Below are 143,477 nucleotides of genomic sequence, written 5' to 3' on the forward strand. Positions count from 1 at the left end.
ATGATTTAATTTTGTGACTGGAGTGTACTAAAAATGGGTTAGCTTTGGGTCAGTCATTGTGATGGCAGGTGGTTTCTAAAGAAGGCTACAGTTTTATGTGGGAAAAAGCCTAAGTATGTGTAACTGCATTTGCTCACAGCGCTCTCTGTGCCCTCTCCAATTTGACATTTAAATTGTAACCTCCTTGGGGCAGGGAGCTATATTTTGCTGTTGTTACTCTATTAAGTATCATGTGCATTGATGGTCATCTATAAATGAAGAACAACAACTTGAGCAGGCCCTATCCCTAAAATATGTGAGAGCTCTGACTGTCCATTTTCAGTTATGTTTTAAAGAGAAAGTGATGGAATTTTCTCCTCCAGCGAGTCTCTAAAGTTATGCCTTTTGAAGTTACAGGGACGTGGCCTTCTGTAGAGAGAGTGCTGGCAATGGCTTCAGTCAGAAACATCCCTTATGGATTCAATGCAAATTATGAGACTGTAATAAAGATCATCGGGAGCAAATACGTCCGATGTCTTGTAGAAAAAAATGATGGGTGAGTATGATATCTGGAAGAAATATCCTTTTGATGTACATTAGTGGGATTGTGTCATTAATTAAAAATATGTAGAATAGATGTTATACAAAAGGTGTGGTGGCAATTAAACTGCCTGTGATTCACATGATGGTCTGTATTATAAGGATTAAGACCTTTAAGGAAATTATGGAACATTTAGCAGCTCAAACTCTAATCCAACACAGCAGGGCTGGGGAACCAGCGGCCCTCCAAATATTGTTGGATTCTAATGCCCATCAGTCCCTGCCAGCATGGCCTCTGTCAGGGATGATGGGAGTCTGAATCCAACAGCAGCTAGATGGCTATAGATTCTCACCAATACACACCTACAGTGCAATCCTATGCATGCCTACTCAGAAGTATCTCTCATTGATCTCAATGGGACTTACTGTCATATCCGTGTGTAAGCCTTAATCTTATTTGAGTCAGTTGGCTTATCTTTGCATTGGACTGTGCAGTTTCTGTTTTAAATACCCTTGAAAGGAAACTAGATTTTTCTTCAATTCAATGTATGTAGTATTGCAAACAGTGCTAGGTCCAGGTTTTTGGAGGTACTTGGGCAAGTATTCCTCAATGGGGCTCCATCCCTCAGTGAGTCTACCTTTCATTACCATTGTCACCGGATGCTATTCCTCCTTCTCCTCCTCCCCATTGCTACCACTTGCTTGCTTGCACAGAGCCAGTGAGCAAATAGGCAGGGGCATCGACTGTTCTTCCTTCTCACCACCCCATTGTCTGGGCCAGAGTGAGAGGCAGGTGAGCAAGCAGGTTGCAACGATGAAGAGAAGGAGCAACTCCAGGGGGTTCTTAGTGGACCCTGCTCATGTGTGGGCCTTTGGCAGGTGCCTGACAATGCCTACCCTTTACACTGGGGCCGGTTGCAAACTCAGAGCTAGTCCGCCCAAACACCAGATCCCATGAGTATACCTACTTCAGATTGGGCTTTGGTTTTGCACACCTGAACGCTCCAAATCAAAAACTCCCTGCAGATACGAAACTTGATGTCAGGGAGAGAAGGGATTGTAACCAAGCATTCTCCCTGATGTGCTCATTTTCTTTGTGCTGGTTGATGAGTGGTAGGAGGGGAAAGATAATGAAAGGAAGGACTATAAAGGGAAAGACTAGGATTTTTAAAAAGAAAGAACAAGAAGCAGAGAGACACAGATTGGGTATAGAAAAGGTGGCAAAGGGGGAAATGTGGGTAGAGAAAAGGAGCTCTTTCTAAAAGGTGCCAAAAACTTAAGCAGAAAGCAAAGGCTAGTGCAGCTGCTGCTACCACCATTCCTCCTGACGGCCTGTCATACACACTAACAGCTGCCACTGCCCTTAAATACAAGATCTGAAACAAAGCAGTTGTACTGCTTTGGTTGATTCCAAACTTTCCTAGTACTGAAAAAATATTTTGAGAAGACCTAAGGGGGCATGACTGGGTCCCTACCACCCTAACACAGGGTTTATGAGAGCAAAGTTCCACAGGCAAGTGGAAAGGACAGACAAATGTGAACAATGTGATGTTTGTTAATATAAATGGCTTACTGCTGATCTTTCTTTTCTAGCTGATAATATATCAAATAGCTTAATTGGATAGCTTGTTTTTATGCATCAAAAGGAATAGCATTAATAATGGCCAGGATCTACTTAAAGCATGCCCAAGAGGTTCATCATGCCTAGTGGAACTCTTGATTCTTCCCCCTTTGAGTGAAAGACAGCTGTGCCATAATATAAACTGCTTTTGAAAATCCTCTTAGAGTGCAATCATATGAGGATAGTCAGACACCTCTGAACTCGGAGACGACTGACTATCCGATGCAGGGCAGGCAATGCACTGAGGGGATCTTCTCCTTCTCTCTCAACCACCCTGCATTTACTGCTAGACAGCCAACTTCAGTTGTCTAGCCCGGGCAGCTTGGGGCGGGGGGGGGAGGCCAGATGGCACATAGGAAATGTTGTACTCGCATTTCGGCTGTCCCCTTCCCTCCATGCCCCCAGGGACACCCCCATTTCCCCTGCTTTGTGCTGCTCTTACAAGCGCGGAGCCAGGGACAAACCATGCTGCCACAAGGGGGCAGGGAGGCAGTTTTCTGGGAAATGACCTCAGAGCGCTGGCTCTGAGGTAGGGATGTCAGAGAATTTCTCCACGAATCTCGGGGAGGCCAAATGCCAGCGCATTCGGCCCCCCAAAATTGGTGGCGAAACGGTCTGCTCCCCCGCCCCCACCCAGGATGGGACTTACCTTGAGTGAATCTCCCTGGCGGTGGCAGCTCCGGAGGCGGGCAGTGGCGGTGTGGTGGCGGTGCGGCGGCGGCCGGTCTTCCAACCAGCTGCCGCCGCCGCCATTCCAAGTTAAAAAAAAAAAACCTTGATAGGCTACGTAAAGATTTACGTAGCCTATCACGGCTAGATTTTTAAAAAATACCATGATAGGCTATGTAAATGTTTATGTAGCCTATCACAACTGAGTTAAAAAACAAAACAAAACCGTGCGTACACAAATGGCGGCGCCCATGGGCGCCGCCATTTGCGTTCCTTATTTTGGTACATCTAGTCTACGTAAACATTTACGTAGACTATGGCGAAAATAAGGGGAACGCAAATAGCATAGCGTCTACCGTATGCGCGGTTTTTGTTTTTTGTTTTAACTCAGCCGTGATAGGCTATGTAAACATTTACGTAGCCTATCACGGCTGACTGCAGGGACGCAAACGGCGGCGGCTATGGCCGTTCAAAAGATGTTTGTCATGCAGCACAAGGAAGTAATGTGGAAGTAATGTGCACATTAGGCAGGAGTAGGAATAGGGGAGAAATTCATTCAGTTCACATTTTAATGCAAACTTACCTAATTTTGCATTTTTGAACTAACATGCAAACCAAAACTCTGTTAGTCTGCAAAATTATCACTTTTCCAGCTTTTGCAATGGAGTTTTCCAATCAAAAATGTATATAAAAATGCTGTATTAGGGGAAAGTACACACAAAAATGCATATATTTGTGAAAATAACATTCAAATTGTATTATATTAGGAAAATTACTTTAGAAAATGTGTACATTAGAGAAACTTGTGGACAAAAATGTATGCATTATAAGAAATGTGCACAAAAATGCATACAATTTTTCATGTGAACTTAAAAAAAAGAAGCTCAAAATTGTGGATGAATCAAATTTAAGATTAGGAAATGACAAATTGAAAGAAATGAAATTGACAGATTTATCCATCCCTAGCGGGGAGTAGTGTTGAAATAGAGATGGAAGAACAGTATGAGTCCACTCCTCCACAATCAACTTGTAGTTAGGGATGTACGAAAGTCACTTACCTTTTCGCAGGGGTGCTTCATGGTGGTGGGGAGGCTCTTCGCTTCTCCCCCCGAACTTCAGGCAAGGGGGGGGAGCCGTCCCACCTCGCCCAGCCGAAATTCAGGCCGGGGAGAAGCGCCCCGTCTCCCCAGCCGCGAAACAAAGTGTAAAAAAAAAACAAAAAAACCCCATGATAGGCTATGTAACGATTAACGTAGCCTATCACGGCTAGATTTCCAAAGTCAGCCGTGATAGGCTACGTTAATCGTTACGTAGCCTATCACGGGTGACTTTGAAAAAAAAAAGCGCGTACGCAAATGGCGGTGGCCTATGGGCGCCGCCATTTTCGTTCCTTATTTGGTCCCGGTAGTCTACGTAAAGATTTACGTAGACTACAGCGTAGTCTACGTAAATCTTTACGTAGACTACTGGGACCAAATAAGGAACGAAAATGGCGGCGCCCTATGTGCGCCGCCATTTGCTTACGCGCTTTTTTTTTTCCCCCGAAAGTCACCCATGATAGGCTACATAACGATTTACGTAGCCTATCACGGCTGACTTTGGAAATCTAGCCGTGATAGGCTACGTTAATCGTTATGTAGCCTATCACGGGGTTTGTTTGTTTTTTTTACACTTTGTAATGGCGGTGGCGGCAGCAGGTTGGAAGACCGGCTGCCGCCCCTGCCCCCGACGAAAGGCCAACGAACCACCGCCGGGACCCGCCGCCAGGAGGGACATTCGCCAAAGGTAAGTCCCATCCCGGGGGGGGCGGGGGGGCAGAGAATTTCACTGCCGATTTCGGGGGGCCAAATGTGTTGGCGTTCGCCCCCCCGAAGATTCGGGGAGAAATTCTCCGCCATCCCTACTTGTAGTACAACCCAGCCCCTGCACATGAACAACTTATCATCATGGGGATATCTGTTTTCCACAATTCTCTGACACGCGCACTTTTAATAGGGATATATGAGAAATTAATTTCAGTCTGTTTTTGATCAGGATTTATCCAGTTCACACCTTCCTGACTGAACACAGACTCAGATGCAATCTGTGGTCAAAGTCCATACATTTCCAAATATGCAATGTGATTAGGGGTGGACGAAAGTCCCTTACCTGTCGTCGAAGGACGTTCGCGGTGGGGGGGAGGCACTTCGCTGCTCCCCCCGCGAAGTAACAGGCCGGGGGGGAGGCTTCCCGCCTCGTCCCGGCCAAAATTCAGGCCGGGGGGAGGCTTCCCGCCTCGCCCCGGCCGAAATTCAGGCCGGGGAGGAGGCTTCCCGCCTCGCCCGGCCGCGAATGCATAAGTTTTTTTTTTTTAAAAAAACGCCCCCTGATAGGCTACGTGACGATTCACATAGCCTATCACGGCTAGATCTGCAAAGTCAGCTGTGATAGGCTATGTCAATCGTCACGTAGCCTATCACGGGTGACTTTAAAAAAAAAAAAAGCGCGTACGCTAATGGCGGCCCCCATAGGGAGCCGCCATTCGCGTTCCTTATTTAGTCGCTGTAGTCTACGTAAATGTTTACGTAGACTACGGCGAAAATAAGGGCAACGCAAATAGCGTTGCCCTTATTTTCGCCGTAGTCTACGTAAACATTTACGTAACTACAGCGACCAAATAAGGAACGGGAATGGCGGCTCCCTATGGCGGCCGCCATTATCCGTACGTGCTTTTTTTTTTTTTAAGTCACCCGTGATAGGCTATGTGACGATTGATGTAGCCTATCATGGCTGACTTTGCAAATCTAGCTGTGATAGGCTACGTGAATCGTCACATAGCCTATCAGGGGGCGTTTTTTTTTCTTTCTTTCATTGCAATGGCGGCGGCGGCAGCCGGTCGAAAGACCGGCTGCCACTCCCGCCCTGCTCGAACACCCGCCGAACCGCCGGCCGGACCCGCCACCGGGAGGGACATTCGGTGAAGGTAAGTCCCGTCCCGGGGGGGGAGCGGGGGGCGGGGGGGTTCGGAGGATTTCTCCCCGAAACTTGTTCGGGGGGCCGAACACGTTGGCGCTCGGCCCCCCGAAGTTTCGGGGAGAAATTCTCCGCCATCCCTAAATGTGATTCATGAACCCAAAAAATTGCGTCCGACAGCATTTGAAAAATGTGCACAAATACACTTTAATCAGAGGGAGAAGAATGCATACATTTCAAAGATGTGCACAATTGATGCATACATTTGAAAAGATACACACAAAAACACACATGGATTTTTGTGTGAAAAGAAAAACAACAACAATCGGATAAGGACTCAAGTTGGAACAAGCTTCGAGATGGAATTCGGAGAAGTTCAGCAAGCTCGAGATTTGCCGATTCACACGTTCATACCTTTTAAGGGAAAGAAATCACAAACAGGCCTCTGTGCAATCTTCTTCAAAAGCTGTGTGGTGGAAGGGAGGATCGTGGTCTACATCTCCACCACTACATTTCTCTCTCTTTCTCTCTTTCTTGGTTTGACTTCAATTAATGCCAGCAAGTCTTGCACAAAAATCCCTCTTATTAATGCCACATTGGGACATTTTTATGGGTGTGCCACTTTCCTGTTCCTTCTGAACAAGAATATTTTCATGTGACTTTGCATACATCTTCTCGACATCTTTGCTTCCTGTTCATTCCATTGAAGATAGCCTCTCAAAAAAATTGAGTAGACTCATGTTAAGACAGTTTTCGAGATTATTGTGTTCAGAATAACACATATAGTAATTCCAGTGATTAAAGATTGTCCCTTAGGATTCTCCTTTTTGATTCTATTACTTCATTTCTGCCCAATAAAAAAAAATGCTCCAAGAAACAGATATTTTTGGTGTTGGACTGTAATGTAAATGAATGTAGAAAATGTATTTGCCTAAGTACCAATGGATTTATTGTATGCCTGTTTCCTGACAGCAAAGCAAAGGAGAGTGTGAAAGCTGAGACACAATCCATGTTCAGAGCTTTACCCCCACGTAATACAAGACAGACACATGGAAACCCTCCAGGCCTCAGTAAGCCTCCTTGTCAACAAATCAATTATGGTCTCAATGATGAACAACAGAACAAAGGTGGAAAAGAAGAACATAAGTCTAAACAAGCAGAGAGAAATGAGAACAGATCTGTGGACAGTAAAGTGAGTTCCTACAACTGTCATGATTACAAATTCTTTATTCAGCGTTAGACTTTACTCCTTGCGGAGAGTTAATTAACAACGAAATAAATGAAGAATAGGTCTCCTCCCCTTCTTCTTCTTCTTCTTCTTCTTCTTCTTCTTCTTCTTCTTCTTCTTCTGCTGCTGCTGCTGCTGCTGCTGCTGCTGCTAAATACATAATAAAAATGTTAAATAATGAAAGTGGTCTTCAGTTGAAATAACATTTTTCTGCAACCAACTACTGATAAGGGAACACCTCTGTATCAAAACACAATGTTCACCTTCCCAACAGAACATCCTCGTATTAAAAACAAACAAACATTTTGGCTCCTTTTGCTTCCTGCCCATACCTTGCCTTACTTTCTAAAGCTGTTTAGTCCTTTCTCTGACTTTTCCATTTTCCAAACATCTCTTCTCATTCTTCAACGTTCTGTCCGTTATACAACTCTGGAATTTATGTTAGTTATTCATTGTGCAATGTAGCAATTGCATACTTTTTAAACATAACCAATATGGTCATAGAGCATCTCATTTAGTTTAGGGGGAGGGCTGTATATTATTTAGTAGATTCAAACAACTGACCTCCTCATAAGAGATTATAGTATGATCTAGGGATCCTGGAGAAATTTGAGAATCGAGTCCCCTGTGGATTGACCTCCTCAGGCTGTGTGGAGTCCATGGACTTACGAATCTCCCCCCCCCCAAATTATGCAAATTTATTTGTAGGAAAATATGCAAGTTTCTGCTGAGACATACACCATACTGGAAAATATATGTGGGGCAAAGTTGAATGGATTGGGGGACAATATACTAAATGTTAGGTACTAATGTAAATTATGTAAATTGTTGCAAACCCTCTTGAGGAATTATTTGCGTATTTTTCTACATAATGGGAAAAAACCCTGAATCTGTCTGTGAACAGACACTGAAACAAACAACACCACACAATCCATGAAACACACATAGGATGGCACAAAATCCAGACATCCCTAGTTTGATCTGACCATGTCCCCACTCCCCCATCCGGAATATTTACATGCATGTGGTTGTCATACATAGGGCTTAGATGTGAGCTGAGGCAGGGTTTCCAACCTTTTTGGGCCCATGGACACATTTCAAAATTTGAGAAGCTGTGATGGGCACCACCACAAAATGACTGTCGTGGGGGTCTAGCTAGTCATAAAAGACATATAATGTGCCCAGGAAGAACTTGTATAAGACAGAGATACAAGACAAGTGCCAAACCATACCTACTCCCAGAAACTCAGGACAGTGTATTCCTATTTTATTCTTACAACAACCTTGTGTGTTAGGTTAAGCTGAGACATAGTGATTGGCCAAAGGTCACCCAGTTGAGCTTCATTGTTGATCTAGGATTTGAACACAGAACTCCCCAGTCTAAGCATAACCCCTACTTGCTTACAAAGAACAGAATATTTCACACATGACAGTTTTTCTGGGTTTTTTAATTATTCAAAATCTTTTCAGTATCTGTACTTATTTTACAGAATGAATATGTGTTTTGCTTTGATTGCATCACTTCTAACTGCATGTTCATTATTCAAGGGTTTAAAACCACTAAATATACATTGCATCACTGCTCCCTCTGGAGATAAGTCTTTGTCTTACATCCATACGCTCCAAAAACCATCTATTGGAGCTCAGACTTTAAGGCAACTTGAAAGACAACAGGTAACTGAGTTTGAATATAATTGGAGTGATTTGTAGTCCCAAGTGTTTGGCTTGTGCTTGTTGGATATTTTCAATATTCATGGTGTTTATCAACTGATTGCTGCAATTGATTGTACATTGGGATGCCTTTGAAAATGGTATAGAAACTTCAGCTAGTCCAAAATAGGACAGCAAGAATGTTAACTGGGACTGGATGGTATATGGTCATTGTATGCCAGAGCTTTGCCATCTGCACTGGCTTCCAGTCCATTTCTGGGAGCAATTCAAAGTACTGGTATTAATGTTTAAAGCCTTAGGGCACAATCCTATGCATGTTTAGACAGAGAAAAGGCCTACAACTCCCAGCATTCCCTAGCCAGCATGACTGGCTGGGGAATGCTGTGAACTGTTGGCCTTTTCTCTGTCTAACCATACATAGGATTGTGCCCTAAATGACTTGGACCTAGTTAAATGAAAGATCTCCTCCTTCCACATGGACTTTAATATCCTGTACCTTAAAATCGTCTTAAGGCCCTCATCCAGACGCCCCTGAACTCTGGTGGGTGGCTACAAGGGAGAGGGCCTTTTCAGTTGTGGCACCTCAATTATGGAATGCCCTCCCCAGAGAGACTCGCCTATGCTCTGGTCTGTCCAGTGCCAGGTAAAGAACATTTTATTTAACCTTTTGAACTTTAACATCTTTTATAATTCTATGATATTCTGGAAACTTTAAAAACTGTGAGAATTGTGCTGTTGTGAACTTTTGTCATATTGCTTTTATCCTCTGATTTTATGTTGTTTATACTTTTTTGTGGTTATCCATTTTAATTTGTGTATGCAATTGTTCTTTTATTGGAAGCTGCCTAGGGAATGTTTTGTTATCAGGTGGCATACAGATGAATGAATGAATAAATAATACAAATGTGTTAATTATCACTAACTTATATATTATATAAAAATATGACTTTCCTCAGGATATTGTGCAAGAACCAACAGAGACATATGAGGAGAATGATTCTCTCCTGGCTGTCCTCAAAAAGGAACTTGAGCTATATCCCTTGAGTCTGACTACATTAGACAAGCTGCAGGAAGAGTGTAAGGTTTTGGATCCCAGAGTTTCAGGACTTCTAACTCAGGCACAGCTGAGTCACCTGCTTCTAAAACATGAAATCCCTCTTCAGTTACCAACGGTCAAACTCCTTTTCAAGAGATTTTCTAAGGCAAATGACCTAGAATTGGTATGTTATTCCAGTATTTTGAACTGTGGACTCATAATTTTGCACCTCAGTGGTTAGCTTCTCTTCAGGCTCACTTGCCTGGCCCTTGGAATACTGATATTATAGGTCTAGAGAAATCTTAATTCTCAAAACAAATGTGGCCTTTTTGTCATGGTTGTCAAAACCTGTTTTCCAAGTCAGTGATAATAGAGTAATACTGCTACATTTCTTCTGTTTAATTATGTGAAAGGCAGCAGAAATACTTTTGATATTTACATTGTTGCACATGATTGAACTATGGAACTACCAAAAGATATGGTGAATGGTGATAGCCACCAACTGAGATGGCTTTAGAAGGCGATGAGACAAATTTATGGAGCGTAAAGCTATCAATGGCTACTAGTCATGACGGCTGTTTGCTGCCTCCAGGATCAGAGGCAGTGTGCTTCTTAATATCACCTGCTGGAGCAACAGTGGGAGGGCACTATTGCCCTCACATCCTGCTTTGTGGGCTTCCCAGAGGCATCCGATTGGGCAATGTGGGAAACAGGACATTGACCTAGCTAGGTCTTTGGCCTGATCCAGCAGATCACCTGTTATGTTCATATGTACAGACTGCTTTAGCCCTCATTTCAAGTGCCTATCAGCAGATTCAAACTGTCTTAATTTAAGCATACGTAGGGCATATCTTTACTACAGTCTTGAACCAATGTTACACCGTTTCCACTATCCTGGCTTTCCCCCTCTCCTCCAAAGAATCCTGCACTCCCTTTTTCCTCATCATAGAACTACAGTTCCTATGGTTCACTGACAAGAAGGAGCAAGTATCAAAGTTTAAACCTGTGGTGTACATGTATACAAAATGAAGCTTTCTGGCTGCTTGAGACTAGGGATGTACGAAAGTCACTTACCTTTTCGAAGGGTTACATTCGCGGTGGGGGGGAGGCGCTCTGTCCCTTCCCCTGAAATTTTCTCCGGCTGGCTCCGCTCTGCAGAGATTCCATGGAGCCGCCGGCCAGGGCCACCCGCAGCCGGACATCCGGTTGCTGGGCAGCCTGCAGTGACGCAAATGGCAGCTGCCATAGCCACCGCCATTTGCATCCCTGTATTTTGCCGTGATAGGCTATGTAAATATTTACGTAGCCTATCATGGCAAAAAAAAGGGAATGCAAATGGTGGCGGCTATGGCGGCCGCCATTTGCGTTCCCTTTTTTTTTTCCGTGATAGGTTACGTAAATATTTATGTAGCCTATTACGGCAAAAAAAAAGGGGGGGGAACGTAAATGGCAGCCACTACGCCATTTGTGTTCTTTTTTTTTGCCGTAATAGCCTACGTAAATGTTTACGTAGGCTATCACGGCAAAAAAAAAGGGAACACAAATAGCGGCCGCCATAGCCGCCGCCATTTGTGTTCCCTTTTTTTTGCCGTGATAGGCTACGTAGATACTTACGCAGCCTATCACGGCTTCCGCAGGGATGCAAATGGCATCCTTGTGTTAGCCGTGATAGGCTACGTAAGTATTTACGTAGCCTATCACGGCTATATGGAAGAAGCTAATGGCGGCCGCAGACGTGTCCGCCATTCGCAATGCAGCACGGACAGCAGCAGGTAGGTGCTCCGTTCCGGGCCCATTTCGCGGGGTGGGGGGGTGGGGGGCTTCGTTCCGCCACGGATTTCAGGGGGCTGAATGCACTGGCATTCAGCCTCACCAAGATCCGTGGCGGAATTCTCTGACATCCCTACTTGAGACTCCATTTCAGTTACCATCACTGAGCCAGTATTACAGACAGATTCAACACTTCCTTGACTTAATTATAAGGTTTTTCCCCAACTTTTTTTTATTTTAGTAAGAAGTATCTTTCAAAGTAGTTTCAGTGAAGTTAGTTCAACCAATAATAGCAATCATTTTCTATACAGCTGGGTGTTATTTTTCTTCAAAAAGTTTGTTTTTTAAAATGCTGATTTAAACTACCTTCTGAAATTAAACTTCTTTGTCTTCCTTATAGGTAAATTATGAAAAGTTGCTCCAGTTTTTAACATTCGTGGCAGCAAGTAAAATGCAGCAAGCAGGAGCCCTTTCTGAGAAGAGTCAAAATGTAAAGAATCAGAGTAAAAGGTTCTATTTTAATTTTCAACATACTCTTGTCAATATATGAGCAATGTATCTGACAAAAAAAATCTTCCTCCCTTAGTTTCCATCTGCTAACGATCTCATAGGTGCTGTTTTTATAAATCCCACTGACGGAATCCAAATGAAAAATTGGCTCACTTATGACACTGAAAATAATTTTATATAGTACTTAGCATAGATCTTCTCTTGCAGCCATCCAAAGCCCCTGCTAAAGAAACATGTTTTGACTCTGTGAACACCTACTCTGCAGACTTTTGGGATGTATCTGTGGAGATTATGCAGACTTCCTTTAATTAACCTTGGCAAAGAAAATTGGAAGGGAGATATATGCATTTACATAATATATATTGCATGATTGGTGCTGGTTTTGGCAGCTCTGAAGCTTGAACCTGCAGTCCTATATCACATGGGAGTAAGCCCCATTGAACTCAATGGGGCTTACTTTTGAGTAGATGTATAGGCCTGTGCTGAGAGTTTCTCTTAAAGTGCAAGAGGCATAGCCAGAATGCCAGTCAAAGCCTATGTATCCATATGCATCCACCATGCATCCATTTGCATCCACCATAAACCAATATTCCTTATCCGGTGGGGAAAATATTAGGACCACATTTACTATAAGGTTCATCACACAAGGCTGTTTATTTTGCAATTTACTGGGGCTTCTGTTTCTGAGTGAGAAAGATCAGCTCTTTACACAGACAAGTTCTTCACAGCCTCCAGGCAGGGAGCAACAGGCAAATCAGTGGGTCTCCAGAGGGATTCAAGTATCTCTCGCTTGCACTCTCTCTCTCTGCAAAGCAGTGCGGGGGTGGGGAGTAGCTTCATTGCTGTCAGCCATTTACATGAAGAGTCACCATCTTCCTCTTCCTCCCCTGGCCACCTCCGCACTAACTTTGAGCCTCTCCTAACCCGGCCAAGAACTCTCCTCCCAGCCCAGGTTAACAGACAGACACACTGGAGGAGGGGAGGGGAGGCGAGGGGAGAGAGCAATTGTGATTTTCCTGCCCTTCTCAGTGGTTCTTCTTCCCAGGCTGTGGTTATAGTGGAACTACACATTTACACACAGCCATTAAAGCATATTTATTTATTCATTCATTCATTTCATTTCATTTCTATACCACCCAATAGCTGAAACTCTCTGGTCAGTTCACAAAAATTAAAACCAAATGGCACACAATAAAACAATTTAAAATATATAGAACAAAAAACATTAAAATATATAGAACATATTTACATTTAAACAGTGGATTAACAAAACAGTGGTTTGTTTTTTTGAGTGGGGTAAAGATCAAATACAGCTGGCTGGGCTCTGGAGGTTTATGACATCATGTAAATGACCAGCAATCATGAGCCCTGATTAGGACAATCAGATACTTCTCTGGTCTCTGCTCTCACCATTGTGTATTGACTGTAATACTGGCATGTCATTCTAAGACCACCATTTTACTAGGGATGTTAGAGAATTTTGCCACGGACTCCAGTGAGGCCGGATTCTTCAGAATCCAGCCCCCCGGAGTCCGTGGCGGAACTGAGCAAACCCCCTAGCCACCCCGCAAAATTGTCCCGGAACAGACCCTACCTGGTGTCGGCTGTCCGGTCCATCACTGCCCCTGGTCTGCAGCCGCAAATGGCTGCCCCGGTCTGCAGCCGCCATTTGTGTCCCTGTGTTAGCCGTGATAGGCTATGTAAGTATTTACGTAGCCTATCACAGCAAAGAGTAGGGATGCAAATGGCGGCCGCTACGCCATTTGCGTCCCTGCCTTTTGCCATGATAGGCTACATAAATATATATTAGCCTATCATGGCTAATGCAGGGACACAAATGGCGGCCGCTATGGCGGCCACCATTTGCAGCCGCAGCCCGGCAGCGGACAGAAGTCCAGCTGCGGGCAGGCCCAGCTGGCGGCTCTGCAGACTTGCTGCGGAGTGGAGCCAGCCAGGGACGATTCTGGGGGGAGGGATGGATCACCTCCCCCCCTCTGCGGATGCCCTGGACCGGAATGGGGTAAGTAATTCGTGCACCCCTACATTTTACTAAGACTATGTACTACAGTTGATACGTTTTCAGTTGATAGATTTGCAGCACAGCCCCCAGGAAAGTATGTATAGGATTGTAGCCTTAGGGCAGGGCAAAATGTGGTGTCCAGATGTTTTGGCCTACAACTCCCATGATCCCTAACTATGGGCTATCCTGTATGGAGCTGATGGGAGTTGTGGCATTCCAGATGCTTTTGCCTATGATTTGCCCACTCCTCCTTTACAAGCAGTATTGTAAAGCTGTCATACACACACAATTGTTTATGTCTCCCGCTATGCTTTCTAGTCAAACCAGAACTAGATCCTCAGGAGTATGACTGGTACTGTTGCTGCGTTATATACAGTTCCTTGCATAAGTAAGCACCCACTTGACTTTTTGACATCTTGTTGTGTTAAAATGGATTTAATTTGCATTTTTACCATTTGATTTACACAAAATACTTACCACTTTGAGGGTGCAAAATATTTTTTATTATGGCACAAAAATTAATTCAAAACAAACAAACTGGCATTTGTTGGTCGCATAAGTATTCATCCCTTGGAGTCAATATTTGGTAGAAACACCTTTGTCAGCAATTACAGCTGTGAGTCTCTTTGCACATCTGGATACTGAAATTTTTGCCCATTCTTCTTAGCAAAATTGCTCAAGCTCTGCCAGGTTGAGGACCATTGGTGAACAGCAATTTTCAAGTCCTCCTGCCAGCTGCCACAGATTCTCAATCAGATTGCGGTCTAGGCTTTGGCTGGGTCATTCTAAGATAATCAGGTTCTTGTTTTTAAATCACTCTAGTGTAACTTTGGCTGTGTGTTTAGGGTCATTGTCCTGCTGGAAGGTGAACCTCCACTGTAGGCCCAGATCCCTTGCAGACTGAAACAGGTTTTCCTCTAGACTTGTCCTATATTTGGATCCATCCATCTTGCCCTCAATCCTGACCAGTTTCCTGGTCCCTGCCAATGAAAAACATCCCCACAACATGATGCTGCCACCACTATGCTTCACTGTGGGGATGGTGTTCTCAGGGTGATGGGCACTGTTGGCTTTGCACCACACAAAGGGTTTTGCAGTAGGCCAAAAAGCTCAGTTTTGGTCTCATCAGCGCACAGAGCCTTTTCCTGTACGTTTGCTGTGTCTCCCACATGCCTTTTGGAAAAATCCAAATGGTATTTGATATGGTTTTTTTTCAGCAATGGCTTTCTTCTCGCCACTCTTCCATAAAGCCCAGCTTTGTGGAGCATCTGGGTGATAGTTGTCCCATGGACAGTTTATGCCATCACTGTGGATCTCTCCAGCTCCTTCAGAATTACCATTGTCCTCTTGGTTGCTTCTCTGACTAATGCCCTCCTTACCCAGTCACTGAGTTTTGGTGGACATAGGGATGGCGGAGAAATCTGTTACAGACTCCAATGAAGTTGGATTCTTCAGAATCCGCCGCCCCGGAGTCCGTGGCAGAACTGACTACCCCCTCGCCACCCTGCAGAATCCCCCCTGGGCGGACTCTACCTGGTCGTTGGCAGGTCCGGTCAGTCCAGCTGCCCTCCGCCGTCCGCTGCTGCTTCTCTTCGGATGCATATGGCGTCCAGCATAGTGGACGCCATTTGCATCCCTGCCTTTTGCCGTGATAGGCTTAGGCTACGTAAATCTTTCTGTAGCTTATCACGGCAAAAGGCAGGGACGCAAATGGCGTCCACTACACCATTTGCGCCCCTGCCTTTTGCCATGATAGGCTACGTAAATCTTTACGTAGCCTATTACAGCAAAGAGCTATTACAGAAAAGAGCTATTACAGCAAAGATTTACGTAGCCCTATCACGGCAAAAAGGGAGGCATGCAAATGGCGTAGCGGACGCCATTTGCATCCTTCCCTTTAGCCATGATAGGCTACATAAAGATTTACTTAGCCTATCACTGCAAAAAGGGAAGGACGCAAATGGCATCCGCTATGCTGGATGCCATTTTGCATCAGCACAGGGCAGCAGACGGACCTGGCTGGATTCCGAGCCGGCGGTGCCTGCCTGCCAGGTAGGATCCGGCTGGGTCGGACTTTGTGGGGTGGCGGGGTGGGGTGGTCCATTCTGCCACAGACTCCGGGGGGCGGTGGATTCTAAGAATCCGGCCTCATTGGAGTCCGTGGTGGAATTCTTCTCCATCCCTAACTACAGCACCACCTAGAGGTTATATAGCAGAACATATGAAAAGGCAGCAAAGCGGAAAAAACTGTGTGTAGAGATCTGGTCTTAATCCTGCAAAGAAGCTGGAAGCAGAAGTAGCAAGTTGTTGTTGTTGTTGTTGTTGTTTTAACGCATCTAGAAAAGCCCTCTCTCCAGTGGAGGCTGGTGGCTCTGATGTCAGGGGACAGAATCCTCTCCAGGTTTCAGTCAGAACCAGTCAGAATGCTAAAGGAACACCTTGAATAGTTCTTTTAGAGTTCTGACTGGTTCTGATTCTGACTGAAACTAGGAGCAGATTCATTGCCCCACTGACATTGGAGCCAGCAGCCTCTACTCCTCTCCTTTCTCTTTCTTTCTTTCTTTCTTTTTCTTTCTTTCTTTCTTTCTTTCTTTCTTTCGGATTCAGATCAATGAGGCCAGAAGCTGATAGTAATCGGATCTAGTTGGTTTCATTGCTATATTCCCTTTTATGGAACTAAGAGCACAATCCTATACATGTCTGCTCAGAAGTAAAACCCACTGAATTCAGTGGGGGTTAATCCCAGGTAAGTATTATAAGACTGCAGCCTATAGAAGTCAGCTGCAACTTTTGACCACTATGACCAACAGTGAGCAGGCCGCCCTCCCCATGTGCCCTTTGCATAGTTATGGAGGGAGAAATCCTATGGCCACTATGCAGTGTCTAGAAGGCCATAGGATTTTTTGGTTTCTGGGAACTGAGATTGGAGCCAGGGCTCTAAGCTTGGATCCGAGAAACCTCACTCCCCACCCCCTCCCCTGCCACCTCGTTGGTAGTGTGGTTCGTCCCTGTCTCTGCGCTTGTAAGCACAGCGTGGAGCGGGCAAAAAAGGGGGCAATCCCAGGGGTGGGGAGGGGAGGAGACCACAGAAGCGTCGTTATGATGCTTCCTATGCACCACCGGGCGTCCTCCCATCCCCGCTCCAATGCACCCCGGCTAGACAGCCAAAATTGGCCATCTAGCCGCAAATGCAGGGTGGCTGGAGCGCAGAGGAGAGGATCCCCTCCACGCTCCACCTGCCTTGCATTGGGTAGTCAGCCACCTCCGAGTTTGGAGGTGGCTGACTATCCCCACAGGATTGTGCCCTAAGCTGCCGGTGTTTGATCAGGGCTAGTGCCAGGATATTAGTAAAAGGGTAGTTGCTGCAGCTGTTCCCTTGGAATAAAGGAACATGGGGACATATAGACATGCATTCACTTGGGTATTTAAAAACACACTCAAACAACTTTCTAAAAGCTGAAAAAGTGCTCCAGGAAGGGAGCACTGATCCCACTGAGTAAATGCACTCAGCTGGCTTTATACAGACACACCATCTTCTCTTCAGGAAAGTTTGGGGGAAACTGTCCCTTTCTTGCTGACTTGCTTGCCCTACAGAGCACCGACCGGCTGGCCTCTGGGATGTCATTTGTCTTTTCTCGAGTAGTTTTTCAACTTTGTCAAAGTTGATTTGTTTGTTTTTTTAACTGAAGAGAGCAGTAAAATGTGAATCACCATGGCCATAACTACTTACTATCACATTGATAATGTTCTACATAGCAGCTTGCCTTGAATAAATACTCAGTGTGTTAACTTACATTGTAAAGTGTTGGATGCTAAAGTCTTTAAAAGTTGACCGTGCTTGTTTTTGTATGTTGTTTTTTAAAGACGCTGTGCCCATGCTTCATTTTAAAATCTAAAAAAGGTGGACAGCCACCTGAAACATGGAGGACAGGCAAAAAATAGATACTAGTTAGTGTGCAGCCCTATACCCACTTACCTGGGAGTAAGTCCCATTGAACTCAATAGGACTTACTTCTGAGTAGACATGCATAGGATTGCACTGTAAATTGCTGGTAAGTAGATGTGACATTTGTGCTGCGAAGGCGCATGGGACAAGGAGAAATGTGGCCTTGCTTCACAAGGCAAGACTGCTGTTTTCAAGTACATATATATGCATCCTAATTGTCTATACAAAGACTGAGAACATACAATGCAATCATGTCTACTCAGAAGTAAGTCACATTGAGTCAAATGAGACTTACTCCTAGGTCAGTGTGTATAGAGTTACAGCAATAGTTGTCTTTCTCATGTTTCCAAATAGCACTTAGATGAAGCCAAGGAAGCTTAATCTGAATCTGAAACCAAGTAAGGAACATCATTATCTTGCAATCTAAACATCATGCCAGCCAGTCTTGCTCATCCTCAGAAACACAGAATCAATTAACACTAATACCTTTAGTAAAACAAACATTATGTTCAGCTTTAGCAAAAATAGCCTCCAGCCAAGACAAGCCTATTTATGATATATTATATATGATATATAACCTGCAGCTGTAGAGATTTTGCTGTAATTTTTATCAGAGCCTCCAAGTAGCGCACAGACCTATTTGAAAAGGGTCTAAAAGAAGCAATCATGGTGATCCACTACTTGAGTCTGTCTTGTGCTAGGTCAGCACCAAAATAAAGGTCTAGAGGGACTGACTGATTGACTGACTATAGCTGGCTGAGGAATGCTGGGAGTTGTAGGACTTTTTCTGTCTAAACATGCATAGGATTGCACCCTTTGAATATTTTTGGATTGCCCTTCCACCCAATGAGTGCTTGAGGCAATGTACAATAAAAATACAATGACTAAAATACATTACAATGCAAAAACGTAAAACATATTTAGAAGGTATCAGAGCTTCAGAGGCATCTTGTCTCAGACTGAACCTAAATCCAATGGTATTAATGATAAAAATCCAAAGCATATTTTCAGAACTGTAACAGTTTTAAATAATGTACATCTGAGCAAAATGTAACTTAAGGTCTGCATTTATCTATGTGCAAAAAAGAAGGTCCCATTTAAATTACTGATATAATTTTCTTCATTCGTAAACTGAAATTTAAACACACATCATATATTTCCAAAAAAATGTATAAAGATATATCCAATGACAATAATTGCAACAATGCTATCCTAAGTTAAAGAGCATATGATTGTATATTGTCCTATATTTTGTCATTCTAAAATATCAAAAATAAACTGACGTTGTTTACATGTTTCTTACAACCCAGTCCAAAACACATTGCATTTTCAGAAAATACTACTGGCCTAAGTTGAAGGTTTGTCCAAGTAAGTGTGCTTAAGATGGCAGTTTTGGTTTATACTTTACCTTGAGACTTGGTTCCAAAAGGCTTAGCCTCCACTGAACATGAATAAATGAGTTTTGACTAACATCATGTTGCTGCACCATCAACTAACATGTGGGGTTAGGCAGCTGAGGATGTGGTAGCAAAGCATCAGCATAAGCCGGGGATTCAGGGTTTGTAACAGCCACTGTAGACAGATACAGTATGTAGCAGTGGAGTGAAAAACTATTTGCACAGAAAGAGTGGGAAGAGAGCAGCACTGGAGAGATGCTGTGCCAGCTGTGTCACTGAAGCTGTACCCTCAGTGAGCAATTTTAGGATTAGAACTACCAGATAGGTTCAACCGGCTTCTCCTCTGTCACAAGAAACTTCTTAGAGCTACATGGGTGAATTATAAGCTAGGATATCATAGCTATCCAGAAGTCTAGTTTTCTCAATTTCATTTCACTTCTATCCCTTTTAAAAAAAACACGATAGTAATTCTATGGCTTCATTACCAGGTGCTCTCTATTACTGTGTAAGTTGCCCCATTAGCTTCTCAGCTTGAGATTTTTATTTTATTTTATTGCAAAACATCTGGACATTTTTGTGTTGGAAGGGAACTATAAGGCTGCAACAAACAATGGTAAAGTGTGTGGCCTCTTTAATTGCCTCTTCTCTGTATGCATTATCATTCCATAGCTCTTGGACTCCAGAGGATGCATTCCAGGCCTTGAAGCAAATATTAAAAGAACGTAAAGGAGAGCTGGACTTTGGAAAACTAAGCCTGAGTTTTCTACAACAAGATAAGACTTGCTCAGGGCTTCTTTCACTCTCTGAGGTAAAAAATAATAATAATAGCCTTCATGGTTTTTTAGCATAGTTGAATATTCTGGAAGCTCTCTCTTAGTATATAGGAATTTAAGTATTTCCCAGTTATAAAATAGTTATTTCCTTCTTCCCATTACATAACCCAAAGAAATAACTAAGGGCGCAATCCTATTGAGATAGGTGGCTGCCTCTGAACTTGGAGGCAACCGCCTATCCTAAGCAGGGCAGGAGTAGCACGGAGGGGATTGTGCCCTCCACACTTCCCCTGCCCTGCTTTTTTGGCTAGACAGCCGATTGTGGCTGTCTAGCCATGGGAGGATGGAGCGGGGAAGGAGGCTGCTGTACGACACATTGGATGTGTCGTACAGGCAGCTACGCCCTCCCTGCCCCAGAACGCCCCCAGTCATGCTCCTTTTCGGCCAGTCCATGCTCCTCTTGCAAGCGCGAAGGACGGGGCTGTTCTGCACTCTGAGGCAGTGCGGAAGTAGGGGGAGGTCGGTTTTCTAGGAACCGACCCCAGAGGGCAGGCTCCGAGGCTGGTTCTGGAAAAGAGCATATCCTACGGCCATCTAGCCGCTGTCCAGCGGCCATAGGATCTCTCCTCTGTAACAGAAAGATAAGTTATTGAGAATTAGCCTTAAGGGACCAGAACATGACAATATCTGAATGCCCTTGACTGATACCAAATACTTTAAGCACTGATTCCACATCATATAAAACGTACATCATTTCATTTTAGTTATGTATTACCCAGTTAGTTCCGTATTACTGACTCAGAAGTCCAGAGGTGCTTCTTTGGAAAGATTTTGATATTGGGGAGTTTAACATGAAATGAAATGAAATAATAAAGAAAATCCTGCTTTCTGTCAGTCTGCATGGCTGAGAGGAACCAGCTTGGACTGGGATCAGTGCAGGCTATGCAGTTGAAGTGAAAGTTTCTTGATAGTTAATTTCCTTTTTCCCTTTTTGCTCCACATTCCAATATTGTGCTCTTTTGTAACTTTGACTTTGGATACAATATGCCCACATGCACAACAGTTGTGCTTCCTGCTTTGTTCTTTGGTGTGTGTGTGTGTGTGTATTTTTAAATCCAGCATTTTTGAAAATGTCTTTCTTGACTGACATGTTTCCCAATTAAGCTTTCTACTGATGTTTTTGTAATAAATAATGTAGGACTAACTGGAGGAAGGGGGGCACAGGCTAAGGACCATCTGTGGAGAAGGAAATCTCATAGGGTGGCCATGTGTCCTCTTTTACAGAGGCCAGCCCTCTATTTGGAGGGTGTCCTCTGTTTGAAAGCATCATCTATTTGAAGGGCTGTCCCGTTTAAATAAAAAGAGCCATAATATAATAACTGTTGTCCATCAGCAATTAGCACTTGGACAACAGACTGAATAGGCAGACACAAAAGTCACCTGGTCACAGTCTTCCACAATCTGGTGAGATGTACTACATTTCTAATTAAATTATAATCATTGTATCTAAATTTGCATTTATGCATATAAAACAGCATATTAAGGTTTATGCAAATTGCCGTCTGTGGCATTCCCGCCTTCTCTAACAGTGAGAATTCCCCTTCTCTAAGGCCTTTCTCACCCCAGAGGACCACCTTCTCTTACACACACTGGGTTTCACTGTCACCAGGACCTTTAAGGCTCAGGCCCAACCTTTTACTCTATCCCCATGCTGTGAGGACACAGACTTTTCTCTATAACCTTGCACTGTTCCCTTTATTACCTCTCTCTCTCATGTAGCCAAGGGAAGAAGGCGTAGGATTTATAAACAAGGAAAGCTTTATTGATTACAATAATAAGTTGTCGAATAATAAACAGGTAACTCTTAATGGCTCTATCAATATATGTTCTTTCATGAACTGTTCTCCAAATCAACCTTTCAAACAATCCCTTCCCAAATCACCACAGCAGACCCCCCCCCGTCTGTTTTCAGTCATAAAATCCTGCCTCTCACAAATCCTAGCTCTGACCTCAAACCTATCTCATCACTATCTCTGATCTTATCCCTCACTGTCTCTATCTGACTTTCTCAACACAGAACACAATTTTATATAGCACACACATTTCACCCCCCTCACTCTCTCAACCAATCAGTTTTCTCTCACCATAGACATGCTCACCATAAATTACAGAGATACAACAGGAATAAATACCCATAACTAGGGATGGGCAGATTCCCTACCTGCCGGCCTGTGGGGAATCTGCCCGCGGGGGGGAGGCGATCCGTTTCTCCCCCCAGAATCCTCTTCGGCTGGCTTGGCTCCACGGCAATTCCGCAGAGCTGCCGGCCAGCTCTGAAACACCAGCGATACGGCCTCCATGCCATATTGCTGGCTGAGGGGTATTGACTGCGGATGCAAATGACGTCCAGGACGCCATTTGCAGCCGTAAAGGTCTTAGTTTAAGGTAAATGCAGCCGTAAATGGCTGTATTTAGCTTAAACTAAGACCTTTACAGCCACAAATGGCGTCCTGGGCACCATTTGCATCCCTGTTTTACGTAGCCTATTGCGTGAATGAATATTTGTGTAGCCTATTGCGTGAATGAAAAGCAGGGATGCAAATGGCATCCAGGACACCATTTGCAGCTGTAAAGGTCTTAGTTTAAGCTAAATGCAGCCATTTACGGCTGCATTTAGCTTAAACTGAGACCTTTACAGCCACAAATGGCATCCTGGACACCATTTGCGTCCACAGTTAATCCCCTTCAGCCAGCGATACGGCATGGCGGCCGTATCGCTGGCAATCCAGAGCCAGAGGATCCGTCCAAAGAGGATTCTGCAGGGAGGCAGAGGTAAGTATTCCATTCTGCCACGGACTACGGGGGGGGGGGGATTCTGTAGAATCCGGCCTCATTGGAGTCTGTGGTGGAATTCTCCCATAACCATAGACTCATAAAAGGAACACATTATAGACTTACAGATTATACACACAGAGACGTGTAACATCACAGTGTCCTCTTTTCTGGTGATGCATTTCTTCTTTTCAGATGATTCGTACGTGGCCACACTATTCTTACCCCAAGTATAACCCAACCTCCCCAATACAGGATTGACTTTGCCTTCTGGGTGTGCAAGTTTCCAAGGAATTGGATTGTGTATGCCTGCTGACTATAACAGGTCCTGCTGAACTGATTAGTACTTCCTTAGTTCATAATACACTTTAGTTTTCATGAATTTTTCCTTTTATTTTGTTATGCACAAGTAATGTTGAGCAACAATTCTTTTCTTATTTATAGACAGAGATGATTTGCCAAAAGCATGGGCTAACTCTACATCCTGGGATGATGGAAGTTTTGGTTAACACCTATGATTTTGGTAGAAGAGGCAGAATGCGGTGAGTTTTAATCAGATGCTTTCTTCCTTTCTGCACATTACACTCTCATCTTGAACCCGTGGACCATCTCAGAATGTGGCAGTACAATTAAGAGACTTGTGCTGATAGACACCAAGAATGATCCCATGCTTATAGGGCTGGCTGGTTCTGCCCAAATTTTCCTGATTTCCGGATAAATTGTGTTTCTTTCCTTGCTGTTACAAATAGCCAGTGCACACCTGACCCCTGTGTGCCAAAAAGATGGATAACATGCCATGCCAGGGTTAGGACAAGAAGTGATGTTGGCCTGTGCCTATGAAACCTTTGCACTCATCCTTATGTAACACAGCTGTGCCTGCCACACAGCAACAGGAATGAAGCAGTTGCAGCAAGAATGGGATCAGATCTTAGAGCTGATATGAAGGGATGAGGTGCACCCTCATTGCAGTACCAGAACCTTTCCAGCAGGAGTACGCAATGTGTGGCCTTCCAGATGTTTTGTATTATAAATACAAAATAATACAATAAATCAATTTGTGCCATTAATTGTATACGTTAGCATGGCATTCATAAAGTAAGCACAAGTAGCATATAAATAGTTCACAGCTCTCCTGAGTAGGCACAGTTCCCAATCATGCAGAGATCTTTACTAGCATTCAAGTAACCTTTGGACCATCCCACTCAACACAGGAAGGTCAGGGACTGAGGCGATGGCGATGTTGGGAGCAGGCTATGTGTACACATCCATGTTCCTTACCCACTTCTGGCCCTCCTGTGAGCAGGCTGGATGCCTGCATCGGGCTTTTATCACATTCACTTCTACACTGGTGTCAAGGGCTCCTTGGAGGGCTCTCTCAGTCTACTCCAGTAGCTAAGTCCAGACACAGACAAAGGGATTCCTTTCAAAGCTTTATTCTTCTTTTACAACTTAACAACTATACCGTTTGAAACTAGATCTGAGCAGCACAGTACATATGCCCTAAGTTGGAACAGTTGGTCCCCGTTTGAAAGGGAATTACTGGCAGACCCCTGAACCTAAGGACTAGGGAGAGTCCCTCCCCTTTTCCCTTGGATCCTCTGGGCGCAGCTGTTGTTTGCGCGCCAACTTCACCTCCTTTCCGCGCCCTCCATCTGGCGCCGCTCTCTGCGTCTGCGTCGCGCATCCACCAATCTGCTATCTCTGCTCGGTCACTCCCTGGACTACTTTCTAATCTAGGAATGCTGGTGGGAGGAATCTCCATCAGCTGTGGGCCCTGGGAAAGAGGAGCGCGCTCCTCTCCCAGGAGCGACTGCTCTTCCTCAGAATCAGAACTACTCTGGGATTCTATGGGCTCAGTGTCCACCCTGACATCATCCCTGCTCCCATGAGGCCCTCCCTCCTGCTCCTCCCCTGGGGCCCCGGGCTTGTGGGGGTACAGCTGGTGGAAGTGCCTCAGCAGCAACAGAGCATGCATGTTTTCTGCGGGTTCCCAGGATTGCTCATCAGGCCCGTACCCCTTCCAGTCCACTAGATATTGCAAGCGGCCATGAGAAAGGCGGGAGTCCAGAATCTCTGCGATCTCAAACTCCTCCTCCCCCTCCACCAGCACTGGCGGTGGGGGGGAACTGACTGAGCGATGAGGGTCGCCAGAAACCAGGGGGGACAGCAAGGACCGATGAAAAACAGGATGGATCTTCATGGAGGGGGGGAGAGCCAGGCGAAAAGCAATAGGGTTAATCTGGGCCGTAACCTGGAAAGGCCCCGTGCTGCGAGGCGCGAGCTTCCTTGCGGGCGAGTGAGAGGGGAGGTATTGGGTGGACAACCAAACCCAATCCCCCGGTTGCAGAGACAGACCCGGCTGGCGCCGCCGGTCTGCAGAGGCCTTGTAGGCTTTTTTGGCTTGCTCGAGGGAGTCCCGTAAGAGGTGGTGTACCGCTCGCAACTCCTCTAAAAAGTCCTGGGCCGCTGGCACCAAAGAGGGAGCTAGGGTGGATGGGAAGGCCTTGGGGTGGTAACCAAAATTGGCAAAAAATGGAGTTTGGCGGGTGGAAGCATGGCAGGCATTGTTATAAGCAAATTCTGCGAGAGGCAACAAGGAAAACCAGTCATCTTGCTGGTAATTGACATAACAGCGCAGATATTGCTCCAGAGTCGCATTGGTGCGCTCGGTCTGACCGTCTGTCTGTGGATGGTGGGCGGAGGAAAGACGGAGTGTCACATGGAGCAACGCCAGTAGCTCCCTCCAGAAATGGGCAGTGAATTGGGCCCCCCTATCGGAAATGAGACCCTTGGGCCATCCGTGGAGGTGGAAAACATGCGCCACGAACAGCTCTGCCATCTCCCTGGCTGTGGGCAACCCAGAGCAGGGGAAGAAATGGGCCATCTTAGAAAACAAATCCACCACCACCAGAATAGTGGTCTTACCATGTGAGGGAGGCAAGTCAGTGATGAAGTCAAGGGAGAGCAGTTTCCAAGGTCCTGAGGGAGTAGGCAGGGGGTGAAGCAAGCCTGTGGGCTTGCCTGAGGGGGTCTTCGCCCGCCGGCAGGTTGGGCAGGAGGCGACATAGGACTTGACGTCCTGACACACACGAGGCCACCAAAATCCCTCGTCACTCCATGCAGGGTCTTGGCAATGCCAAAATGCCCAGCTGTGGGGGAGTCATGGCACTGATGGAGAACCCTCTCACGGAGGGGTCTAGAAGGCACATAGACCCGGCCGGAATGGTAAAGCAGGTAAACCTCTCAAAGAGAAGGGGGTAGAGTGGGGGGGGGCAGAGGCTAGCCCCAATTCCTCCACCTTTGTGCAAACAAAAGCATCCTGAGCCTGTGCAGAGAGAAGGAGCTCCTCCCAAGAATAAGGCACCGCAGCTGCCGCCAGGCCTTGAGGGGGGGGGGTTGAAACGCTGCCTGTAGATTCTGCACGGCAGCCGTCAGTTGAGCCATCTGATCACGGAGCATCTGGTTCTCTTGCGCCAGAGCTTGCACCGCTGGGTTCTCGGCACCCTCCATAAGGCAATAGGAGAAGAGAGAGAGAGAGGAGAGGAAAAAAAAGAGGAACGGGGACCAAGCTGTCAAGGGCTCCTTGGAGGGCTCTCTCAGTCTACTCCAGTAGCTAAGTCCAGACACAGACAAAGGGATTCCTTTCAAAGCTTTATTCTTCTTTTACAACTTAGCAACTATACCGTTTGCAACTAGATCTGAGCAGCATAGTACCTATGCCCTAAGTTGGAACAGTTGGTCCCCATTTGAAAGGGAATTACTGGCAGACCCCTGAACCTAAGGACTAGGGAGAGTCCCTCCCCTTTTCCCTTGGAGTCTCTGGGTGCAGCCGTTGTTTGCACGCCAACCTGGCACTTCGCCTCCTTTCCGCGCCCTCCATCTGGCACCGCTCTCTGCGTCTGCGTCGCGCATCCACCAAGTCTGCTATCTCTGCTCGGTCACTCCCTGGACTGCTTTCTAATCTAGGAATGCTGGTGGGAGGAATCTCCGTCAGCTATGGGCCCTGGGAAAGAGGAGCGTGCTCCTCTCCCAGGAGCGACTGCTCTTCCTCAGAATCAGAACTACTCTGGGATTCTATGGGCTTAGTGTCCACCCTGACAACTGGGATACCCACCATTGGCATGGGTCCCCAACATCTGCAAAGGTTCCACCACATTTTTCACCATTTTTTAGGATAATGAAGATGAAATGTAAGAACATGATCCTGTGAGGTCCTGAGGTCCCCTCCTTGCTACTCAGTCAGCACCCATTCAACTCACTGAATGAGTGCTGACTGAGTAGCAAGTATAGTACTAATAATAATATAGTATTATTGTGTACTAATAACCCTTGGGAGTACTGTCTACACGTGTATCATGCTGGAGTGCAAGGATTTGATGCATGTTATCAACTGATACGATTGCTGTGCCCTTCCAAAGTGCTTTGTAGTTCAGATCTTTCAGGATTAGTCTTTATATGACTTTTTGAATCCTCCATATTATAGTATGTTGATCTCAGCATAGCACTATATTAATGTCTATTACCTCCATTGTGAAATTAAACATATAATTGATAAATAAGTTGCAAATGCATGCTGCCTTGGATAACTCCCTCCCCCCTGAAATAAACATAGAAAAAAACATTTAACAAAGCTCAGGCATCCTCAGAATTAGGCCTTTAACTGTTTTTTTAATCCAATATAAGTAGAATAAATTGGTGTGTGTGTGTGCGTGTGTGTGCGCGCGCACACTAGAATCATTAGTTTAGTGACGCATCAGCTGTTCTAATCTCCACTCCCACTGTGTTGAAACTCCTCAGTAATTAGCAAGAATCCTGCTCTGAGCCACTTTGTGATTAAATGTGCTTAAGATCAATAAGCCATCCTGAGTGATTGCAGCCATGTGAGATTAATCCCCATTGCACAAAGTGATGCCCTCCCTTTAACCTGTCACAGAAAGAGAATAGGGCATAGAAAGATAAATTGAGGAAGTCCATAGATGTCTTTAGCGCATTCCCATTACATGAAAACAAGGGGCTTCTGGCTCCGTTTTTTAAATCACACGATTAACTTCTGAAGTACAGTTGCTTCCTTCGTTATGTAGTCTTCCCTCCACTCCCCACCAATCCACTAATAAGGACCCTAGCTCAATAATGCCAAAAGAGCCTTGTGGTACCTTAAATGGCACACACTTTTGTGGACCAGAGTTGACTTCATTAGATGCTTATGGTACAATAAATGTGTCAGTCTTTAAGGTGCCACAAGTCCCTTTTTTTTACTCACGGCTGGCCCTCCCATGAAGCAGGGTGAGGTGCCCACATCAGGGGGCGGAGTGGAAGCAGCAGCAAATTTCACCCCTCCCCCCCACCCCCACCAGCAGGGCCCACCACCACTGCCACACTGTCTCCAGTAGGTGCTCTGGAGAGCCATGCCAGCTGTTGTCCCACTGTGGCATTTGCCAGAACAAGAGAACAGCCAGTGGGGCTGTCTAGAGCGGCCACCCACCTTCTGTTTCCCAATCGCATGCCCCCTTTACTTTTGCCATTGCTACGTTGGCTCTATGGAGAGCCACATGGCCGGAAGAAGTGGTTGTGGGGCTCTCACAAGAGCTTGCCAGATCTTGTGAGAGCCCCACAGCCACTTCTTCTGGCCATGTGGCTCTCCATAGGGCTGATGCATTGGCAGTAGGAAAGGGAAGAGGAAAGAGGAATGATGAGGTGGTGGGAAGGGGCTTGATGCGGCAGTGGCGGTGAGGAGAAAGGGCATGATGCTGTGTTCTCTCAGCCTCCAGTGGCAAGAGAGCTTGCGCTGGGGTTATTTTTACTGCAATACAAACTAGCATTACTTGCTGTCTGGAATTAACTCAGTAACAGATTACCGGCCTTTCATTTAAGATATACCAGATGTAATTCTCAGTATGTCTGCTGTCAGGTTCCAGATAGCATGGCTGAGATAGAGTGTTTGAATTTTGAAACTGTAGAGAAGCAGGCATCACACCTTCTGCTAGTCATCATTGACAGTGCTGACTAAATGGGCCACTGGTCTAAGCTTCTGGCAGGAGTCAGGAAAGAATCTCAGGAAACTGTGTGTGAGTGTGTCAAAGTAAATGCCAGAAATATCATGATCAATGATATTTGATCATTGATCAATATCAATGTGTCATTGGCACAGATTGGTAATTCTTACTACTTCAGTTGGTCCGTTGCAAATACCAGACTTTTCCAACATTTACCAGTTTACAAAGAACACAAGAGAAAACAAAAAGAATGAAAAACAAGGAACAGATCACACTGAGGAATATTAGAGCCAGAACCATGCTTTAAAAAATTTACTAACTAGAGAAATAAAGAAAGGATTAATAAGAGAATCTTCATAAGAAAGGATAAACTGAGTCATAGGAGAACAAAGAATGAGAAAAGAATAAATGGATGGCAGAGGGAATGACAGAAGAGAAGATTCTCATAAGGCAAAAACAAGAATGCTAACCAAAGACTGAAGGGGCAAGAAAGCAGGGCGTTCATTTTAATGTACTAATTTTGTTTGGATATATACTATTACAATGTAACTAATGGAAAACTGTGGTGGTGAACCTAATATAATGGAAATCTGCTTTCAGATATTACTTTTAATTCTGAGATGTTTCCTCATGTAGATGGAAATCATTTGTGGAGTTTCTGAAGGATGTCCAGGCTGGAATAGACCCTGCTTCACTTGTTTGCAGAAGTAAGCGATATAGATGCATTTGGGAATGTGTGTGGGGGGTCATGCTTAACCATAACAAGCTTGCAACAGCATTTTACATTCCTGTAGGACAGGGATGCAAAACCTATGGCTCTCCACATGTTGTTGAACTACAAGTCCCATAAGCCCCTCCCCAAAAGTATGGCCAGTGATCAGGGATGATGAAGATTGCAATCCAACATCACTGGGAGGTCTGCAAGTTCCTCAGCTCTGGTGTAGAAAAATTGAATACCCCATTTGTGGATCATAAGAGTGTTCTGTTACCAAGTGCCCCATAGGTGGTGCCCCTGTTACAGATCTGGGAAGGTGGGGTGGGATTAGGGATGTCGGAGAAATCCGCAACAGAACCAAATGAGTTCAGATTTTCAGACCTGTGGATTCCGCAGTGGACCAGCTTATCTCTGGTGGGCTGATTCTGTGGACTCGTGGGTCTTTTTTTTTTTTACTTTCCAGAATTTTACACACATTTTGCCTTAGAAAAATACACAATTAAAAAAAAACAACAGCCAAAAATGTGCATTTCCCCCATAGGCTAAAGCATGAAAATGCACATTTGGGGGATTTGTGCATTTTTGCACATGTGAATTTGCACAAGTTCACATTTTGGAAAATGAAAAATCCAATTCTGTCAATTGGCAGACAACAGAATGAAAGGTGCCTGACAATTTGCAAAACTTAGTCGGAATGAATTTTACACAATCTGTACCTTCCTAGCTGGGATGAAATTTAAAAGAATGTTGGCTTCCACCAGACAGGTTGAATCTGTTGACACACCTTGGTCTGTCCAGTGGCTTGGGAAGCTCTAAGCTCTCCTGCCATGGACTCCACCCAGCAGCCCAGCTCTAGGAAAAAAAGGAAGATGCTTTGGATTTTCTTTCCCAAAGCCCAGAAACACAGAACGTAATTAAATCTTGTGAATTAACCCAAGCATCCAAGGGGCAGATGTATGCTCGTTCAGGCTTCCTGGCATGGTGCCAACTTACTAGAAGTTCTAGTGGGCCCTGTGGAGCTACATCAGAATGTAGGGGGTTGTCACAGACACCCTTTCAGGATAGCAAGGTAAGTAGTGGTCCTGTTTCCAAGCAATGTAAATCTTGTCTGTGGTCATGTAAACATCCCTTAGGGTGGAAATGGTGTCTTCTTTGCATTGGGAAGGGACTTCTGGGACAATATAAATGCAATGATAACATGGCTGCACATTCATTTTAGGCAGGAAGGCCATTATATTGTGTCATAATGAAATCTTTGAAGTGTCCACACATACATGAAGGCATAGTGATGGCTGTATAAGTGGCTGCAGTAGGTAAGCAAATGAAAGCTATGCACAACTGCACCCTTGGAAGGACAGGTTTGCTGTCAGAACCCCCCTCCCAGCTGCCATAGGAACTTCCATGGCTGGTTCATTTGGAACTCTGCCATCAGGGAGGGGGGAAAGGAGCATGCCAGGGGGTGCTGGGCGGGGGGAGTTGCTGGAAGAAGCTGTGGATCCTTCAGATAGTCTTCTATCTGCTCCGCAGACAGGCCCCCAAAGCAGCAGCAGATCTATGGTTTCAATGGGAGGAAGTTCATTTTTTTTAAAGGGGAGGGGGATGGAATTACAAATGCTTCTTTCCCCTCATTTCTGCCCTGCTGGCATGAGCCTGGCAGAGCTTTGTATGAGGAAGTTTGTTCTCCTTCGGATCTCTGCTCCACACCCAGCAGGATTACACTGTTAATTTTCCTAATATCCAACAACTTTTTTGGCTTGAATTCAGAGTTTATATAAACAGGAATTAGTAACGATTCTGCTGAACAGCTTACTTCAAAAGAGAACATCTGGAGTGAGAAAAGGTATCAATCTTGACAGGTTTGCTTATCTATAGAATCACGGGAGCTCACCTCTAGGGATGTACGAAAGTCACTTACCTGAACCCGAAAGTTGAGTCGCTGTGGGGGGGAGGTGCGCTCTCCCTCCCCCCAAAATTCTGGCCGGGGGGGGAGGTGTCCCGTCCCTCCGGCTGCGAATCCTGTCCTGCCAGGACGCAAATGGCGGCGGCTGTAGCCGCTGCCGTTTGTGTCCCTGCAGTCAGCTGTGATAGGCTACGTAAATGTTCACGTAGCCTATCATGGCTGAGTAAAAAACAAACAAACAAACACCACGCGTACGCAAATGGCGGCGCCCATGGGTGCCGCCATTTGTGTTCCTTATTTTGGCACGTGTAGTCTACGTAAACATTTACGTAGACTATGGCGAAAATAAGGGGAACGCTATTTGCGTTCTCCTTATTTTCGCCGTAGTCTACATAAATGTTTACGTAGACTACATGTGCCAAAATAAGGAACACAAATGGTGGCACCCATGGGCGCCACCATTTGCGTACATGTGGGGTTTTTTTCCTCACTCAGCCATGATAGGCTACGTAAACATTTACGTAGCCTATCACAGTGTTTTTTAAAAATCTAGCCGTGATAGGCTACGTAAATCTTTACGTAGCCTATCACGTTTTGTTTTGTTTTTAACTTGGAAATGGCGGCGGTGGCAGCCGGTCGGAAGACCAGCCGCCGCCGAACTGCCGCCGAACTGCCGCCGGAGCCACCGCCACCAGGGATATTCGCACAAGGTAAGTCCCGTCCCGGCGGGGGGGGGACGGGGGGGGCAGACCGTTTCTCCACCAATTTCAGGGGGCCAAATGCGCTGGCATTCGGCCTCCCCGAGATTCATGGGGAAATTCTCTGCCATCCCTACGTCACCTCAGAATTTTATCTCACAGTCCAGTCCTTGCCTCACACAGTTAATTCTGTAGAAAGTATTGTATGTTACAATGACAAAGAAATAGCCTTGGGACTTGTCCTAAAAGTTTCAGTTCAGGTTCTGCTCCCTGCAGTTCACAGTATTTCAGTGGGCAGTTCTTTTCTTTATGCTATAGCGGTGAAAATGTTTGTCTGAGGGGACTGTAGGTGGAGCCGGATAAGTTGTTAATAATATTTTTTAATAGATGAAAAGACAGAGTCAGCCTATGACAAGAAGTTCAAAAACAGAAACTATCCTGTGAGAATTGCAATCATCCTGTAAACATAGGAATTGCTTTATTCTTATCCATTTTATTTAATGAGCCACCTGGAGAACTTTTTGTTATCAGGTGGTCTCTAACTTTGTTGTTGATGATGATGTTGATGTCGATGTTGATGATGATGATGACGTTGATGATGATAATCCTAAGGCAGACCAATTATCTCCAGTCCAACATTCTTTCTCCAACACGTTCAACAAAGCTAATCAGGAGGGTACAGTGGTGATAACCATCCTCTGTTGTTTGTCCTCCCACCCCATCTAGCAAACAGAAGTGTACTGCTTCTTACATACGAACATAAGAGGTCACCTGCTGGGTAAGACCAAACACTACCTGGACCAGCGTCATGTTTCACACAGTGGCCAACCAGATGCTTATAGGAAGCCAACAAACAGGACATGAGGGCAATAGCTCTCTCCTGCTGTTGTTCCCCAGCAGGTGACAACATGAAGAATCAATTCAGCTGTCATTGCTGATAACTTGTATACATCTCAATCTACCCTGATTCCAAAAAGAAAGTCCATTTTGTTCCAGTCATATAGACCTGTGGAACTGTCTTGGTCATCCATCTATGCTGCACTCTTATAATATCTTCCCTGCCTGTCTTCATTACACTGTTACAGAAGATCTATGAAATATCCAGTATAGGGCTGCTCTGATCTTTCCTGGATCCTCAAGGCATTACAATACATCTGTTACAAACAATTTGAACTGCTGGGCATGTGATTTACAGAGTGCTAGCTCATTAGGATTTCCTTTTTAATGGTGAAGGAAATGATGGACGTGAGACATTGACTTAGGCAGTGCATTAATCTAATCATCTTTAGAAAGCTCTCTGGGATACTTAATATTCAGGAGGTGAGTGAATGCAAAGGTGGGCCAATTGCAAGCATTGCCACAGCGTCTGATCAAGATGCAACAGTTGAGCCTGAACTTTAACCATCTGGCTGCAGGCAAACCAGCTGTCTTTCCAGCCAGAAATGCTATTCAGTCTTAGTACTTGATTCATCCCACCATTTAATTTTATGCCTCACAATCTGGCCTACCACCCATAACTTCATACAATGTCCAACTGAAATTGCAGGGCTTCACTGAAGGATCAAGCAGTACAAGGCTTGATATATAAACTGAAGCAGGGAGGGAGGGTGCTGCGGTTGGTTCTACTAGTCATTATAAGTGAAAGATAGAAATGTTTGTCGTGTTGACGTTTTAAGGAGGAAACCATGATCCAGCTCCACAAGTAGCTACAACCATCTGCATTTGCAGTAGGCGATGGACTTGATGAATTGCTGGCTGCATCACACATGACATGTTATAGAGATCAGCTTTCCTGTCCCTGCAGAGTATCTTCCTGCCCATCACTTATCCCCTCTATTGTCTTTTGAAAAACTGCCAGAGCGCTCCCTCCCTTACTAGCTTAGCTTGGCCCATCTGCGGAGTGCTTCTGTTCTGGGTACTCCATTCAATTTGCCCTCCCTTCTAGTTTTCTATTTCACTCTCCCCTCAACCATCAGTCATCTCTCTGTGACCACTGAAGATGCTCAGTCCTTAATAGTTCCTCCCCCCACAAAGGTTTCCCTGCACAAAGCTTTTTTGGTTCTGCAAACCTTGGGGTTTCCCCAGGCCTGCTGATACCTCCCTCTTGTGCATGGATGGTGCTGTTTTGGCTACATAAACAATGGCACTCACCTCTGAACATTGGAAATGGAAGAAGTGGTAGCTCAGATTTAACGCCTTGCCCCCTCTCAGGGAATTATATCTTCCATTGCCAAAAGACTACTTCCCATCTTTGCTGGAAGGCATTCCCTAAGCACATGATTCTGTTATTACCTTTATTTCCCCATTGACACACGCTGCTGGAGTTTTGCTGCTATTACGTATTCTTAGAAGCCACACCACACAGCAGAGTCCAAAGGGATATAAGCAAGATAAAAAAATAGACATTCATGTGGTTTTCAGATATGACAATGTAAATAGTCATATAACAGCTGTGGCCAGTGAGAGGAGACAGAAAGCCTTCAATGGCTGAGAAGGAGAGAGCTGTGCCCTACCAGCATGTGTTTGCTCTGGATTCAGCTGAGTCATGATGAGGAGGTTTGCACAGCATTGAGCAGGCACACTGCTGGTGAATAGTCCAAAGGGCCCCATCTTGGTGTGGGCCAGTCAGCTGTCGAGGGAAGGTTACAGTGGATCCAAATCTAGACCACTCCCAACTAACTGATAGATGTTATCACCCATTTGCTGACTGGTACTATGTGCAGACATCCATGGGTGCTGGATTGGACTGTGAACCATGCCCATAGCACCCATGGTATGCATGCATGTTTTTTTTTGCCAGCCTAGTTTCTGCATGCAATTGTACCCTGACTGGATTGGAATAGAAGGGTTCTGTGAGTGTCTTGCACCTGCAAGCCCCCTGGAGATTGTGCTGGAGATTTGTGCTAGTCAAAATGGATAAGTGCTAATGGCAGCACAGCAGTGTTGAGATGTTGGTAGTAGAAAAGGTGTATGATGTGCCTATGTATGCAGCTTGCTTGACACAGTTCCTGTGATGTATGTTTCAGTTTCATACAGTTGTGTTTGAAAGAACAAGTTACATGGTGTGCTTCAGCCACTAGAGAGCACAGTTTGCTCACTGAAGTGTGGCAATAATATATTTTCCCAGCATTTTGCTGGGAAGCCAATTCAAGGTCAAGTAAACTGAAAACTGAATCACACTTGAGTTTTTCATTGCTAAGGGTTTGTGGCTTCACAAGTCATTCTTCATTTCATATTTTGAGAGTAGCCCATCCCAGATAAATGAGAATCGTCCTCTTTCAACTGAGTAAACAAAAACCTTACAACTGTTTTCATCTCAGGAAGAAAAAAGGAGAAAAGTGAAGATGATTCTCAGGTATTGTCAAAACTGTGTTGATAAATCCACAAATTGTTAATAAACCTGATTTGTAAAACCCTTGTATGTGAAAGCATTAATACCACTTATGTTATCCACCCAAATATCTTGGAAATCCTTAACACATTGTCCTCTTCGAGCCTGAGTACAACCATGTGAGAAGACCATTGTAGTCTATTTTGCTTCTCCAACATGGGAAATTAGGTTGATAGCAATTTGCCTGGTACTGTCTAGGATGTCCATTGAACCCAAATCTCTGAATCACACAAGTGATTCTGTCACAGATGCCAGAAATGTCATTTGCCCGTTTTTATCCAATAAGCTGACCAAAATAATCTAGTGAAGATCAGGAGTACCATTACACTGAACCTCTGGTGATCACCCCTATATTATAGAAAGTTGACAAATACTAACCTTTTGAAAACGTACCTTGTTTCCTTTAAAAAAGGACAAAGAACAGCACAAACATCTTGCTGCCAAGACTTGGAAGCAAATGAATCACAACACTTCTGACTCCAGTGATTCTGAGGAACGAGATGCCTGGATAGACCGGTTCAGAAAACTGGAGAGAGCCCTTTATATGTCTGATGTCAAAAACACAGGTAAGAATAGTTATAGTTGGATAGCAGGCTGCTACAATGAACATTTTGTCTTGTGGAAATGGATTTTGTTTCTGGCTTGCATTTCCTGTCAACCTCATATTCACCTGTGAATGTCTGTGTGGTAGTACACAGCAGCTAATTATTGCAACTTGGGAGTTCCTTTATACTCCTTGTATAAGGCCACCCAGCTTGCTGGGGGAAAGGTAGTCATGACTGGGGAAGGCAATGGCAAACCACCCCGCTACAGTCTGCCATGAAAACGCCAGCGAAAGTGGCATCCCTCTAGGAGTCAGCAATGACTCAGTGCTTGCACAGGAGGAACCTTTCCTTCCATACTGCTCAAACATGGCGTGTCATCGTGGTAAAGTGCATGAAACAGTATTGTGGTGAATGCAAAGTTAATATTTGTAAGAGGCGTCATCTGCCTCCCAGAGGCTGTGTAGCAAGAAGAACTCCTTGTTGGTGGTTGTTACAGTTAAGGTGGGTGATTGTAAAAGCTCTAGGCCTCAGTTGCATGTTATGCTCAAATAGTTTAAATTAATCCCTAACAAGCTGTGTCTACCCTTAGTCGAAGCCAGAGCACACTATCAAATCTCTGTTATAACAGTCACTAGGGGAATGAGCCCAGTGCTCAAGTACTCCTCCTCTCTTTCCCACCTCCCCATTACTGTTACATCAGACCTGGCAAACTATGGTTTGCATTTTCCATCCAAACCAGGGTTGTAAACCAGAGTTTGATCATGGTTTGGTTTGAAATCCTGTTTTGGAGGGAAAGTGCAAAATACGGTTTGGTGGTTCATATAGAATGGCGAACCATCAGCCCTATTCTAGTATTTGTCTCCACACGATTCAGATCATGTAGAGAGAGACAGGGCTTGTTGTGTATGCTTGCCCTGCCATCGGATCCCCTGGTGGCCCCATCACCATGTTGACCATGTTGACCATGCTGTCCATGTATTGGTGGAAGGTCTGAAGGAGGGAAGCATGCCCCAAATGTATAGGCTGTCCCAATATCTGGTGGGGGATGTGACAGCAGGGGTGGGACCAGTATGTGTGGTCCTGCTGTCTCTCTCCATGTGATCTGAATCATATAGAGACTAATATCTGAATAGGCCTTACAGCTTGCCAGAAACCAGGATGTGGAAATTAAGCAGAGTGCACAAACAAAGGCAGGAGAAAGAGAGATCACTGCTGTATCAGCAACCCACGCTTTGGGATTATGTGTGAATCTGTCCAAGAATACATTAGCTCAACATATAGCTCTGATTTTGTCCAAGTGGGAAAACAATGTCTTTTTAAAAAAAATCATACAGGCAAGTTGGAAAAAGAAAAAGCCAAGCGCTTGATCCATAACTACAATCAAATTTATGATCTCTGCCTTAGTCCACTGAAAATTGATAAAGCATTTCGACCTTTCCGTCCTGGACAAGAGATACCACTGGAACCTCTGCTACATTACTTAAAGGAGCTGTAACCTGAACTATTAGCACAGTGCTCAAGAATGTACTTGCCCTCATCTCATGTTTATTCACCCACTGACATTCTTACTAATTCAATATCTGCAAGTTTCTGCTTGTCATTAATTCTTCACTTTCAAATGAGATAAAACAAAACACACACTCCAGATTTCCCACCTGAGTGATGTTTTAAATAAAGCTTTCTGCTTGAAATATACTTTCTATATGGATTTTGTACATCACAAATCCTGACAAAATTTGTATTTGGGAATTCAGTTATTTTCACAGAATTGATGATTATTTCCTTTGGACTTTGTCTCTCTAGTTGTCTTAATGACAACAATTACAGAAGTTGACAACTGATTGAAATTTTATTTCAAATAAGTGGACAGGCAAGGGAAGACTTACAGGATTTTTATTTTATTTAAAAAACGCATTTTAAGAAGTGCTGCATATTAATCTAGTGGAATTTTCCATTTTAAAATTCAAAATCTCAATAGGAGTCACTGTGCTAGGAAACAGTGCTCAGGATGCAGTGCAGTAACTTCATTATCGCTAGTGCTGTGCTGAAAATTTCTTCTGCATTTCTTTCAACCATTCGCATTCAATTTGATAGAAAAGAAATTTATTTCAAAAAATAAATTAATTCAAAGGAGAAGAAACTTCAGAGAAATTCTCAACGCTTGGGTTCAGGGTACTTGTCCTTACCTTACTTATGACGAGACTGAGGAGTATGTATGTCTGAGTATCCTGTCTTTCACTGTACAATGAAAGTTTCCCACATTTCAAATGAAGCCCAGGACAAGACATCTCTTGAGGTAATTCCATCCAGATGGCTTATTAAGATCAGAAAGAGCAAGGAGACTGCAGAGTCATGGAGAGATGTATAATAGAAAGAAAAGAACATAGGCAGTACCCCTGGCCACTTTACAGTGATTAGGTAAGGCAAAAAATACCACCCAAATAAATTCAAAATGCCCTGAAAATGAGGCAAAAGAAATGAAAGCATCTTTCATGGGGTAAGAAAACTTTCAGAAATTGGGAAGTCAGATTTTGGCACAGCACTACCTCCACGCTCCACCTCTTTCCTGGAGCTGGACACAACACTGTTCCCCCCCCCACACACACACACACACACACACGCTACAGGGCTTATAGGAAGGAGCAGTATTATCAGCACCTGCATTAGATTAGAGACAAGATATATCCACTATCACCCCTCAGAAATTTATGATCCTGGGGAAGGTGCTGAACCCTCAAGAATGACAACTAGAGTTGAGCCAAAATTTCTCTGAAGACATTTTTCTCAGGAATGTCCTGGGATTTTTCTTCTCTTACCATCCCAGAAATAAAAGGCCACTTCACAGAACTGATGCTTTGACTTAGATTCCTGCACTGAGCAGGGGGTTGGACTCGATGGTCTTATAGGCCCCTTCCAACCCTACTATTCTATTATTCTATGATCTCAAAATTTTCTTCACCATTATTTTTTTGTGGTGGCCACATTCCCTCCCCCCACCCCCCCAGCCCTGCACAGTGCCCCAGAACGATTCTAGGTATGGGGTATTGTGGAGGATGCAAAATGGGGGCCAGGCTGCCAATACAGTTGATGCTCCTCCCACTTACAGCAAAAAAACAAAAACCCTTAGGGAAAAAAGAAAGCAGCTGTGCTACAACCCCTGCCAATGGTAAGTCCTACGTGTGAGAAACTGATGGAGAATTTCTCCTCTTCCTGGAGAAATTCAGTGAAATTGTCACCCCAATTTCTCTGCCCACAAATGGCTTATAATCAAAGCTGTGCACAAATGGCCTCTTGAAATTCTCTACCTATAATATTACAAGGTGATCAAGGACAACATGTTGGTTCACTTATGCTAGCAAAACATCCACTGGAAATGGCTCAACATGTTTTGAGCTTCTTCAGCTCTTTTTCAAGGATACTAAATACAAAAATAAATATGTACATTATAGCCAAGTAGAAACCTTGAAAAATAGTATCCCTTGTAATGTAAAAAGGTAAAGGTAAAGGTGTCCCCAACCAGTCGTGTCCGACTCTAGGGTGCGGTGCTCATCCCCGTTTCTAAGCCGAAGAGCCAGCGCTGTCTGAAGACGCTTCCGTGGTCATGTGGCCGGCATGACTGAACACCGAGGTGCACGGAACGCTGTTACCTTTCCCGCCGAGGCGGTACCTATTTATCTACTTGCAATTTCTTGCTTTCGAACTGCTAGGTTGGCAGGAGCTGGGACTGAAGACGGGAGCTCACTCCGTCACGCAGCACTCCGGTCTCAAACTGCTGACCTGCCGACCTTCCAGTCTGCAGTTCAGTGTCTTAACCACTGAGCCCCCACGGCCCCACTTGTAATGTACATGGTTATATTTTTGTATTTTTGAGTGCCCCTGAAAAAGAGTGAAAGAGACTTAAAAGGTATTGGGTCGGTTCTAGAGTGGCCAGGTGTCCTACTTTGCGGAGATGGTCCTCTGCTTTGGTGAGCTGGCAGAGGACAGCCCTCTGTCTGAAAGTGTCCTCTATTTGATGGGCTGTCCAGTCCAAATCTGGTTTAAAGCCAAAGGAGAGCAAGAGCCTTGCAGTTGCCCCTCAACGGTGAGCACCTGGATAGCAGAATGAGCAAGCACACAGGTCACCTGGCCACAGTCTTCCCTGCTGTGGTCGCCGTCGTGTCATGTCTAGACCAAACTCTGCCCCGCCAAAATATAGCCGCCGCCACACCGCCGAGCTGCGGTTCGATCAGGTGGTAGAAGGGTTAGAGGGCGCAATGCACTGTTACCAGGTTATGCCCAATTGTACAACAACCTTCGAGGAGGCTCCTTCTGTGTACCCCTGCTGCTGTGGTGAGATATGTTGTATTTCTATTTAAATTCCAGCTATTATTTATAAATAATATAAATTTATATTATTTATATAATAATATATTATATAATATATTATATTATAATATAATATTATATAATATATATAATATATAGGGGCCCTTCTCCATGAGCCCCTGCCGAAGGAAGTAAGGCGGCTGGCTACTAGGAGGAGGGCTTTTTCTGTTGTGGCACCCCGGCTCTGGAATGAGCTCCCTAGTGAGGTTCGCCTGGCGCCTACATTGTACTCCTTTCGGCGCCAGGTGAAGACCTTTTTATTTTCCCAGGCATTTTAGCTTTCTAAATTTTTATCTTTGCTGTTTTAAATCTGTATTTTAAACTCCTGTACTGCTGCTAGGTTTTATTGTGGTTGTATTGTTATATTGTGGTTTTAATGTTCTATATATTTTAAATTGTTTTATTGTGTGTTGTTTGGTTTTAGTTTTTGTGAACCGCCCAGAGAGCTTCGGCTATTGGGCGGTATAGAAATGAAATAAATAAATAAATAAAATAAATCTGCACCTACACATAGAAATTTGCATATGCAATTATTATGCAGTTGGTATCATCTTCTGTCCTCCTTTGGGGTGTGTGTGATGTATTTCCTCTTTTTTGGCAATGAGTGTGGACACGCAAGTTGGTTCCAAGAATAATCATTCATCGCATTTGTGGATATTTTCCTCTTGTTTCTATTGTCAGTTGGAGCCATTTCCTCACTTCTGGATGTTTCAGCATCAGCCACCATCACGACTCACTAATTTATTCAACACTGAACTTGACATAGAATGGACAGTCTGGGACAACTAAAGCACTTTAAAGACATTTTGCTTACTATGGAACTGCATAGGTCAGCTAACCATAGTTGGTCAGCTACGTCTCCCCCTCTTCTGTACTTCAGTTTTAATCATTAACACTGAAGAGCCTTCATAGGTAGGTTCATACCATTAACAATCCTTGTATACTTTTTCTAAAATAGCACAATATCACTCCTGGTGTGCTTCCAAATGGAAGGCTCCTAGCACTAACAATTAGAAAATATTGTGCCACCATTCCATCTTTTTCTCCTTAACAGATTTTTCTGTATTAAGGAAAAAGTTAGAAGAAGCAGTGAGAAAATATGGGAGGATCACGAGTAGAAGACAATAACATCTGGAGCCCCTATACATTTTGTGGATAAGGCAGGACAAGTGCACCAAAAAAGTCTTGTCTGGAAGTGCCTCTAGTATATATGCATTTGTGTAAAGGAAATTACTATGGTTTAATTGCTATCCCAGTGTACTGTATATATATTGTACAGAGTTGCAGTGGAGGGCATGAGACAGTTATCTACAAGAAAAGCTATAGCCACTGGAGATGTGAAATTTATTTATGTCTACCTGCTCTGAGAAACAAATATAATGTATCTACCTCCACAGACTTCTCTTACTATATTGTCCTTTAAAAGCATGGGTTATATGGATTGTCTGAAATATTTATTCAGACAAGTTTCGATTTTACATCTCTCTCTCTCTCTCTTCCTTTGTGAAAGTGACGTTTTTCCATCTGTTTGTCCCGCTTTCCCATCTGTTCCTGAAGTCTCACAGTTTTGTTCAATATGTTTGCAAGTGCTGATTTTAAAAAGGAATTTTAATAGCATACCGGTTTGCTGATAGATAGATAGATAGATAGATAGATAGATAGATAGATAGACAGACAGACAGACAGACAGACAGACAGACAGTATTCTAAATGAAGAATGGTTTGGTCCCAAACTGTGAATCAAGTGAGATGGAGGCTTTGAATATAGAAAAAGACTATATAGTGTTGTATATAAAGGTACAACACTAGACAAACAAAGGAAGGAAGTCACCTTAACATTTTGAAAAACAAGTATTTTTACCACCCTTACAAATAGACAATTTTCTGAGACCCTTGTAGGGAAGTCCATTATAGTTAAACTTTTATTTTCTACTAAAAATGGGAGCAGGGTAATGGTATGGATACACCTGTGTTATTTAGATGACAAGTGGATTCTGTTTTCAGGACATACTTTGAGGGCCAAAACTCGTTACTTTAAATCTATTTCTAGCAGCCACCTCTCTCCTGCCCCATTTTTACTCTAGAGTAGGTGCAGGAGCCCAGATTCAGATCGGTAGCCTAGCATGGGGGGGGGGGCGGGGGTAGGAGGCTTTTAAGATCTGGATCAAGCTCCCTGTGCCACTCTAGACTAAAAATGAACAAATGACATGGCTGCTAGACAGAGGTTTAAAGTAATGTCTGTTTGGGACCTGAGCCTAGTCTCTACAGTTCTCATCCCTGACACATGTTTTGAATAGGATGGTAACCCATCCCTAGCCAGGTAAAATAATAAGAAGGCAGTGTGCCTTTCTTCTCACACGAGTCAGAATTAATTGGCCCTTTCACATCTAGGATGAGAGGGAAAGGGTGGCAATTCATAAGTTATTCTTCCATTGGACCATGCTTGTCTTTTTCTAAGAGCTGCATTTCTATGCTGGGCACAGCAGAAAGGGCTTCCGTTCTTTAGCAGTGCACCACTTAGTTTTTCTGCTGGGCACGGAGAATGCTCCACCGCTCCTCCACCAAGCCCGCTCAATCGCCTGCATGCAATTCCTGATCACCAAGACAATCGGGGTAGTACTTAAATTTACGGCTGAAATAGCCAGGGTAATTTCAATATGAAACTACAAGGTCGGTCTTTTGGTTCTGTATGCCAGGCACGGCTGATGGCATCTTTGGGCAGCTGCTGATATTTTGTAATTAAAATTATTCATAATCTTGTCTTTCTGCTAGGGTGGCCACTTCTGAATCACCCAAAACAGAGGATATGCATCATCAAAAAAGAGGACAAAAGCAGGCAGTGATTTGCATAAATGGTTCATATGCTAATTTATACATATAGGCGCAAACTTAGACATTACTATTATAATTTAAATAGAAAGACATCTCATCGTAGCGTGGAAGAGTGCGACCAAGCGACCTGTGTGCTTGCCTATTCAATCTGTTGTTCAGATGTTAATTGTTGATGGGCAACAGTTCTTATGGTTCATAATCTTTAAACCAGAATTGGTCAGGGACAGTCCTTCAAACACAGGATGCCTTCAAAATTTCAAATAGTCCTCTGGCAGCCCTTTAAATAGGGAACTGTAAAAGAGGGCACATGGCCACACTACTTTCTGCCTCACTCTCAGTTAGAGGTGCCCAACACAGCTACTCCTTGCCATGCTCAGTCACCCACTCCGTTGGGCAAGAAGGCAGGTGAGCAAGCACAGTGGGGAGGGGGAGGAGATGCACCTGCCATCTCCCTCTGGGCAGTGATGAGACTTGGGTCTGCCAGCCAGTGCTGGCTCTGGTTTTTGAGTGCCCGTGGGCAAGACACCCTCAAACTGGCCTTTTCCCTCAGCAAAGCGAACTTCTCACCACCACTGTTATCAGCTGCTATTGCTCCTCCTCCTCTTGCCCATCACTGCTACCATCTAGTGCTCCTTCCTTCTCACCATCACCATTGTCTGGGCCAAAGCGAGAGGCAGGTGAGCAAGCAGGTTGCTGCAGGAAGAGGAGGAGCCACTCCAGGGGATGCTGTTGGTGGGTTCCTGCTGGGATGTGGGCCCTCGACAGGTAGCCAGCCATGCCTGCCCTTGGCACCGGTCCGGCACTGATGCCAGCAGCTGCTGCTCATCACACTACTGCCTGTTTGCTTCCTTGTGAGCTGCCTGCGTTCGTGCATGGACAGGAAGAGAAACCACCACCATAGGCAGGAGCACTGAGGAAGCAGGGACCAGAGAGGGCATCCCGGCGAGGCCCCCCCAAATCTGGATACAACACTGTCCAGCAGGCAAGAAATGCTCTGCTGACCAGGGCAGGACTTTGGGGCAGAGGTCCGGTGCTCCACTCAGCAGAAGGAGCAGGAGAGAGTCTCCAAAAGCAGCAGGGCTGACCTGCCATTATCAACTAAAGAGGGGGTGTGGCCTCCATCAGACCATTATGTCCAGAGTCCAACATCACCTACTGGCAACACTGCTGCTGAGGCAATGGTAAGGAGAAAAAGCCCCAGGCAACAGAGTATGCAGGTTACCCTGAATTGGGTTTAAAGCCAACCCATGCTTATGCCATATGTAATGATGTGCAAGCTGCCCCTGAGTCATGTTGGATTGGCTCAGATTGGTTGGGAACATTTCCCTGGCTCTGATTAAAATCTGAGCTAGGGACAAATTTGAGGGTTGTAATGCTCACCTTGTATTTCCGGTGATCCCCTGGGATTTATATGTCCAAGCCCTGAAATACAAGTCTCAGTGATATCACTAAGGTCACATCTAAGGCCACGATGTCTTGTGAACACGCTTGTGCAAGTATATATCTAGTGTAGTGCTTGAAAAATGGTTCTCATAATTTGGATCATAAGTTGCCACGGACAGGATGGGCTGGGGGTGGGGGTGGCGTGGGGTAGGGGCAATATACATCTCTGTGCCAAATCAATTGAATATTCCACTCCACATTTTGAATATTTAGTATTCATGCTGTTTAAATAGGCCAAACATCTGCTGTGGCTCTTCAGAATTCCTCAGCAACAGTCACACTTCTGTACGTCACCGGCACCCGGATTTAGAATACTCACAGTGCCAAAAACACCCCTTGCAAAACCTGCGAAAAAAATCCAGTTGCATTTCAGGCTTCCATTCAGGCCTCACAGATGCTGACATATCAACAAATCCTGTCTCCCTCACACTTTGCAATTCAAAGGTACCTCCACAGCATGCTGTTAGTGAAAGATCCACTTTCTGTTGTCTGTCCCCTACCCACCCCCATCTTTGAATGCATATTATTCATTAGCAGCCTAATGTGAGTTTCAGACTTCAGTGTGCCTCTCTGCCAGCAGGGCATATGTGCACGGCCATGTGCTTGAGGCAGATAAGTACATAAACAGCATATTGGCACCAGACAGACATCTGTGCCTGGAAAAAACACTTGTGATATGTGCATGACTGACATTTTAGCTTTAATTAAATCCACATAGCATTGAAAAGAAGACTTGACTCTTCCCTCGCACCCACCCCACTTTTTTTACAATATGTGTGCAGTATTTTTATGCCTCTGTCATAATAAAACCCAAGGCCCTGCAATATATAATGAAATGCCAGCTACTATAGGTCAGGCAGGGACTGTTGGATGAAAGACACTGCAAGGGCAGTTGGATGCTAAAGGGTAGAATCCCTTTCAGGGAAAATTGGACTGCCCCGTACTAAGGGACGCAAGATCGATAGGATCAAACCCATTCTGCACCAGGCCCTTCCTAGCTTCCTTCCTTCAGCTATGGAAGACAGGCCTCACACAGACAGAGTTGTCACAGGACAGAGGCTGGCAGGTAGCGAGCTTCTCTGGAGAATCCCTTAGCATAACCTCTTCTCCATAGTCTCAGACCTCTCTCGTTGACAAATTGATCGTCTAAGTGCTCAGGGTGAAATGGAGATAACAGGACGTTGACATCCCAGGATGTTTGGGATGATATAAGCCCCATGATATTATAAATGGAAATAAAATTAGTGCTGTGGTGAAGATTTCAAGCCAGTCATTTCTGGCAATTCATGGGGAGGAAGGGGCAAAATAATACCCCAGCAGAAGAAGCTGGGAAGGAGAGAATTTCAAAGAATTTTCTCTCTGGGGATCAAAGAGGGGTCCCATTTACCTTTTAAGTGTAGGTGGTGGCAGCGGGGTCTCCTCTTTTTTTCTTTCTTTTTTCCTTCTTTTTCTTTTTTTACTTTAAAGAAGCCCTGCATGCAATTGCAGCGTCGCCATGCTCCTAGCGGTGAGGCTTTTAGCCAGCAATGCTTCCTGGAATGCCTAGAAGACCACGTGACATCACACAGTCTCCTGAGCCTGTGCTCAAAGACAGGGAATTGTGACTTCTGTTTAATGACATAGCAAAAGCATCAAATATATCAGAAATGATAGTGAATTTCAAAAACACCTTGCACAGAGCTGCTGCCTGGCTGAAAGCCTCTAGGCAAAGAGCCCCACACTGCTGTGAGCAAGAATGAACTTAGAACTTCCCCCTAAAGCTCTAAAAGCCCCAGTTTTGCTCATAGCAGCATGGGGTTCTCAAACTTTCTATGCCTAGAGCCCTTAAAAGAGCTGAAAATGACTGAGCCCCACCAGTCACAAAAGGGTGGCAGATGGAGGCAGAGTTTGGCATAATCAACTGGAAACTGCTGATACAATTTTATATTGACATCTAATCCTGCACAGGGCAGTCAAACAAAGAGGCACTGAGCGGTCTGAAGCACTGACATCTACCTGAAGATTAGTTGAGAGCCACTGGTGGGTCTTGACCCACAGTTTGAGAAACATCGGCCTAGGGGCTTTCAGTTGGGCAGCAGCTCCTGAATGCTCAGGAGACTGTGCAGCATCACATGGTCTCCTGAACATTCCAGAAAGCTTTACCGGCTAAAAACATCTTTGCTAAGAGCCCCATGACACTGAGATAGTGTGCAGGGCTTTTTTAAAGTTAAAAAAATTGAAATAAGAACCTTTGGCCACCTTCTACACTTAAAAGGTAAATGGAACCCCTCCCCAGTGAGAAAATTCCTCAAAATTCTCCCCCCCCCCCGTGAAAAGAAGCAGAAAAAACAATGCCTTTTTTGCAGGGAGAGAAGAATTTCACAAAAGTAGCGGGCAGGGTTCAGCACAGCACTAAATAAAATAGCTGTTGCCTGAAATTGCTAATGTGGCTTCTGCTCATTAAATTTCTTGACTATCCCAGTGTGGTCATGTACACAAGAGCCAGATTTAAAGGCCCAGGGGCTCTATCCTGGACCATGTTCTGAGATATTCATCTACTAGTGCTCACATAGAGCTACACATATGTTTACTTCTACTTTTGTCACAGTGCCAGTTATACACAGTGAATACAAAGTGGCCATTTTACTCCTAATATTTTACTCCTAATATATCCTAATATTGGTGGTATTTTAAATTTAACCACCACGGGGGTGGTCAAATACAGGGAATTGTGACTTCTGTTTAATGAGATAGCAAAAACATCAAATACATTAGAAATGATAGTGAATTTCAGAAACATCTTGCACAGACCAGTAAAGGCTCTTTCAGGTATTTCACATCATATCAGGTTTGAGGCTCTAATCTGTGGCCTACTTAGCATAACAGTTCATCTTTCTGTTGGGAGACAGCTTCTCCCTTTGGAGAGAGGCATCTTGTGGTTCTTTTCCTTTTTGTGGATTATTGTACCATACCATTAGGACGCAATCCTATGGGGATAGTCGGCCTGATAGGGATGTACGAATGTCACTTACCTTCTCATGAAATTGATTCGCGGTGGGGGGGAGCCGCTTCGTCCCTCCCCCCCCCCGAAATTCTGGCTGGGGGGCGCTCTGTCCCTCCCCCCTGAAATTCTGGCCGGGGGGGAGGTGCTCCGTCCCTCCCCCCCGAATCGTGGCTGGCCGGGTGCGCAAATGGCGGCGGCCGTAGCCACTGCCGTTTGCGTCCCTGCAGTCAGCCGTGATAGGCTACGTAAATGTTTACGTAGCCCATCAGGGCTGAGTTAAAAAAAAAACAAAAAGCCTGCGCATACGCAAATGGCGACGCCCATGGGCGCCGCCATTTGCGTTCCTTATTTTGGCACATGTAGTCTACGTAAACATTTATGTAGACTACGGCGAAAGTAAGGGGAACGCAAATAGCGTAGCGTCTATGCTATTTGCGTTCCCCTTATTTTCACTGTAGCCTACGTAAATGTTTACGTAGACTAGACGTGCCAAAATAAGGAACGCAAATGGCGGCACCCATGGGCGCCGCCATTTGCGTACGCGTGGTTTGTTTGTTTTTTTACTCAGCTGTGATAGGCTACGAAAACATTTATGTAGCCTATCACGGTATTTTTTAAAAATCTAGCCGTGATAGGCTATGTAAATCTTTACGTAGCCTATCAGGTTTTTTTGTTTTTGTTTTACTGGAAATGGCGGCAGCGGCAGCCGGTCAGAAGACCGGCTGCCGCAGCCACTGCCGCCGAACTGCCGCCGAACTGCCGCCGAACCGCCGCCGAACCGCCACCGCAGCCGCCGCCGCCGCCAGGAGGATTCACCCAAGGTAAGTCCCATCCCGGGGGGGGGGCGGGGGGGCGTGCCGTTTTGCCACCGATTTCGGGGGGCTGAATGCGCTGGCATTCGGCCTCCCCGAGATTCGTGGCGAAATTCTCTGACATCCCTAGTCGGCCACCTCCGAACTCAGAGGTGACTGACTATCCAATGCAGGGCGGGTGGAACACAGAGGGAATTTTCTCTTCTGCACTCTGGTTGCCATGCATTTGCAGCTAGATGGCCCATTTTGGCTCTCTAGCCAAGGTGCCTCAGAGCAGGGGGAGGGGGAGGCTGGCCTGCACATAGGAAGCATTGTAACGGTGCTTCCGCTGTCTCCTCCCCACCCCCAGGAATGCCCCCTTTTCGGCTACTCCACACTGCTCTTGAGAGCCTATGAAGTGGCAGGGGAGGAGGCAGGGAGTTGATTTTCTAGGAACCGACCTCAGAGCGCTGGTTCTGAGGTCAGTTCCTAGAAAACAAAAATCCTATGGCTGTCAGTGTCTAGCAGCCATAGGATTGCACTCTTAGTGTTTTATCATCCAGACCGTATATGTCTGTATTTTCATTCCCCCCTTCCTGCATTCTGTGTTCTTTTACTGTATTGCTAGCAGTTGCTGTCAGTCTATCAGTTATGAATTTGCTTCCGATGTGCTTTATGTTTAATTAAAACCTCTGACTGCGGACAGTGTAAGATTGCCAGAAAACACCTCAAGGTTAGCTTCATGTCCTTTCAACAAGCATGTATTTCCTCTATGAGAGCAAACAGTATATTGGAGCAACATTCTCCAGTTCCAATAGATGCACATCAGGATTAAGGTGAGTTCAGGTGAGAGAACAATTAGGTTTTCAGATCAGGGTGATCAACATAATTGGTGTCAACAAAGCTGCCAAAATATCAGTCCTTACTTTTAAAGAAAAAGGAAGGTGGACACATGGTCTATTTTATTTATTTAACAGTTTTACATGCCACCTTTACCGGTAAAACTCTCTCAAAGAGGCTTCCATAAACAACATTGAAATAACAATAAATTTCAAGACAATAAGACATTAATAAAAGCCAGCATTAAAATAAAGACATGTAAAACTTCCATCCCAAAGATGCTAAAAACCAACCACATTACAACCCAAACCAACCAGCAGTTAAAACCAATCAGGGAAAGGCCTGAAGACTAGGGGTGGATGAATCCGCCCCTATCCAGTATTGGCGGGCACCTGCTGAAGCACTGCCCCTACTTGAGCCCCCCAGACCGGCACTCGAGCCCCCACAAGCATGCCGAGCTACCTGCACGCACCTTCGATTCCATCCTCAAGCACCCACCATTTTGCTGGGCTTATTTTTATGGGGAAAAGGAGGTCATTAAAAATGTGAATATTTAAATATGCACAAATTTGGGCTGGGAAAGCTTGATATATACAATAATAGAGGTGCAAATGGGCCATTCATGCCTCTAATATTGCATAGATCAGCCTCTCCCACCCAAATTTGCACATATTCAAATATGAGCATTGTGAATGACTTCCTTTTTTCTGTAAAAATAAGCTTGGCAAAATGGTGGGCCCTCGTGGATGGGCCTGGGTGAGTGTGGAGAGCAGGGACAACTGAGGCCAGAGGCTCAGCAGGTGTGGTCCAGGGGTGTGGGCAGGTGGGGGAGCCCAATGGACTCCCGGATCCAGTCATGTGTCTGCACCATCCTTACTGAAAACTCTCTGTTCTAAGAAAGCCATGGTGAACCACTGGGTCTTTAAGGCCTTTCTAAATGCCAGTAAAGAAGGTACATGCAGGACCCCAGTTGGAAATGTATTCCACAACCATACAATAATTTCCCCATCTTAACAACATTGGAAAATCTGTTCTGGATTAGATCAGAGGCCTATCTAGTCCAGTATCCTGTTTCTCACAGTGGCCAACCAGATGCCCCAATGAGATGCCCACAAGCAGCACCCTCCCTCCAGGTGGCCCCCAACAACTGGTACATTCAACGGTGCCTTGCCTCTGAGCCTGGAGATTCCATAGAGCTACATCAGCCTTCCCCAACCTGATGCTCTCCATATCTTGTGGACTTCAACTCCCATCAACCCAGCCAGAATGGCCAATGGTCAGGAATGCTGGAGGCTGTAGTCCAAAACATTTAGAGGGCATGAAGTTGGGGAAGACTGAGCTCCATGGCTATCAGCAGTAGCTAGATCTGTCCTCCATGAATGTGTCTAATCCCCTTTTAAAGCTAGTGGCTGTAAAATATAAAATAGGGGTGGGGGACATATTTGGGGTTGGGGGGTGGATGATCCCCATCCAGCCCTCCATGGGTTGGATGACATCACATGGGCATGGCCACACCCGCTGAAGTCATCTGGTTCTCAGCTGAAGCACCGTCTGGAGCTTCTTCAACAGCACTTTGGTTGGAGACCAGCTTTGCCTGCCCTGCAACTTTCCCCACAGGGGTGGCTGTGGGAAGGATGAAGCCACCCCAGCTGACACCTAAGTTGGAGCCACTCCAGCCCATGCTGCAGTCAGGGACTGACTACACCAGTCCTATGCCTTCCCTCACTGGAGAGGATGTGGGGTGGGTGAAGCTAAACAGAGGGTGATCCCTACTGTTCTCTCTGATTTGAATTATCAGCAGGGATTCCCCTGTATGCTGTTCCCCCTCCCAATTGGCCACAGGCACCCCTCCCATGTTGTAAAGAAAGTACTAGAAGGATAGATAAACGTTGCTGTTGCTGCTGTTGCTGTTGGTTGTTGTTACAAAAACAAGATGGTGCCATCTGTTTGTGAGAGACCACAGCTATAATAGTAGCTTTATTTAAGAAGTTAAACATATTAACGTAAAATGGCTGTGGTGTGTGGGCCATTTCACACACTATGCAGATGCAGGGTTGGTTTGCTGCCAATTACCTATCAGATGAATCATCATCATCCCAATCTAGCCCTGATATGGAGAGTGAAGCTCTCCATGCCCGTTCATCAAGCTGGCCCCATCTCTGACATCCCTGGACATCCACGCATGTCCAAATACAGCCTACAGGTGCAAAATCCAGTCCAAGCAGATACGCATCATTGAGTCAATGTTTGGATTTTATCCTGGAAATCAGCTCTGTGAAACTGGCTGGCAGACGCTGGATTTTATTATGTGTAGTAGGCCATATTAGAATGGTAGGCCACACATGGATAGAGAAACACAGGCAGCTGCCTTAGACTGAGTCAGACCATCTAGTCCATCTAGTGGTCCATCTAGTCCAGTGCTGTCCACACTGACTAACAGCAGCTCTTCAGGGTTTTAGGAACGTATCTGGAGATGCCAGGGACTGAGCCAGGGACCTTTTGCATGCAAAGCTTGTGCTCTACCACTGAGCCACAGCCCCTCCCTCCCCCAATGTTGGAGGTGGGGACAGCACACTAGGGTGGGAAGAGAAGGCAGGCAGTCTGGTACTTCCCTCTGTGTGTATGGCTGGATGGGGGTGCGGTGCCATGATCCAATCCGGCCCAGTGATGCATGCCTTGCAGATGTTTGTTGCATTCAAGTCTAAAACGTAGTGTTGAAATAGCCCTAACAGGAAGGAGAGGAAGAGCGAGAACACTGTAGAGAAGGTCAGTGGCTAATCTCCAAAACAAGAAGCCTGCCAAGGTTGACTAAATGTCATCCACTTGTCCAGGTGTCCTTAGACCTGAGCAGACACATTGTGTCTACACAGTGGGAAGGAGAGGTTTGTTTGTGGGAATGGGTGTCACAAGTCAGTGTCCTGCGTGTGTTTGTAAAATCAGAATATTTTGCAAGATAAAGAAGCTGCAATGAGTTGAATATGTTAACTGCATTAGCGCATGTTAAGGAACATTCATGAACCATCCCATTGTGGGAAACGAATCCTATGTTTATGTATATTTTAAAATGTTCATGGTAGAACATTTTTTATGTTACATTTAAACCCGAATTGCAACTTGAACGTTTTGTCCATTTGCTCAGCCACTATCCTATTTAAAAACAAATTGCTGTTTTATGCACAAATTATTAAGAAGAAAACTAATGGCCACAATCCCAGCACAGAGTTACATATGCTTAATTAAACCCACTACAATTAATGGGCTTAAGCATTCAACCCTGAATTGCATTGTAGCTGGTGCATTTTCCTCAGGTTTTATTACTTTTCCAAAATCATTTTATAACTGATGTAATAAACATAATGGATAACAAGGGGGAAACTGAATCAGTAATGCTTATTCTTTTCAATGAAACTAATTAAATGTAGTACAATTGCATGCTTAAACCACAAGGGAGCATCCTTTGCCCATTATACTGCAACACAAGTGTGGTCATTGTTAAAGGTGAAAGCTGCAAATCTCTTCACCAGCCTTCTCCAACTTGGTGCCCTCCAGATGTTTTGGACTTCAACTCCCATCAGCCCCAGCCACCATAGCCAATGCTCAGGAATGCTAGGAGTTGTAGTCCAAAATATCTGGAGGATGCCAGGTTGGGAGAGGCTGCTATACAGGGTTACCTGGGAGTAAGTCCCATAAAACTCAGCAGTGCCTACTTCTGAGTAGCCATGCATAAGATTGCACTGTAAGTAGCTGGCTTTAATTCCTAATATATGAATGGTGCTTTGACTTTCAAAACACTGTAAAGTAAAAATGCTAAAGACCCTGGGTGCTTCCAGATGAGGCTTTTATTCCATGTGTCATTCATGGAATTTTACGGGGGTCCAGATGTCATCATCTTCCACTTGTAACTCTCCCATGTTTTCCCACTGAATCTTCTGTCTTTTTTCTTACCACAGAAAGTCCATTAAGGAGAAAAAGATGGAATAGCTGCACAATGGGCTTTTCTATGTACATGTAGCTTTTAACCCGCACCTTTACCAAGGCTTCTCCTTCCAGATTCTCTGCGGAATTAATATCAGCTTCCTTACATGTTCCTTTCGGGGGGGGGGGGGGTCTTTCTCTGCCTTTCTATATATTCCATTATATAAGCACTAGATGGCACTGTAGTATAATGGAATGGTGCAATTCGAGATTTCTATGGCATTACAGAGGCTTTTCAGAAAAAATACCACACTTTCCTCATTAGGGGGGGGAAACCCACAATAGTGGCCGCAAAGCATGGGAGAGGCCCTGGAGGATGATGACGTCATGTAAAGGACCCACAAATGTCAGTGAGTGAGCAATTATGAGTACAAAATGAAAGCCTCGTGTAGAAAGGCTCAATGCCTTCTGATTGGTAGTGCTAGGAGCTGTCAGTGTGGAAGCACTCTCCCAATTTAAAAGGAATTCAAGCAAGGAAAGGGGAACTATTTACAAGAACTGCTATCCTTAGAGAATATGCAACTATATGCAACACTTTACAAAACTGCCATTCAGGCAGAATGAGAAAAGTTAAGGAATATGGACCAGACTTGACCGGCCTAGTCCACTTAAGAGCATACTGCTCACATGCACAGATGCCAAGGGGAATACAATTCAGAAGAGACATCCCCCTTCCATCAGTATACCATGTGCAGCTTTTGAATCCTGATTTACGAACTGCACACAGCAGTTCCTTGGAGGCACTGGGCCTGTCATTCTATGTGGGTGTAGAGCTAGATGAATGTCTGGTCTGAACCAGTACTAGCTGCAACGTTCTTACATAATCAAAAGCAGACTTCTCAGCAAGCAGGAAATTTGTTCCCGGAAGGAAAAGCGATATAATCAGATAACAGATGCAAACCTTCCCTCAAGCTCTCACGATCAACCCTTTGGCAACAAGCGAGTCAAAATGTGAAGAACCTATCGATGCATAGATTCACATTCAAATCATGTGAATAATGCACTAAAGGTCAGTTTGCATGGCTACTTTTGGGGGACAGGGCATTTCCATCTACCCCTGTCTCCCAGGAGTCTGCACCATGTCAATTTTTAGCCTATGTTGCTCCATCTCTCACCTGCATTGCATACCAAGCCGAGTGTGGGGTGAGCATGATAGAAGCAGCCCACCCACACAGGGACAGTAACAATTTGGGGGTTTACTGCAAATCAGTTCTGCCATAATCAGGATTCCACCACCACTATCTCTCCATCTGATGGAACAAGTGAAAACATCTTTAGAACTGTTACTGCACAACATGCTTCAACTTGTGTTGGAGAGTAAGGAAATAAGAGAATATGAAGTCCTCGACGACATCATAAAGACATGCTAATTATTGTTGTTGAACCAGGGATTTCTCCCACTTACCAGATTAGGGACCTCTTTATCCATGTCCAAAGTGGGTCTTCTTAGTATCAAATGGGCTACTTTCACTCTAGGAAAAAGACCAGAGAACACTCTACACCAGAGATCCCCAACTCTTTTGGACTGATGGGCACATTTAGGACTTTGAGAAACTGCTTTGGGCATGACCACAAAATGGTCTCATAGAGGATGTGGCTAGTTCTATAATGGCTGCCATGGGCTGCTAGTCAAAAGAGATGGTGGGGGGAGAAATAGCAAGACTAGAGGCTGGAGAGAGGGAAATAGCATGGCAGAGGGGAGGGAAAAAATGAGGCTAGAAAAGCAAGGCTAGAGACTGGGAGATGAGAGAAGCAGGAAGAGAAAGGGCTGAGTGCAAGAGAAAGAACAAGGCTAGGGGCTAGGAAGGGAAAGATGAATGATTTCTGCATTGAGCAGGGGGTTGGACTCGATGGTCTTATAGGCCCTTTCCAACCCTACTATTCTATGATTATATGATTGTATGATAGGAAAAGGAGAGAAATAGTGAGGAAACAGGTTGGGTGGAGAGAAATAGTAAAGCTAGAGGCTGAGAGTGGAGAGACAGAGTGAACAAAGGGCAAAGGTCTGCGGGGATGGAAGGAGGTTGGGTAGAGCCAGGAAGCAACCCTTCCTCTCTCTTCCTGCCCACTGAAGGGCTGGTCAGTTGCAGGTTCAGGAACAGGAAGGAAAACCTGCCCCCCTAATATTTTTCAGTATTACTTCCTAAACATGTTAACAAAACAAAATATGTTTCCTAGCCAGAGCTCCTAGCTGGGTAATATGCATTATGCCTCTTTGTGGGTGTGGCGTATTGAGCTGTGGCACGCAAACTTTGTCCTCCTTTCTTGCACAGCAAACATACCACATTAGCAGAGTTGGCCAGTGTAGCTTCGCTTTCCGGGTTGGATTTGGTTTCCCTCTGTAGACAGCAGTGTGTTTTGACTTGGCACGGCTAGAAGAGGTTGACGATGCTGCTCCACTTACCTACTGCCCTCCAGGACAGCTTGTCCCTACAGGTGGTCCTGGTGTTCCTGGCTACCTTTCTGCTCGTTGCTGATTATGTAAAACGGAGGCAGCCAAGGGATTTTCCTCCAGGACCTGTGCCTCTTCCGTTTCTGGGCAATCTTCTGGATATCGATGTCAAGAAACCTCATATCTCTACACAAAAGGTAAGGATGAGGACTGGTTTGAGCACATTATCTTGGAGTAAATCCTTATTAAGGAAACAGTTACAGGCATTGCACTTTACAAAGGCTGCAGACAGACTGGAACAGATTGAGAGGAGAGCAATGAAGATGTTCAGGGGTCCAGAAAACATGTTGTATGAGGAAAGGATGGAGGAACTAGGTATGCTTAGCCAGAAGAAGAGAAGGCCATGGGGGAACATGCTTGTGCTCTTCAAATACCAGAAGGGCCATAGCATTGAGTATTTGTCTCTGCTGTTTCGGTGGGCAGGATGAGATCTCACAGGCATTAAGGTACAGGAGATTAGACTGGCAGATCATTAGGAGAAAGACCTTGATGATAAGAGTAGTCCTACAATGGAACCAATTGCCTAGTGGGGTGAGGTGGGCTCTCCCTTGCTGGAAGTTTTCTAGCAGAGGCTGGACAGTTATCTGATGGGGATGTTCTGGCTCTGTAATTCCTATGCCAAGCTGGGGTTGATCTGGATGGCCTACAAGGCCCCCTTCAAGTCCCTGATTCTGTGAAATCCTGAGCTTTAGAAAGGAGCTTCTTTCCTCCACAGGGTCCCTCACCGGCTGGAAGTACGGCTACTCTGAGCATCCATGGAGTATGCCCACCCACTTCATAGTAATCTGAACTGCAGGCTCCTAAGGCCTCAGTACCTGTACAGGCAAAGGTTTCTAGGATGATGTATTGAAAACCACCATCATATTTACATGACATGGGCTGTTGTGGTTACCTTAATTTCTATGCCACTTTCCCCCAGAAATATACCCAAAGCGGCTCAGAGTCGCAACACCAGAATACACCATTATGGTAGCCATTCTAGTAACCACTCACTTCCAGACACACAGAGGTGGACCCAGAAGAGATTTTGAGGGCACACAGGGAGCTTCCGGTGGGAGGAAAGGGGTATCCTTCCACTGGATACCCCTCTCCACAATCTTGTTCTGCCAGGGCCCAGGGGTATCCTTCCACTGGCAGAATGATGATCCTGGATCCAAGCCGATAGAAACAATCCAAATAAACAATTCTCTTCAATAATAATGTATAGCCTTTCTAATTCAGTTCAAAGTAGGTGCTATTAATCAGAAAAACATATTATCAATTGGTATTATTTTATCAGATGATGAAGTATATAAAGAGCATAACGTGCAAGCCGCTCCTCAAAAGTGCCAAGTGCAGGGAAGGGCAGCCAGATTTCTGGCCGCCTGCACCAGTGGATCTCTCCCAGGCCCCACAGGCTCCAAGAGCAACAGGACCTGGGTGGGTGTGGGGGGAGTTAACGTTCAGTCTCTTTCTGTGTGCTCTTGATGTTCTTGCTGCTGTTTGTCCCCAGAGTCTGGTATCCAGAGGCATGCCACCTCTGCATGTGGAGACCCCGTTTGTCCTCACATGCATTTGATACGTATATCCCACAAATGTGTCTGTTCCTCTCTATGAGCCATCTAAACTTGTGTCCGTGAATTCCATCAGTAAATTCAGCATTATGTGAATAAGTACGTCCTTTGCTCTGTTTTGAAAGTGCTGCCAATCAGTTCTCCCGGGAAATTGCAAATCTCGCATCCTTGGGCTTTGTTCTCATGGATTTTGGGGGGATCATGTATTATTTGATGGCAACCAAAGTTGCCTATTCTCCCTACAGGCATTCTTTGAGCACCAACTATACATTAATCTGGAATGTATCCAGTCATTTCCATTGTTCCTCCTTCTCCCTCCAGCTTAGAGAAAAATTTGGAGATATCTTCAGCTTGCAGATTGGAAGTATGCGGGGTGTGGTTGTGAATGGATTGCATCTGGTGAAGGAAGCCCTTGTTCATCAAGGCGAAAATTTTGTGGGTCGTCCAGAATTTCCTCTTATGCGTGAAATGTTTGGGACGTCTGGTGAGTTCCTTTTAATAAGGCTAAACTTCTTCTAGGTTTTTTTTTATTGTCTGCCATAAAATGTGCAAACTTTTGTTTAGGGATTTCAGAGAATTCCGCGACGGATCTCGCTGAGGCCGAACGCCAGTGCATTCAGCCACCGCCTCCTCCAATGCTGCTGCCACCTCTGCTGCTGCCTTCTCCTCGCCACCACATTCTCTGCCCTCGCCTCCGCCTTCTCCTCGCCACTGCCTTCTCTGCCCTCGCCGCCACCTTCTCCTCCCACCGCCTTCTCCACCACCTTGTCTACCTTCACCGCCACCTTTCCCTCACCTCTCCCTTTGCCGCCTTTGTTGCTCCATTGCCACTGCCAGGTCCTGAGGCCTGGACACAGGGTTCGGGCCTCAGGCCAAAGCAGTGCACAGCCCTAATTTCAATGGGATTCAGTTCCAGGTAAGTATACATAGGATTGCAGCTTTATGGTTGTAGCAACAGTTGTTAACAATATGAACTAGGTGACATTTTACCTGTTCCCGCTTTCCAAAATGTTTGAAACAAATTTAATATATAATAAATTTAGCATTAAAACCCAGTCCCAAGCAGTAAAATGCACAAAAGCAGCAATACAGTAGCAGCAGTAGCAGCAAAATCAGAATGATAGCAGAATTAAGCGCAACCAGATAAAATCCACCAGCAAACCTTAATCTTCACCAAATGTGTTGCAGACATGTGTCTTAAGCAGGGCAAATACAATAGCCAGAAAGAGAAAGGAGTCCTTCTTTCCAATGTAAAAGGAATGTTAAAGGTGCTTAGCAGTATAATGTCAACACTTTCCATCCAGGACTGGGTTCGTCTAATGGACTTAGCTGGAAACAACAAAGACGATTTGTCTTATCAACTCTAAGAAACTTTGGCCTGGGCAAAAGAAGCTTTGAAGAACGAATACAGGAGGAGAGCAGATATTTAACAGATGCAATTGAAGAGCAGAACGGTAAGGCCTAGTGGTGCTGAAGATATTTAAGCAGCTGTTTTGTATGCAGAAGCTCAACAATATTTTTGCTGTGTTAGTGCTCTAGGGGACAAATATAGCAAGTGGTTACACTGCTAGAGCAATGATGGAGAGGAACTTGGGCCAAATACAAACAAACACATTTAAGGCCTGACACCATGGCACAGATGGCAGCACTGTTAATAGCAATCGGGAAACAGCAACCTGTTCCCCTCTCCCAGCTGATGGCTGATCAGCTGGGTGGCAGGAAAAACCGCGGAACGTTGCAGGTTGCCCGTATGTGTTTGAAAGAAATTAATTAAATGCTCTGTCAAGGGCTCCTTGGAGGCCTCTCTCAGTCTAATCCAGTAGCCAAGACCAGACACAGACAAAGGGATTCCTTTCAGAGCTTTATTCTTCTTTTACAATTTAACAACTCTACTGTTTGCAACTAGATCTGAGCAGCACAGTACCTATGCCCTAAGTTGGAACAGTTGGTCCCCGTCTGAAAGGGAATTACTGGCAGACCCCTGAACTTAAGGACTAGGGAGAGTCCCTCCCCTTTTCCCTTGGATCCTCTGGGCGCAGCCGTTGTTTGCGCGCCAACTGGGCACTACGCCTCCTTTCCGCGCCCTCCATCTGGCGCCGCTCTCTGCGTCTGCGTCGCGCATCCACCAATCTGCTATCTCTGCTCGGTCACTCCCTGGACTACTTTCTAATCTAGGAATGCTGGTGGGAGGAATCTCCGTCAGCTGTGGGCCCTGGGAAAGAGGAGCGCGCTCCTCTCCCAGGAGCGACTGCTCTTCCTCAGAATCAGAACTACTCTGGGATTCTATGGGCTCAGTGTCCACCCTGACATGCTTGTTCCAAATGTCCTGCTTTGGTAAATTATGGTTTGATAATCTTACAGGTAAATATGCTAGAAATCTATATCTAGAGCTGTGAAGCTTTCATTAGTAGCATCACTAAGGCTGTAAGACTCCACCAACGCACCTTCATGCTCAAGGCCTCCTCCATCTGTAACACTGTGCTGTCCTGGTGCAGAATAATCCCTTCATCAGGGTGCAATCCTATACATGTTTAGCCAGAAAGACGTCCTGCAGCATGGCTGGCTGAAGCATGGTGGGAGTTGTAGGGCTTTTTTCTCTGTCTACATTCATAGGATTATGCTCTAAAGTATAAAGGAGACAGATGTTTCCTTGAAAATGCAAATGTGAAGCATGTCACATACATAACTCTATACAGCAGAGTCCTGTGCTACTCCAGTTTAAATTACTGGATTTGTTAATAATGTAGTTAATACTTTTTTCTATTCAAGGTCCTACTACTTCCCACATATTATATTTTTGCTGAATGGGAGCCATAATCATAGTTATTCTAATATTTCCTCTGCCATCTTTCTTCTCTCCAGAACAACCATTTAACCCTCAGTTTCAGATTAATAATGCCGTTTCAAATATCATCTGTTCCATCACTTTTGGGTACCGCTTTGATTATCATGACAGCCGTTTCCAGAGGTTATTGCACTTGCTTGATAAAACTATGCAGCTTCTGGGAACTCTTTGGAGCCAGGTATGGAAGCTTTGCGATCTAATGGGCAACCACACCAAATCCCATGTTTCTTTTTCTTCTCTCCTTTAGACTGTCAAAACCCGACCTCAACATTCTTTTCTTGCTTCTTGGAATGGTTCTTCTCAGACATTCTCAGACAAGCTTTGTGATTTAATGGGCAACCACAAGCACATCTCAACTATCTTTTTATTCTGATTAGAACATTCATCTCCCATGTCTCTGACTGGTTGTCCTCAGACATTATTTTCCTTTTGTGTCAGATCCCCTTCTGCAGGAAATGTGGGGTGACACTGAAGACATATGGGTTGGGGTGTGTCTATTTTCAATAACGGATGGAGCAGCCAAAAAATACAGGTCATGTACTACCACACAGTTCAGACTTCAAGGTGGGGAATCACGAGGCTGCACCAGAACCCACTTTTCTATTGTGGTAGCTTCTCACAGGCAAGAAATTGGTTTGGGGGGGCAGTATCCTACCCTGCCGCTCTGCTCCCACTGTTTCTGTGGCACCAGCAGGACCCACCACTAGTGCTTCCTAAAGCAACCTTGGAAATGAGTGGAAATGAGTGGTTCTCCCTTCTGGGAGCTTTGCAGACCTGCCCCGTTCTGGAAATGAGCATTTCAGCTCATTTCTGTTTGCTTAAAGGTTCATTCGCTTCCTGTCGCGCTAGCTGTGCACACTGCCCATTTTCTACACAAAGAATATTCAAGCCCCTGATCTCCCAAAGTCCTAGAATGTTTATGCAATTAAATAACAATGGCGATTTTGAGCAAATTTATAAATTGGATTCAAGAGTTACAGCATGTGCTGCACTCCACACAGTGATGCATTAAAATGCCATTCGCAGGTGATTTCCACAGTGCGTGTAGAACAGGGATGTCCTTTGTGATAGCATCCCTGTGCTAAGTGCAACTCATGCTCTGCAATTCCTATTCTGACCAAAGAGTTGAGAATTCGCCATGCAGATACCATTTTGACGCAGCATCCCAGTGGCGATTATTGTGTGTACTCTGGGGCCATACTCCTTTAGCTTTTCCTGGAATAGGCCAAATATGTCTTTTCATTCTGCTAGCTCCTTTCACTTGATAGTAGGATGATGTTTGGGGAGGTTTACTAGACGTTCCATGTTTTTTCTCCTAAACACAGCATAATTTTAGTGTTTGTTTCCCCAGCTGTACAATGCCTTTCCAGCCCTCATGAAATGTTTGCCCGGGCCTCATCAGACCATTTTTAAAAACTGGGGAGAGATGAAATCATTTGTGAGAGAAATCATTGAGAAGCACAAGGAAGACTGGAACCCTTCTGAAACCAGAGATTTCATTGATGCATATCTAAATGAAATGGCCAAGGTAATTGACAATATCGAGAGCAGGTTGGAATGAACATGTTTCTTAATTTTTAGGAGAAGAAGACAGACACCGTGTCAAAGAATAGAACAGGCCAATTGATTTGTCCTAATAGCCTTCAGTGGTTTCCCTCAGCATTAGCCCTATTCAGGTGTTCTGAAAGAGTGTTGTTTAAACATGTGAGGAGGGGGAGCATGGTAGTCCTGCCCTCCTCCGGCATCACTCTTATTGTCCTGCACATGTGAGGGGTGACTGAAATGAAGAGATTCATCAATCTCTCCATGGAGGTTCTCTACACACTCTGGAACAGTGAATATCCAGCATTCTGGATTGTGTGGAGACCCCCATGGATAGAGGAGGCTCTCTGCTTCAAACAGTCACCCTCCACTCATGCAGGGCAACGAAAGCGATGAGGGACAGGGGCAGGGCTAGAGTGTTCCCTCCCCTCATGTGTTTAAACAACATGCTTTCAGAATGCCTGAATAGGGCTAGAGTTCCCATTGATTCTGCATGAATTCAGACAGGGGAGGGGTATGTGCATATCACAAAATGTTTTCCAAGGGGGTGGGATTTCACCACTTGTTCACTGCCTACACTGGTGGAGTTACAACAGTGTATGAGTTAAATTCACATGTGCATATATGGCAAGCTAGCTGGTGCTTTCTAGGCTTACCAGAACATCCCATCTACTAGTCTGTTGTGACACTTTATACATGAGAGTAAAGTTGGTACCTTGCTAGTTTGGGACTTATTTTTCAGCTCTCTATGAAAAGATTGTTGTGTCCGTTAGGAAAGTTTTCTTGTGTGTGCTTTAGCTGTGTGTTCAAGTTACTTGCCAACATAAATTTCACAACTTGTCTGTCAGAGCAAATAGCTGACATGACACACACACTCTCTAGAGGAATCACATGATCTACTGTTATTTCTGCCTGTCTGAATACAATCTCTCTGGGCTTTGAAGTCCAGATCAGGAATTACTGGGTGTCTTTCTTTTCCCTTTATTTAGTCCCAGCTTCAATGATTCTCAAGACTATTAATCTGGTGGTATCAAATCCCGAATAGAGACATCTTGACTCGCAATGTGATCAAGTGACAGCTGGGGACGATGTTCGCATGAAGTTTTTGTTGAAAGCATAACATGCTGCTGCATTTTCTCTTTTTAAGGAGGATGTTGCTTCCAGTTTCCATGATGAAACCCTCCTACATTCAACAATGGATCTGTTTTTTGCTGGAACTGAAACAACTTCTACAACGCTGCGCTGGGCTTTGCTGTACATGGCCATTTATCCAGAAATTCAAGGTTAGAAATTTATTTTTTTCTGTTGAACTACTTTTTAAAAATTAATGCAGTACTGTGCTGTTACATTGCTATACTAAGTGACTCTTTGCCCCTGTCTTTAGCCCAATAATAACTGCACAAAGCTAATTCCATAGCAGTGTGTAAAAGTCTCTTCTGGGGACTCAGGAATAGAACCGGGAGCCAGGATATGTGAACTCTGCTCCATGATCTGCCTCAGTCAGGATATTTTCTAAAGTGATACAAAGCTCTGGAAGCTGGAGCTAGTGCAGCAGCTCGGCTGTGGTCGGGAGCTGCCCCTGTCCAGCCTGCAGCTCCTTTGCTGAGAGAAGCGCGCTGGCTGACTCTTCTCTGCCGGGCCAGGATTGAGGCTGTAGTACTCGTGTACAAAGCCCTAAACATCTGGGGACCCGGATATGTGAGAGAGCGCCTTCTCCCTTACCAAGCTGCCCAGTCACTGAGGCCGTCGGCGGGCTTCCCCGGCGGCTCCACATGGGCCCAGGGCCCGGCTGGAGTCCACCAGGAGAAGAGCCTTCAGTCAGCCCCCTTCCTTTGGAAATCCCTGTCCCTGGAGGACAGGCAGGTACCAACCCTGCGTCATTTCCAGCCCCTCCTGACAACAGCACTGTTCCAGGAGGCGTTCCTTAATGGACCGGACACGGTTTCTATTGGCATTCTGTATTTTTTTAAGTATAATTTTAATGTGTTGTTGTAATCTTTTTATTCTTTTCCTGTTTTATCCTTTGTGTTCACCATTCTGAAACCTGTTCTACATGTGGAGCGGTATATAAATATTGTAAAGAAATAAAGAGGTAATTAAACACAATAAGCAGAAACAGATATCCGCATTCCAGTCAATGTGGTGCTCTCATTTGGACATTTCAGTGCAGGAAATGCAATTCATGTACAGTTCTCAGCATCCCTTTCAAAGATTTTCTCAGACTTCTGGGCTTGCATCTGAGCATCGTGGCTCATGCCACATGGAAGCCCCTTAACCTCCAAGGTGCCATTGCACTTTTGTTTGTTTGTGTTTTGCTTAGCAAGTCCGGGTTCTACAGGTGAATTACAGCTGCAGTGTAAAGAAAAGGGGCACATATTGTGGAATAATCGCTTTGTGGAATACTGACTTTGTGCAGCACTCAGCAGGATTTAAAAGTTTGCTTGGCTAACGTGACCACACTTCATTTGACTAAGTGCAGGAAAAATGTAATTTCCTTCTGCCTATTTGTCATGATGTGTATATTTGTGCACATAATTTTCTTTGCAAATTGGAGAATGTCTACCAGCAGATACTTCACAAATCCACACTGTTAGCTGTTTGTCAGTGTGTGTGTATGTGTGTGTGTGTGTGTGTGTGCGCGCGTGCGTGTGCGTGCGCTTACACCCACGATTTTCTGGGGAGGAATCCTATCTCAGGCTCACATGTACAGGTTGCAGTGGCAACAAATGCTGTAACAACTTCTGTACTGGCATGTTCCGCTATATATAGCTGGCAGTGGTTAGTCCAGTCCAAAGGGGGTGGATCCTCCCTCCCTCAGGAGGCCTGTTTCTGTCTATTGAAAAGGACTTGTCCTTGGCTGAGAGAGCTCAGGTCAAATGGTCTGAGTGAATTGGTGTGTGTACGCGAGCGAGTGTGCCGAAACAAGCCAAAGATAGCTGCCCTCAAGACTCCTTTGTTCCCAGAGAAGCATGACTCACCCCACCTTTACAAAGGGGTAAAAGCAAAGGGCTATTTGTGGGAGAAACCCAAGGCATGAGCTGTACTTGCTGGTTAAATGATACCAAGTATGAAACTGCTTTCATTGATACCTTTTAGCAGTTTTTATTTGTTTCTACTTTTTAAAGGTCTCATTCATTCTGATTTCTCTAAATACATACACATTTATTTTTTTATTGTTCTAATTCTGTACCTGAAGGTCATATGTCCACCCTTCCATATCTGATTGGCTTAGTATACTATTCAGAGTTCTAGCCTCTCCATAATCCGGGAGGCAGGTGTCTTTTGTCAGAGGCTTTTAAGCGGCATGCACTATCCCTAAATTTGGGGGTTCTTTTCTTAAAAGCATTCTAACTGTCTGCAAAAAGTTAGATGGTGGTAGCTGTTAAACCCTTGGGGTGGACATCCCTGTGTCCCTCGATGGGCCTGATCCTTGATGGACTTGTTCATACTTATGCTTGTTCTGTCACGGAGAGCTACATATTCTTCTCATGCAAGCAGAACTGTGTGTGTATGTTTTGCCAACTGTGCAGTCATTGCCCTTGACCCGGCTCCCTGTTTCTTGGAGACACCCTGCTTCCTGAGAGTTTGGGTTTGTTTTTCTTGTACCAACAGCAAATGTTACTTTGTGTTTCTAGCAAGGGTCCAAGCGGAAATAGACTCTGTGATTGGCCAGTCGCGACAGCCAGCGATGGACGACAGGGATCGCATGCCCTATACCAATGCGGTTATTCACGAAGTTCAAAGGATAGGTAACATTGTGCCTTTGAATTTGCCCCGGATGGCAGCTAACGACACAACACTGGCTGGGTTTCGTTTGCCCAAAGTAAGTGTTAAGGAAATAATCTTAGTAATATATCTTCCTGTGAGATGCCAAAGTTTAAGCCAATCCGAAGTTCTCAGTTATATCAGACCCTTTAGTTGTCACTGATGGAGAAAAGCTTACTCCAGTGGTACCCAAACTTTTCCGGTCAGTCAGCATGTTTGGACATTTGAAAGTGTCATGGGTGCTCTCACAAGATGGTCGCCGTTGGGGCCTTGCGCATTCATACAATGGCTGCATGGCTGCCCTTCCAAAAAGACCAACTGGTGAGACTAAAAGAAAACTACCTAAGATCCAAGAACCTAAGTACAGGACAGAGGATCTGAAACAGAAAACCACCCTTTTGGACCCAAATAAAGTTGGTACTGAAGGGCAGCACTTTCTTTCGCAGCACACCAGTATCCCAATTTTTAAAAAACTTAATAAAAACAATCCTAAGAATTTTTTTAAAAAAAACATGTTGGGTAGGGAGCCCGGTGGGCACCACATTGGGAGACCCCAGGCTTACTCACTCAGTTGTAGGTCTGAGCCTTTGCATCAGCTTAAAAGGGAGGGCGTGACTGTGTGGACACCCCCTCCAGATCCCTTGACAGACAAGGGCCTGTAGCCTTCCAGGCTAAATGGGGCGGCACTGCTCAGCCCTCCAGCAGTGACACTTCAACCTGGCCGACCCTTCTGCAAACCCCACCCCACCTCCATCAGGTTATCAGGGACAGCTTCCAGCCTCCCTGCCTGCCAAGGCCAGACCAGCAGGTGGACAGGGAGTTGGGCGACTCCCCCTGGCTCTGCTTTGAGAACACTGATGGAGATAAGCTCACACAGACTCTGACCTTCCAGAAACTGAATAGGCCCAAGCCCTTCCAGGCCACTTCTAATCAAATCCCAGCTATAACCTACAAGGCCCACTGCAGTACTGAAGCTGAGCCCTGACACCTCATTAGGAGACTGCAGGCTTACTCACTCAGTCATAGGTCTGGCCCCTCCCTCCATGATATGGTGGTTTGCCCATTATTCCTTCTCCTCTGCTTCTATGGAGTTGTAGAACTTATGGGCATAACAGCTGCAATAGCACTGGCTCAGGCAGATGCACAGGCCTGCATTTTTAGTCTTGATGGCTTCCTCAGCCTGAGATCTCAGAAGGATGCTGGAGTCTAAATAAGACTAGGATATGCCAGTCTTATGAACACATTTTCTGAGACTTGGTTAGTACTACTGGGAGATTTCCTTTTGCCTCTGTGGTTTGATTTGGCTGCTATGAGCTGTCTGGAGTTATTGCTATTTTTGCAACTCTTGGGATGTATTGAGGACACAGTATAATCTGGATGGGGTGGGGTGGTTTGGGCTAGCTTTGCTTCGTTCCAGCTCCTTGATGAAACCGGATGCCCACTCAGTTCTGAGTTTGAACGGATACACAGACCTGAACTCTGTCAGTGTGTGGTGTTTCTAATCCTAACTCTAAAATAGTCCCATGTTTTGATAATACATTTAAAAATCTATAAGGGGACCTGAAGTTTTTGTAAAACATTTCAAGAACTACTAAGTACTGAACAGAGATTCTCACAGCCAAAAATTGACCTTTCTCTGTGCGTCTGCAGATAGAGTTGGAGGCTTAGTACAGTTGTAGAGCCATTGCTCAATACACTAAGGAGTTCCCTGACATTTTAATCTGCTTTCTTCTCTGCTCTTTCTTTGGCAGGGAACCATCTTGATCCCCAGCTTGACATCAGTGCTGTTCGACAAAGATGAATGGGAAACGCCTAATGTCTTTAATCCGGGCCATTTCCTGGAGAATGGTCAGTTCAGGAAAAGGGAAGCATTCCTGCCATTCTCTGCAGGTATTTTTTTTAAAAGGTGATCATAACACCATAGAATGTTAGGGCTGGAAGGGGCCTGTAAGACCATCGAGTCCCCCCCCCCCCCGCACAATGCAGGAATCCCTAGATTGCTCCTAAATATTGCATAAAGCCATGACTATGTGGAAGCTTGAGTCCCCACCCGCTGCTCTCACCATGCCTGAAATGTCACTCACTAATTCATAGGGTCAGTGTAGCTTTTCCTCATTTTGCCAGAAACTGTTGCTTGAGGGCCAGAGATCCTGCTCCATGATCTGGAACAGGAACAACTCTGTGTTGCTCTGCTTGCCACACTCTGAACCAAGCCATCTCCAAATGTAAAGAGAAAAGGGCAGTGAGGGGTATATAAACCGCAGCATATTACGAACTCTAAGTTCGGGTGAGAGTTCCTCTCGAGGTTATCCTCTGTGTCAGAGCAGCTATGTCCAGAAAAGCTGTCGTCAACAGTTGCCCTTAAAGTTATGGGACATTGTCTCCCAAGAGACCACTGTATCGTCTGGATGCATTTGTGAGGCCTTTCTATTTGGCATTGGCTGTAGAGCGGGGGTGCAGGACCTCCCACCGGGGGGCCAAATGTGGCCCTCCAGGTTTCCCCAATTGGCCACACCCCCTTCATTTGGATCCACCCACTTTCCTCTGACCAGCAATTGTTTGGTTTTTTTCCCAGCATTTCTGCAGTTTTCCCTCCATTCAGAAAGGCTGAGATGCCTCTCCTAAGGCTCAGTTGTGGCAGTAAGAACTTTAAGCTAAAATAAAGTGACAGTTAGGGTATTTTACCCCACCCCCTTTGCCTTCCTTCCTATCCTCCACTAGAATGTGGCCCCCAAGAACGGCTCTGAAATGGAATTTGACCCTCTGGTTGAAAGAGGTTCAACACTTTTGCTAGAGACCTTGTTCAAGCCAGCTGACGGTTGCAGCAGGTATGATGTGCTCAACTAATATCCATTTGAAACAGATATTGGCATGGAACCAGACGGGAAGGCAGTGGGGTCCAGCAGAGGCTCATCACTGGAGGAGAGGGGTGGGGAGGCCATCTTCCCCCTGCATTACCTCTCATGTTTCTCCAAAGGGGTCCTGCTCCTTTGCTTTCCAGAGCAGCTTTTCAGGAGGCACAAGGGGCCGTAGGGAGATGGAGGAATCGCGATGATTGCCTCTGCGCCCTCTTCTTCAAGTGCAAGCAGAGCTCAGTGAAGTGGATCCAACCCATTAACTGGATGCTTTCAATTCGTATTTTTGTGAAATGTGTTGTTGCCTTCTCCCAGCCATTGGGATGTGGGGAACAGAGAAATAAGCATTAAGATATAAAATTCGAAATACATGAAGTTCTGTATTTCAGAGTTCTAGGAACCATGACCAAATCCGCTTTGTTCCCCCATCCTCCTGAATAAGAAATGGGTATAAGGGCTTGTACGTGATTTCTGATTACACACCAACTTTTAAAGGCATTTTATTTCCTGATCTGTCATGGTCCTGATGGGTGCTTTGCTGTGTTAGTTGCTGTAGCCACAACTAACTGCAAAAGCAGAGTGTCAGGACTGATTCTGAGTGAATGGAGATAGTTAGCAGTCCAGATTCAGAATGTGAACAGCAAGAATGGGGGAAGGCATCATCCCCAGCCAGTTCAGATATCACTAGGCATGCTTCTCATGAGGGTAGCACCCAGATGGCTGGGCCTAAAGCCCCCCCCCCCCCGTGAGAATCCAGGAGGAGGAGGAAGAGAGCGTGGAGCATGGAGCAGGGCTGGAGGGATGCTAGAGTGCGGTGCAGAGTGAAGCGGGAAAAGTTGGTGGTGGAGCTCAGACGGTCGACCCGGTTGGCGATGCGTGAGGGCGACATAGGGGAGCATCACTGGATGGGAGGGGTTCCCCTCCCAAAGTTATTCTAGCCAGCAAGTCCCTGTTCAAACTGCGGGCAACATCGTAGCTCCCATTTGGATTCCCTGCTGTCATTCCTTTGTAGCCTGAGAGTCTTCGGGGATTTGCATCTGTAATGAACCTGTTGAGAGTGAATTAAAGACGTGAGACTGAAGCTGCTCTCCTTGTGTGTGTGCATGAGGAAGGTGGGGGCCAAGGGAACATGAACGAGTCCACCATTGCAAAAGCCCTCTGCTAACAGGACCACTTTGTCCTTCTCTTCTAGGAAAGCGAGTTTGTCTTGGAGAGAAGTTGGCGAGGATGGAGCTTTTTCTTTTCTTCACTGCCCTAATCCAGAAGTTCACTTTCCAGCCTCCAAAGGATGTGACGTTAAACCTTGACTTCAGGATGGGATTTATATTGGGCCCACTGCCATACCAGATATGTGCATTCTCTCGCTAGGGAAACCACAGGACTCTGAAAAGAAGCAGGGTCAGCTGCGAGTTTCTCCTGCATTTCTGTTCTCATGGCCCAGTGTGGAACCGATGTCAGCCATTGTTCTATTCTTATGCCTTTATGTATTCCATTATTATGTCCCACTTTCCTGCCTGGATGTGGGATGCTTCCAGATGACGGTTTATGGTGCAATTGCCAGGGCTTTATTTCATGGGACTGCCGGATGGGGGAAAGGTCCAAATGACATCAGGATCCATTTGTAATCGGCCCATGGTTCCGCAGTGCTGCATCACTCTGTTTTACGGCGGTAAGGACGGAAAGAGCAGAATGACCACATGATCCCTTTGCAAGTGTTCTTTATTATGTTTAAAATAATCTTTGCACCTGAGAGCATTTGGTGCTGGCTCTGCCCTTGATCACACTCTCTTTGAAGTGCTGCACGTGTTTTTGGGTTCCTTTATGGGTCACATGTGTCCTATCCTAATCCTAGAAAAGGGGACGCCAGCGGCCCCACAGGCTGGCAATGGTGGGATGTCAAAGCTTTTAAAGAGTGCCTCAGGGGAAGGAACCATTTTGTCTTCTGTGCCTGTGTTTGGAGACTTATCGAATGACTGTTGCACTGGAATTCAGAAACCCTGGTTAATCTGCTTTGTCCTATGGCACGTGGTCCCTTCATCCGCACAGGATTTTATCCTCACAACAACCCTGTGAGGTAGGTTAGGGTGAAAAGTCTGTGACTGGCCCAAAGCCATCCAATGAGCTTCTCCTCTTCCTCCTCACCTCAAGAAATTGTAATTGTAAGACGCTACGCTATTTGCGTTCCCCTTATTTTCGCCGTCTTAGTCTACGTAAATGTTTACGTAGACTAAGACGTGCCAAAATAAGGAAAGTGATAGATTTACGTAGCCTATCACGGTGTTCTTTTAAAATTTAGCCGTGATAGGCTACGTAAATCTTTACATAGCCTATCACGTGTTTTTTTTTTTTTTTAAACCTGGAAATGGCAGTGGCGGCAGGCGGTTGGAAGACCGGTCGCCACCGCCGAACCGCCGCCGGAGCCGCTGCCGGAGCCGCCGCCGCTGCCAGGAAGATTTGCCCAAGGTAAGTCTCGTCCCAGGGGTGGCGGGGGGGCCAGACCGTTCAGCCACCGATTTCGGGGGGCTGAATGTGCTGGCATTCGGCCTCCCCAAGATCTGTGGCGGTATTCTCTGATATCCCCAGTTCTTTGACGCATGGCGGGTTGACGTGTCATCCATATCTGGGAGAGCCATTTCACCATGGGTTGCAGCGATCGGGTGAGGAGCACCTCGGCAAGAGCAGCAAACACCCCTGGCGCTCTTCGTGATCGCACCAGCCCATGCTGCCTCAAGCCTCCCGTGCCAGTGACTGGCCTTGCAACAAGGCTCAAATGGCACGTTGGAGGGGCTGTCACTTTTTTACCAGCCTGGCCCCGGAAATGTGCACAAATGCGATTTTTTAAAACTTTTATTTTATTTGTCAGTCTCTAGCAATTGCGCCAGTGTGCACTTACAACTGTCTGATAGGTGTAGCCTTGCCTTGTCCATGCCCTTGTATGTTTCAGCTGTCAAAAGGGCACGTTTGGGAAAGACCAACAAAAAATAGAATAGGATCAACTGTGATCACATTTGCACAAATTTCTGGGGCCCAAACAATAATTTTAAAAATGTGGAACCCCATTTTTGCAAATTTCTGGGGCTGAAAAAATATTTTCTAAAAGCAGGGAAATGAAAAGGGGTAGTGATCGGAGTGGGGAGGGCGACAGGACAGGCAGACAAGACAGGTTCTCCCATGAAACACACTGGGATACCGGCCAGAGCACCAAGGCAGAAGGAGCAGGGGAACAACCCACAGTGACCCTGATCATCGGTCAGGTGCACTATGGCTTTTTCTGCAAATAGCCCATAATGTGTAGCTTATTCACAGGGTGGCTTAGCGTGTCATGCGAAACTGCCCTGTGACTGGCCCAAAGTCATGCCCACCTCCTCCTCACTGGCAAGGAAATGTAAAACACGTGTTTGGTTCTATGGCAAACAACATCCTCCCAACATTTTATCCTTACAACAACCCTGTGAGGTACGTTAGGCTGAGTGTATGAGTCACGTTTGGCAGGGGGAGGGTGGCTTTCGGGGGGGTTGTTTTGGTTTTTGATTTTTGGTTTAAACTGCTCTTTCTCCCACAAACTTTCACCAACCTCCCTGAAATTTTCCAGATATGTAAAACCAACACTTCTTTCTGGCACCTGTAATTAAAGGATCCAGGCTTCATTTGTGGCTAGATGGCAGAGCTCAAAAAGCTAATTTCTGGAAAAGTCAAATAAATTACAGATTCCATAATTAACCATGGGGTCCATTTATAAGTTGTTATACCAACAAAGAGCTTTTGAATCTAATGAAAATAACCATGCATTCAATACAGGGAACCAACTGTGAAGCACCACGTGGGTTTAATATTCCATATTAAGTGAAAGAATACAAGCCACAGAAATCATGGTTAAATCATTATTCACCTTTTAAAACAGTCAGAATAAATTCAAGAAGAATTCAATTTGTCTTACATTCATCCTTTATCATGAGAGAGTTTTTTTGACTTCCATTGTTTGGTTTCAACTGCTGGTTGGTTTTGGTTATGTCTCGTGGTTCGTTCTTAGTATCTTTGGGCTGGACGTTTTAACTTGCTTTGTTTTACTGCTGGCTTTTATTGATGTTTTATTTTCATTATTCACCTTTTAAAACAGTCAGAATAAATTCAAGAAGAATTCAATTTGTCTTACATTCATCCTTTATCAAGAGAGTTTTTTTGACTTCCACTGTTTGGTTTTAGCTGCTGGTTGGTTTTGGTTATATCTTGTGGTTCGTTCTTAGTATTCACCTTTTAAAACAGTCAGAATAAATTCAAGAAGAATTCAATTTGTCTTAAATTCATCCTTTTTCAAGAGAGTTTTTTGGTTTAAACTGCTGGTTGGTTTTGGTTATGTCTCGTGGTTCGTTCTTAATACCTTTGGGCTGGAAGTTTTATCTTGCTTTTTTTTAGTGCTGGCTTTTATTGGTGTTTTATTTTCATGAACTTTCTTGTTAGTCAACTGCTGCTTATACAAGCCTCTTTCAGATAATTTTACTGGTAAAGACAACATATACAAGTGTTGAATGAATAAAATATACAATGTGTCAATTTTCCGTTTTTCTTGGAATGTAAGGATTGATATTTTGGGCACTTTTTGTCGCTGGTTACATCGCTCCCCCTGATTTGAATACCTAATTGTTCTCTCACCTGACCTCACCTTCACCCTAATGTGAATATATTGGAACAGGAGAATGTTGTTACACTATACTGTCTGGATGATAAAATACCAGACTACTAGGGTAGAATTGTTGCCCATCAACACTTAGGACCTAAGCAACAAATTAAATAGGCAGGGACACAGGTCACCATTTTCCACACCATGGTGACACGTGCTGTATTTCTGTTCAGTTACAATAATTACTTCTAAATCTGCATCTATGCATATAAATTAACGTATGCAAACTTTATGCAAATCACTGCCCTCTTTTTGGGAGATTCATATGTGGCCTCCCTACTGGAGGTTTACATCTACCCACTTCTCTCAGGAGTCTGTGCTGTATCAGCTTTCAGTCTGTACAGCTCCACCTCTCACCTCCATTGTATACCGAGCTGAGTGTGGAGTGAGCAGGCTAGATGCAGTCCACACATACAGGGACAGTAACAACTGTGGGAGGGGGACTGCAATTCTGTTCTGCCCAAGTCGGGATTCCACCTCCACATCCTCTCCATCTGACGAAGCAAGTGAAAACATGTTACAGCTGCTGCTTCATAACATGCTTCAACTTGTGTTGGACAGGAAGGAGGGACACAAGAAAGTATTTATTTATTTATTAAATTTATTAATCGCCCATCTGGCCAGTCACCCAGCCACTCTGAGTGATGTACAACACTAAAAACAGTTCATACAATAAAATTCAACATTAAAAACATCACATTTCTAAAATTACCCTAGCCCACCCCAAATGCCTGCCTGAACAACCAAGTTTTCAATGCATGGCGGAAGCTCATTAAAGAGGGGGTGGAGTTCCCTAGGGAGGGAATTCCACAGAGTGGGGGCCACCACAGAGAAGACCCTCTCCCTCGTCCTCACCAGCCTAGCTGTCCTGGCTGATGGGACAGAGAGAAGGCCATCCGAGGCTGATCTTGTTGAGCAGCCTATCTGGTGTTGCTGGAGGCACTCTTTGAGATAGGCTGGGCTGGAACAGTATAGGGTTTTAAAGGTCAAAACCAACACCTTGAATTTGGCCTGGAAAACAACTGGTAGCCAGTGCAGCTCCTTCAGCACTGGAGTGATGTGATCTCGCCGGCGTCTGCCTTTAATCAGGCGAGCCGCCACGTTCTGTACCAGCTGCAGCTTCCGAACTGTCTTCAAGGGTAACCCCACGTAGAGCACATTACAGTAGTCTAAACGAGAGGAAACCAGGGCATGTACTACCAATGGGAGCAGATGGTCGTGAATGTAGGGGCGCAGCCGCTGTATCAGATGGAGTTGGTACAATGCTGTCTGGCTCACAGCTGACACCTGAGCCTCCATGGACAGCTGGGAGTCTAAGATGACCCCCAAGCTGCAGACCTGGTCTTTCAAGGGTACCAGTACCCCTTTCAACACCAGGTCAATATCCCCCAAACTCCTCTTGTCTCCCACCAAATGTACCTCATCTTGTCAGGGTTCAGCTTCAGCTTGTTCTTCCCCATCCAGCCTTTCACCATCTCCAGACATTTGGACAGGGATTCTATGGCCAACCTTGGTGAAGATTTGAACGAGAGGTAGAGCTGCGTGTCATCCGCATACTGATGACACCACATCCCAAATCTCCTGATGATAGCCCCCAGTGGCTTCTCATAGATGTTAAATAGCATCGGGGAGAGGATGGAAACCTGTGGCACCCCACAAGTGAGCGGCCACGGGTCCAAAAACTCCTCTCCCAGTGCTATCCTCTCGTACCTGCTGGAGAGGAAGGACCGGAACCTAGAGTATTAAGTTCTCTGTAAAGAAGGCCATGCTGAAAGAGTTGCTTCCGTTGTTATTATGCTTAAAAGTAGGGGAGGACGAAAGTCACTTACCTGTCGTCGAAGCTTGTTCGCGGTGGGGGGGAGGTGGTTCGCTGCTCCCCCCGCGAAGTTCAGGCCGGGGGGGGAGGCTTCCCACCCCGCCTGGCCAAAATTCAGGCCGGGGGGGAGGCTTCCCACCTTGCCTGGCCAAAATTCAGGCCAGGGGGGAGGCTTCCCGCCTTGCCCGGCCAAAATTCAGGCCGGGGAGGAGGCTTCCCGCCTCGCCCGGCCGCGAACTCCAAAGTTTTTTTAAAAAAACAAAAACGCCTCCGTGATAGGCTACGTGACGATTAACGTAGCCTATCACGGCTAGATCTGCAAAGTCAGCCGTGATAGGCTACATTAATCGTCACGTAGCCTATCACGGGTGACTTTAAAAGAAAAAAAAAAGCGCATACGCTAATGGCGGCCCACATAGGGAGCCGCCATTCGCGTTCCTTATTTGGTCGCTGTAGTCTACGTAAATCTTTACGTAGACTACGGCGACCAAACAAGGAATGGGAATGTTGGCTCCCTATGGGGGCCGCCATTATCCATACGCGCTTTTTTTTTTTTTAAGTCACCCGTGATAGGCTATGTGACGATTTACGTAGCCTATCACGGCTGACTTTGCAGATCTGGCCGTGATAGGCTACGTGAATCGTCACGTAGCCTATCACGGGGGCGTTTTTGTTTTTTTTTCTTTGATTGCAATGGCGGCGGCGGCAGCCGGTCGAAAGACCGGCTGCCGCTCCCACCCTGGATGAACACCCGCTGAACCACCGGCCGGACCCGCCGCAGGGAGGGACATTCGGCAAAGGTAAGTCCCGTCCCGGGGGGGGGGTGCGGGGGGCGGGGGGGCGGAGAATTTCTCCCCGAAACTTGTTCGGGGGGCCGAACACGTTGGCGCTCGGCCCCCCGAAGTTTCGGGGAGAAATTCTCCACCATCCCTACTTAAAAGTGTTCTCTCAGTAATCCTGACAGCAACCTTGTAAGGCTAGCAAACCTGTATGATCCTTGTATTTCTGATGGTGGACTGAGCCAAAGAGATTGTGGTTACCTAAGGCCACTCAGTGGCTTTTTGGTTAAGGCATGATTTGAACAAGGGGTTTTCTCTGTGGCCCCTCCCCCAACCCTGACCTGCTCACCAGATTAAGGCCACCTTTATACGTGATCAAAGTGCTTCTTTTTAGTATAAAATTGACTATTTTCAGTGAAGACTCCATTTATTTAAGTAAGTATCCAAATGAAGCGGCAAGTGGAGGATATCTATTCAACTGTAGCAGGAGATTGAGGAGAAGTAAGATCTTCAAAGCATTGAATGATAGGTGGTAGGTGTGAATCCCTCCAGGTTTGTCATTGTATCATATAAATAAAAGACCCCAGAAGTGTTGCACTGAGGAGCTTGAGGAGTTCTTTGTATCACCTTAGAAAATATCCTGACTGAGGCAGATCATGGAGCAGAGTTCACATATCCTGGCTCCCGGTTCTATTCCTGAGTGGCCAGGAGAGACTTTTACACACTGCTATGGAATTAGCTTTGTGCAGTTATTATTGGGGCTAAAGACGGGGGCAAAGAGTCACTTATTATTGCAATATAACAGTACGGTACTGCTTTAATTTTAAAAAAGTAGTTCAACAGAAAAAAAATAATTTTCTAACCTTGAACTTCTGGATAAATGGCCATGTAGAGCAAAGCCCAGAGCAGTGTTGTAGAAGTTGTTTCAGTTCCAGCAAAAAACAGATCCATTGTTGAATGTAGGAGGTTTTCCTCATGGAAACTGGAAGCAACATCCTCCTTAAAAAGAGAAAATGCAGCAGCATGTTATGCTTTCAACAAAAAAACATCATGCGAACATCATCCCCAGCTGTCACTTGATCACTTTGCGAGTCAAGATCTCTCTATTCAGGATTTGATACCACCAGATTAATAGTCTTGAGAATCATTGAAGCTGGGACTAAGTTTGAATAAAGGGAAAAGAAAGACACCCAGTAATGCCTGATCCGGATTTGCTCTGACAGACCAGTTGTGAAATTTATGTTGGCAAGTAACTTGAACACGCAACTAAAGCACACACAAGAAAACTTTCCTAATGAACACAACAATCTTTTCATAGAGAGGAGAAAAATTAGTCCCAAACTAGCAAGGTACCAACTTTACTCTCATGTATAAAGTGTCACAACAGACTAGTAGATGGAATGTTCTGGTAAGCCTAGAAAGCACCAGCTAGCTTGCCATATATGCACATGTGAATTTAACTCACACACTGTTGTAACTCCACCAGTGTAGGCAGTGAACAAGTGGTGAAATCCCACCCCCTGGAAAACATTATGTGACATGCAGATACCCCTCCCCTGTCTGAATTCATGCAGAATCAATGGGAACTCTAGCCCTATTCAGGCATTCTGAAAGCATGTTGTTTAAACACATGAGGGGAGGGAACACTCCAGCCCTGCCCCTGTCCCTCATCGCTTTCGTTGCCCTGCATGAGTGGAGGGTGACTGTTTGAAGCAGAGAGCCTCCTCTATCCATGGGGGTCTCCACACAATCCAGAATGCTGGATATTCACTGTTCCAGAGTGTGTAGAGAACCTCCATGGAGAGATTGATGAATCTCTTCATTTCAGTCACCCCTCACATGTGCAGGACAATAAGAGCGATGCCGGAGGAGGGCAGGACTACCATGCTCCCCCTCCTCACATGTTTAAACAACACTCTTTCAGAACACCTGAATAGGGCTAATGCTGAGGGAAACCACTGAAGGCTATTAGGACAAATCAATTGGCCTGTGCTATTCTTTGACACTGTGTCTGTCTTCTTCTTTTTTTAAAAATTAAGGAACAAGTTCCAACCGGCTCTCGAAATTGTTAATTACTTTTACCATTTCATTTAGATATGCATCAATGAAATCTCTGGTTTCAGGTGGGTTCCAGTCTTCCTTGTACTTTTCAATGATTTCTCACAGGAGAATGTTGTTACACTATCCTGTCTGGACAACAAAATAGCAAACAGGCCACTAGGTTAGAATTGTTGCCCATCAACACTTAGGACCTAAGCAACAAATTAAATAGGCAGGGACACAGGTCCCCATTTTCCACACCATGGTGACACATCCTGTATTTCTGTTCAATTACAATAATTACTTCTAAATCTACTCACCAGATTAAGGCCACCTTTATACGTGATCAAAGTACTTCTTTTTTTTTAGTATAAAATTGACTGTTTTCAATGAAGATTCCATTTATTTAAGAAAGCATCCAAATGAAGCTGGCAACTGTAGGATATCCATTCAACTGTAGCAGGGGAAGTAAGATCTTCAAAGCATTGAATGATAGGTGGTAGGTGTGAATCCCTTCAGGCTTGAAGTATGAGTCTTTTTGCGACTGCAAGGGCTCTCAAAGTCCACTTTTGCTTTTCCTTTGCTGATCCCCACATCACAGGAATATATTTAAAAGCACTTGAACATCCGCAATTATCACAGGTATTTCAAGAGCAACATTGATACGAGCAGTGACTTCCAGTGGCCATGGGAGTTGATGATGATGTGAGTTGTGGAGACATACCTGGAGAGCACGCGGTTGGGGCATGTTGCTGTGTTTCTATGCAGTGTTGCCCAGGGGGGAAGCAGGTGGGCTGCTGGGGTCCCTCTGCAAGGGGATGGAGCTACTGAACCTGCCCTCGGCTCAAAGATCTTAAGGGAACAGGAACATCTTCTAGACCAGGAGGTAATCATCTCATTCACAGTGCCTTAAATGTCAGCGATTCGTAGACATTATATGAAGGGTATTGATATCAGTGCCAGCCCTCCCATAAGGCCGGGTGAACCAGGAGGGGGTGGCGGATTGTGCCCACCCCCCGCTGGGAGGGGCGCCTCTGCTGCCGCACTGACTCTGCTCACCCACTGCAGCAAATGCCACAGCAGGAGAGCGGCAAGCAGGGTTTTTGGAGGAGCAGCCACCCCCGTCTTTGGCCTGACTCCTCTCCAAACGAAGAGATCAGGTGGGTGGGATCCCCTGGGAGACTGCCTTCCTGATCTCTCACTTTGGGAGAGGGCACAGAATGAGAGATCAGGAAGGTTGCTTCTCAGGAGATGCTGTCTGTCTCCCACCTGCCTGATCCCTCACTTGGAGGATAGTCCCAATCCGAGAGATCCGCTGTCTGGTGCCCTCCCTGGAGAGGCTGCTGGCCCAAGTTTTCATTCAGGGAAATTTCCCAGGCCAGAGATCTGAAGAACCCAGCTGGCTGATCTCTCACTCTGGAGGGTGCCCTGAACAACAGAATGGGTCAGCCTCCCCGGAGAGCTTTCCTGACCTCAATATACAGGCAGTCTCCAGGGCCACTGGCAGTGCCTTGCTTCCAGGAAGGACCCCTCAGACATGTAGGCCTCTGGAGAGTCCTCCTGCATGACTCCTCCTTTGGGCAGAGGGGAGGGGCAGTGGCGATGGGACATGGGGCGGCGCTGCTGATCTGTCTTTGCGTTAGGCAGAGCGAGGCAGCCAGCTCAGGCCACGACCTTCAGCATGGGGTGAAACACCCTTGTTCCTCCGCCTCGGGGGGAAAAATGTCTTAGGTCATCCTTGTGCATTGAGAAAGGTGACCCTCTCGCCTCCCTTCCCCTTCGTTCCAAACATGCTGACTAAAGAATACCCTCTTTTCTGGTCAGAGTTCTTAGTTGAGTAATATGCATTATGCCTCTGTGTGGGTGTGGTGTATCGAGCTATGGCACGCAAACTTTGTCCTCCTTTCTTGCACAGCAAACATACCACATTAGCAGAGACGGCCGGTGTAGCTTCGCTTTCCAGGTTGGATTTGGTTTCCCTCTGTAGACAGCAGTGTGTTTTGACTTGGCACGGCTAGAAGAGGTTGACGATGCTGCTCCACTTACCTACTGCCCTCCAGGACAGCTTGTCCCTACAGGTGGTCCTGGTGTTCCTGGCTACCTTTCTGCTCGTTGCTGATTATATAAAACGGAGGCAGCCAAGGGATTTTCCTCCAGGACCTGTGCCCCTTCCGTTTCTGGGCAATCTTCTGGATTTTGATGTCAACAAACCTCATATCTCTACACAAAAGGTAAGGATGAGGATTGGTTTGAGCACATTATCTTGGAGTGAATCCTTATTAAGGAAACAGTTACAGGCATTGCACTTTACTGCAGACAGACTGGAACAGGTTGAGAGGAGGGCAATGAAGATGGTCGGGGTCCGAAAAACGAGTCGTATGAGGAAAGGATGTTGAAACTGGGCATGTTTAGCCAGAAGAAGAGAAGACCATGGAGGAACATGCTAGTGCTCTTCAAATACCAGAAGGGCCGTAGCATCGAGGATTTGTTCTCTGCTGTGCCAGAGGACAGGACAAGATCTCACAGGTTTAAGGTACAGGAGATTAGACTTTGGCTGATCATTAGGAGAAGGGCCTTGATGGTAAGAGTAGACCGACAATGGAACCAATTGCCTAGGGGGGTGAGGTGCAGTCTCCCTTGCTGGACGTTTTCACACAGAGGCTGGACAGTTATGTGCTGGGGATGTTCTAGCTCTGTAATTCCTGTGCCAAGCTAGGGGTTGGTCTGGATGGCCTACAAGACCCCCCTTCAAGTCCCTGATTCTGTGAAATCCTGTGCTTTAGAAAGGAGCTCCTTTCCTCCACAGTAGCTCCTTTCCTCACAGAGTAGAAGTGTGGCTACTCTGAGTCTTCATGGAGTATGCCCACCCACTTTGTAGTAACCTGAACTGCAGGCTCCTAGAGCCTCAGTACCTGTACAGGCAAAGGTTTCTAGGATGATGTATTGAAAACCACCGTCATACTTACATGACATGGGCTGTTGTGGTTACTTTAATTTCTATGCCACTTTCCCCCAGAAATATACCCAAAGCGGCTCAGAGTCACAACACCAGAATACACCATTACGGCAGCCATTCTAGTAACCACTCACTTCCAGACACACAGAGTTGGACCCAGAAGAGATTTTGAGGGCACACAAGGAGCTTCCAGTGGGAGGAGAGGACACAGAAATCTTGTTCTGTCAGGGGTATCCTTCCCCTGGCAGAATGACGATCCTGGATCCAAGCCTATAGAAACAATCCAAATAAACAATTCTCTTCAATAATAATGTATAGCCTTTCTAATTCACTTCAAAGGAGGTGCTATTAATCAGAAAAACATATTATCAATTGGTATTGTTTGATCAGATGATGAAGTATATAAAGATCATAATGCGCAAGCCGCTCCTCAAAAGTGCCAAGTGCAGGGAAGGGCAGCCGGATTTCTGGCTGCCTGCACCAGTGGATCTCTCCCAGGCCCCACTGGCTCCAAGAGCAACAGGACCGGGGTGGGGGTGGGGGGAGTTAACATTCAGTCTCTTTCTGTGTGCTCTTGATGTTCTTGCTGCTGTTTGTCCCCGGAGTCTGGTATCCAGAGGCATGCCACCTCTGCATGTGGAGACCCTGTTTTTCCTCACATGCTTTTGATATGTATATCCCACAAATGTGTCTGTTCTTCTCTGTGACCCATCTAAACTTGTGTCTGTGAATTCCATCAGTAAATTCAGCATTATGTGAATAAGTACATTCTTTGCTCTGTTTCGAAAGTGCTGCCAATCAGTTTCCCTGGGAAATTGCAAATCTCACATCCTTGGGCTTTGTTCTCAAGGATTTGGGGGGGGACCTATATTATTTGATGGCAACCAAAGTCGCCCATTGTCCCTATAGGCATTCTATGATCACCAACTAGGCATTAATCTGGAATGTATCCAGTCTTTTCCATTGTTCCTCCTTCTCCCTCCAGCTTAGAGAAAGATTTGGAGATATCTTCAGCCTGCAGATTGGAAGTACGCGGGGTGTGGTTGTGAATGGATTGCATCTGGTGAAGGAAGCCCTTGTCTATCAAGGCGAAAATTTTGTGGATCATCCGGAATTTCCTCTTATGCGTGAAATCTTTGGGACGTCTGGTGAGTTTCTTTTAATCAGGTTCAATTTCTTGGATTGTTTCTTTTTTCTTTTCTTTTTAGGGTCTGCCTGAATTGGTGAGCCTTTAGATTAGCCTTCCCCAACTTGGTGTCCTCCGAATGTGTTGGACTGTAACTCCAACAATCCTGAGCTGGCATGGCTTGCTAGCTGGGGATGATGTGAGTTGTAGTCCAACACATTTGTAGGGTTCAGGAAAGCTTCCTTTGATTGTTTCACAAGATGAAACTTTCTCGAGTGATGCTTAGGTCAGTGTTTCAATTTCCAGTCTTGGCAGACCCAATTAAATCAGTTCTATACATCTGAACATCTGTTTCATAGAGGTGCACCCACCAAAGGGCTTTGCCTGGTTATGGCTCCCACTTCAGTGTACAGACAGAACAGCTTGTAGCTATTGGACTGTAGTGATGGTGAAAGATTGCACTATGGCAGCAATTAGTATCCTTTGCCGAACTATTTAACTTCTTATGCAGTAAGTCCTGGAAATCCAAAAATATTGCCATCTTTTATAGAATTGTCATCTTTTCAGAGGAACCAATATCATGCAAGTGGAAGTCCACTTCTGCAATGAGATGTTCTCTCTTTCTCCTGTCCCCTTCACTGATGGAAGCAGTTCTATCATTAGGGAAGGGCCGGTCCATCCATTTCCGTTTCTCTCAGTTTCATAATGCAATCTCAAATTCAATTTGTTCCAAACTTCTTTCCAATCTTTACTTCAGTTAGTCCATATTTTGATTTTTTTTTTAAAGCATGAAAAATGGTATGCATTTTTGCACATTTCCCCTGATACATTCATTTTGTATGCTAATTGGCCAACAGAAACATTTGCAAGCCAATACTCATTTTGGTCAATACATGTTTTGGCCAATATACACATGTTTTCCTAATACAATGAAGTTCTGAACATTATGTTCACTAATATAAGCATTTTGAGTTCCCAAATATACTCATTTGTTCATTAAAGGTCTCCACTGCAAAATTCAAAGAAGTGCAAATTTCAAGGGACAGCTGCATTTTGCTTTGCGTATTGGTCCGGCAGTGTGAAATTCAGTCACTAAAATGTGCATTAAAATGTGAGCCAAATGTCTCCACCATCCCTGCCCTCAGTGGAAAATTTAAATGGGTTCCACCCTTTGTTCCCTCGAGAGGCAGGGCTGCAGCTCAGAGGCAGAGCACCTGCTTTGCAAGCACAAGGTCATGGGGGTAATCTCTGGCGTCTCCAGATAGGGCTGGGAAAGAGGATTCCTGTCGGAAACCCTGGAGAGCCGCTGCCAGTCAGTGTAAACAGTATACCTTGGCAGTGCACGTGCTTTGGATGCACAAGGTGCAGCAGACCCTTGCCCACCTGCCACCACCACGGCTGCTGCTCCAGAAGGCCACGACCCCCTCTCCTGGATTTTTTTTACCTGCCATGGCAGCATACCCTCCTCCTGGGCAGGCCCACAGCACCTGTCTGGCCAAGCCTGCAGGGCCCATGCACCATTCAAAAAGTTTTTTTTTATCATACGTTATGTGTAGCAGTGATCTGAACCAATCAGACGCTGCCCTTGCAGTGTAGAGGGCTCAGCCAGTGAGGGCACACAGGAACTATGTGCCCTGATTGGCTGTGTCCCCCCACCCAAAGGCTGTGTCTGATTGGCTTAGATCAGTGCTACTCAAAATGTCAGTGTTTTTCTTTTTTAAAAAAACCTTTGAAATCTGGTGCCATGAGGCCTGCAGACTTGGCCATGGCACTTATTTGCACCAGCAGGACCAAGTGGGTGGGGACGGAGGAGCAGCCTCCGCTCCCTTAGCAGCTGCTCACCCGTGCTGACCCATGACGCCAGGTCGATGTAGAGGCAATTTGTGTGGAGCCTCAGTTTTAATCCCACTGCCCGCCAGTTATGAAAGAACCACAACCTAGCAGCACTATGAGGCTATACAGTGCAGTTCTATACCTGTCAATCGACTCAGAAGTATTGATCTCAATGGGCTTTACTTCTAGGTAAGTGTATATAGGATTGCAGCTTTATCACTGTAGCAACAACTGTTAAGAATAAGAACTATATGACTTTTGCCCTGTTTCCTGTTTCCAAAATGTATGAAATAAATCTTGCATTAAAAACCAATCCCAAGCAGTAAACACACAAACTGCAGCAATACAGCAGCAACAGTACCAGCAAAATCCGAAAAATAACAGCAGAATGAAGAGCAACCAGATGAAATCCAGCAACAACCCTCAGTCTTCACCAGATGCTTTACAGCCATGTGTCACGGTTACGTTAAAGGTGCGTAGCAATGTAATGTTAATCCTTCCCATCTAGGACTGGTCTGCTCAAACGGACTTAGCTGGAAACAACAAAGACGATTTGCCTTATCAACTCTCAGAAACTTTGGTCTGGGCAAAAGAAGCTTTGAAGAACGAATACAAGAGGAGAGCAGATATTTAACAGATGCAATTGAAGAGCAGAACGGTAAGCCCTAGCATCTATTTTGTACGCAAAAGCTCAACAATATTTTTGCTGTGTCAGTGTTCCAGGGGAGAAATATAGCTCTAATTGATGTGGGGCTACCCCACGATTAGGGAAATGTCAGTTGAAAACTTCACACAGATGCGCATCCCTTGTGATGCCTGGAACTCTGGCTGACCTGGGAGGTCATGTGGGAACCTCTGCTGGCGGGGAACTCCGAATGCTCCGCGAAGGCTACAGTTGCATGGCAAAGTTGAGGAGGGTTCGGTTAGGACTGAGCCAACAACAACAGCCACAGGTAGTAGGTAAAGTGTTTGGACTGATGATTTGGATAGCTATAGCAGTCATAGTCCAGAATGGAATATGAGTTTGAAATGAACAGTTTTGAAATTTGGGGGAAATCTTTTATGTACATGCGCACACACGCGTACACATAAGACTATGTATGTATGTATGTATATATGAGGTGCTGTTACATTTTACATTTCAGTCCCCCTTAAGTGAGCCAGCTGTGAAATAAGTACTTACTTTGGAAGACTTAGAAGGAGGGGACGATTTCCTGTTATAAACGGACACATTCTGAAATATGTCGGCAACAAAATATTGGTGCGGCTATCTTGTATTTTCTGTTTTGAATACTGGGTCATCTCCATTTTCAATTGTTTTGTGAACCCATTTTGTGTTCTTATAGAAATGTAATCAATCAGTCTTCTGCTTCTGATCAGGCAATCCTCGGCAACGTTTCTAAGACCCTCTTGCAAAAATGCGGTGCCTTGGGGCGCCAGCATGCTGGTGACGCTCAGCTCTGCTTTTCTCGTCATCTGCTCCAGGCTGTGGAGGTGCTGCACCAGTGCCTGAGCAGCCCGTTGTCACAGGCAGGGGGAGCTGTGGTGGGGGGAGGTGGGATCGGCCAGGGGAGGAGAGGGGAGAGGAGACGTCTTGTGGCTGCCCCTTCTTCTGCTTCACCGTCTCCCTTAAAGGACTCTGACTGCTCTAGCAGAGCCCATCAGGTCAGAAAGGGCTACGAATGCTGAGGATCTGGTGTTTCTGGTCAGGGTAAAGGTGATCTGTGCATAGTGGGGTTGAGAAACCCCGTTTGCATGGACAGGTCATTACCTGACTGGGTGTAGATTGACCAGAACTCTTAGGTACTGTGGAATGGGGAGATGAGCAGGGCAGTTGACATGATCACTCCTGCCTGTCCTCTCCCAGGAGCACCTTGGTTTAAGGCAAGTGCTTACACTGCTAGAGCGATGATGGAGAAAAACTTGGGCCAAGTCCAAATGAACCTATTTTACGCCCCACACCATGGCACAGATGGCAGCATTGCCAGTAGCAATGGAGAAACAGCAGTCTGTTCCCCGCTCTCCAGCCAATGGCTGATCAGCTGAGTGGCAGGGAAAACCGCGGAACATTGCAGGTGGCCCGTATGTGTTTGAAAGAAATTAATGAAGTGCTTGTTCCAAATCTCCTGCTTTTGTAAAATATTGTTTGATAATCTCACAGGTGAATATGCTAGAAATCTGTATCTAGAGGTGTGTGGCTTTCATTACTAGTGTCACTAAGGCTGTAAGACTCCACCAACGCACCTTCATGCTCAAAGCCTCCTCCATCTGTAACATTTCAGCTGTGCGCTCCTGCTGCAGAGTAATCCTTTCATAAGGGTGTGATCCTATTTATTTATTTATTTTGTTTATTTCATTTCTATATCAGCCAATAGCCGAAGCTCTCTGGGCGGTTCACAAGAATTAAAACCAAATGGCACACAATTAAACAAATTAAAATATATAGAACATTAAAACCACAATATAACAATACAACCACAATAAAACCTATCAACAGCAGTACAGGAATTTAAAACACAGATTTAAAACAACAAGCTAAAATTCTAGAAACCTAAAATGCTAAAATGCCTGGGAAAATAAAAAGCTCTTCACCTGGCGCCTATGCATGTTTGACAGAAAGTCATCCTACAGGGTCACTGGCTGAAGTATGGTGGGAGTTATAGGACTTTTTTTATGTCTAAACATTCGTAGGATTGCGCCCTAAAGCATGAAGGAGACAGATGCTTCCTTGAAAATGCAGATTTGCAGAACTGCAATGCTACTCAAATTTAAGTTACTGGGTTTGTTTATGCTTTAGTTAATGCTTCATTTTGTTCAAAAGTCCCACCCCTTCCCCCATATTATATTTTTGTTAAACAGGAGCCATAATCATAATGATATTCTCTGCCTTCTTTTTTCTCTGCAGGACAACCATTTGAACCTCGATTTCAGATTAATAATGCTGTTTCCAATATCATCTGTTCCTTCACCTTTGGGGACCGCTTTGATTACCATGACAGCCATTTCCAGAAGTTGTTGCAGTTGCTTGATAAAGCAATGCATCTTCAAGAAAGTATTTTGATCCATGTACGGAAGCTCTCTGATCTAATGGAGAACCACACTCCAATCCCATTTGTCTTTTCTCTTTGATGAGAACATTCACCTCTGATTAGTTGTCAGACATTTTCTTTTTCCTCTTGTGCCACGTCCCCTCCTGCAGAAATCTAGGGTGACACTGGAGACCTATGAGTTGGGCTGTGTATGTTTTCAATCAAGGGTTGACCACAGAAAAATATATAAATCATGCTCAATTAAGACTTCCAGAAGTTCCCGGTGGGGAATCACAAAACTGCGCCAGAACCCACTTTTCTAACATGGCCGCTTTCCACAGGCAAGAAATTGGGTTTTGAGGGCAATATCCTATGCTGCCACTGTGCTTTTTCTGTTCCACCAGCAGGACCCACCGCTAGGGGCTTCCTAAAGCAACCTTGGAACTGAGTGGAAATGCTTGAGTCTGAAACAGGGCAGATCAGTGCATCTAGGAGCTTCACAGCTCTGCCCCATACTGGAAATAAGGATTTCAACTCATTTCTGTTTGCTTAAAGGCCTATTTGCTTCCTTTTCATTGTCTTTTCATTCTGCTAGCCTAGCTCCTTTCACGTGATAGTAGGATGATGTTTGGGGAGGTTTACTAGACATTCCATGTTTTTTCTCCTAAACACAGCATAATTTTAGTGTTTGTTCCCCCAGCTGTACGATGCCTTTCCAACCCTCATGAAATGTTTGCCCGGGCCTCATCAGACCGTTTTAAAAAACTGGGGAGAGGTGAAATCATTTGTGAGAGAAATCATTGAAAAGCACAAGGAAGACTGGAACCCATCTGAAACCAGAGATTTCATTGATGCATATCTAAATGAAATGGCCAAGGTAATTGACAATTTCGAGAGCAGGTTGGAACTTGTTCCTTAATTTTTAGGAGAAGAAGACAGACACAGTGTCAAAGAATAGAACAGGCCAATTGATTTGTCCTAATAGCCTTCAGTGGCTCAACTTCACATTAGCTCTATTCAGGCGTTCTGAAAGAGTCTTGTTTAAACATGTGAGGAGGGGGAGCATGGTAGTCCTGCCCTCCTCCGGCATCGCTCTTATTGTCCTGTACATGTGAGGGGTGACTGAAATGAAGAGATTCATCAGTCTCTCCATGGAGGTTCTCTATACACTCTGGAACAGTGAATATCCAGCATTCTGGATTGTGTGGAGACCCCCATGGATAGAGGAGGCTCTCTGCTTCAAACAGTTGCCCTCCACTCATGCAGGGCAACGAAAGCGATGAGGGAGAGGGGCAGGGCTGGAGTGTTCCCTCCCCTCATGCTTTCAGAATGCCTAAATAGGGCTAGAGTTCCCATTGATTCTGCATGAATTCAGACAGGGGAGGGGTATGTGCATATCACATAATGTTTTCCAGGAGGTGGGATTTCACCACTTGTTCACTGCCTACATTGGTGGAGTTACAACAGTGTGTGAGTTAAATTCACATGTGCATATATGGCAAGCCAGCTGGTGCTTTCTAGACTTACCGGAACATTCCATCTACTAGTCTGTTGTGACACTTTATACATGAGAGTAAAGTTGGTACATTGCTAGTTTGGGACTTATTTTTCTCCTCTCTATGAAAAGATTGTTGTGTTCATTAGGAAAGTTTTCTTGTGTGTGCTTTAGCTGTGTGTTCAAGTTACTTGCCAACATAAATTTTACAACTTGTCTGTCAGAGCAAATAGCTGACATGACAATATCTATATCTATATCTGTATCTATATCTATATCTATATCTATATCTATATATCTATCTAGAGGCATCACATGACCTACCTTATTCCTGCCTGAATACAATCTCTCTGGGCTTTGAAGTCCAGATCAGGAATTACTGGGTGTCTTTCTTTTCCCTTTATTCATACTTAGTCCCAGCTTCAGTGATTCTCAAGATTATTACTCTGGTGGTATCAAATCCCGAATACAGAGATCTTGGCTCGCAATGTGATCAAGTGACAGCTGGGGTTGATGTTCGGCTGATGTTTTTGTTGAAAGCATAAGATGCTGCTGCATTTTCTCTTTTTAAGGAGGATGTTGCTTCCAGTTTCCATGATGAAAACCTCCTACATTCAGCAATGGATCTGTTTTTTGCTGGAACTGAAACAACTTCTACAACACTGCTCTGGGCTTTGCTCTACATGGCCATTTATCCAGAAATTCAAGGTGAGAAATTTATTTTTTTTCCCTGTTGCACTACTTTTTAAAAATTAATGCAGTACCATACTGTTACATTGCTGTACTAAGTGACTCTTTGCCCCTGTCTTTAGCCCCAGTAATAACTGCACAAAGCTAATTCCATAGCAGTGTGTAAAAGTCTCTTCTGGGGACTCAGGAATAGAACCGGGAGCCAGGATATGTGAACTCTGCTCCATGATCTGCCTCAGTCAGGATATTTTCTAAAGTGATACAAAGAACTCCTCAAGCTCCTCAGTGCAACACTTCTGGTGTCTTTTATATGATACAATAGCATCGTAAGACACAGTGGTATTAGACAACTACTGCCCAGTTGCAAATTCCCCTTTTTTAGGGGAGGTTCTGGAGAGGGTAGTGGCAGGACAGCTGCAGGCACTCTTGGATGATACTGATTATCTAGACCCCTTCAGTCTGGATGTTGATCAGGTTATGGGACTGAATCAGCCTTGGTTGCCCTGATGGATGACCTTTATCGAGAGAGGGACAGGGGGAGTGCAATCCTGTTAATTCCGCAATCTCTCATCGACTTTTGATACCACTGACCATGGTATTCTCCTGGATCAACTTAGTGCAATGGGTATCAGAGGCACAGTGTTACAGTGGTTCCAGTCCTACTTGTGGGGCCAATTTCAGAAAGTAACATTGGGTGACCATTCCTCTGCCCCTTGGCAATTGAGCTATGGAGTTCCGCATGGTATCATCTTGTCCCGTGCTGTCAGAGCAGAGCAAGCTGCTCCAGCTGGTCCAGGGACTACAGAAGCAAGCAAGCTCCCAGAGAGCGAGCGACCAGAGCGAGCGAACAGGGGGAGCAAAGAGGAGTTGGCCAGGGGAGTTGCAGTGGTTGAAGAGACAAAGGAGACAAAGCAGACAGAGGCTAAGAGGTAAGTGGGCTGCAGGAAGCCCAGGGAGCTGCCCTTTATCCTTCTGATTGGCTGTGAGCTCACCAGGTGCTTCTGAGAGCTCCAACTGAATTGGGTGTGTGTGGCCTGAGTACTCCCAGCAGCTGAGTGGGCGGGAAGCTTCAGTCTGTTTCCCACCTCCCAGCTGAGCAGAGCAGAGCAGAGCAAGCTGCTCCAGCTGGTCCAGGGACTACAGAAGCAAGCAAGCTCCCAGAGAGCGAGCGACCAGAACGTGCGAACAGGGGGAGCAAACAGGAGTTGGCCAGGGGAGTTTGGCAGGGGAGGTCAAGGGGGAGGCCCCTAACATTTTTTTTCATTTTTCATTTTATTTTATTTTTTAACTAACCTTTTTCCATTTATTTGTCTTGTAACACACACTTTCACACCAGTGGGACTCTGCTTTTAACCTCTACTGAGTAGAGGAGCAGGCACAGGCTAGTCCAGAACAATCACAAAGCTAGACACAAAAAGAGAAAAGAGGCAATGGAAGGACAGGACTCTCCAGTGGTGGCGACCTGAAAGGTGTGTGCCATGTTTGTTTCCTTGCCTAAGAACAACATGGCCTACACCTGCAACAAGTGCAAGTTGATCTCGCTGCTGGAAGAAAAAGTAAGTGGACTGGAGCAGCGACTGTCGACCCAGAGTGGCGTCTGCACCAGTGGAAGCAGTGGAGCTGTGGAACCGATTCCAGGTACTTGCGGATGAGACTGGAGGACAGCCGGCAGAGGAAGAATCACAGGGGAACCTACATGAGAGTGAGCAAGAGGCTGAAGGTCAGTCAAACAGAGGCGATGAAACCCAGGCCTACAACAACAAGAAGAGAAGAGTGGTAGTAGTGGGGGACTCCTTGCTGCATGGGATCGAGACCCAGATATGTTGCGAGGACCCGTGGACTCGCTGGGTATGTTGTCTCCCGGGAGGAAGAATTAGAGATGTGACTGAAAGGTTGCCTGCACTCATAAAGCCCACTGACAGGTATTCCTTTCTTCTCATCCATGTGGGAACAAATGAGACCGCCAAGCAGAGCTTCGAAGAAATCACGTCAGACTTTGAAGCTTTGGGAAGGAAACTCAAGAACTTTGGGGCCCAGATAGTTTTCTCATCCATCCTTCCAGTAGTTAGAAGAGGGATAGAAAGGGAACAAAAAATACTCCGGGTGAATGACTGGCTACAAAGGTGGTGCCGACGAGAGAGATTTGGATTCTGGGACCACGGGCTATACTTCCTGGAAGATGGGCTGTTGGCAAGGGACGGGTTGCACCTCACAAAGGATGGGAAGAATGTGTTTGGCCACAGCATGAAGAACTTCATCAGGAGGGCTTTAAACTGAATCCTACGGGGAAGCGAGATGTAATGTTGGGGGTAACAATGGACATAGGCGCATGTACTGCAATGGAGAGAACAGCTCTGATAGCGCCCAATAATAGTCTTCAGACACTGAAAGCCAGACTATGAAGCACATGGTCTTCGATGTCTATATACTAATGCCCAGAGTATGGGAAACAAACAGAACGAACAAACTTGAACTCTTAATACAAGAGGGAAATTATGACCTGATAGGTATAACTGAGACTTGGTGGGATGACTCTCATGACTGGAATACAGCAATTGAAGGATATAACTTCCTCAAAAAGAACAGGAGGAACAGAAAGGGAGGAGGGGTTGCACTGCATGTGAAAAATACATATCTCTGCACAGAAATACAGGAGGATGAGCTTGGTAGCCCCATCGAGACCGTCTGGATCAAAATTAATGGAGCAAAGAATAAACGGAACCTGGTGGTCGGAGTCTACTACCGGCCACCCAACCAAGGAGAAGACAAGGATGAAACTTTTGAAAAACAAATAGCCAATGTTTTAAGGAAGCATGATGTAGTAGTAATGGGGGACTTCAATTTCCCCGATATTTGTTGGGAGACAAATTCTGCAAAACATGGCCCCTCCAGGAAATTCTTGACTTGTGTGGTGGATAACTTCCTCCTACAGAAAGTAGAGCAAGGAACTAGAGGATCAGCTATCCTTGACTTGATCCTAACCAACAGAGATGACTTAGTGGATAAAGTAGCAGTTACAGGAACTCTGGGGGAAAGCAACCATGTTGTACTTCAGTTCTTGGTTCTAAGGGAAACAAAAGCTGAGTGTAGTCAAACGTGCACCTTGGATTTTAGGAAAGCTGATTTTAATAAACTCAGAATAATGATCAGTAAGGTCCCATGGCAAGCAACACTAACGAGAAAAGGAGTCCAAGATGGGTGGGAGCTTTTAAAAAAGGAAATTCTCAATGTGCAATCACAAACAATTCCAACAAGAAGAAAAGGTGGAAGACAACAGAAGAAGCCAATGTGGCTTCACAAAAAGCTTAGGGATGACCTGAAAACAAGGAAGGACACATATAGGAAGTGGAAAAAAGGCCAAGTAACAAAGGAAGAGTACAGGCAGGTAGCACAGAATTGCAGGGATGGCGTCAGGATGGCTAAAGCTGAGAATGAGCTGAGGTTAGCGAGGGATGCTAAAAACAACAAAAAGGCTTCCTTCAGCTATGTGCATAGTAAAAGGCAGAGGAAAGAAATGGTGGTTCAGCTATTAAATAAGGATGGCAAAACGATAACAGATGACAAAGAAAAGGCAGAGGTGCTCAATTCCTACTTTGGCTCAGTCTTCTCCCAAAAGAGGGTCTATGAGCCCCCTGGCAAAGGCGAAGTACAGGCTGAAGGGGCAGGATTGCAGCTTGAGATCGATAGGCATATGGTCAAGGAACACCTCATTACTTCGAATGAGTTCAAATCTCCAGGGCCAGATGAACTGCATCCTAGAGTAATAAGGAACTGGCAGAAGAACTCTCAGAACCGCTGTCTATTCTCTTTGAGAAATCATGGAGGACGGGGGAAGTGCCAGATGGCTGGAGGAGGGCTAACGTTGTCCCTGTCTTCAAAAAAGGGTAAAAAGGAGGAACCTGGGAACTACAGACCAGTCAGTCTGACATCAATCCCTGGGAAAATTCTGGAGCAGATTATAAAGCAATCCATCTGGAAGCACCTTGACAAAAGTGCCGTGATTACTCGAAGCCAACATGGATTTGTCAAAAACAAGTCCTGCCAGACAAATCTGATCTCATTTTTTGATCCATTTACCTCCCTTGTAGACTGTGGGAATGCTGTAGACATCATATACCTCGACTTCAGCAAAGCTTTCGACAAAGTGCCCCATGATATCCTGATGAGCAAACTAGCTCAAAGTGGACTAGATGAAACAACGATCCGGTGGATCCACAGTTGGCTACAGAATTGGACTGAATTGGGATTATCAATGTGACCTTCTCAAATTGGGGAGAGGTAACGAGTGGGGTACCGCAGGGCTCAGTCCTGGGCCCAGTGCTCTTCAACATTTTTATGAATGACTTGGAGGAGGAGGTGCAGGGAATGCTGATCAAAATTGCAGATGACACAAAATTGGGCGGGATAGCTAATACTTTGGAAAACAGAAACAAAATTCAAAATGATCTGGATAGACTGGAGCGCTGGGCAGAAAACAACAGAATAACATTTAATAGGGTTAAATGCCAAGTTCTGCACCTAGGAAAAAGAAACCAAATGCACAGTTACAAGATGGGGGATACGTGGCTCAACAACACTACAAGCGAGAAAGAATTTGGAATTGTTGTCGATCACAAGCTGAATATGAGCCAACAATGTGATGTGGCTGCAAAAAAGGCAAATGCTCTTTTGGGCTGCATTAATAGAAGCATAGCTTCCAAATCCCAGGAAGTACTAGTTCCCCTCTACTCAGCACTGGTTAGGCCTCAACTGGAGTACTGTGTCCAGTTCTGGGCACCACACTTTAAGAAGGATGCAGACAAACTGGAGAGGGTTCAGAGGAGGGCAACAAAGATGATCAGGGGACTGGAAACAAAGCCCTATGAAGACAGACTGAAAGAACTGGGCATGTTTAGCCTTGAGAAGAGAAGACTGAGGGGAGATATGATAGCACTCTTCAAGTACTTGAAAGGTTGTCAAAGACAAGAAGGCCAGGATCTCTTCTTGATCAACCCCGAGTGCAGGACATGGAATAATGGGCTCAAGTTACAGGAAGCCAGATTCCGGCTGAACATCAGGAAAAACTCCTGACTGTAAGAGCAATACGACAATGGAACCAATTACCTGAGGAGGAGGTGGGCTCTCCCACACTGGAGGCCTTTAAGACGAGGGTGGGCAGCCATCTGTTAGGGATGCTCTGACTTGGATTCCTGCATTGATCAGGGGGTTGGACTCGATGACCTTGTAGGCCCCTTCCAACCCTACTATTCTATGATTCTATGATTCTGTGTCCCAAACGTTATTTCACATCTATATGTAGCTGCTGTGAGCAGTCATTAGGGGATTTGGAGCCAAGTGCCATCAGCATGCTGATGACACACAGCTGTCCCCCTGGGACTTCTGACTCAGGAGAGGCTGTGCAAGCCCTGGACCAGTACCTCAGTCAGGATATTTTCTAAAGTGATACAAAGAACTCCTCGAGCTCCTCAGTGCAACACTTCTGGTGTCTTTTATATGATACAATAGCATCGTAAGACACAGTGGTATTAGACAACTACTGCCCAGTTGCAAATTCCCCTTTTTTAGGGGAGGTTCTGGAGAGGGTAGTGGCAGGACAGCTGCAGGCACTCTTGGATGATACTCATTATCTAGACCCCTTCAGTCCGGATGTTGATCAGGTTATGGGACTGAATCAGCCTTGGTTGCCCAGATGGATGACCTTTATCGAGAGAGAGACAGGGGGAGTACAACCCTGTTAATTCTGCGATCTCTCATCGACTTTTGATACCACTGACCATTGTATTCTCCTGGATCAACTTAGTGCAATGGGTATCAGAGGCACTGTGTTACAGTGGTTCCAGTCCTACTTGTGGGGCCAATTTCAGAAAGTAACATTGGGTGACCATTCCTCTGCCCCTTGGCAATTGAGCCATGGGGATCCGCATGGTATCATCTTGTCCCAAACGTTATTTCACATCTATATGGAGCCGCTGGGAGAGTCATTAGGGGATTTGGTGCCAAGTGCCATCAGCATGCTGATGACACACAGCTCTGTCCCCCTGGGACTTCTGACTCAGGACAGGCTGTGCAAGCCCTGGACCTGTGCCTGAACTCCATAGTGGGCTGGATGAGGGCCAGTAAACTGAACCTGAATCCTGGCGAGATGGAAGCCCTGTGGGTGAGTGGTTCCTGCGTCTGGGAGAAAGGCACATTGCCTGTTCTGGACAGGGTTGCACTCTCACTGAAAGATCAGGACCATGGTTTGGGGGTACTCCTAGATCCATCACTGTCGCTGGAAGCCCAAGTGGCCATGGCGGCTCTCGGGGCCACAAGTGCCTTTTGCCGGCCTCAGCGGGTTCGCCAGCTACGGCCTCTCCAGGACAGGGATAGCTCGGCCACAGTGGCTCCAGCACTAGTCACCCCAAGAGCGGATGACTGCAGTGGGGCCGCCCTTGAGGCTGCTCTGGAAGCTGGAGCTGGTGCAGCAGCTCGGCTGTGGTCGGGAGCTGCCCCTGTCCAGCCTGCAGCTCCTTTGCTGAGAGAAGCGCGCTGGCTGACTCTTCTCTGCCGGGCCAGGATTGAGGCTGTAGTACTCGTGTACAAAGCCCTAAACATCTGGGTACCCGGATATGTGAGAGAGCGCCTTCTCCCTTACCAAGCTGCCCATTCACTGAGGCCGTCGGCGGGCTTGCCCCGGTGGCTCCACATGGGCCCAGGGCCCAGCTGGAGTCCACCAGGAGAAGAGCCTTCAGTCAGCCCCCTTCCTTTGGAAATCCCTGTCCCTGGAGGACAGGCAGGTACCAACCCTTCATCGTTTCCGGCCCCTCCTGACCACAGCACTGTTCCAGGAGGCATTCCTTAATGGACCGGTCACGGTTTCTATTGGCATTCTGTATTTTTTCAAGTATAATTTTAATGTGTTGTTTTAATCTTTTTATTCTTTTACTGTTTTATCCTTTGTGTTCACCATTCTGAAATACATGTGGAGTGGTATATAGATATTGTAAAGAAATAAAGAGGTAATTAAACACAATAAGCAGAAACAGATATCCGCATTCCAGTCAATGTGGTGCTCTCATTTGGACATTTCAATGCAGGAAATGCAATTCATGTACAGTTCTTAGCATCCCTTTCAAAGACATCCTCAGACTTCTGGGCTTGCATCTGAGCGTTGTGGCTCATGCTACATGGAAGCCCCTTAACCTCCAAGGTGCCATTGCACTTTTGTTTGTTTGTTTGTGTTTTGCTTAGCGAGTCCGGGTTCTACAGGTGAATTGCAACTGCAGTGTAAAGAAAAGGGGCACATATCGTGGAATAATCGCTTTGTGGAATACTGACTTTGTGCAGCACTCAGCAGGATTTAAAAGTTTGCTTGGCTAACTTGACCACACTTCATTTGACTAAGTGCAGGAAAAATGTAATTTCCTTCTGCCTATTTGTCATGATGTGTATATTTGTGCACATAATTTTCTTTGCAAATTGGAGAATGTCTACCAGCAGATACTTCACAAATCCACACTGTTAGCTGCTTGTCATTGTGTGTGTGTGTGTGTCTGTGTGCGCACGCGCGTGTGCGTGCGTGCGCTTACACCCATGATTTTCTGGGGAGGAATCCTATCTCAGGCTCACATGTACAGGTTGCGGTGGCAACAAAAGGCCGTAACAACTTCTGCACTGGCATATTCTGCTAGATGTAGCTGGCAGTGGTTAGTCCAGTCCAAAGGGAGTTGATCCTCCCTCCCTCAGGAGGCCTGTTTCTGTCTATTGAAATGGACTTGTCCTTGGCTGAGAGAGCTCAGGTCCAATGGTCTGAGTAAATTGGTGTGTGTACGTGAGCGAGTGTGCCAAAACCATCCAAAGAAAGCTGCCTTCAAGACTCCTTTGTTCCCAGAGAGGCATGACTCATCCCATCTTTAGAAAGGGGTAAAAGCAAAGGGCTATTTGTGGGGGAAACCCAAGGCATGAGCTGTACTTGCTGGTTAAATTATACCAGATATGAAACTGCTTTCATTGATAACTTTTAGCAGTTTTTATTTGTTTCTATTTATTTATTTATACCTGGTTTTATTTGTACCAACAGCAAATGTTACTTTGTGTTTCTAGCAAGGGTCCAAGTGGAAATAGACTCTGTGATTGGCCAGTCGCGACAGCCAGTGATGGACGACAGGGATCGCATGCCCTATACCAATGCAGTTATTCACGAAGTTCAAAGGATAAGTAACATTGTGCCTTTGAATTTGCCCCGGATGGCAGCTAACGACACAACACTGGCTGGGTTTCGTTTGCCCAAAGTAAGTGTTAAGGAAATAATCTTTGTAATATATCTTCCTGTGAGATGCCAAAGTTTAAGCCAAGCCGAAGTTCTCAGTTATATCAGACCCTTTAGTTGTCACTGATGGAGAAAAGCTTTCTCCAGTGGTACCCAAACTTTTCCGGTCAGTCAGCATGTTTGGACTTTTGAAAGTGTCATGGGTGCTCTCACAATATGGTCACCGTTGGGGCCTTGCCCATTGATACAATAGCTGCATGGCTGCCTTTCCAGAAAGACCAACTGGTGAGACTAAAAGAAAACTACCTAAGAACCAAGAACCTAAGTACAGGACAGAGGATCTGAAACAGAAAACCACCCTTTTGGACCCAAATAAAGTTGGTACTGAAGGGCGGCACTCTGTTTCGCAGCATGCCAGTATCCCAATTTTTAAAAAACTTAATAAAAACAATCCTAAGAATTTTTTTTTAAAAAAACACGTTGGGTAGAGAGCCCGGTGGGCACCACATTGGGAGACCCTAGGCTTACTCACTCAGTTGTAGGTCTGAGCCTTTGCATCAGCTTAAAAGGGAAGGCATGACTGTGTGGACACCCCCTCCAGATCCCTTGACAGACAAGGGCCTGTAGCCTTCCAGGCTAAATGGGGCGGCACTGCTCAGCCCTCCAGCAGTGACACTTCAACCTGGCCGACCCTTCTGCAAACCCCACCCCACCTCCGTCAGGTTCTCACGGACAGCTTCCAGCCTCCCTGCCTGCCAAGGCCAGACCAGCAGGTGGACAGGGAGTTGGGCGACTCCCCCTGGCTCTGCTCTGAAAACACTGACGGAGATAAGCTCACACAGACTCTGACCTTCCAGGAACTGAACAGGCCCAAGCCCTTCCAGGCGACTTCTAATCAAGTCCTGGCTATAAGCTACAAGGCCCACTGCAATACTGAAGCTGAGCCCTGACACCTCATTGGGAGGCTGCAGGCTTACTCACTCAGTCGTAGGTCTGGCCCCTCCCTCCATGATATGATGGTTTGCCCATTATTCCTTCTCCTCTGCTTCTATGGAGTTGTAGAACTTATGGGCATAACAGCTGCAATAGCACTGGCTCAGGCAGATGCACAGGCCTGCATTTTTAGTCTTGATGGCCTCCTCAGCCTGAGATCTCAGAAGGATGCTGGAGTCTAAATAAGACTAGGATATGCCAGGTTTATGAACACATTTTCTGAGACTTGGTTAGTACTACTGGGAGATTTCCTTTTGCCCTCTGTGGTTTGACTTGGCTGGAATGAGCTGTCTGGAGTTATTGCTCTTTTTGCAACTCTTGGGATGTATTGAGGACACAGTATAATCTGGATGGGGTGGGGTGGTTTGGGCTAGCTTTGCTTCGTTCCAGCTCCTTGATGAAACCGGATGCCCACTCAGTTCTGAGTTTGAACGGATACACAGACCTGAACTCTGTCAGTGTGTGGTGTTTCTAATCCTAACTCTAAAATAGTCCCATGTTTTGATAATACATTTAAAAATCTATATGGGGACCTGAAGTTTTTGTAAAACATTTGAAGAACTACTAAGTACTGAACAGAGATTCTCACAGCCAAAAATTGACCTTTCTCTGTGTGTCTGCAGATAGAGTTGGAGGCTTAGTACAGTTGTAGAGCCATTGCTCAATACACTAAGGAGTTCCCTGACATTTTAATCTGCTTTCTTCTCTGCTCTTTCTTTGGCAGGGAACCATCTTGATCCCCAGCTTGACATCAGTGCTGTTCGACAAAGATGAATGGGAAACGCCTAATGTCTTTAATCCGGGACATTTCCTGGAGAATGGTCAGTTCAGGAAAAGGGAAGCATTCCTGCCATTCTCTGCAGGTATTTTTTTTTTTTTTAAAGGTGATCATAACACCATAGAATAGTAGGGTTGGAAGGGCCTGTAAGACCATCGAGTCCAACCCCCCCCCCACTCAATGCAGGAATCCCTAGATTGCTCCTAAGTATTGCACAAAGCCATGACTATGTGGAAGCTTGAGTCCCCGCCCGCTGCTCTCACCATGCCTGAAATGTCACTCACTAATTCATAGGGTCAGTGTAGCTTTTCCTCATTTTGCCAGAAACTGTTGCTTGAGGGCCAGAGATCCTATTCCATCTGGAACAGGAGCAACTCTGTGTTGCTCTGCTTGCCACACTCTGAACCAAGCCACCTCCAAATGTAAAGAGAAAAGGGCAGTGAGGGGTATATAAACCGCAGCATATTACAAACTCTAAGTTCGGGTGAGAGTTCCTCTCAAGGTTATCCTCTGTGTCAGGGCAGCTATGCCCAGAAAAGCTGTCCTCAACAGTTGCCCTTAAAGTTATGGGACATCATCTCCCAAGAGACCACTGTATCATCTGGTTGCATTTGTGAGGCCTTTCTATTTGGGGTTGGCTGTACAGCAGGGGTGCAGGACCTCCCACCGGGGGGCCAAATGTGGCCCTCCAGGGTTCCCCAGTTGGCCACACCCCCTTCATCTGGATCCACCCACTTTCCTCTAACCAGCAATAGTTTGGTTGTTTCCCAGCATTTCTGCAGTTTTCCCTCCATTCTGAAAGACTGAGATGCCTCTCCTAAGGCTCAGTTGCTGGCAGTAAGAACTTTAAGCTAAAATAAAGTGACAGTTGGGGAATTTTACCCCACCCCCTTTGCCTTCCTTCCTACCCACCACTAGAATGTGGCCCCCAAGAACGGCTCTGAAATGGAATTTGACCCTCTGGTTGTAAGAGGTTCAATACTCTTGCTAGAGACCTTGGTCAAGCCAGCTGACGGTTGCAGCAAGTATGGTGTGCTCAATTAATATCCGTTTGAAACAGATATTGGCATGGATCCAGACGGGAAGGCAGTGGGGTCCAGCAGAGGCTCATCACTGGAGGAGAGGGGCGGGGAGGTCATCTTCCCCCTGCATTACCTCTCATGTTTCTCCAAAGGGGTCCTGCTCCTTTGCTTTCCAGAGCAGCTTTTCAGGAGGCACAGGGGGCTGTAGGGAGAGGGAGGAATCGCGATGATTGCCTCTGCGCCCTCTTCTTCAATTGCAAGCGGAGCTCAGTGAAGTGGATCCAACCCATTAACTGGATGCTTTCAATTCGTATTTTTGTGAAATGTGCTGTTGCCTTCTCCAAGCCATTGGGATGTGGGGAACAGAGAAATAAGCATTAAGATATAAAATTCAAAATACATGAAGTTCTGTATTTCAGAGTTCTAGGAACCATGACCAAATCCGCTTAGTTCCCTGATTCTCCTGAAAAAAAAATAGGTATAAAGGTCTTGTACGTGATTTCTGATTACACACCAACTTTGAAAGGCGTTTTATTTCCTGATCTGTCATGGTCCTGATGGGTGCTTTGCTGTGTCTGTTGCTGCAGCCACAACTAACTGCAAAAGCAGAGTGTCAGGACTGATTCTGAGTGAATGGATATAGTTAGCAGTCCAGATTCAGAATGAGAACAGCAAGAACCAGGGGAGGCATCTTCCCCAGCCAGTTCAGATATGACTAGGCATGCTTCTCAGGAAGGCAGCACCCAGATGGCTGGGCCTGAAGTCCCCCCCCCCATGAGAATCCAGGAGGAGGAGGAGGAGGAGAGAGCGTGGAGCGTGGAACAGGGCTGGAGGGATGCTAGAGTGCGGTGCAGAGCGAAGTGGGAAAAGTTGGTGGTGGAGCTCAGACGGTCGACCCGGTTGGTGATGCGTGAGGACGACGTAGGGGAGCATCACTGGATGGGAGGGGTCCCCCTCCCAAAGTTATTCTAGCCAGCAAGTCCCTGTTCAAATTGCGGGCAACATCATAGCTCCCATTTGGATTCCCTGCTGTCATTCCTTTGTAGCCTGAGAGTCTTTGGGGATTTGCATCTGTAATGAACCTGTTGAGAGTGAATTAAAGACGTGAGACTGAAGCCTCTCTCCTTGTGTGTGTGCATGAGGAAGGTGGGGGCCAAGGGAACGTGACGGAGTTTACCATTGCAAAAGCCCTCTGCTAACAGGGCCACTTTGTCCCTCTCTTCTAGGAAAGCGAGTTTGTCTTGGAGAGAAGTTGGCAAGGATGGAGCTTTTTCTTTTCTTCACTGCCCTAATCCAGAAGTTCACTTTCCAGCCTCCAAAGGATGTGACGTTAAACCTTGACTTCAGGATGGGATTTATGTTGAGCCCACTGCCATACCAGATATGTGCATTCTCTCGCTAGGGAAACTGCAGGACTCTGAAAAGAAGCAGGGTCAGCTGCAAGTTTCTCCTGAATTTCTGTTCTCATGGCCCAGTGTGGAACCAATGTCAGCCATTGTTCCATTCTTATGCCTTTATGTGTTCCATCATTATGTTCCACTTTATTGCCTGGCTGTCAGATGCTTGCAGATGAGGGTTTATGGTGCAATTGCCAGGACTGTGTTTCATGGGACTGCCGGATGGGGGAAAGGTCCAAATGACATCAGGATCCATTTGTAATCGGCCCATGGTTCCGCAGTGCTACATCACTCTGTTTTACGGCGGTAAGGACGGAAAGAGCAGAATGACCACATGACCCCTTTGCAGGTGTTCTTCATTATGTTTAAAATAAACTTTGCACCTGAGAGCATTAGGTGCTGGCTCTGCCCTTGATCTAGGGATGTCAGAGAATTCCGTCACAGATCTCGGTGAGGCCGAAAGCCAGTGCAGTTGGCCCTCTGAACTCTGTGGTGGAACAGCCTGCCACCCCCCCGCCACCCCGCGGATCCCCCCCGGGATGAGACTTACCTGGGGCGGATGTTCCGGGCAGCGGCGGCTCTGGCGGCAGCTCCGGCGGCGGCAGTGGCTGGTCTTCCGAGCGGTTGCTGCCGCCGCCATTTGCAGTCTTGTGGGGTTGTGTGTTTTTTTTACAAGACGTGATAGGCTACCTAAAGATTTACGTAGCCTATCATGGCTGGGTAAAAAAAAAGCATACACAAATGGCGGCGGCTACGGCCACCGCCATTTGCGTTCCTTATTTTTGGCCGTCTTATTCTACGTAAATAAAGGGGAACGCAAATAGTTTAGAGGGCGCTATTTGTATCCCTTTTTGATTCGCCATTTTAGCCTACGTAAATATTTGCGTTTTTGTTTTTTTTTCCCCCTGAGCCCTCCGTGGCCGGAAATCTGGCTGCGGATGGCTCTGGCCTGGGCTGGGCCTGGCCAGCTGTTCCGCAGAGCTGCTGCGGAGCACAGCCGGCTGTGGAGGATTCCGGGGGGAGGGATGGACCGCCTCCCCCCTCACCATCAACATAATCCGCGGAAAGGTAATTGACTTTCGTACATCCCTACCTTGATCACACTCTCTTTGAAGTGCTACACATGTTTTGGAGTTCCTTTATGGGTCACATGTGTCCTATCCTAATCCTAGAAAAGGGGACACCAGCGGCCCCACAGGCTGGCAATGGTGGGACGTCAAAGCTTTTAAGGAGTGCCTCATGAGAAGGAACCATTTTGTCTTCTGTGCCTGTGTTTGGAGACTGATCGAATGACTGTTGCACCGGAATTCAGAAACCCTGGTTAATCTGCTTTGTTCTATGGCACGTGGTCCCTTCATCCTCACAGTATTTTATCCTCACAACAACCCTGTGAGGTAGGTTAGGGTGAAAGTCTGTGACTGGCCCAAAGCCATCCAATGAGCTGCTCCTCTTCCTCCTCACCTCAGTAAATTGTAAACAATGGTGGGCTGGGTTCTCATATTGTCTGACCCCGGACTGCTTTCCGTGGGATGGCTTTCCACAGCCATGGTGGGTTGTTGTGTTGTCTGAACCCAGACTGCTTTCCACAGGGTGGCTTCATTTTGAGCAATAAGCCACCCTGACAACCCATGGCTTGTTCTAGGGGTTCTTTGACGCATGGCGGGTTGACGTGTCATCCATATCTGGCTGAGCGTTTTCACCATGGGTTGCAGTGATCAAGTAAGGAGCACCTCGGCAAGAGCAGCAAAAACCTCTGGCGCTTTTCGTGATCACACCAGCCCATGCTGCCTCAAGCTAGGGATGTCAGAGAATTCCGTGACAGATCTCGGTGAGGTCGAATGCTGATGCATTCGGTCGCCCGAAATCCATCGCGGAATGAAGACCCCGCCACCCCAACCCATGAAAGGCGCGCAGGACGAAGTCCCCGCCTCCCCCAACCCCAAAAGGCGCACGAAACAGAGCATTTACCTGCTCCCATCTGCTCCTGCAGCCGCCATTCACTCCATCTTCGTAGCCATGATAGGCTATGTAAATACTTACGTAGCCTATCACGGCTAATGCAGGAAAGCCATTTGCATCCTTGCAGAGGCCGTGATAGGCTATGTAAGTATTTACGTAGCCTATCACTGCAGGGGGGAAAAAACACAGCGTACGCAAATGGCGGTGGCTACCGCCATTTGTGTACACTGGGTTACTCCCCCCTGCTGTGATAGGCTACGTAAATATTTACGTAGCCTATCACGGCTCAATACAGGGACGCAAATGGAGGTGGCTACGACAGCTGCCATTTGCGTCCCTGCAGGGCTGCCCAACAGCCGGATGTCCTGCTGTGGGTGGACGGAGCCGGCCCATGGCTCTGCGGCTTGGCTGTGGAGCGGAGCACGCTGGGCAGGATTCCGGGGGGGGGGAGGACCAGATTGCCTCCCCCCCCATCGAGGATCCCGGGGGGAAGTACAGAGCACCTCCCCCCCACCGCGGATTGCCCGGCATGGAGCCAGGTAGGTGTTTCGTACATCCCTACCTCAAGCCTCCCGGGCCCGTGACTGCCCTTCCAACTAGGGATGTACGAAAGTCACTTATCTTTTAATGAAATGTGATTCAAGGTGGGGGGGAGGCGCTCTGTCCCTTCCCCCAAAATTCTGGTTGGGGGGAGAGGCGCTCCATCCCTCCCCCCTGAAATTCTGGCCGGGGGGAGGTGCTCCGTCCCTCCCCCCAAAAAATTCTGGCCGGGGGGAAGGCGCTCCGTCTCTCCCCCCGCCCCGAATCCTGGCCGGCCGGGTCCGCAAATGGCGGCGGCCGTAGCCGCCGCCGTTTGCGTCCCTGCAGTCAGCTGTGATAGGCTATGTAAATGTTTACGTAGCCTATCACGGCTGAGTAAAACAAAAAACAAAACACGCATACACAAATGGCAGCGCCCATGGTTTTGCGTTCCTTATTTTGGCATGTCTAGTCTTTGCGTTCCTTATTTTGGCATGTCTAGTCTACGTAAACATTTACGTAGACTACGGCAAAAATAAGGGGAACGCAAATTGCGTAGATGCTACGCTATTTGCGTTCCCCTTATTTTCGCCGTAGTCTACGTAAATGTTTACGTAGACTAGACATGCCAAAATAAGGAATGCAAAGGGCGGTGCCCATGGGCGCCGCCATTTGCATACACGCGTTTTTTGTTTTTTCTTTTACTCAGCCGTGATAGGCTACGTAAAGATTTACGTAGCCTATCACGGTATTTTTTAAAAATCTAGCCGTGATAGGCTATGTAAATCTTTACGTAGCCTATGCCTATCACATTTTTTTTTTAAACTGGAAATGGCGGTGGCAGCGGCTGGTTGGAACACCGGCTGCCGCAGCCGCCCTGCCCCGCCGCTGCACCGCCGCCAGAGCCGCCGCTGCCAGGAAGATTGCTGCCAGCTGTCAAAGGGGCACGCTTGGGAAAGACCAACAAAAAATAGAATAGGGTCAACTGTGATCACGTTTGCACAAATTTCTGGGGCCCAAACAATCATTTTAAAAAATGTGCAACCCCATTTTTGAAATTTCTGGGGCTGAAAAAATATTTCCTAAAACCAGGAAATGAAAAGGGGTAGTGATTGGAGTGGGGAGGGCGACAGGACAGGCAGACAAGACAGGTTCTGCCATGAAGGACACTGGGATACTGGCCGGAGCAGGGGTGGAGGACCCATTAAAATGGTCCACCCCAGGCATCTTATGGATCCAAATGGATTCCTGAACGTACTTGGGGATTCTCTGGGGCACGCCAACGGCCACTCCGCCGAGACCCTGGTGGGTGGCTGGAATGCCGCAATCACTGGGGCATTAGATCAGGTGGCTCCAAAACGCCCTCTCCCCCTGAACAGTGCTCGGACTGCACCTAGGGGTGCACGAAACCCACTTACCTGTCCTCGAAGCTTTTCGCAGTGGGGGGGAGGCGCTTCGCTGCTCCCCCCGCGAAGTTCAGGCGGGGGGGAGGCTTCCCGCCTCACCCGGCCAAAATTCAGGCCGGGGGGGGAGGCTTCCTGCCTCGCCCGGCCGAAATTCAGGCCAGGGAGGAGGCGCCTCGCCTCGCCCAGCCGCAAACTAAAAAGTTAAAAAAAAAAACCGCCCCCGTGATAGGCTACGTGACGGTTAACGTAGCCTATCATGCCTAGATCTGCAAAGTCAGCCGTGATAGGCTATGTAAATCGTCACGTAGCCTATCACGGGTGACTTAAAAAAAAAAAAAACGCATACGCAAATGGCAGCCCCCATAGGGAGCCGCCATTCGCGTTCCTTATTTGAACGCTGTAGTCTACGTAAATCTTTACGTAGACTACGGCGAAAATAAGGGCAACGCTATTTGCGTTGCCCTTATTTTCGCCGTAGTCTACGTTAGGGATGGCGGAGAATTTCTCCCCGAAACTTCGGGGGGCCGAGCGCCAACGTGTTCGGCCCCCCGAACAAGTTTCGGGGAGAAATCCTCCGGACCCCCCCGCCCCCCGCACCCCCCCCAGGACGGGACTTACCTTCGCCGAATGTCCCTCCTGGCGGCGGGTCCGGCCGGCGGTTCGGCGGGTGTTCGAGCGGGGTGGGAGCGGCAGCCGGTCTTTCGACCGGCTGCCACCGCCGCCATTGCAATAAAAGAAAAAAAAGAAGTCCCCTGATAGGCTACGTGATGGTTCACGTAGCCTATCACGGCTAGATTTGCAAAGTCAGCCGTGATAGGCTACGTGAATCGTCACGTAGCCTATCACGGGTGACTTTAAAAAAAAAAAGAAAAGATCTGACTTTGCAGATCTAGCCATGATAGGCTACGTTAATCGTCACGTAGCCTATCAGGGGGCGTTTTTTTTTTTTTTTAACTTTCGGGTTCGCGGCTGGGCGAGGCGGGAAGCCTCCTCCCCGGCCTGAATTTTGGCCGGGCGAGGCGGGAAGCCTCCCCCCTGGCCTGAATTTCAGCCGGGCGAGGCGGGAAGCCTCCCCCCCGGCCTGAACTTTGCGGGGGGAGCAGCGAAGCGCCTCCCCACCGCAAACAAGCTTCGAGAAAAGGTAAGTGACTTTCGTCCACCCCTAGTCTACGTAAACATTTACGTAGACTACAGCGACCAAATAAGGAACGGGAATGGCGGCTCCCTATGGGGGCCGCCATTATCCGTACGCGCTTTTTTTTTTTTAAGTCACCCGTGATAGGCTACGTGACGATTTATGTAGCCTATCATGGCTGACTTTGCAAATCTAGCTGTGATAGGCTACGTTAATCGTCACGTAGCCTATCACGGGGGCGTTTTTTTTTTCTTTTATTGGAATGGCGGCGGCAGCCGGTCGAAAGACCAGCTGCCGCTCCCACCCCGGATGAAGACCCGCCGAACTGCCGGCCGGACCCGCCGCCAGGAGGGTCATTCGGCAAAGGTAAGTCCCGTCCCGGGGGGCATGCGGGGGGTGGGGGGGTGCGGAGAATTTCTCCCCGAAACTTGTTTGGGGGGCCGAACACGTTGGCGCTTGGCCCCCCGAAGTTTCGGGGAAAAATTCTCCGCCAACCCTAACTGCACCATGGTTCAATCCGCGGTTACGAGCTCTGAAACAGGAGGTGAGACGGCTAGAGCACTGGTGGCGGAAGTCTCACTCCAAAGACGATCAGACACAGGCTAGAGCTGTATCTTCAGCCTATCACGTGGCGGTGAAGGCAGCAAAAAAGGAATATTATGCTGCCTCTATCGCGTCTGCAGAGTGCTGTCCCCGGAGGCTGTTCCAAGTGGTCCGGAGTCTGGTCGGTCCTGTGGCTCCAGAACCACTGGAGCATTCTAAGGCCTCCTGTGAGGCCTTGGCAAGGCACTTTGCAGATAAAATTGATCAGATTAGGTGTGTTACTCTGCACGCTGTGGATACAGTTAGTGAGCAAGAGGCGGCCTGTGGCAAACCGGTTTTGTGGGATCGGTTCCAGCTTCTTCCTCCTGATGAAGTGGACAAGGTGCTTTCGTCTGTACAGCCGACCACCTGCTTACTTGATCCTTGCCCATCTTGGCTCATTATGGGCTGCAGAGAGAGACTGGATGAGGAGATCAGGGCGGTGGTGAATGCCTCCCTTGAGGAGGGAGTGATGCCATCAGCCCTCAAGGAGGCAGTGATAAGACCGCTCTTAAAGAAGCCCTCCTTGGATTCTCAAGTTCTGAACAACTTTCGCCCAGTCTCAAATCTGCCATTTTTGGGCAAGGTGATTGAGCGGGTGGTGGTGGTGCAGTTGAAGGCACACTTGGAAGAAACTGATTATCTAGACCCATTTCAGTCGGGCTTCAGGCTTGGGCATGGGACAGAAACGGCCTTGGTCGCCTTGGTAGATGATATGAGGAGAGCTCTGGATAGGGGTGAATGCTTCTTCCTTGTTCTCCTCGACCTCTTAGCAGCTTTTGATACCATTGACCACGGTATCCTCCTGGACCGCCTGGAGGGGTTGGGCATTGGAGACACCGTATTGCGGTGGTTCTGGTCCTTCCTCTCCGGCAGGTACCAGAGGCTAGCACTGGCAGAGGAGGTTTCAGACCCGTGGCCACTTACTTGTGGGGTGCCACAGGGTTCCATCCTCTCCCCGATGCTATTTAACATCTATGTGAAGCCGCTGGGGACTATCCTCAGGAGGTTTGGGGTGCAGTGTCATCAATATGCGGATGACACGCAGCTCTACCTCTCATTCAAATCTTCACAAAGGTTGGCCGTAGAATCCCTGTCCAAATGTTTGGAGACGGTCAATGGCTGGATGGGGAGGAATAAGCTGAAGCCTAGGGATGGCGGAGAATTTCTCCACGAATCTCCAGGAGGCCGAATGCCAACGCATTCAGCCCCCCGAAATTGGTGGTGAAATTCTCTGCCGGGCCCCCCCCCCCCGGGATGGGACTTACCTCGTGCGAATGTCCCTCTCGGCGGCGGGTCCCAGTGGCGTTTCGGCGGCGTTTCGGCGGGGGTGTTGTAAAATAAAAATAAAAAAGGAAAGTAAAAAAAACAAAAACACACACCCGTGATAGGCTACGTAACTAGATTTCCAAAGTCAGCCATGATAGGCTACGTAAATCGTCACATAGCCTATCACGGGTGACTTTGAAAAAAAAATAAAGCACGTACGCAAGCGTTCCCTTATTTTCGCCGTAGTCTACGTAAATCTTTACATAGACTAGACGTGCCAAACTAAGGAACGCAAATGGCGGCGCCCCATGGCGCCATCAAAGTCACCCGTGACCCATCAAAGTCACCCGTTATAGGCTTAGGGGTGCACGAAAGTCACTTACCTGGTCTTGCAGCTTGCTTCGCGGTGGGGGGGAGGCGCTTTGCTGCTCCCCCCGAAGTTCAGGCCGGGGGAGGGAGGCTTCCCTCCTCGCCCGGGCGAAATTCAGGCTGGGGGGGAGGCTTCCCGCTTCGCCCGGCCGAAATTCAGGCCGGGGAGAAGCACTGCCCAGCCGCGAACTTCAAAAGAAAAAAAACAAAACAAAACGCCCCTCTAATAGGCTACGTAACGATTAACGTAGCCTATCATGGCTAGATCTGCAAAGTCAGCCGTGATAGGCTATGTTAATCGTCACGTAGCCTATCACGGGTGACTTTGGGGGGAAAAAAAGCGCGTATGCAAATAGCGGCCCCCATAGTGAGCTGTCATTCACGTTCCTTATTTGGTCCCTGTAGTCTACGTAAAGATTTACATAGACTACGGCGAAAATAAGGGCAACGCTATTTGCGTTTTTTTGTTTTTTTTTAAGTCACCCGTGATAGGCTACGTGACGATTATCGTAGACTATCACGGCTGACTTTGCAAATCTAGCCGTGATAGGCTATGTTAATCATTACGTAGCCTATCACAGGGGCGTTTTGTTTTGTTTTTTACTTTGCTTGTAATGGCAGCAGCGGCAGCCGGTCGAAAGACCGGCTGCCGCCCCGGCCCCTGACAAAGACCTGCCGAACCGCCGCCGGGACCCGCCACCGGGAGGGACATTCGTGAAAGGTAAGTCCCATCCCGGGGGGGGCGGAGAATTTCTCCCCGAACAACCTTCGGAGGACCGAATGCGTTGGCGCGCCCCCCCCCGAAGTTTCGGGGAGAAATTCTCCCCCATCCCTAGATAGGCTACGTGACGATTTACATAGCATATAACGGCTGACTTTGGAAATCGTTACGTAGCCTATCACGGGTGTGTGTTGTTGTTTTTTTACTTTACTTTTTTTTTCACGGCCGAGTAGATGGGGCGTTCCTCCCCGGCCTGAATTTCGGCCGGGCGAGGCGGGGTGCCTCCCCCCCCTTGCCTGAACTTCGGGGGGAGAACCGAAGCGCCTCCCCCCCACCGCGAAGCAAGCTGCGGGACCATGTAAGTCCCTTTTGTCCATCCCTAAGCTGAACCCTGACAAGACCGAAGTACTTTTGTTGGGAGACAAGAGGAGGCTAGGGGATGCTGTAGGCTACTGTAATGCGCTCTACGTGGGGTTACCCTTGAAGACGGTTCAGAAACTGCAGCTGGTAGATTAAAGGCAGCCGCTGCCGAGTTCACATCACTCCAGTGCTGAAGGAGTTGCACTGGTTACCAGTTGTTTTCCGGGCCAAATTCAAGGTGTTGGTTTTGACCTTTAAAACCCCATGTGGTTCCAGCCCAGCCTATCTTAAGGAGCGCCTCCAGCAGCACCAGGCAGGCCGCTTAACAAGATCAGCCTCAGATGGCCTTCTCTCTGTCCCATCAGACAGGACAGCTAGACTGGTGGGGATGAGGGAGGGGGCCTTTTCTGTGGTGGCCCCCACTCTGTGAAACTCCCTCCCTAGGGAACTCCGTCATGCCCCCTCTTTAATGAGTTTCCGCCGTGCATGAAAAACGTGGTTGTTCATGCAGGCATTTGGGGTGGGTTAGGGTATTTTAGAAAATGTTTTCATGGTAGAATTTTATTGTTTTAAACTGTTTTATTGTATGTTGTACATCGCCCAAAGTGGCTGGGTGACCAGCCAGATGGGCGATTAATAAATTTAATAATAAAATAAAATAATAAAAGCTTGAGTCCCTGCCCACTGCTCTCACCATGCCTGAAATGTCACTCACTAATTCATAGAGTCAGTGTAGCTTTTCCTCATTTTGCCAGAAACTTTTGCTTGAGGGCCAGAGATCCTGTTCCATCTGGAACAGGAGCAACTCTATGTTGCTCTGCTTGCCACACTCTGAACCAAGCCACCTCCAAATGTCAAGAGAAAAGGACAGTGAGGGGTATATAAACCGCAGCATATTACAAACTCTAAGTTCGGGTGAGAGTTCCTCTCGAGGTTATCCTCTGTGTCAGAGCAGCTATGCCCAGTAAAGCTGTCCTCAGCAGTTGCCCTTAACGTTATGGGACATCGTCTCCCAAGAGGCCACTGTATCGTCTGGATGCATTTGTGAGGCCTTTCTATTTGGGGTTGGCTGTACAGCAGGGGTGCAGGACCTCCCACCGGGGGGCCAAATGTGGCCCTCCAGGGATCCCCAGTTGGCCACACCCCCTTCATTTGGATCCACCCACTTTCCTCTGACCAGCAATCGTTTGATTGTTTCCCAGCATTTCTGCAGTTTTTCCTCCATTCTGAAAGGCTGAGATGCCTCTCCTAAGGCTCAGTTGCTGGCAGTAAGAACTTTAAGCTAAAATAAAGTGACAGTTGGGGAATTTTACCCCACCCCCTTTGCCTTCCTCCCTACCCACCACTAGAATGTGGCCCCCAAGAACGGCTCTGAAATGGAATTTGACCTTCTGGTTGAAAGAGGTTCAATACTCTTGCTAGAGACCTTGGTCAAGCCAGCTGACGGTTGCAGCAGGTATGATGTGCTCAATTAATATCCATTTGAAACAGATATTGGCATGGATCCAGACGGGAAGGCAGTGGGGTCCAGCAGAGGCTCATCACTGGAATAGAGGGGTGGGGAGGCCACCTTCCCCCTGCATTACCTCTCATGTTTCTCCAAAGGGGTCCTGCTCCTTTGCTTTCCAGAGCAGCTTTTCAGGAGGCACAGGGGGCCGTAGGGAGAGGGAGGAATCGCGATGATTGCCTCTGTGCCCTCTTCTTCAAGTGCAAGCGGAGCTCAGTGAAGTGGATCCAACCCATTAACTGGATGCTTTCAATTCATATTTTTGTGAAATATGTTGTTGCCTTCTCCAAGCAATTGAGATGTGGGGAACAGAGAAATAAGCATTAAGATATAAAATTCAAAATACATGAAGTTCTGTATTTCAGAGATCTAGGAACCATGACCAAATCCGCTTAGTTCCCTGATTCTCCTGAATAAGAAATGGGTATAACGGCCTTGTAGGTGATTTCTGATTACACACCATCTTTGAAAGGCGTTTTATTTCCTGATCTGTCATGGTCCGTCCTGATGGGTGCTTTGCTGTGTCAGCTGCTGCAGCCACAACTAACTGCAAAAGCAGAGTCTGTCAGGACTGATTCTGAGCATATGGAGATAGTTAGCAGTCCAGATTCAGAGTAGGAACAACAAGAACCAGGGGAGGCATCTTCCCCAGCCAGTTCAGATATGACTAGGCATGCTTCCCTGTTCAAACTGCTGGCAACATCATAGCTCCCATTTGGATTCCCTGCTGTCATTCCTTTGTAGCCTGAGAGTCTTTGGGGATTTGCATCTGTAATGAACCTGTTGAAAGTGAATTAAAGATGTGGGACTGAAGCCTCTCTCCTTGTGTGTGTGCATGAGGACGTTGGGGGCCAAGGGAACGTGACGGAGTCCACCATTGCAAAAACCTCTGCTAACAGGGCCACTTTGTCCCTCTCTTCTAGGAAAGCGAGTTTGTCTTAGTTAGAGAGAAGTTGGCGAGGATGGAGCTTTTTCTTTTCTTCACTGCCCTAATCCAGAAGTTCACTTTCCAGCCTCCAAAGGATGTGACGTTAAACCTTGACTTTAGGGTGGGATTTATATTGAGCCCACTGCCATACCAGATATGTGCATTCTTTCGCTAGGGAAACTGCAGGACTCTGGAAAGAAGCAGGGTCAGCTGAGACTTTCTCCTGCATTTCTGTTCTCATGGCCCAGTGTGGAACCAGTGTCAGCCATTGTTCAATTCTTATGCCTTTATGTGTTCCATCATTATGTCCCACTTTCCTGCCTGGATGTGGGATGCTTGCAGATGAGGGTTTATGGTGCAATTGCCAGGACTGTATTTCATGGGATTGCCGGATGGGGGAAAGGTCCAAATGACATCAGGATCCATTTGTAATCTGCCCATGGTTCTGCAGCACTGCATCACTCTGTTTTACGTCGGTAAGGACGGAAAGAGCAGAATGACCACATGATCCCTTTGCAAGTGTTCTTTATTATGTTTAAAATAATCTTTGCACCTGAGAGTATTAGGTGCTGGCTCTGCCCTTGATCACACTCTCTTTGAAGTGCTACACGTGTTTTGGAGTTCCCTTATGGGTCACATGTGTCCTATCCTAATCCTAGAAAAGGGGATGCCAGCAGCCCCACAGGCTGGCAATGTTGGGACGTCAAAGCTTTTAAAGAGTGCCTCACGAGAAGGAACCATTTTGTCTTCTGTGCCTGTGTTTGGAGACTGATCAAATGACTGTTGCACCGGAATTCAGAAACCCTGGTTTATCTGCTTTGTCCTATGGCATGTGGTCCCTTCATCCTCACAGTTTTTTATCTTCACAACAACCCTGTGAGGTAGGTTAGGGTGAAAGCCTGTGACTGGCCCAAAGCCATCCAATGAGGTTCTCCTCTTCCTCCTCACCTCAAGAAATTGTAAACCATAGTGGGCTGGGTTCTCATGTTGTCTGTCCCTGGACTGCTTTCCGTGGGATGGCTTTCCGCAGCCATGGTGGGTTGTCGTGTTGTCTGAACCCAGACTGCTTTCCACAGGGTGGCTTCATTTTGAGCAATAAGCCACCCTGACAACCCATGGCTTGTTCTCGGGGTTCTTTGACGCACGGTAGGTTGACGTGTCATCCATATCTGGCAGAGCCTTTTCACCATGGTTTGCAGCGACCGGGTAAGGAGCACCTCGGCAACAGCAGCAAAAAACCCTGGCGCTCTTTGTGATTGCACCAGCCCATGCTGCCTCAAGCCTCCCGTGCCAGTGACTGGCCTTCCAACAAGGCTCAAATGGCACGTTGGAGGGGCTGTCACTTTTTTGCCAACCTGGCCCCGGAAATGTGCACAAATGCGATCTTTTAAAACTTTTATTTCATTTGTCAGTCTCTAGCAATTGCGCCAGTGTGCACTTACAACTGTCTGATAGGTGTAGCCTTGCCTTGTCCATGCCCTTGTATGTTTCAGCTGTCAAAGGGGCACGCTTGGGAAAGACCAACAAAAAATAAAATAGGATCAACTGTGATCACATTTGCACAAATTTCTGGGGCCCACACAATCATTTTAAAAAGTGTGGAACCCAATTTTTGCAAATTTCTGGGGCTGAAATATATTTTCTAAAAGTAGGGAAATGAAAAGGGGTAGTGATCAGAGTGGGGAGGGCAACAGGACAGGCAGACAAGAAAGGTTCTGCCATGAAGGACACTGGGATACCAGCCGGAGTACCGAGGGAGAAGGAGCAGAGGAACAACCCACAGTGACCCCGATCATCGGTCAGGTGCACCATGGCTTGTCCTGCAAATAGCCCATAATGTGTAGCTTATTTGCAGGGTGGCTTAGCGTGTCATGTGAAACTGCCCTGTGACTGGCCCAAAGTCATGCCCACCTCCTCCTCACCTGCAAGGAAATGTAAAACATGTGTTTGGTTCTCTGGCAAACAACATCCTCCCAACATTTTATCCTTACAACAACCCTGTGAGGTACGTTAGGCTGAGTGTATGAGTCACGTTTGGCAGGGAGAGGGTGGCTTGGGGGGGGGGTGTTTTGGTTTTTGGTTTAAAATGCTCTTTCTCCCCCAAACTTTCACCAATCTCCCTGAATTTTTCCAGATATGTAAAACCAACACATCTTTCTGGCACCTGTAATTAAAGGCTCCAGCCTTCATTTGTGGCTAGATGGCAGAGCTCAAAAAGCTAATTTCTGAAAAAGTCAAATTACAGATTCCATAATTAACCATGGGGTCCATTTATAAGTTGTTATACCAACAGAGTGCTTTTGAATCTAATGAAAATAACCATGCATTCAACACGGGGAACAAGCTGTGAAGCACCACGTGGGTTTCATATTCCATATTAAGTGAAAGAATACAAGCCACAGAAATCATAGTTAAATCATTATTCACCTTTTAAAACATTTAGAGTAAGTTCAAGAAGAATTCAATTTGTCTTAAATTCATCCTTTATCAAGAGAGTTTTTTGGGTTTAACTGCTGGTTGGTTTTGGTTATGTCTCGTGGTTCGTTCTTAATACCTTTGGGCTGGAAGTTTTATCTTGCTTTTTTTTAGTGCTGGCTTTTATTGGTGTTTTATTTTCATGAACTTTCTTGTTAGTCAACTGCTGCTTATAGAAGCCTCTTTCAGAGAATTTTTCTGGTAAAGGCAACATATAAAAGTGTTGAAAGAATAAAATATAGAATGTGTCAATTTTCCATTTTTCTTGAAATGTAAGGATTGATATTTTGGGCACTTTTTGTTGCTGGTTACATTGCTCCCCCTGATTTGAATACCTAATTGTTCCCTTACCTGACCTCACCTTCATCCTGATGTGAATATATTGGAACAGGAGAATGTCATTACACTATACTATCTGAACGACAAAACAGCAAACAGGCCACTAGGGTAGAATTGTTGCCCATCAACACTTAGGACCTAAGCAACAAATTAAATAGGCAGGGACACAGGTCACCATTTTCCACACCATGGTGACACATGCTATATTTCTGTTCAATCACAATAATTATTTCAAAATCTCCTCACCAGAAGAAGGCCAACTTTATACATGATCGAAGTGCTTCTTTTTAGTATAAAATTGACTGTTTTAACCGAAACTGCCCTGTGACTGGCCCAAAGTCATGCCCACCTCCTCCTCACCAGCAAGGAAATGTAAAACACGTGTTTGCAACCTAAGCAACAAATTAAACGGGCAAGTACACAGGTCACCATTTTCCACACCATGGTGACACGTGCTGTATTTCTGTTCAATTACAATAATTACTTCTAAATCTGCATCTATGCATATAAATTAAGGTATCTAAATTTTATGCAAATCACTGCCCTCTTTTGGGGAGATTCATATGTGGCTGCCCTACTGGAGGTTTACATCTACCCCCTTCTCCCAGGAGTCTGTGCTGTGTCAGCTTTCAGTCTGTGCAGCTCCACCTCTCACCTCCATTGTATACCGAGCTGAGTGTGGAGTGAGCAGGCTAGATGCAGTCCACACACACAGGGACAGTAACAACTGTGGGGGGGATTGCAATTCTGTTCTGCCCAAGTCGGGATTCCACCACCACATCCGCCTCATCTGACGAAGCAAATGAAAACATGTTTACAGCTGCTGCTTCATAACATGCTTCAACTTGTGTTGGACAGGAAGGAGGGACACAAGAAAGTATTTTATTTGATTCATTTATTAAATTTATTAATCACCCATCTGGCCGGTCACCCAGCCACTCCAGGCGTTTCGGCTGGAACAACCATGTTTTTAATGCATGGTAGAAGCTCATTAAAGAGGGGGCATGGCAGAGTTCCCTAGGGAGGGAGTTCCACAGAGTGGGGGCCAACACAGAGATGACCCTCTCCTTCATCCTCACCAGCCTAGCTGTCCTAGCTGATGGGACAGAGAGAAGGCCATCTGAGGCTGATCTTGTTGAGCGGCGTATCTGGTGTTGCTGGAGGTGCTCCTTGAGATAGGCTGGGCTGGAACTGTAAAGGGTTTTAAAGGTCAAAACCAACACCTTGAATTTGGCCTGGAAAACAACTGGTAGCCACTGCAGCTCCTTCAGCACTGGAGTGATGTGATCTCGCCAGCGTCTGCCTTTAATCAGGCGAGCCGCCGCGTTCTGTACCAGCTGCAGCTTCCGAACCGTCTTCAAGGGTAACCCCACGTAGAGCACATTACAGTAGTCTAAATGAGAGGAGACCAGGGCATGTACTACCGATGGGAGCAGATGGTCAGGAGGGTAGGGGTGCAGCTGCTGTATCAGATGGAGTTGGGACAGCGCTGTCCAGCTCACAGCTGACACCTGAGCCTCCATGGACAGCTGGGAGTCTAAGATGACCCCCAAGCTGCAGACCTGGTCTTTCAAGGGTAACCGTACCCCTTTCAACACCAGGATCCCCAAACTCCTCTTGTCTCCCACCAAAAGTACCTCGTCTTGTCAGGGTTCAGCTTCAGCTTGTTCTTCCCCATCCAGCCTCTCACCATCTCCAGACATTTGGACAGGGATTCTATGGCCAACCTTGGTGAAGATTTGAATGAGAGGTAGAGCTGCGTGTCATCTGCATACTGATGACATTGCATCCCAAACCTCCTGATGATAGCTCCCAGTGGCTTCTCATAGATGTTAAATAGCATTGGGGAGAGGATGGAACCCTGTGGCACCCCACAAGTGAGCGGCCATGGGTCTGAAACCTCCTCTCCCAGTGCTACCCTCTGGTACCTGCCGTAGAGGAAGGACCAGAACCTAGAGTATGAAGTCCTCTGTAAAGAAGGCCATGCTCAAAGGGTTGCTGCCATTGTTATTATGCTTCTGTTTTATGGGGTGAAATACTCTTGTTGCTCCGCCTCGGGGGGTTCTGCTGTGGCATTTGCTGCAGTGGGTGAGCAGAGTCAGTGCGGCAGCAAAGGCGCCCCTCCCAGCGGGGGGTGGGCACAATCCGCCACCCCCTCCTGGTTCACCTGGCCTTATGGGAGGGCTGGCACTGATATCAATACCCTTTATATAATGTCTACGAATCGCTGAAATTTAAGGCACTGTGAATAAGATGATTACCTCCTCGTTGAGACGACGTTCCTGTTCCCTTGGGATCCTTGAGTCGAGGGCAGGTTCAGTAGCTCCATCCCCTTGCAGAGGGACTCAAGCAGCCCACCTGCTCCCCCCCCCCGGGCAGCGCTGCATAGAAACACAGCAACGTGCCCCAACCTGGTGCCCCCCAGGTGTGTTGAACCACAACTCCCATCATCATCAACTCCCATGGACACTGGAAGTCACTGCTCGTATCAATGTTGTTCTTGAAATACCTGTGATAATTGCGGATGTTCAAGCGCTTTCAAAGTATATTCCTGTGATGTGGGGATCAGCAAAAGAAAAGCAAAAGTGGACTTTGAGAGCCCTTGCAGTTGCAAAAAGACTCATACTTCAAGCCTGGAGGGATTCATACCTACCACCGATCATTCAATGCTTTGAAGATCTTACTTCTCCTGCTACAGCTGAACAGATATACTACACTTGCCGCTTCATTTGGATACTTACTTAAATAAATGGAGTCTTCACTAAAAATATTCAATTTTATACTAAAAAGAAGCAGTTTGATCACGTATAAAGGTGGCCTTAATCTGGTGAGCAGGTCAGGGTTGGGGGAGGGGCCAGAGAGGAAATCCCTTGTTCAAACCTTGCCTTAACCAAAAAGTCACTGGGTGGCCTTAGGTAACTACGATCTCTTTGGCTCAGTCCCCCATCATAAATACAAGGATCATACAGGTTTGCTAGCCTTACAAGGTTGCTGTCAGGATTACTGAGAGAACACTTTTAAGCATAATAACAATGGCAGCAACCCTTTGAGCATGGCCTTCTTTACAGAGGACTTCATACTCTAGGTTCTGGTTCTTCCTCTATGGCAGGTACCAGAGGGTAGCACTGGGAGAGGAGGTTTCGGACCCGTGGCCGCTCACTTGTGGGGTGCCACAGGGTTCCATCCTCTCCCCGATGCTATTTAACATCTATGAGAAGCCACTGGGGGCTATCATCAGGAGGTTTGGGATGTGGTGTCATCAGTATGCGGATGACACGCAGCTCTACCTCTTGTTCAAATCTTCACCAAGGTTGGCCATAGAATCCCTGTCCAAATGTCTGGAGATGGTGAGAGGCTGGATGGGGAAGAACAAGCTGAAGCTGAACCCTGACAAGATGAGGTACTTTTGGTGGGAGACAAGAGGAGTTTGGGGGATGTTGACCTGGTGTTGAAAGGGGTACGGTTACCCTTGAAAGACCAGGTATACTGCTTGGGGGTCATTTTAGACTCCCAGCTGTCCATGGAGGCTCAGGTGTCAGCTGTGAGCCGGACAGCGCTGTCCCAACTCCATCTGATATAGCAGCTGCACCCCTACATTCACGACCATCTGCTCCTATCAGTAGAACATGCCCTGGTCTCCTCTAGGGGTGGACGAAAGTCACTTACCTGTCCTCGAAGGACGTTTGCGGTGGGAGGGAGGTGCTTCGCTGCTCCCCCCGCGAAGTTCAGGCCGGGGGGGGAGGCTTCCCGCCTCGACCCGGCCAAAATTCAGGCCAGGGTGGAGGCTTCCCGCCTCGGCCCGGCCGAAATTCAGGCCGGGGAGGAGGCTTCCCGCCTCGCCCGGCCGCGAACACGAAAGTTTAAAAAAAAAAAAAACGCCCCCTGATAGGCTACGTGACGATTCACGTAGCCTATCACGGCTAGATCTGCAAAGTCAGCCGTGATAGGCTACGTCAATCGTCACGTAGCCTATCACGGGTGACTTTTTAAAAAAAAAAAGCGCGTACGCTAATGGCGGCCCCCATAGGGAGCCGCCATTCGCGTTCCTTATTTAGTCGCTGTAGTCTACGTAAATGTTTACGTAGACTACGGTGAAAATAAGGGCAACGCAAATAGCGTTGCCCTTATTTTCGCCGTAGTCTACGTAAATCTTTACGTAGACTACAGTGACCAAATAAGGAATGGGAATGGCAGCTCCCTATGGGGGCCGCCATTATCCGTACACACTTTTTTTTTTTTTTTAAAGTCACCTGTGATAGGCTACGTGCATCGTCACGTAGCCTATCAGGGGGCGTTTTTTTTTTCCTTTCATTGCAATGGTGGCGGCGGCAGCCGGTCGAAAGACCGGCTGCCGCTCCCGCCTCGCTCGAACACCCGCCGAACCGCCGGCCGGACCAGCCACCGGGAGGGACATTCGGTGAAGGTAAGTCCCATCCTGGTGGGGGTGCGGGGGTGGGGGGGTTGGAGGATTTCTCCCTGAAACTTGTTCGGGGGGCCGAACACGTTGGCGCTCGGCCCCCCGAAGTTTCGGGGAGAAATTCTCCGCCAACCCTAGTCTCCTCTCATTTAGCCTACTGTAATGTGCTCTACGTGGGGTTACCCTTGAAGACGGTTCGGAAGCTGTAGCTGGTACAGAACGCGGCAGCTCGCCTGATTAAAGGCAGACGCTGGCGAGATCACATCACTCCAGTGCTGAAGGAGCTGCACTGGCTACCAGTTGTTTTCCAGGCCAAATTCAAGGTGTTGGTTTTGACCTTTAAAACCCTATACGGTTCCAGCCCAGCCTATCTCAAGGAGTGCCAGATAGGCTGCTCAACAAGATCAGCCTCGGATGGCCTTCTCTCTGTCCCATCAGCTAGGACAGCTAGGCTGGTGAGGACGAGGGAGAGGGTCTTCTCTGTGGTGGCCCCCACTCTGTGGAACTCCCTACCTAGGGCACTCCGCCATGCCCCCTCTTTAATGAGCTTCTGCCATGCATTAAAAACGTGGTTGTTCAGGCAGGCATTGGGGTGGGCTAGGGTAATTTTAGAAATGTGATGTTTTTAATGTTGAATTTTATTGTATGAACTGTTTTTAGTGTTGTACATCACTCAGAGTGGCTGGGTGACTGGCCGGATGGGCGATTAATAAATATAATAAATAAATAAAATAAAATAAAATAAAATACTTTCTTGTGTCCCTCCTTCCTGTCCAATACAAGTTGAAGCATGTTATGAAGCAGCAGCTGTAAACATGTTTTCACTTGCTTCGTCAGATGGAGAGGATGTGGCGGTGGAATCCCGACTTGGGCAGAACAGAACTGCAGTCCTCCCCCCCCCAGTTGTTACTATCCCTGTGCGTGTGGACTGCATCTAGCCTGCTCACTCCACACTCAGCTCGGTATACAATGGAGGTGAGAGGTGGAGCTGCACAGACTGAAAGCTGACACAGCACAGACTCCTGGAGAAGGGGGTAGATGTAAACCTCCAGTAGGGCGGCCACATATGAATCTCCCAAAAAGAGGGCAGTGATTTGCATAAAATTTACATACCTTAATTTATATGCATAGATGCAGATTTAGAAGTAATTATTGTAACTGAACAGAAATACAGCACTTGTCACCATGGTGTGGAAAATGGGGACCTGTGTCCCTGCCTATTTAATTTGTTGCTTAGGTCCTAAGTGTTGATGGGCAACAATTCTACCCTAGTAGTCTGGTATTTTATCATCCAGACAGTATAGTGTAACAACATTCTCCTGTTCCAATATATTCACATTAGGGTGAAGGTGAGGTCAGGTGAGAGAACAATTAGGTATTCAAATCAGGGGGAGCGATGTAACCAGCGACAAAAAGTGCCCAAAATATCAATCCTTACATTCCAAGAAAAACGGAAAATTGACACATTGTATATTTTATTCATTCAACACTTGTATATGTTGCCTTTACCAGTAAAATTCTCTGAAAGAGGCTTGTATAAGCAGCAGTTGACTAACAAGAAAGTTCATGAAAATAAAACATCAATAAAAGCCAGCAGTAAAACAAAGCAAGTTAAAACGTCCAGCCCAAAGATACTAAGAACGAACCACGAGACATAACCAAAACCAACCAGCAGCTAAAACCAAACAGTGGAAGTCCAAAAAACTCTCTTGATAAAGGATGAATGTAAGACAAATTGAATTCTTCTTGAATTTATTCTGACTGTATTAAAAGGTGACTAATGATTTAACCATGATTTCTGTGGCTTGTATTCTTTCACTTAATATGGAATATTAAACCCACGTGGTGCTTCACAGTTTGTTCCCCGTGTTGAATGCATGGTTATTTTCATTAGATTGAAAAGCACTCTGTTGGTATAACAACTTATAAATGGACCCCATGGTTAATTATGGAATCTGTAATTTGACTTTTTCAGAAATTAGCTTTTTGAGCTCTGCCATCTAGCCACAAATGAAGGCTGGAGCCTTCAATTACAGGTGCCAGACAGATGTGTTGGTTTTACATATCTGGAAAAATTCAGGGAGATTGGTGAAAGTTTGTGGGAGAAAGAGCAGTTTAAACCAAAAAGCAAAAACCAAAACAACCCCCCCCAAAGCCACTCTCCCCCTGCCAAAAATAACTCATACACTCAGCCTAATGTACCTCACAGGGTTGTTGTAAGGATAAAATGTTGGGAGGATGTTGTTTGCCATAGAACCAAATGCGTGTTTTACATTTCCTTGCAGGTGAGGAGGAGGTGGGCATGACTTTGGGCCAGTCACAGGGCAGTTTCACATGACACGCTAAGCCACCCTGCAAATAAGCTACACATTATGGGCTATTTGCAGGACAAGCCATGGTGCACCTGACCAATGATCGGGGTCACTGTGGGTGTTCCCCTGCTCCTTCTGCCTTGGTGCTCCGGCCGGTATCCCAGTATCCTTCATGGGAGATCCTGTCTTGTCTGCCTGTCCTGTCACCCTCCCCACTCCGATCACTACCCCTTTTCATTATCCTGCTTTTAGAAAATATATTTCAGCCCCAGAAATTTGCAAAAATTGGGTTCCACACTTTTTAAAATGATTGTGTGGGCCCCAGAAATTTGTGCAAATGTGATCACAGTTGATCCTATTCTAGTTTTTGTTGGTCTTTCCCAAGTGTGCCCCTTGGACAGCTGAAACATACAAGGGCATGGACAAGGCAAGGCTACACCTATCAGACAGTTGTAAGTGCACACTGGCGCAATTGCTAGAGACTGACAAATAAAATAACAGTTTCAAAAGATCGCATTTGTGCACATTTCCGGGGCCAGGTTGGCAAAAAAGTGACAGCCCCTCCAATGTGCCGTTTGAGCCTTGTTGGAAGGCCAGTCACGGGCACAGGAGGCTTGAGGAGCATGGGCTGTTGCGCTCACGAGGCGCGCCAGGGGTTTTGCTGCTCTTGCAGCGGTGCTCCTCACCCAGTCGCTGCAACCCTTGGTGAAAAGGCTCTGCCAGATATGGATGACACGTCAACCTGCCGTGCGTCAAAGAACCGCTAGAACAAGCCATGCGTTGTCAGGGTGGCTTATTGCTCAAAATGAAGCCACCCTGCAGAAAGCAGTCTGGGTTCAGACAACACGACAACCCACCATGGCTGCAGAAAGCCATCCCACGGAAAGCGGGCAGGGTCAGACAACATGAGAACCCAGCCCACTATGATTTACAATTTCTTGAGGTGAGGAGGAAGAGGGGAAGCTCATTGGATGGCTTTGGGCCAGTCACAGACTTTCACCCTAACCTACCTCACAGAGTTGTTGTGAGGATAAAATACTGTGAGGATGAAGGGACCATGTGCCATAGGACAAAGCAGATTAACCAGGGTTTCTGAATTCCGGTGCAACAGTCATTTGATCAGTCTCCAAACACAGGCACAGAAGACAAAATGGTTCCTTCTCCTGAGGCACTCTTTAAAAGCTTTGACGTCCCAACATTGCCAGCCTGTGGGGCCGCTGGCTTCCCCTTTTCTAGGATTAGGATAGGACACATGTGACCCATAAAGGAACTCCAAAACACGTGTAGCACTTCAAAGAGAGTGTGATCAAGGGCAGAGCCAGCACCTAATACTCTCAGGTGCAAAGATTATTTTAAACATAATAAAGAACACCTGCAAAGGGGTCATGTGGTCATTCTGCTCTTTCCGTCCTTACCGCCATAAAACAGAGTGATGCAGTGCTGCAGAACCATGGGCCGATTACAAATGGATCCTGATGTCATTTGGACCTTTCCCCCATCCGGCAATCCCATGAAATAAAGTCCTGGCATTTGCACCATAAACCGTTATCTGGAAGCATCCCACATCCAGGCAGGAAAGTGGGACATAATAATGGAACGCATAAAGGCATAAGAATGGAACAATGGCTGACACTGGTTCCACACTGGGCCATGAGAACAGAAATGCAGGAGAAAGTCTCAGCTGACCCTGCTTCTTTTCAGAGTCCTGCAGTTTCCCTAGCGAGAGAATGCACATATCTGGTATGGCTGCGGGCTCAATATAAATCCCACCCTGAAGTCAAGGTTTAACGTCACATCCTTTGGAGGCTGGAAAGTGAACTTCTGGATTAGGGCAGTGAAGAAAAGAAAAAGCTCCATCCTTGCCAACTTCTCTCCAAGACAAACTCGCTTTCCTAGAAGAGAGGGACAAAGTGGTCCTGTTAGCAGAGGGCTTTTGCAATGGTGGACTCTGTCACGTTCCCTTGGCCCCCACCTTCCTCATGCACACACACAAGGAGAGAGGCTTCAGTCTCACGTCTTTAATTCACTCTCAACAGGTTCAATACAGATGCAAATCCCCAAAGACTCTCAGGCTACAAAGGAATGACAGCAGAGAATCCAAATGGGAGCTATGATGTTGCCCGCAGTTTGAACAGGGAAGCATGCTTAGTCCTATCTGAACTGGCTGGGAAAGATGCCTTTCAAATTTGTGCAAATGTGATCACAGTTGATCCTATTTTATTTTTTGTTGGTCTTTCCCAGGTGTGCCCCTTCGACAGCTGAAACATACAAGGACATGGACAAGGCAAGGCTACACCTATAAGACAGTTGTAAGTGCACACTGGTGCAATTGCTAGAGACTGACAAAAAAGTTGCTAAAGACTGACAGAACACCTGCAAGGGGGTCATATGATATGGTCATTCTGCTCTTTCTGTCCTTACCACCGTAAAACAGAGTGATGCAGCACTGCGGAACCATGGGCTGATTACAAATCGATCCTGATGTCATTTGGACCTTTCCCCCATCTGGCAGTCCCATGAAATACAGTCCTGGCAATTGCACCATAAACCCTCATCTGGAAGCATCCCACATCCAGGCAGGAAAGTGGGACATAATAATGGAACGCATAAAGGCATAAGAATGGAACAATGGCTGACATTGGTTGCACACTGGGCCATGAGAACAGAAATGCAGGAGAAACTCGCAGCTGACCCTGCTCCTTTCAGAGTACTGCAGTTTCCCTAGCGAGAGAATGCACATATCTGGTATGGCAGTGGGCTCAACATAAATCCCACCCTGAAGTCAAGGTTTAACGTCACATCCTTTGGAGGCTGGAAAGTGAACTTCTGGATTAGGGCAGTGAAGAAAAGAAAAAGCTCCATCCTCGCCAACTTCTCTCCAAGACAAACTCGCTTTCCTAGAAGAGAGGGACGAAGTGGCCCTGTTAGCAGAGGGCTTTTGCAATGGTGGACTCCGTCACATCCCCTTGGCCCCCACCTTCCTCATGCACACACACAAGGAGAGAGGCTTCAGTCTCATGTCTTTAATTCACTCTCAACAGGTTCAATACAGATGCAAATCCCCAAAGACTCTCAGGCTACAAAGGAATGACAGCAGGGAATCCAAATGGGAGCTACGATGTTGCTAGCAGTTTAAACAGGGACTTGCTGGCTAGAATAACTTAGGGAGGGAAACCCCTCCCATCCAGTGATGCTCCCCTATGTTGCCCTCACACATCACCAACCGGGTCGACTGTCTGAGCTCCACACCACCTTTTCCCGCTTCTATCTGTGCCGCAGTCTAGCATCCCTTCGGCCCTGCTCCACGCTCCATGCTCTCTACTTCCTCCTCCTCCTCCTCCTGGATTCCTACGGGGGGGCGGGCTTCAGTCCAAGCCATCTGGGTGCTACCTTCCTGAGAAGCATGCCTAGTCATATCTGAACTGGCTGGGGAAGATGCCTTCCCCGGTTCTTCTTGTTCCTGTTCTGAATCTGGACTGATAACTATCTCCATACGCTCAGAATCAGTCCTGATTCTGTTTTTAGAACCTCTTCTAGCCGTTCCAAGTCATGGGGTGAAACACTCTTGTTGCTCTGCCTCGGGGGGCAAAATGTCTTAGGTCATCCTTGTGCATTGAGAAAGGTGACCCTCTCCCCTCCCTTCCCCCTTCGTTCCAAACATGCTGACTAAAGAATATTCTCTTTTCTGGTCAGAGTTCTTAGTTGAGCAATATGCATTAAGCCTCTGTGTGGGTGTGGTGTATCGAGCTGTGGCACGCAAACTTTGTCCTACTTTCTTGCACAGCAAACATACCACATTAGCAGAGTCAGCTGGTGTAGCTTCGGTTTCCGGGCTGGATTTGGTTTCCCTCTGTAGACAGCAGTGTGTTTTGACTTGGCACGGCTAGAAGAGGTTGACGATGCTGCTCCACTTACCTACTGCCCTCCAGGAGAGCTTGTCCCTACAGGTGGTCCTGGTGTTCCTGGCTACCTTTCTGCTCGTTGCTGATTATCTAAAACAGAGGCAGCCAAGGGATTTTCCTCCAGGACCTGTGCCCCTTCCGTTTCTGGGCAATCTTCTGGATTTTGATTTCAAGAAACCTCATATCTCTACACAAAAGGTAAGGATGAGGACTGGTTTGAGCACATTATCTTGGAGTAAATCCTTATTAAGGAAACAGTTACAGGCATTGCACTTTACTGCAGACAGACTGGAACAGGTTGAGAGGAGGGCAATGAAGATGGTCAGGGGTCCGAAAAATGAGTCGTATGAGGAAAGGATGGAGAAACTGGGCATGTTTAGCCAGAAGAAGAGAAGACCATGGAGGAACATGCTAGTGCTCTTCAAATACCAGAAGGGCCGTAGCATCGAGGATTTGTTCTCTGCTGTTCCAGAGGGCAGGACAAGATCTCACAGGTTTAAGGTACAGGAGATTAGACTTTGGCTGATCATTAGGAGAAGGGCCTTGATGGTAAGAGTAGACCGACAATGGAACCAATTGCCTAGGGGGGTGAGGTGGAGTCTCCCTCGCTGGAACTTTTCACACAGAGGCTGGACAGTTATGTGCTGGGGATGTTCTAGCTCTGAAATTCCTGTGCCAAGCTAGGGGTTGGTCTGGATGGCCTACAAGGCCCCCCTTCAAGTCCCTGATTCTGTGAAATCTTGAGCTTTAGAAAGGAGCTCCTTTCCTCCACAGTAGCTCCTTTCCTCACAGAGTAGAAGTGTGGCTACTCTGAGTCTTCATGGAGTATGCCCACCCACTTAGTAGTAACCTGAACTGCAGGCTCCTAAGGCCTCACTAGCTGTATATGGAAAGGTTTCTAGGATGATGTATCGAAAACCACCATCATATTTACATGACACATGGGCTGTTGTGGTTATCTTAATTTCTATGCCACTTTCCCCCAGAAATAAACACAAAGCGGCTCAGAGTCACAACACCAGAATACACCATTACGGTAGCCATTCTAGTAACCACTCACTTCCAGACACACAGAGTTGGACCCAGAAGAGATTTTGATGGCACTCAGGGAGCTTCCGGTGGGAGGAGAGGACACAGCAATCTTTTTCTGCCAGGGGTATCCTTCCACTGGCAGAATGACGATCCTGGATGCAAGATAGAAACAACCCAAATAAGCAATTATCTTCAATAAAACTGTATAGCCTTTCTAATTCATTTCAAAGTAGGTGCTATTAATCAGAAAAACATATTATCAATTGGTATTGTTTGATCAGATGATGAAGTATATAAAGATCATAACGCGCAAGCCGCTCCTCAAAAGTGCCAAGTGCAGGGAAGGGCAGCCAGATTTCTGGCCGCCTGCACCAGTGGATCTCTCCCAGGCCCCACAGGCTCCAAGAGCAACGGGACCAGGGTGGGGGTGGGGGGAGTTAACATTCAGTCTCTTTCTGTGTGCTCTTGATGTTCTTGCTGCTGTTTGTCCCCAGAGTCTGGTATCCAGAGGCATGCCACCTCTGCATGTGGAGACCCCGTTTGTCCTCACATGCATTTGATACGTATATCCCACAAATGTGTCTGTTCCTCTCTGTGAGCCATCTAAACTTGTGTCTGTGAATTCCATCAGTAAATTCGGCATTATGTAAATAAGTACGTCCTTTGCTCTGTTTTGAAAGTGCTGCCAATCAGTTTTCCCGGGAAATTGCAAATCTCGCATCCTTGGGATTTGTTTTCAAAGATTTTGGAGGGACCCTATATTATTTGATGTCAACCAAAGTTTCCCATTCTCCCTACAGGCATTCTATGATCACCAACTAGACATTAATCTGGAATGTATCCAGTCTTTTCCATTGTTCCTCCTTCTCCCTCCAGCTTAGAATAAGATTTGGAGATATCTTCAGCCTGCAGATTGGAAGTACGCGGGGTGTGGTTGTGAATGGATTCCATCTAGTGAAGGAAGCCCTTATCCATCAAGGCGAAAATTTTGTGGATCGTCCGGAATTTCCTTTTATGCGTGAAATCTTTGGGACATCTGGTGAGTTTCTTTTAATCAGGTTCAATTTCTTGGATTGTTTCTTTTTTTCTTTTCTTTTTAGGGTCTGTCTGAATTGTGTGAGCCTTTAGATTAGCCTTCCCCAACTTGGTGTCCGCCAAATGTGTTGGACTATAACTCCCACAATCCTGAGCTGGTATGGCTTGCTAGCTGGGGATGATGTGAGTTGTAGTCCAACACATTTGTAGGGTTCAGGAAAGCTTTGCCTGGTTATGGCTCCCAGTTCAGTGTACAGACAGAACAGCTTGTAGCTATTGGACTATAGTGATGGTGAAAGATTGCACTATGGCAGCAATTAGTATCCTTTGCAGAACTATTTAACTTCTTATGCAGTAAGTCCTGGAAATCCAAAAATATTGCCATCTTTTATAGAATTGCCATCTTTTCAGAGGAACCAATATCATGCAACTGGAAGTCCACTTCTGCAGTGGGACGTTACCTCTTTCTCCTGTCCCCTTCATCCCTCCCCCGCCCATGCCTCTCTCTCCTGGTTCCACTGATGGAAGCAGTTCTATCATTAGGGAAGGGCCGGTCCATCCATTTCCGTTTCTCTCAGTTTCATATTAATGCAATCTCAAATTCAATTTGTTCCAAACTTCTTTCCAGTCTTTACTTCAGTTAGTCCATATTTTGATTTTTTTTTTTTTAAAAAGCATGAAACATGGTATGCATTTTTGTACATTTCCCCTCATACATTCATTTTGTATGCTAATTGGCCAACAGAAACATTTGCAAGCCAATATGCATTTTGGTCAATCCATGTTTTAGCCAATATACACATGTTTTCCTAATACAATGAAGTTCTGAACATTATGTTCACTAATATAAGCATTTTGAGTGCATTTTGAGTTCCCAGATATACTCATTTGTTCATTAAAGAACTCCACTGCAAAATTCAAAGAACTGCAAATTTCAAGGGACAGCTGAATTTTGCTTTGCATATTGGTCCGACAGTGTGAAATTCGGTCAGTTTGCACTAGAATGTGAGCCAAATGTCTCCACCATCCCTGCCCTCAGTGGAAAAGTTAAATGGGTTCCACCCTTTGTTCCCTCGAGAGGAAGGACTGCAGCTCAGAGGCAGAGCACATGCTTTGCAAGCACAAGGTCACGGGGGTAATCTCTGGCATCTCCAGATAGGGCTGGGAAAGAGGATTCTTGTCGGAAACCCTGGAGAGCCGCTGCCAGTCAGTGTAAACAGTACACCTGGGTGGGGCATGGTAGTGCACGTGCTTTGCATGTACAAGGAGCAACAGCCCCTTGCCCACCTGCCGCCACCACGGCTGCTGCTGCAGAAGCCTGCGACCCCCTCTCCTGGATTTTTTTGTACCTAGCGTGGCAGCATACCCTCCTCCTGCGCAGGCCCACAGCACCCGTCTGGCCAAGCCTGCAGGGCCCATGCACCATTCAAAAAGTTTTTTTTTATCATACGTTATGTGTAGTAGTGATCTGAACCAATCAGACGCTGCCCTTGCAGTGGAGGGGACTCAACCACTGAGGGCACAGGAGCCATGTGCCCTCATTGGCTGTGTCCCCCTGCCCAAAGGCAGTGTCTGAGTGGTTCAGATCAGTGCTACTCGAAATGTCAGTGTTTTTCTTTTTTAAAAAAATCCTTTGAAATCTGGTGCCATGGGGCCTGCACACTTGGCCATGGCACTTATTTGCACCAGCAGGACCAAGTGTGTAGGGACGGAGGAGCAGCCTCCGCTCCCTTAGCAGCTGCTCGCCCGAGCTGAGCCATGACGCCAGGTCAATGTAGAGGCAATTTGTGTGGAGCCTCAATTTCAATTTTAATCCCACTGCCCACCAGTTGTGAAAGAACCACAACCCAGCGGCACTATGAGGCTATACAGTGCAGTTCTATACCTGTCAGTCAACTCAGAAGCATTGATCTCAATGGGCTTTACTTCTAGGTAAGTGTATATAGGATTGCAGCTTTGTAGCTGTAGCAACAATTGTTAAGAATAAGAACTATATGACTTTTGACCTGTTTCCTGTTTCCAAAATGTATGAAATAAATCTCGCATTAAAAACCAATCCCAAGCAGTAAAGACACAAACTGCAGCAATACAGTAGCAACAGTACCAGCAAAATCCGAAAAATAACAGCAGAATGAAGAGCAACCAGATAAAATCCACCAACCACCCTCAATCTTCACCAAATGTTTTACAGCCATGTGTCATGGTTATGTTAAAGGTGCGTAGCAATGTAATGTTAATCCTTCCCATCTAGGACTGGTCTCCTCAAACGGACTTAGCTGGAAACAACAAAGACGATTTGCCTTATCGACTATCAGAAACTTTGGTCTGGGCAAAAGAAGCTTCGAAGAACGAATACAGGAGGAGAGCAGATATTTAACAGATGCAATTGAAGAGCAGAATGGTAAGGCCTAGCATCTTTTTTGTACGCAGAAGCTCAACAATATTTTTGCTGTGTCAGTGTTCCAGGGGACAAATTTAGCTCTAATTGATGTGGGGCTACCCCACGATTAGGGAAATGTCAGTTGAAAGCTTCACACAGATGCGCATCCCTTGTGATGCCTGGAACTCTGGCTGACCTGGGAGGTCATGTGGGAACCTCTGCTGGCGGGGAACTCCGAATACTCAGCGAAGGCTACAGTTGCATGGCAAAGATGAGGAGGGTTGGTTAGGACTGAGCCAACAACAACAGCCACGGGTAGGTAAAGTGTTTGGACTGATGATTTGGATAGCTATAGCAGTCATAGTCCAGAACGGAATATGAGTTTGAAATGAACAGTTTTGAAATTTGGGGGAAATCTTTTATGTACATGCGCACACACGTGCACACACAAGACTATGTATGTGTGCATGTATGTATATATGAGGGGCTGTTACATTTTACATTTCAGTCCCCCTTAAGTGAGCCAGCTGTGAAATAAGTAGTTACTTTGGAAGACTTAGAAGGAGGGGACGATTTCCTGTTATGAACGGACACATTCTGAAATGTGTCGGCAACAAAATATTGGTGCGGCTATCTTGTATTTTGTTTTTGAATATTTGTTGTTGTTCAGTCATTCAGTCATGTCCGACTCTTCGTGACCCCATGGACCATAGCACACCAGGCCTTCCTGTCCTGCGCTCTCTCCCGGACCGTGCTCAAGTCCATATTCATTGCATTGGTGATGCTATCTAGCCATCTCATCCTCTTCCGTCCCCTTCTCCTTTTGCCTTCAATCTTTCCCAGCATCAGGGTCTTTTCCAGAGAGTTTTCTCTTCACATTAGGTGGCCAAAATATTTGAGCTTCAGCTTCAGTATCTGTCCTTCCAATGAGCACTCAGGGTTGATTTCCTTTAGGATTAACTGATTTGACCTCCTTGCAGTCCAGGGGACTCGTAAGAGTCTTCTCCAGCACCGCAGTTCGAAAGCATCAATTCTTCGGCGCTCAGCCTTCCTTATACTCCAGCTCTCACAGCCATACATTACTACTGGGAAAACCATAGCTTTGATTTTACGGACCTTTGTCGGCAAGGAGATGTCTCTGCTTCTTACTATGCTGTCTAGGTTTGCCATAGCTTTCCTCCCAAGGAGCAAGCGTCTTTTAATTTCATGGCTACAGTCACCATCTGCGGTGATCATGAAGCCCAAGAAAATAAAATCTGTCACTGCTTCCATTTCTTCCCCTTCTATATGCCAGGAAGTGATGGGGCCAGATGCCATGATCTTCGTTTTTTTAATGTTGACTTTTAAACCAGCTTTTGCACTCTCCTCTTTCACCATCAACAAGAGGCTCTTTAGATCCTCTTCGCTTTCTGCCATTAGGGTGGTATCGTCTGCATATCTGAGGTTGTTGATAATTCTCATGGCAATCTTAATTCCGACCTGTGATTCATCCAACCCAGCGTTTCTCATGATGTACTCTGCATATAAGTTAAATAAGCAGGGCGACAATATGCAGCCTTGTCGTACTTCTTTCCCAATTTCGAACCAATCGGTTGTTCCATGTCTGGTTCTTACTGTTGCTTCTTGACCCTCATACAGGTTTCTCAGGAGACAGGTAAGGTGGTCTGGTACTCCCATCTCTTGAAGAATTTGCCACAGTTTGTTGTGATCCACACAATCAAAGGCTTTAGCGTAGTCAATGAAGCAGAAATAGATGTTTTTCTGGAATTCTCTTGCTTTCTCCATGATCCAGCAAATGTTGGCGATTTGATCTCTAGTTCCTCTACCTCTTCGGAACCCAGCTTGTACTTCTAGTAGTTCCTGGTTCGCATACCGCTGAAGCCTAGCTTGTAGGATTTTGAGCATCACCTTGCTGGCATGTGAAATGAGTGTAATTGTACGGTAGTTTGAACACTCTTTGGCGTTGCCCTTCTTTGGAACTGGAATGTAAACTGACCTTTTCCAGTCTTGTGGCCACTGTTGAGTGTTCCAAATTTGTTGGCATATTGAGTGCAGCACTTTAACAGCATCATCTTTTAGGATTTTAAATAGCTCAGCTGGAATACTGTCCTCTCCACTAGCTTTGTTGTTACTAATGCTTCCTTAGGCCCAGTTGACTTCACTCTCGAGGATGTCCGGCTCAAGTTCAGTGACCACACTATCATGGCTATCAGGGACATTCAGATCTTTCCTGTATAGTTCTTCTGTGTATTCTTGCCACCTCTTCTTAATCTCATCTGCTTCTGTGAGGTCCCTGCCTTCTTTGTCCTTTATCATGCCTGTCTTTGCACAAAACGTTCCCTTGAGATCTCCAATTTTCTTGAAGAGATCTCTAGTCTTTCCCATTCTATTAATTTCCTCGATTTCTTTTCATTGCTCATTTAAGAAGGCCTTTTTGTCTCTCCTTGCTATTCTCTGGAACTCTGCATTCGGTTGGATATATCTTCCCCTTTCTCCCTTGCTTTTCGCTTCCCTTCTTTCCTCAGCTACTTGTAAAGCCTCATCAGACAGCCACTTTGCTTTCTTGCATTTCTTTTTCTTTGGGATGGATTCTGTTGCTGCCTCCTGAACAATGTTATGGACCTCCATCCATAGTTCCTCAGGCACTGTGTCTATCAGGTCTAATCCCTTAAATCTATTCCTCACCTCCACTGTATATTCATAAGGGATATGATTTAGCTCATACCTGAATGGTTTAGTGGTTTTCCCTATGTTCTTCAATTTAAGCCGAAATTTTGCAATAAGAAGCTCATGATCTGAGCCACAGTCAGCTCCAGGTCTTGTTTTTACTGACTGTATGGAGCTTCTCTGTCTTTGGCTGCAAAGGACATAATCTGATTTTGATATTGACCATCTGGTGATGTCCATGTGTAGCGTCGCCTCTTGTGCTGTTGGAAAAGAGTGTTTGCTATGATCAGCGTGTTCTCTTGGCAAAACTCTATTAGCCTTTGTCCTGCTTCATTTTGTACACCAAGGCCATGCTTGCCTGTTATCCCAGTGATTTCTTGACTTCCTACTTTAGCATTCCAATCCCCTATGATGAAGAGGACATCTTTTTTTGGTGTTAGTTCTAGAAGGTGTTGCAGGTCTTCATAGAACCGATCAACCTCAGCTTCTTCGGCCTCAGTGGTTGGGGCATAGACTTGAATTACTGTGATGTTGAATGGTTTGCCTTGGATTCGTACTGAGATCATTCTATCGTTTTTGAGATTGTACCCCAGTACTGCTTTTCCCACCCTTTTGTTGACTATGAGTGCTACTCCATTTCTTCTAAGGGATTCTTGCCCACAGCAGTAGATATGATGGTCACCTGAATTAAATTCGCCCATGCTTGTCCATTTTAGTTCGCTGATTCCCAAGATGGTGATGTTCAATCTTGCCATCTCATGTTTGACCACCTCCAGCTTACCTTGATTCATTGATCTGACATTCCAGGTTCCTAAACAATATTGTACCTTACAACATCGGATTTCCTTTTCACCACCAGACACATCCACAGCTGAGTGTCCTTTCGGCTTTGGCCCAGCTGCTTCACTCTTTCTGGCGCTACTTGGAAATACCCTCTGCTCTTCCCCAGTAGTATATTGGACACCTTCCGACCTGAGGGGCTCATCTTCCAGCGTCATATCTTTTAGCCTTGTGATACGTTCCATGGGGTTTTCTTGGCAAGAATACTGGAGTGCATTGCCATTTCCTTCTCCAGTGGACCACATTTTGTCAGAACTCTCTGCCATGACCTGTCGATCTTGGGTGGCCCTGCACGGCATAGCTTATGGCTTCACTGAGTTACGCAAGCCCCTTCGCCACAACAAGGCAGTGAACTCTATTTTCTATTGTTTTGTGAACCCATTGTGTTCTTATCGAAATGTAATCAATCAGTCTTCTCCTTCTGATCAGGCAATCCTCGGCAATTTTTCTAACACCCCCTTGCAAAAATGCAGTGCCCTGGGGTGCCAGCAAGCTGGTGACGCTCAGCTCTGCTTTCCTCGTCATCTGCTCCAGGCTGTGGAGGTGCTGCTCCAGTGCCTGAGCAGCCCGTTGTCACAGGCAGGGGGAGCTGTGGGGGGGGGGAGGTAGGATTGGCCAGGGGAGGAGAGGGGAGAGGAGACGTCTTGTGGCTGCGCCTCCTTCTGCTTCACCGTCTCCCTTAAAGGACTCTGACTGCTCTAGCGGAGCCCATCAGGTCAGAAAGGGCTACGAATGCTGAGGATCTGGTGTTTCTGGTCAGGGTAAAGGTGATCTGTGCAGAGTGGGGTTGAGAAACCCCGTTGGCTTGGACAGGTCATGACTGGGTGTAGATTGACTGGAACTCTTAGCCTGTGTGGAATGGGGCGATGAGCAGGGCAGTTGACATGATCACTCCTGCCTGTCCTCTCCCAGGAGCACCTTGGTTTAAGGCAAGTGCGTCCACTGCTAGAGCGACGATGGAGAAGAACTTGGGGCAAGTCCAAATGAACCTATTTTAGGCCCCACACCATGGCACAGATGACAACAGCATTGCCAGTAGCAATGGAGAAACAGCCGTCTGTTTCCCGCTCCAGCCAATGGCTGATCAGCTGAGTGGCAGGGAAAACCATGGAACATTGCAGGTTGCCCATATGTGTTTGAAAGAAATTAATTAGATGCTTGTTCCAAATCTCCTGCTTTTGTAAAATATTGTTTGATAATCTCACAGGTGAATATGCTAGAAATCTGTATCTAGAGGTGTGTGGCTTTCATTAATAGTGTCACTAAGGCCGTAAGACTCCACCAACGCACCTTCATGCTCAAGGCCTCCTCCATCCATAACATTTCAGCTGTGCGCTCCTGCGGCAGAGTAATCCTTTCATAAGGGTGTGATCCTATTTATTTATTTATTTATTTTGTTTATTTCATTTCTACACTGGCCAATAGCCAAAGCTCTCTGGGCAGTTCACAAGAATTAAAACCAAATAGCACACAATTAAACAATTTAAAATATATAGAACATTAAAACCACAATATAACAATACAACCACAATAAAACCTAGCAGCAGTACAGGAATTTAAAATACAGATTTCAAACAACAAGCTAAAATTTTAGAAACCTAAAATGCTAAAATGCCTGGGAAAATAAAAAGCTCTTCACCTGGCGCCTATGCATGTTTGACAGAAAATCATCCTACAGGGTCACTGGCTGAACTATGGTGGGAGTGATAGGATTTTTTTATGTCTAAACATTTGTAGGATTGCGCCCTAAAGCAGGAAGGAGACAGATCCTTCCCTGAAAATGCGGATTTGCAGAACTGCAGTGCTACTCAAATTTAAGTTACTGGATTTGTTTATGCTTTAGTTAATGCTTCATTTTATTCAAAAGTCCCACCCTTTCCCCCATATTATACTTTTGTTAAACGGGAGCCATAATCATAATGATGTTCTCTGCCATCTTTTTCTCTGCAGGACAACCATTTGAACCTCGATTTCAGATTAATAATGCTGTTTCCAATATCATCTGTTCCATCACCTTTGGGGACCGCTTTGATTACCATGACAGCCATTTCCAGAAGTTGTTGCAGTTGCTTGATAAAGCAGTGCATCTTCAAGAAAGTATTTTGATCCACGTATGGAAGCTCTCTGATCTAATGGAGAACCACACTACAATCCCATGTGTCTTTTCCCTTTGATGAGAACATTCGCCTCCCATGTCTCTGATTAGTTGTCAGACATTTTCTTTTTCCTTTTGTGCCAAGTCCCTTCATGCAGAAATCTAGGGTGACACTGAAGACATATGAGTTGGGGTGTGTATGTTTTGAATCAAGGGTTGACCACAGAAAAATATATAAATCATGCTCAGCTAAGACTTCCAGGTGTGGAATCACAAAACTGCTCCAGAACCCACTTTTCTAACATGGCCGCTTTCCACAGGCAAGAAATTGGGTTTTGAGGGCAATCTCCTATGCTGCCGCTGTGCTGTTTCTGTTACACCAGCAGGACCCACCGCTAGGTGCTTCCTAAAGCAACCTTGGAATTGAGTGGAAATGCTTGAGTCTGAAACAGGGCAGATCAGTGCATCTAGGAGCTTCACAGATCTGCCCCATACTGGAAATAAGGATTCCAACTCATTTCTGTTTGCTTAAAGGCCTATTTGCTTCCTTTTCATTGTCTTTTCATTCTGCTAGCCTAGCTCCTTTCACGTGATAGTAGGATGATGTTTGGGGAGGTTTACTAGACATTTCATGTTTTTTCTCCTAAACACAGCATAATTGTAGTGTTTGTTCCCCCAGCTGTACATTGCCTTTCCAACCGTCATGAAATGCTTGCCCGGGCCTCATCAGACTGTTTTAAAAACCTGGGGAGAGGTGAAATCATTTGTGAGAGAAATCATTGAAAAGCACAAGGAAGACTGGAACCCATCTGAAACCAGAGATTTCATTGATGCATATCTAAATGAAATGGCCAAGGTAATTGACAATATCGAGAGCAGGTTGGAACTTGTTTCTTAATTTTTAGGAGAAGAAGAGAGACACAGTGTCAAAGAATAGAACAGGCCAATTGATTTGTCCTAATAGCCTTCAGTGGCTCACCTTCACATTAGCCCTATTCAGGCATTCTGACAGAGTGTTGTTTAAACATGTGAGGAGGGGGAGCATGGTAGTCCTGCCCTCCTCCGGCATCGCTCTTATTGTCCTGCACATGTGAGGGGTGACTGAAATGAAGAGATTCATCAATCTCTCCATGGAGGTTCTCTACACACTCTGGAACAGTGGATATCCAGCATTCTGGATTGTGTGGAGACCCCCATGGATAGAGGAGGCTCTCTGCTTCAAACAGTCACCCTCCACACATGCAGGGCAACGAAAGTGATGAGGGACAGGGGCAGGGCTGGAGTGTTCCCTCCCCTCATGTGTTTAAACAACATGCTTTCAGAATGCCTGAATAGGGCTAGAGTTCCCACTGATTCTGCATGAATTCAGACAGGGGAGGGGTATGTGCTTATCACATAATGTTTTCCAGGGGGTGGGATTTCACCACTTGTTCACTGCCTACAATGGTGGAGTTACAACAGTATGTGAGTTAAATTCACATGTGCATATATGGCAAGCTAGCTGGTGCTTTCTAGGCTTACCGGAACATTCCATCTACTAGTCTGTTGTGACACTTTATACATGGGAGTAAAGTTGGTACCTTGCTAGTTTGGGACTTATTTTTCTCCTCTCTATGAAAAGATTGCTGTGTTCATTAGGAACGTTTTCTTGTGTGTGCTTTAGCTGCATGTTCAAGTTACTTGCCAACATACATTTCACAGCTTGTCTGTCAGAGCAAATAGCTGACATGACAATATCTATGTCTATGGCTATGTCTATGTCTATGTCATCTATATCTATATCTATATCTATATCTATATCTATATCTTATCTAGAGGCATCACATGATCTACTTTTATTTCTGCCTGCCTGAATACAATCTCTCTGGGCTTTGAAGTCCAGATCAGGAATTACTGGGTGTCTTTCTTTTCCCTTTATTCATACTTAGTCCCAGCTTCAGTGATTCTCAAGACTAGTAATCTGGTGGTATCAAATCCCGAATACAGAGATCTTGACTCTCAATGTGATCAAGTGACAGCTGGGGACAATGTTTGGCTGATGTTTTTGTTGAAAGCATAACATGCTGCTGCATTTTCTCTTTTTAAGGAGGACGTTGCTTCCAGTTTCCATGATGAAACCCTCCTACATTCAACAATGGATCTGTTTTTTGCTGGAACTGAAACAACTTCTACAACGCTGCTCTGGGCTTTGCTCTACATGGCCATTTATCCAGAAATTCAAGGTGAGAATTTTTTTTTTCCTGTTGCACTACTTTTTAAACATTAATGCAGTACCATACTGTTACACGGCTATACTAAGTGACTCTTTGCCCCTGCCTTTAGCCCCAATAATAACTGCACAAAGCTAATTCCATAGCAGTGTGTAAAAGTCTCTTCTGGGGACTCAGGAATAGAACCAGGAGCCAGGATATGTGAACTCTGCTCCATGATCTGCCTCAGTCAGGATATTTTCTAAAGTGATACAAAGAACTCCTCAAGCTCCTCAGTGCAACACTTCTGGTGTCTTTTATATGATACAATAGCATCGTAAGACACAGTGGTATTAGACAACTACTGGCCAGTTGCAAATTCCCCTTTTTTACGGGAGGTTCTGGAGAGGGTAGTGGCAGGACAGCTGCAGGCACTCTTGGATGATATTGATTATCTAGACCCCTTCAGTCTGGATGTTGATCAGGTTATAGGACTGAATCAGCCTTGGTCGCCCTGATGTATCATGGATGACCTTTATCGAGAGAGGGACAGGGGGAGTACAACCCTGTTAATTCTGTGATCTCTCATCGACTCTTGATACACTGACCATGGTATTCTCCTGGATCAACTTAGTGCAATGGGTATCAGAGGCACTGTGCTACAGGGGTTCCAGTCCTGCTTGTGGGGCCAATTTCAGAAAGTAACATTGGGTGACCATTCCTCTGCCCCTTGGCAATTGAGCCATGGGGATCCGCATGGTATCATCTTGTCCCAAACGTTATTTCACATCTATATGGAGCCGCTGGGAGAGTCATTAGGGGATTTGGTGCCAAGTGCCATCAGCATGCTGATGACACACAGCTCTGTCCCCCTGGGACTTCTGACTCAGGACAGGCTGTGCAAGCCCTGGACCTGTGCCTGAACTCCATAGTGGGCTGGATGAGGGCCAGTAAACTGAACTTGAATCCTGGCGAGATGGAAGCCCTGTGGGTGAGTGGTTCCTGAGTCCGGGAGAAAGGCACATTGCCTGTTCTGGACGGGGTTGAACTCCCACTGAAAGATCAGGACCATGGTTTGGGGGTACTCCTAGATCCATCACTGTCGCTGGAAGCCCAAGTGGCCATGGCGGCTCTCAGGGCCACAAGTGCCTTTTGCCGGCCTCAGCGGGTTCGCCAGCTACGGCCTCTCCAGGATGGGGATAGCTCGGCCACAGTGGCTCCAGCACTAGTCACCTCAAGAGCAGATGACTGCAGTGGGGCCGCCCTTGAGGCTGCTCTGGAAGCTGGAGCTGGTGCAGCAGCTCGGCTGTGGTCGGGAGCTGCCCCTGTCCAGCCTGCAGCTCCTTTGCTGAGAGAAGCGCGCTGGCTGACTCTTCTCTGCCGGGCCAGGATTGAGGCTGTAGTACTCGTGTACAAAGCCCTAAACATCTGGGGACCTGGATATGTGAGAGAGCGCCTTCTCCCTTACCAAGCTGCCCAGTCACTGAGGCCATCGGCGGGCTTGCCCCGGTGGCTCCACATGGGCCCAGGGCCCGGCTGGAGTCCACCAGGAGAAAAGCCTTCAGTCAGCCCCCTTCCTTTGGAAAACCCTGTCCCTGGAGGACAGGCAGGTACCAACCCTGCGTCGTTTCCGGCCCCTCCTGACCACAGCACTGTTCCAGGAGGCGTTCCTTAATGGACCGGTCACGATTTCTATTGGCATTCTGTATTTTTTCAAGTATAATTTTAATGTGGGGTTTTAATCTTTTTATTCTTTTCCTGTTTTATCCTTTGTGTTCACCATTCTGAAACCTGTTCTACATCTGGAGCGGTATATAAATATTGTAAAGAAATAAAGAGGTAATTAAACACAATAAGCAGAAACAGATATCCGCATTCCAGTCAATGTGGTGCTCTCATTTGGACATTTCAATGCAGGAAATGCAATTCATGTACAGTTCTTACCATCCCTTTCAAAGACATCCTCAGACTTCTGGGCTTGCATCTGAGCGCCGTGGCTTATGCCACATGGAAGCCCCTTAACCTCCAAGGTGCCATTGTACTTTTGTTTGTTTGTTTGTGTTTTGCTTAGCAAGTCCGGGTTCTACAGGTGAATTACAACTGCAGTGTAAAGAAAAGGGGCACATATTGTGGAATAATCGCTTTGTGGAATACTGACTTTGTGCAGCACTCAGCAGGATTTAAAAGTTTGCCTGGCTAACTTGACCACACTTCATATGACTAAGTGCAAGAAAAAAGTAATTTCTTTCTGCTTATTTGTCATGATGTGTATATTTGTGCACATAATTTTCTTTGCAAATTGGAGATTGTCGACCAGCAGATACTTCACAAATCCACACTGTTAGCTGCTTGTCATTGTGTGTGTGTGTGTGTATGTGTGTGTGCGTGGGCGCGTGTGCATGCGTGCGTGCGTGCGAGTACACCCGCGATTTTCTGGAGAGGAATCCTATCTCAGGCTCACATGTACAGGTTGTGGTGGCAACAAAAGGCCGTAACAACTTCTACACTGGCATATTCTGCTAGGTGTAGCTGGCAGTGGTTAGTCCAGTCCAAAGGGGGTGGATCCTCCCTCCCTCAGGAGGCCTGTTTCTGTCTATTGAAATGGACTTGTCCTTGGCTGACAGAGCTCAGGTCAAATGGTCTGAGTGAATTGGTGTGTGCAGCTGAGCGAGTGTGCCGAAACCATCCAAAGAAAGCTGCCTTCAAGACTCCTTTGTTCCCAGAGAGGCATGACTCACCCCACCTTTAGAAAGGGATAAAAGCAAAGGACTAATTACCTTTCAGCAGTTTTTATTTGTTTCTACTTTTTAAAGGTCTCATTCATTCTGATTTCTCTAAATACATACACATTTCTTTTTCTATTGCTCTAATTCTGTACCTGAAGTGTTCACCCTTCCATATCTGCTTGGCTTAGTATACTATTCAGAGTTCTAGCTTCTCCATAATCCGGGAGGCAGGCGTCTTTTGTCAGAGGTTTTTAAGCGGCATGCACTATCCCTAGATCTAGGGCTTCTTTTCTTAAAAGCATTCTAACTGTCTGCAAAAGGTTAGATGGTGGTAGCTGTTAAACCCTTGGGGTGGACATCCCTGTGTCCCCCGATGGGCCTGATCCTTGATGGACTTGTTCATACTTATGGTTATTCTGTCACAGAGAGCTACATATTCTTCTCATGCAAGCAGAACTGTGTGTGTGTGTTTTGCCAATTGCGCATTCATTGCCCTTGACCCGGCTCCCTGTTTCTTGGAGACACCCTGCTTCCTGAGAGTTTGGGTTTGTTTTTCTTGTACCAACAGCAAACGTTACTTTGTTTCTAGCAAGGGTCCAAGCAGAAATAGACTCTGTGATTGGCCAGTTGCGACAGCCAGCGATGGACGACAGGGATCGCATGCCCTATACCAATGCGGTTATTCATGAAGTTCAAAGGATAGGTAACATTGTGCCTTTGAATTTGCCCCGGATGGCAGCTAACGACACAACACTGGCTGGGTTTCGTTTGCCCAAAGTAAGTGTTAAGGAAATAATCTTTGTAATATATCTTCCTGTGAGATGCCAAAGTTTAAGCCAAGCCGAAGTTCTCAGTTATATCAGATCCTTTAGTTGTCACTGATGGAGAAAAGCTTACTCCAGTGGTACCCAAACTTTTCCGGTCAATCAGCACATTTGGACTTTTGAAAGTGTCATGGGTGCTCTCACAAGGTGGTTGGCGTTGGGGCCTTGCCCATTCATACAATGGCTGCCATGGTTGGCATGGCTGGTCACAAAGCATTCCTTTCCAAAAAGACCAACTGGTGAGACTAAAAGAAAACTACCTAAGAACCTAGAACCTAAGTACAGGACAGAGGCTCCAAAACAGAAAACCACTCTTTTGGTCCCAAATAAAGATGGCACTGAAGGGCAGCACTTTGTTTTGCAGCATGCCAGCATCCCAATTTTTTAAAAAACTTAATAAAAACAATCCTAAGAAATTAAAAAAAACACATGTTGGGCAGGGAGCCTGGTGGGCACCACATTGGGAGACCCCAGGCTTACTCACTCAGTTGTAGGTCTGAGCCTTTGCATCAGTTTAAAAGGGAAGGCATGACTGTGTGGACACCCCCTCCAGATCCCTTGACAGACAAGGGCCTGTAGCCTTTCAGGCTAAACGGGGCGGCACTGCTCAGCCCTCCAGCAGTGACACTTCAACCTGGCCAACCCTTCTGCAAACCCCACCCCACCTCCGTCAGGTTCTCACGGACAGCTTCCAGCCTCCCTGCCTGCCAAGGCCAGACCAGCAGGTGGACAGGGAGTTGGGCGACTCCCCCTGGCTCTGCTCTGAGAACACTGATGGAGATAAGCTCACACAGACTCTGACCTTCCAGAAACTGAACAGGCCCAAGCTCTTCCAGGCCACTTCTAATCAAATCCCGGCTATAAGCTACAAGGCCCACTGCAGTACTGAAGCTGAGCCCTGACACCTCATTGGGAGACTGCAGGCTTACTCACTCAGTCGTAGGTCTGGCCCCTCCCTCCATGATATGGTGGTTTGCCCGTTATTCCTTCTCCTCTGCTGCTATGGAGTTGTAGACCTGACGGGCATAACAGCTGCAATAGCACTGGCACAGGCAGATGCACAGGCCTGCATTTTTAGTCTTGATGGCCTGCTCAGCCTGAGATCTCAGAAGGATGCTGGAGTCTAAATAAGACTAGGATATGCCAGGTTTATGAACACATTTTCTGAGACTTGGTAAGTACTACTGGGAGATTTCCTTTTGCCCTCTGTGGTTTGACTTGGCTGGAATGAGCTGTCTGGAGTTATTGCTCTTTTTGCAACTCTTGGGGTATATTGGGGGCGCATTATAATCTGGATGGGGTGGGATGGTTTGGGCTAGCTTTGCCGTTCCAGCTCCTTGATGAAACTGGATGCCCACCCAGTTCTGAGTTTGAACCGATACACAGACCTGAACTCTGTCAGTGTGTGGTGTTTCTAATCCTAACTCTAAAACAGTCCCATGTTTTGATAATACATTTAAAAATCTATAAGGGGACCTGAAGTTTTTGTAAAACATTTGAAGAACTACTAAGTACTGAACAGAGATTCTCACAGCCAAAAATTGACCTTTCTCTGTGTGTCTGCAGATAGAGTTGGAGGCTTAGTACAGTTGTAGAGCCATTGCTCAATACACTAAGGAGTTCCCTGACATTTAATCTGCTTTCTTATCTGCTCTTTCTTTGGCAGGGAACCATCTTGATCCCCAGCTTGACATCAGTGCTGTTCGACAAAGATGAATGGGAAACGCCTAATGTCTTTAATCCGGGACATTTCCTGGAGAATGGTCAGTTCAGGAAAAGGGAAGCGTTCCTGCCATTCTCTGCAGGTATTTTTTTTTTTTTTAAGGTGATCATAACACCATAGAATAGTAGGGTTGGAAGGGGCCTGTAAGACCATCGAGTCCAACCCCCCCCCCCACTCAATGCAGGAATCCCTAGATTGCTCCTAAGTATTGCACAAAGCCATGACTATGTGGAAGCTTGAGTCCCCGCCCGCTGCTCTCACCATGCCTGAAATGTCACTCACTAATTCATAGGGTCAGTGTAGCTTTTCCTCATTTTGCCAGAAACTTTTGCTTGAGGGCCAGAGATCCTGTTCCATCTGGAACAGAAGCAACTCTGTGTTGCCCTGCTGGCCACACTCTGAACCAAGCCACCTCCAAATGTCAAGAGAAAAGGGCAGTGAGGGGTATATAAACCGCAG

At 46.3% G+C, this 143,477-nt stretch overlaps 4 protein-coding genes across 4 annotated transcripts in view; all 4 read left to right on the forward strand.

Moving 5' to 3' along the window:
- Window positions 1-428: 428 nt before the first annotated feature.
- C4H1orf87 (chromosome 4 C1orf87 homolog) lies at window positions 429-39,287 on the forward strand. The gene is made up of 12 exons (XM_084852359.1): window positions 429-535; window positions 6,734-6,953; window positions 8,538-8,663; window positions 9,617-9,880; window positions 11,867-11,976; window positions 20,009-20,147; window positions 23,389-23,486; window positions 29,574-29,644; window positions 35,571-35,605; window positions 36,001-36,003; window positions 36,054-36,207; window positions 37,521-39,287. Exons 1-12 carry the CDS (start codon window positions 429-431, stop codon window positions 37,679-37,681), a joined length of 1,488 nt encoding a protein of 495 aa, XP_084708485.1. The 3' UTR covers window positions 37,682-39,287.
- A 16,141-nt stretch (window positions 39,288-55,428) lies between these two features.
- LOC146348099 (cytochrome P450 2J2-like) lies at window positions 55,429-72,976 on the forward strand. Its single transcript, XM_084852360.1, has 9 exons — window positions 55,429-56,004; window positions 57,742-57,904; window positions 58,725-58,874; window positions 60,283-60,443; window positions 61,617-61,793; window positions 62,955-63,090; window positions 65,443-65,630; window positions 67,324-67,462; window positions 69,620-72,976. The coding sequence occupies exons 1-9, from the start codon at window positions 55,804-55,806 to the stop codon at window positions 69,793-69,795; spliced, it is 1,491 nt and encodes a 496-aa protein (XP_084708486.1). The 5' UTR covers window positions 55,429-55,803; the 3' UTR covers window positions 69,796-72,976.
- A 6,697-nt stretch (window positions 72,977-79,673) lies between these two features.
- Window positions 79,674-102,132, forward strand: LOC146348100 (cytochrome P450 2J2-like). Its single transcript, XM_084852361.1, has 9 exons — window positions 79,674-79,971; window positions 81,682-81,844; window positions 84,164-84,313; window positions 86,561-86,721; window positions 87,385-87,561; window positions 88,752-88,887; window positions 96,952-97,139; window positions 98,835-98,973; window positions 101,137-102,132. The coding sequence occupies exons 1-9, from the start codon at window positions 79,771-79,773 to the stop codon at window positions 101,310-101,312; spliced, it is 1,491 nt and encodes a 496-aa protein (XP_084708487.1). The 5' UTR covers window positions 79,674-79,770; the 3' UTR covers window positions 101,313-102,132.
- Window positions 102,133-125,417: 23,285 nt separating this feature from the next.
- LOC146348101 (cytochrome P450 2J2-like) overlaps window positions 125,418-143,477 on the forward strand; it is a 22,347-nt gene continuing 4,287 nt past the window's right edge. The window contains exons 1-8 of the mRNA XM_084852365.1: window positions 125,418-125,705; window positions 127,416-127,578; window positions 129,826-129,975; window positions 135,412-135,572; window positions 136,236-136,412; window positions 137,643-137,778; window positions 141,061-141,248; window positions 142,962-143,100. Of these exons, the coding sequence (XP_084708491.1) occupies window positions 125,505-125,705; window positions 127,416-127,578; window positions 129,826-129,975; window positions 135,412-135,572; window positions 136,236-136,412; window positions 137,643-137,778; window positions 141,061-141,248; window positions 142,962-143,100 (1,315 nt within the window). The 5' untranslated portion in view covers window positions 125,418-125,504. The remainder of the gene's footprint in view (window positions 125,706-127,415; window positions 127,579-129,825; window positions 129,976-135,411; window positions 135,573-136,235; window positions 136,413-137,642; window positions 137,779-141,060; window positions 141,249-142,961; window positions 143,101-143,477) is intronic.

The sequence above is a fragment of the Heloderma suspectum genome, chromosome 4 (assembly GCF_057233095.1).
Source record: "Heloderma suspectum isolate Gila_16-S chromosome 4, 16-S_ref, whole genome shotgun sequence".
Lineage (NCBI taxonomy): Eukaryota > Metazoa > Chordata > Lepidosauria > Squamata > Helodermatidae > Heloderma > Heloderma suspectum.

What these genes read in the sequence shown, in the direction of transcription:
- C4H1orf87 (XM_084852359.1), top strand. Translation starts at nt 429, where the DNA reads ATGGCTTCAGTCAGAAACATCCCTTATGGATTCAATGCAAATTATGAG. An exon ending in ACAGATCTGTGGACAGTAAA is followed by an intron (nt 6,954 to 8,537) that starts GTGAGTTCCTAC and finishes TCATTATTCAAG; the next exon opens with GGTTTAAAACCACTAAATAT. An exon ending in AGGCAAATGACCTAGAATTG is followed by an intron (nt 9,881 to 11,866) that starts GTATGTTATTCC and finishes TCTTCCTTATAG; the next exon opens with GTAAATTATGAAAAGTTGCT.
- LOC146348100 (XM_084852361.1), top strand. Translation starts at nt 79,771, where the DNA reads ATGCTGCTCCACTTACCTACTGCCCTCCAGGACAGCTTGTCCCTACAG. An exon ending in CTCATATCTCTACACAAAAG is followed by an intron (nt 79,972 to 81,681) that starts GTAAGGATGAGG and finishes TTCTCCCTCCAG; the next exon opens with CTTAGAGAAAGATTTGGAGA. An exon ending in TGAAATCTTTGGGACGTCTG is followed by an intron (nt 81,845 to 84,163) that starts GTGAGTTTCTTT and finishes CTTCCCATCTAG; the next exon opens with GACTGGTCTGCTCAAACGGA.
- LOC146348099 (XM_084852360.1), top strand. Translation starts at nt 55,804, where the DNA reads ATGCTGCTCCACTTACCTACTGCCCTCCAGGACAGCTTGTCCCTACAG. An exon ending in TGGGAACTCTTTGGAGCCAG is followed by an intron (nt 60,444 to 61,616) that starts GTATGGAAGCTT and finishes TTGTTTCCCCAG; the next exon opens with CTGTACAATGCCTTTCCAGC. An exon ending in CTGGGTTTCGTTTGCCCAAA is followed by an intron (nt 65,631 to 67,323) that starts GTAAGTGTTAAG and finishes TTTCTTTGGCAG; the next exon opens with GGAACCATCTTGATCCCCAG.